Genomic DNA, 127,174 nt, shown 5'->3' with positions numbered 1-127,174 from the left:
GGATCCTTTCTTCAAACCAATAATTGTATTAACAATTTTTTAATTTTAGATACTATAACCAAGACTTCAAAATTTAGCTTTGTCAAGTAATATACTAACTCTTAAAAAGACAATTGAATTCAATAGTATAAACAAGTTAAATAGTATCGAACTCCAGGTAATTGTAACAATGCAGACTCTTTTTTTATTTTCATTATCACTGCGATTTAACGAAATTGATATTTAAAATAATATTTCCCAATAAACCATTGGATCTACTTAAATCCAAAAATAAATATGATCTCTTCAGTTATCTTACATGATGAAATTTTAATTATTTCAAGTATTGGTTTTTTAAACAACATTTTTTTTAACTTATCAAGTTTACCCGCTATTCGTGAGTCCCGTCAAATTATAGAACGAATAAAAAGGCTTCAGTTACGTGACAATCAATAACTTAAGGTAGGAATATAAATATAAATTTTTTTACCTGGTTACCACGAAAGCCTACTGGCTCAGTCCCACTCGCCACTTATGTGTAGGGCTGTATTGTCGCACCCATTTACCAATTCTCTAACTGATACCATACAGCCCTGTAATGTATTTCGTAATGATCAAACAAAGCACAATTTACTAAGCAGTTTTATTTTGTACAAGTATTAATTCCTGGTGTCCAGATCACAGGGCTTTACCATACCTATCACTGTAAATTTAGTGGAGAAATATTATTAACTTTCCAAGAAATCATCCTATTGTTCCCATTCACTTTCGTACATTTATGACTTAATTACTGAGTTATTCCTTATATATTACACTACTTACTGATTTTACGACTCTTCCGCAACAGTCCCATTTTCCACTTTTTCAATATGTTGAGGAATTTAGAAAAGCCAGCTACTTATATAGCCCTTTCCCCTCTTCCTGACTCAGAGACGTCGAAAGAGAGAGAAAGAGAGAGTCCGTACAGCTGCCCGTAGCACACGTAACGGAATTTTTGAAGGGCACGGTCAGCTGACTTCTTCTCTTACGACTAGCAGATTGGGGATATGATGTATCATATAAAAGTATAGTGATTAATTATTGAATGAGAAATGGAACTGTCGCAGTAGACTGGAGTGACACGGTAAGTGTTGTTCACTTGTAAGTGAATATTACGCGAAAGTTCACTGCTCAGCAGAAGACAAGCCTCAATTTAAAAGAGAGACTGGCATATACTGGAATCGGCTCCTGCACGTGAGACAGGTGATGGAAAAGAGACTACGCCAAATACACCTGTTTTTGTGTGCTCGCCCCCCCCCCCTACTTATAAGAACACAGACGTTTCTCGACAATCGCAGGACCCTTGCGAGCGCAGAGCTCTGGTCCCTTCTGTTCGTTTGAACTTCGAAGAGGTCGGATTGCTCTCGCCCAGCAGTTGGACTCTCATTTTCAACGTGTTTGGCCATTTTTGCCCAACTTTGCATCAGGTTGTTCGCATCTCGCCGCCATTACCTTGCAGTGAAGTTCCGCTCCCGGCACGAGTAATTTTCTTGTAAGGTATACACATATCTTTATGCCGTAATTACAATTTCGTTTTGGCAATAAATTGCTACTTTGTTTAAATTGTAGTGTTTGTTTGTAGAGGCTCCTTTTAAAGTAAATATCGCATGCAATTTAATGAAGGAATATTATTGTGAGGTGAACATATTAAGGATCGTTTTTTTTTTTTTTTCTTTATTTAAAACTTTTGGGGCTTGTTTTTTTTTAGCCCATTTCAGCTTACAGTGTTATATTACAGAAAATCAAAGCGTGTTGATTTGATACATATAACTTTAATTACATTTGACACTTAAATTTAACGCGAATAGAATAAATCGCTTAGATGATCGCTTAACAATCTTTAATGTTAGGAAAGGATACTATCATATCTCTGGAGTAAGGGTGATTTAGCCCACTTTTTTAGATCATTGATAATTTGTATACGTCTGTCGTCATATATTTTACAACTCCAGAGAACATGATCAATGTCCTCGTCACTTCGGTCACATTTGCATTTTGGGTTATTTATAACTTTAATACAACAAAAGGCTGCTAAACTATACAGTGATTGGCTCGACATCTGTTGGTACATGTTATAAGATTTCGAGATAGATTTTTTCGAGCAAACCATGGAGATATTTGTCTTTGTAGTACTCAGTAAAAAATTTTACACCTTTTATAGTACCTTGTTATTCTAAATTTTTATTTATTGTAGTATACATTAACGTTTTAAAATGTTCTTTGAAGTCAGTAAAAGGCACTTTACAATTTTTAACTATGTTAAGGTCGGTTGCTTCTTTGGCTAGTTGATCTGCCATTTCAGTTTTTAATATTCCTGAATGCGAGGGAATCCAGAATAGTTTTATGAAATAATCAGGATTTTCATGCAAGTAATGCAAAATTTTTTGCTTACAACAAAATACTAGGTAGTTAGTTTGCACATTACTTTGGGTTGTGTTTATACTAAGTAATACACTCAGAGAATCAGAAAATGTAATGGTATGTGTTATACATAGATCAATAATTATGTCTAACGCTTCATTTATAGCTGCACACTCCGCTAAGTATACAGACATGTTAATATCGTAGGCTTCGAATTTTTTTGCCTATTTCAACGTTTATAGGTGTAGTAGTAACAAGAGTTCTGAAAGAGTAGTAATATGGCATACAGTTCTCATTTGTGTAAATTAAGTCTTTAAAATTAATAGCATTGGTTATGCATTTTGTTAATAGTCTTTCTGATCGACGAGAACTTCTGGAAGCAATATCACAAAACTTCAACACAGATTGATGAGTTAGATTTTTGGTGTTTATCATGATTTTAAAGAAGTATAAATTGCCTAGGTATGAGGTCTCTACGGTCCGCAAACTCAGCATAGATGGCGTACTGTAGCTAAGAGGAAAATGGCGTCACATTGACAATAATTTACTATCCGTGATCTCCTGACGTCAGTGTGACGGATATGTTGTTACATAAGTAAGTTAACATTACCGTTTACTATCGTTACTTATAGTAACAGTGTGTCAGTGACGCCATTTTTTTATAGCTATAGTACGCCATCTAAAATGAGTTTGCTAACCCTAAAGACCTCATAACTTTTGATTCAGCACAGCATAAGTAATATTTATTGGGGTAGAACTCCTATAGAGGTAGATGTCCCTTTTATCGAGCCTGTTCCTATTATCGAGGGTCTGAGTTATAATTACGGAAATATAAATGAGAAGTTAACGAAAACCCATAAACTATTTTTTTTCTATAAATTTATTAAATAATGTAGCCAACAAAACTCTCAAAGTTTAAATCACTATACGTTTTGAAGTATTTAACATGGAAAAAGTGAGCTTGCATCATCAAGCTCCTGTATTCGTGAGATCTCTTAACGAAGAGCTTAAGAAAAATTATATTTTAACATCGTATAAGAAATTCACTACCTTCAATAAAAACATCGCATGAAAGTAACGGCAATATCATAATACCTTTTACTACGCGATAACAAGTTGTTTTAAAAATTTTTCATTCTTATTTTGTTTATTGACAACAAAGTCGATAATAGGGGCACTATTTGCATCGAGCCTTATATATATATATGTATATGTAGCAACACAGCCGAACCACCTAGTGACATTTAACATGCGCAAGCAGAAGCTGATACCTCGGGAGGTGTATTCCGCCTATACTGAGAGAGGAGAGCACACCAAAGTGGTGCCCTCGACGTGATATTGAGAAACAGTTTTTTCTCTTGAGCTTGGTGTGCAGCGGAGTGAATTAGTGCAATTTCAATGCGGCAACAAACGTTCAGCTCGTGTTTTTTATTGCAGTGCCTTTGTGTGAGCAAGAAACTTCGTGCGTGCGCCCACGTGTCTCAATAATGAGAAGCCACGTGGCTCACATTTGCGCACACGCCATTTTGTTTTCTGCATGAGCACCTTCGCCATCGGAGCTGTGCTGGAGCAGCAGCGGCAGGACGGTTTCTGGGAACCACTGGGATTTTTTTCTCGAAAGCTTACGGATGCTCAACGGAAGTAAAGCACCTACGACAGGGAGCTCCTGGCGGTCTATGAGTTCATCATCAACTTTGAGCGCATTTTCGAGGGAAGGATCTTCACAATCTTCACCGATCATCGTCCGCTCATTCATGCGGCGCAGCAGCGATCGGATAAAGCCTCACCACGGCAGACTCACCACATGGAATAAATCCTGCGATGCAATACAGATTTCCGTCACATTCGCGGCTGTGACTTATAAATTGACATCCCACATAAACAAACTTTAAAATGTAGGTAATATAATCGTTACAATGACAGGTTATGTGAAATTCAGAGCTCGATAATTGGGACTCCAAAATACGGTCAGGCCTTCATAATATGGGCTCGATAATAGATACATAGGCTGTACAGGGGCTCGATAATAAAGCCAAAATATAGTTTTTTTGTTTAATTAATAGTTATTGTGATCATTAATTTTTTACCGCGGAAAAATTCTCACGTATAGCTCATTAGTAAAATAACCAATTAGTACGCAAATTATGACAAAATAGTCAAATCTACGTTGATAATTACATTCATTTTAAAAAAAATTTTCTTAGTCCTTCGATAATAGGGACATCTACCCTAACTCAGAGCAATCTTTAGCCCCATGTTTTGGAAAGGATCACTTACTGATGCGAACCTGACAATTTCGCTTCGTGGCACATGTAAATTGAAAGGCACGAGAAAAAGTCAGTTCAGTTTGTTTATATACACTGAAATTAGAAGTTTCGTATATTCAATGGATATGAGTGATCATCGAAGTGTGTAATAAAAGAATAAAAAAAGTACTGTTAGTGGTACTGTTGTAATCGGCGTTTGACTAAAAACTATTTGTGTATGTGTGCATGTACTTGCTTATCGTACTCTGACATAGATAATTCAATTCTCAAAAATTATTTCCACCAAGGTTTAACTTAGGCTAATGTACATTCATTAAAGAAATCGATATCAAGGCAATCGTATTATCGCTAGCATCCCATCCAAATATCTATGCTTACTAACCAATTTATATTCATTAATTTTTTTATGGTGGCTTGCTCGTGTATAGGCTTACATCTAGAGTTACAATAACTTGCAACTAGAAGTATCCATTTAATACACAGTTACGTACATTACCAATGGTGTTTAGTCAGTCATTTAATAATGTAAGAAATCATTTTCTGAATGGATATTGTACATTTTTTTCAGTTTTAGCAATATAAAAAAAGTTTTCCGAATAATTTTAGATACTTTTAACATATTTTTCTAATCGTAGCATTTTTATTTCTTTAATTATGTACATTTAATTTTGAATGCTTTTCAAATGCTTACAATTTTTTGTTCGTCATGTCTGGATATTCAAAATAAAGATTTTTAATGAATTCAAAAACACCATTCACGAAGTTGCCTGGTAAATAATCAAAGTTTTAAAGTTGGTATCAGATTTCTGTTAAAGCTGGTATTTTTAAATTAGAAATAAATCACAACAAAAAAGGGAATTTTAAATTTCAAGTGATGGTTCGTGGTAACTTAACTATAATCGTACTAAGTCTGAAGAGGCTGGCCTTAAGTTCCAATGTAACGTTTCTTGGAAGAAAATAGTTGTCTATTGTCTTTTTGATCCTTTTTATCTAAAAAAAAACTAACTCTTAACCAACGGTGATGGTAGTGTACTAAATTCTAAGAAGATCTTGTTTTCTATTAAATAAATATATAATTTTATTAGCATTGTGCGTGCATCTTTGCCTTATTACTATGCTTGGTATATTTAGAACTTTTAACGTAGAAAATAAAATAAAAATCTTTATTTATTCCATAAGTACGTACAAAACTAAGATTAAAAAGTTAGAGTTACAAATAATATGCAAAATAGTATATTACGTTCTTAGTTGAAGAAGTACACTAATCGTCGCTTGTGTGGCTAACTGCAGACCGAAATGCAAAATACATTTTATGAAACTTATATAATGGCATTCCGTTGACTTCTTACGAGTATAATAAATGTTTTTCCACCTACTCAGCAAAATAATTTATAATCAGACCCATTCATTTAGTACTCCTAAGTAAGATTTTTCTATCACAATTAACAACACGTAACGCGATAAATGTTTTCTTAAAACTAAATTTTTTTTGCTTTTGTCATATTTTCAAATTTGGACTTTGAATTTGTCCTCAGTAGAAAAAGTATAGAATTCAGACCTAGTGCTCATCCAAACACAAAAAGCACAAGGAGTCTATTTTTGCCCTGGTGTCATACACATCACGTATGAAAACAAACGATTTGTTTTATTATGCTTGTTTATATCATTTTTGTTTCAGACCGTGAGAAAACAGGGCTTTTGTGAACCCATTAAAAGTATAGTAAAGGCAGATTTTACTAGAAAGGGATTTTAATAGATTTATTCGTAAGTATTTATTTGTAACTCTTTCTCTTTTCACCAACTTATAAAGAAATTATTATAATCTTCTTTGCAGTTGTGTCACAGAATCCTCGTTGCTTCTGATTCTTTTTTTTTAGTCTAGAAAAACAAAGATTTCCTGGTTGGTTGTGATTTCATTCGTTTTTTATTTGTTTTGGGAAAATATTTTACAAGCAGTGCAAAAAATCATCTTAAATAAATAACTGACTTGGAAAATGTTTAAAGCATCAGAAGAACTGCAATAATTTACAATAGCTTGAAACGTAAGTAATTATTAACGAGAAAACATCAAAATTGTTGTTTTTTTTTTAAATTAATAATCTTGTTAGAAATTTAATAAATGAGTACTTTATTATAGTAATGACAGTAAAAATATCCCACACGTTATAATACTCCATTACTTGAAAAGTATCAGATTCACGAGGAAAGTTTCCAAAAATAAAATTCCATCTACAAGCATTTGCTACTCTTTTGAATACTAACTATGACTTGGAAAAGTTTTTGGACTCTGCAAAAGAGAATGGCATGTCTTTCTACGTGTGGCTGATATTGTTCTCGACACCAATGACTTAGAATATGCAAAGTTACTGTTAGTGTCCACAAGATAATTTTTTGAAAGTAAACTATGCAAGTCAGGTGCTGGTTAAGCGCCGTGAAGATCTAGTTATAAAGGAATGGTATGCCACAGAATCAGCGACTGCATTTTTTTGCATTGATTCAAAAAGTTTATTGTATGATATCGTTAGTAGCCCGGACAAGAAAAAAAAAAAAAAAAAAAAAATGATACGGGACATGCTGAACTCATCAAAAAGGCAGTACCACACATGAATATAGTTTAAAAAAAATACAACAGTTCATGCAACACCTCCGATATTGTTGATGGATTAGAAGTGACTAAAAAAGCTGTTAAAAATTTTGACATCATAGTCACAACTGTCGAGTGTAGACATAAATTGATATTTAAAATTTTTGATCCAGAGATTCCGTAGCATGAATATTTTGAAGTAAAGAATTGCTTTATGTATCGTAATTATTAGTTATTTTATTCCATTTGTAACTCAATAATATTATTTTTTCGTGACAGGTTTTCAACAAGCCTATTTGGTATTACTTGATTTTCTTCGCTACTGCCATATTAATATTTTTGACCATCATGGCAATTTTGCATAATCGTAAAAAAAACCTAAAATTGTAGCTTTTAGACAGTAATATGTGTGTCTGGAAAATTTTGGGTCATCAGTAATATCAGGGTGACTGATTTGGAGTGGTAAATAACAAAAACTTTTGTCTTTAAGACATTTCTATTCAGTTCACTGAATTAAATTTGAAATAATATTTTTTTTACTCAATCATAGTTACAAAAAAGTATTAAAACTATACAACACTGGTTGAAACAAATACTCTAAAATTTTTTTTTTTGGAGTACTACATTCAAGCACCATGTTCTATGTGTAGGTTTCACTATCAATTCATAATATAAATATCATCAAATGATAAATTACGTGTTAGAAAATATGCACTGAATAATGAATTGACTGTACTTTCTATTTAAACAAAATTTACAGATTTACAACTAAGCTGTACATCATTTCAATGGGCACGATTATCGATGTTACTATCCTCCTTCATTTTTGTCTATTGCTTAAAAGAACCAGATTTACTAGAAGAATTTCCTAAAACAAAAGCCAACTAAAAAGTTTGTGGACTTCGGAAAAGAGAACTACTTGTTTTTTTACGTGTGGCTTTTGTTGTTCTTGTCAGCTATGACTAAGGATATGCAGAATATCCGTCATAGTCCAAAATAGAATTATTTGAAAGGTAACTATACAAGTCAGGTGCTGGTTAAGCGCCGTGAAGATCTAGTTATAAAGGAATGGTATGCGAAAGAATCAGCGACTGCATTTTTTTGCATTGATTCAAAAAGTTTATTGTATGATATCGTTAGTAGCCCGGACAAGAAAAAAAAAAAAAAAAAAAAAAAAAAAATGATACGGGACATGCTGAACTCATCAAAAAGGCAGTACCACACATGAATATAGTTTAAAAAAAATACAACAGTTCATGCAACACCTCCGATATTGTTGATGGATTAGAAGTGACTAAAAAAGCTGTTAAAAATTTTGACATCATAGTCACAACTGTCGAGCGTAGACATGTATTGATATTCAAAATTTTCGATCCAGAGATTCCATGGAATTCTTATGTTGAAGTAAAAAAGTAGTTCATTTATCGTAATTATTAGTTATTTCATTCTATTAGTAACTAAATAATATCATTTTCTTATAACAGATTTTCAACAAGCTTATTTGGGCTTACTTGATTTTCTTTGCCACTGTTGTTCTGTCGAAAAGGGGACGTCACAGTTTTGTACACCGAGATTCGAATACGCCGCGGGAGCGTAAGGAAAGAGGACGATGGTCGGAGTAGCTAGAAGTGTGGAAGGTGGAAGGGGAGGGATGTTTGCAGGAACGCGGACGGGTGATAGAAAAAAAAACGGTCTAACCGGTCCATGCCTGCCCCACCCGCAAGTTGAAGTCGCCTGCTTAAGCTGCAGGCCCTCTACACCTGTAGCAGGCCATCCACGCCTGCTCCACCAGTCAGTCTACGTCGCTTGCTTGAGCTGCAGGCCCTTTACACCTGTAGCAGGCTGTCCATGCCTGCCATACCCGCAAGTTGAAGTCGCATGCTTGAGCTGCAGGCCCTCTACACCTGTAGCAGGCTGTCCATGCCTGCCCCATCCGCAAGTCTACTTCGCCTGCTTGAGCTGCAGGCCCTCTACACCTGTAGCAGGCTGTCCATGCCTGCCCCACCCGCAAGTTGAAGTCGCCTGCTTCAGCTGCAGGCCCTCTACACCTGTAGCAGGCTGTCCAAGCCTGCCCCACCCGCAAGTTAAAGTCGCCTGCTTAAGCTGCAGGCCCTCTACACCTGTAGCAGGCCATCCACGCCTGCTCCACTAGCCAGTCTGGGTCGCCTGCTTGAGCTGCAGGCCTTCTACACCTGTAGCAGGCTGCCCATGCCTGCCCCAGCTGCTGTCCACATCGGTGCCTGCTAGTACAGCAAGCCATTCTCGACGCACGCTCTTGCAGTTTTTCTGTGGGCCACTTATGTCTGCTGCCGGAGCTGCAGTATAGAATTCTTGTGCTAGTAGAGACTCTAAGTTTTAGATTAAGATCTTGGTTTTAGTTTTAAGTTTCTCATTCGAAAATTAGTGTGCCGTTTACGAATATGGAAGATCTTTGTGCCGCACAGACTAAATTGCACAAAAGGATTAGCAATTGCTTTGAAAACTTTAAGAAATCAGGTAGTGAAAGGATGTCTCGTGGTAGAGTAGAAGCTATGGTACAGACTTTCGAAGATTATTTAGAAAGACTTCGTAAAAATCATCAATACATTCTTTCACTTACTGATTTAGATTATAAGTATTTATATTTTACTAGTGAACTTTTTGATATGACTGAGGACACGTACTATTTAGTAAGGGGAGATTTTGCCGAGTACATTAGATGTCTCCCTTCTGAAAACTCCCCGCCCGCTCCGAACTCAAATCCCACTTTGGTAGTTCCTCCCATTAGTAATTCTTACCTCTCAAGAATCGAACTTCCTAAGTTTACTGGTAAATATTCTGATTGGGAGAATTTTCGGGATACCTTGTAACGGGCGGTTAATACTCAAACGCCGTTTACACTCATCTAGACTGCGCGAGGAAGAAAGGGCCAGAGAGAGAGAGCAAGAGGGGAAGGGAGCGCGATAATGCGTGCGAAAGAGAGAGAGAAAGGAGAAACAAGCGTCTTGATATGACTATTAGCGAGGGACGCTCTTGGCTATTAGGGCAGAAGGGATTAGGTATAGGTAGGGAAAACACGTGTGCGTCTCTCGCCCGCTACGTTTGTCAAGCCACGAGAGGACAACCTCGCCATCGCCTCGCCCGCTCCTGCAGCCACGCACCTTCGACGAGAAGGCTTACCGGCTAGACACCAGGTTGAGTATTCCTGCTGAGAGGCCAACTGCTAGGCGAGTAGGTGCAAATAAGAGGCTGCGAAAAGCCAGGTAAGCGCAGTGCGTGCGCGAGAATCATAATGGCCGCGTAATCTCTCTCTGTGCCCGGTCGAATTATCGCAGGCCGTCGGCCCCGAGAGGAAAGCCTTCCTCGACCGTACAGGCTTTGCCGTCAACACGATCGAGCGAAATACACACACACACGCGCGCGTATGCTTTTGTACTAGTGCAGACAATATAGTTTCCGTTCTTTTGATCATTAAATGTTTGTTTTGCTTTGCGTGAGCCTTTCCTTGCACGAAGCCCTTCCGGCTACTCTTTCCTTACAGGTTTTATCTATAGAAATCTTGGCGTCCAGAAGGGAGCTGTAAGCCGGGCATCGGCCTTATCCTGCCGCCTCCACGGGCTCGCGCGTAAACACCAACGCGCGAGCGTCCTGAGCTGAGCCAGAGCTGAGCTGGCCCCTCAGCAAGCAGACGTGAACAAGGAAAAGCGGACTCGCTGTCCGCGTTGTAACGCGAGTGTGTCTCCGCGGGTGCCCGGGAAACACAGTCCCGGTCAGAGTATCTCTAGTATTAATTTGTGGCTATCAGGGCTATAAGTACATACGGACACCCCGTTACAACCATTAGGTCGTTAGTGCATCGGAAGGCAGATATCGATAATATTATTAAATTCCATCAATTACGTACTCATTTAGGTGGCGAGGCTTTAGACTTAATCAAATCTATTCGTTTAGCAGAAGATCAATACCCTACAGCGTGGCAAACTCTCATCGAATATTATGATAGTCATCGTCGTATAGTTAATAGCTATTTGTCTAGCATTATGAATTGTAAGGCTATGAAATCTGAGCCTGGTACCGAGCTTAAACGGATTTATAAAGAAACGCTGAATCCTATGGACTCACTTCAAGCTATGGGCCGTGACTTAGGAAGTAGCGATCTTTATATTGCTACAGTAGTTAGTAGGTTTGATGCTTCAACGAATAAAGATTGGCAAAAGTTTCTCGGTAGCGAGTCCCAACCTCCTACTCTAACTCAATTAAAGCAGTTCCTAAATTCTCAAATCATAACATTAGAAGCTTGTGAGAATTTATCAATTAAACCCAACTTAGCAAAGTTAGTAGTAAATTACCTATTGTAGCTTCTCATCAGTCAAACCTCGATAGTGAATTAGTAGCTAGCAATGTTACTTCTTCATGTTGAAATATTATGTTCAAATGATGTTAAAATTTCATGTTTGCAGCGTTGGAAGTTAGTAACTTAACTTTCTCAGAATTTTTGCGGATTTTACGGATGAATGAGGATTTGTAGTTGGATTATCAATCTTCCTTCTCCTCTCGTCGAAGCCAGAGAGGGGAAATGTTCACTATTGAGGTCCTAAAATTTAAGGTTACGAAATTGATTAAATCTACCAATCAGTCACTAGTATGCCGAGTTTCAAGACAACAAATCGCAGTGCGCCGCGTCTCTTTAGTTAGTCAATAGCTGTGTAAAGTAAGCAGCGGCTTGCTCTTTAGATGTAGCTGTGCGATGTAATAGCCAGTTCGTACTCGGTCGTTTTGCAAGGTGCACGCACCTTTGCATGAACACACACACACACATACACCTCTTTTCAAAGTTTTACACGCTCACTTTAACGATGAATTTACTGCCGTTCTTTATAACTCGATTACTCCTATTACTTCTCATTTCGATTGTTCCGAATCCTTACCTCAGAAAAGTAAAGTGTTTGTATCGAAATTATTAATTTGGTGTTTCTATTCGATAACTACGTTTAAGAGTGTTAAATACAAAATCAGTCTTATTTACTTAACATAGAAACACACTCCTACTCCGATACTCAACACAGGTGTTTCAGTTACAGTCAATTTTAAGGTAACGAGTGTGTCTCATTAATTACTTTTTTTTGTCCTACATGTTTTTGTATCAAAACAATAAAATTTATTATTTAGCATCGTTTGCAGCCCAGACAAAAAAATAGAGTGATACAGGACATGCTGAACTAATCGAAGAAGCAGTATCACACATGAAGATAGTTGTAAAAAAATTCAACAGTTCATGGAGTACCTCCAATATGATTGATAAATTAGAATCATCAATAGTACTGCTAAAATTTACTGTAGCTTTAAATAATATAAATCAATAACGCAAAAGTTTAAAAATTGTTATGTTTTAATAAATATTCATTGAATGACTCCGATATTGTTGATGGATTAGAAGTGTCAAAAGAAGCTCTAAAAATTTTGATATTACAGTCACAACTGTCAAGCGTAGATATGTATTGGTAATCGTAATTTTTGATCCAGAGATTCCATAGAATGCTTATTTTAAAGTAAAAAAACAGTAAATTCATCGTAATTATTAGTTATTTACTTCCATTTGTAACTTAGAAATGTTATTTTTTCATGACAGGTTTTTACCAGGTCCTTTAGGGATAACTTGATTTTCTTTGCCATTGCCATAATAATATGTTTGACCATTAAGGCAATTTCGCGTAATCGTTAAAATAACCTAAGACTGTCGCGTTTGGACAGTTATATTATGTCTGGCAAATTTTGGTTCATCAGGAACATCGGGGTGAGTGGTTTGAAGTAGTAAATAACAACTTTAGTTTGTAAGACAGTTCTATTTAGTTTGCTTAATTAAATTTAAAATAACATTTTTTTACACAATCATAGTTACAAAAAATTACTAAAACTATACAACACTGGTTGAAACAAGAACTGTACAAATATTCTTTTTTCTTTTTAAATACTACATTCAAGCATCATGTTCTGTGTGTAAGTTTCACTATCAGTTTATAATATAAATATCATCAAGTGATAAATTACGTGTTAGAAAATATGCACTAAATAATGAGTTGACTGTATTTTCTATTTAAACAAAATTAACAGAGTTACAACTAAGCTATACATCATTTCAATGAACACGATTATCGCTGTTACTATCCTCCTTCAATTTTGTCTGTTGCTGTAAGAGTACCAGATTTGCTAAAAAAATTTCCTAAAACAAAAGCCAACCTACAAACATTATTTGCTGTACTTTTAAATTCCAACTACGACTTTAAAAAGTTTGTGGACTTCGGAAAAAAACGACTTGTTTTTCTACGTGTGGCTTTTGTTGTTCTCGTTAGCTATGACTTAGAATATGCATGATATCTGTCATAGTCCAAAAGACAATGATTTGTAATTTAACTATACAAGTCAGATGCTGGTTGAGTGCGGTGAAGATCGAGTAATAAGGGAATGGTATGCGACAGAATCGGCAACTGCATTGCTGACACCATAATTTCTCGGATAAAGAGAGTAAATTGATTCGGTAGTCAAGAATAATTAAATCTTGTTGTAGAGAAGAAAGAATCTGGCTAGTGTTTTAGTTAGAGTCAATCTAGAGGTTACAAGCGTGTCTTATTGATAATTTCTTTTTTGTCCGACATGTTTTTACGTGAAAACAAAAAGTTTATGGTATGACACCTTTTGTAGCCCGGACATAAAACAAGATTGATACAGGACATGCTTAACTCATTGGAGAAGCATTTTTTTACATAAATTGAGTTTTCCAAACACAAAACAGTTAATAGAGTACCTCTGACATCGTTAAAGGATTGAAAATGTCCCATAAAGCTCTTAGAATTTTGATATCACTGTCACAACTTTCAAGCATTGACATGTATTGATAAGCAAAATTTTTGATCCAGACATTCCATGGCATGCTTATTTTAAAGTAAAAGAACAGTATTAGTTATTTACTTTTATTTGTAACTTAGAAGTATCATTTTTTTATGACAGGTTTTTACCAGGTCTATAAGGGATTACTTAATTTTCATTGCTATTGCCATAATAATATGTTTGACCATCAAGGCAATTGCGCATAATCGTTAAAATTACCTAAGACTGTCGCTTTTGGACAGTTATATTGTGTCTGGCGAATTTTGGTTCATCAGGAACATTGGGGTGAGTGGTTTAAAAAAGTTTAGTAACAACTTTTGTCTGGAAGACAGTTCCATTTAGTACACTAAATTAAATGAAAAATAACAATTTTTAAACTCAATTATAGTTTAAAAAAGGAATGAAAACTATACAACACTGGTTGAAACAAGTACTGTACAAATTTTATTCTTTTGAATTACTATACTTAAGCACCATGTTCTATGTGTAGGTTTCACTATCAGTTCATAATATAAATATTAATAAATGATTAATTACGTGTTAGAAAATATGAACTGATTAATTAGTTGACTGTATTTTCTATTTTAACAAAATTTACAGATTTACAACTAAGTTGTACATCATTTCAATGGGCACCATTATCGCTGTTACTATCCTCCTTTATTTTTGTCTATTGCTGTCAAAGTAACAGATTTACTAGAAGAATTTCCTAAAACAAAAGCCAACCTACAAACATTATTTTCTGTTCTTTTGAATTCCAACTATAACTTTAAAAAGTATGTGGACTTTGGGAAAGAGAACGACTTGTTTTTTTACGTGTGGCTTTTGTTATTCTCATCAGCTATAACTAAGGATACACAGAATATCTGTCATAGTCCAAAACAGAAGTATTTGAAATTTAACTATACAAGTCAGGTGCTGGTTAAGCGCCGTGAAGATCCAGTTATAAAGGAAAGGTATGCGACAGAATTAGCGACTGCATTGCTGACACCGGCATTCCTCGAGTGGAGAGAGGAAAATGGATTAATAGTCAAGAATAATCAATCATTGTGCCAGAGAAGAAAAAATCTAACTGGTGTTTCAGTTACAGTCAATTTTGAGGGAACGAGTGTAACTCATTAGTAACTTTTTTTTGTCCTACATGTTTTTGCATCAAAACAAAAAAATTTATTGTTTGGCATTGTTTGTAGCCCAGACAGAAAAAAGAGTGTTACAGGACATGCTCAACTTATCGACGAGGCAGTATCATACATGACGATAGTTTAAAAAAAATTTAACAGTTCATGGAGTACCTCCAATATGATTAATAGATTAGAATTATCAGTAGTACTGCAAGAATTCACTGTAGCTTCAAATGAGATCAATCAATAACGTGAAAGTTTAAAAATTGGTATGTCTCAATAAATATTCATAGAATGACTCCGATTGTTTTGATGGATAAGGAGTGTCCAAAAAAGCTCTAAAAATTTTGATTTTACAGTCACAACTGTCAAGTGTAGACATGTATTGGTATTCAAAATTTTGGATCCAGAGATTCCATGGCATGCTTATTTTGAAGTAAAAAAACAGTATATTTATCGTAATTATTAGTTATTTACTTTTATTTGTAACGTAGAAATATCATTTTTTCATGACAGGTTTTTACCAGTTTTATTAGGGATAACTTGATTTCTCCGCTACTGCTATATTAATATTTTTGACCATAATGGCAATTTTGCATAATCGTAAAAAAAACCTAAAATTGTCGCTTTTGGACAGTAATATGAGTGTCTGGAAAATTTTACAACATCCTCTTTCATTTTTGTCTTGGTATACTTGGGATGTTTTATCAGCTTTTCTACAGTTGTTCCACCAACAATACCATTGGAAGATGTACATGGCTTCATTAAAGATACAAAATACAATCTGGTTATTGAAAAAAATTTGAAACGAACCAAATTGTCTCTGGTAATTCAAACTTTTTCAATCTTTTGTATAAAAATTAAAAAAAACATTAAGGTATGATATTTTTTTATTTTAGGTTCTAGGCAATGATAGTGCTTCAGAATTGAAGCTGACATTAAAAAATCAATGTCGAGTTACACATTACTACGAAGAAAGCTAAGGAGCAGGTAACAATCAAAGATAATTATTGCATATGTAAATGACTTTGGTAAAATATACTGGACTCTAAATGGTTTTTTACACTAGTTTTGAAAGAATCGATTTTTTGGTGTTGTGAATGCAAGAATTGTGAGTTCTTACCACGACATTAATAAATAATTGTGTTGTCAGAGATTCTGATTATTTTATACGGTCAAAGACACGCGTTTTGTCGTAGAAAAGTTTTCTAAATATTTATTTCAAGACTTCAAAAAGTTTTGTTAGAGAAATAGTTGAATGGCTGTCGAATGTCAGGTGAAAACATTACTTGTAACGTATCGTGTTTTATTAAAATAAAACAGTTTTTATGTTTTGAACAGGTAATGGCCTCTGGATAGCTGCTCTATATTAGCATGAAAGAGTGCCCATCGTACACGCTTGTCCAGCATCTATTGAGCTCAGCGGATACACGGGCTCCAGCATAATCCGTCTTATGCTAGGTTGACTAAGTTTTTTTAGTCTTTTTGGTCGTTTAGCTGGGGATCTGCCAGATCAAGAATCGTGTCGTGAGTCATATTGATGTCGTTTGACGAACGCTTCGATCCTAAATCTCCTAAATGCTGAGATGCTCAATTTTCAAACGGGTCCAATGCTCAATTTTGTTATAGCTTTAATGTACATTATTTATTTTGTTTAAATGTAAACTGTCATTATTACGGGCTAAAAGACATCGTAATTTTTTTATTTCTTATACCTATTTTTGTAACCATTTTAATTTACTCATGTAAAGTTGGCTATTCAAATATTTTGTCTTAGTAATTATTTGTTGTATGCTTGTGTTGTTTGTTTTATTACTTCAGCATTATCAACGTCACTTTGGTATTTTCACGATGTCAAACTATCTATTTTTTCGAGGTCACGAACATAAGTAAAAGTAGACTTTAAGTACAGGGTAGACTTTAATTCCGAGCCGTGTCCTGTCCAGACCTATTTGATCTCTTGCTTAACGACGATGAAAAAAGCTCAAGCTATTTGGGTGATTTCCGGTATGATTTTATCCATTGATTATAGTATCAGAAACTTATTTTCCTAATGTGTTTGATTAAATTTTTAAATTACCATGTTTTTGTAACTATATTCTATTCAAACTGTTGAACCACTATAAAAGCAAGTCACCAAATCTATGGCGCTCAATGTAGTATCAACACGAACGGCTCATTAGATACAGTTACATATTGCGTGATGAATCTTTAAAATAAGAACAGTGGTCAACCATGAAGTTATTGAGGACTTTCTTATTTTAAGCAATTCAAAGTATACCTGTTCACATGTTTTTAAATGACTGATGCGCAACTGATTCAGATCCGTCAGTATAAATGCAAATGAAATACTTTGATTCTTCTACTTTTAACTATGGGCATGTTTAAGAAGCTGATTAAAGTTGGTTAATGCAGTTTTTATGTTTTGTAATCAAAATACAACCATCAAAAGTATATGGTCTATATAAATTTAGTTATGGTTAAGAATAAGCATGTGGGTAACTAATGTCATCAAAAAAAAAGTTTTTTTGAATAGTAGTTGTGACCAAAAATAATTATCATACCCTAAAAATTACATAAATTGGTGTATGAATGATAAAATAAAAGAGGGTGGTTCAAGACATTGACAATCCACATGAACTTTGTAGAAAATCTTTTATTCATTTATAAAATTTCCGAGCCATAGGGCCTATGACAATAAAATAACAAAAGTGTGTTGTCGAGGGCAGCATATAACAAATTAACGAATCTTGAAAACATGTATGCTATCGGTTTCAGGCAAATTTTGGATACCGGTATTGAATAATCGTCTGAGGCGGGGTATGGGGGAGTGGAAAAGGTAGTTAGTAGTATAGGTCTCTTTTGTAATATAACGGGAATTCCTCAGATTATGTTGAGTATTCTTGACAGACAAGAGTCTATCAGGTCAGGGCATTTGACGAAATTATGGGTAAGTCTGTAAATAAATAATGCTTCATGGTATTTGTAAAAAATTTTTTCAGGTAAAGAGCGAGTTATGTGATAAATAAGGAGAATAATTGTGATTAATGTTTGCTATGGGAGAATCTGTTCTGTAGGAGACAAGTCTAAGAGTAGGATGTAATAAGCTGTCACGTTGAGAAAAAATTTAATAAGTGTAAGGGGACCAACAACCGATGCGTAAGTTATAAGTGGAAAAATTAAAGACTTAGATAAGTACATGATGGAATCTGGTAGTAAGAAGTCGCACGTAGTTCGTTGTATAAAGCCTAGGAGCTTAAAGCATTTAGAAATGACTTTACTGATATGTTATTTAAAGGATCAAGAGGAATCGAGAGTAATACCTGCAGATCAGTTGAAGAGTCAACCCGTTTCGAATGGATGCCATTCATTGAGTAATTGTAATGTGACGTGATTTAGCTTTTGTTAACGTAAAGGACCCTGCGCTTATTCTCATGGACTGTGAATCCGCTGTTGGATCATCTCAAAGCAGCATTTAAGAGATCAGATTGTAGAAGTAGAGAATCTGTGTTTAATGAAATGCGTTTACAGATTTTTATGTCGTCTTCATACATTAAACAAGATGATTAAAGAGAAACTGCTGAAGGAAGGCTATTCATAACAAGTGTAAATAGTAGTGGACCAATGTGCGAACTCTATGGTACCCCAGAAGTGGCCACGAATTCATCCGACAAGGCGCCTAAAATTATGAATATTTATTTCAGAGACAGGTATTTTGACGACAGGGGCAGATCAGTGCAACCACTGTTTGTTATTTTGATAATTGTGACAGCTATTTAATGAGACAATTTGTTTGGCTTTCCATTTTTATTGCCTAGTGATTGTTTGTCGAATAAATATAACTAAAAATATATACATTCTTAAAGTTTTACTAAAAATAAATTAAGTGCATTGTTAATAATTTAGATGTCCCCCCCATGTCCTCAATCGCTTCAAGCACAATTAAAAGGAAAAGCTGAGTAAATTCTGAAGCGATTCTCGTCATGCATAATCACAATGAATTTGCAGGGGTTTCAGGGGGTATATACCTGCTGATTATATGCAACATGAACATGTAATTCATGGTAACGTTATTAAGTATTTTTTTCCACAAACACACCAGTTTTTGATAAAAAGGTTTCAGTAAAACAAACTTAAAAATTTTTAAGTTTTCGTAACTGCATGTCACCATCAAAAACGCTGAACCCACTGGCGCTTCGAAGGCAACGCCTGAGATATCTTTGGGATCACCCTGAGTAGATTTTCATCAGTTACAACGGTAAACTTACGTGTCAGGATTGTGAAATATCATCACATTTATGACCAATACTTTATTGAACATTTTTTATTTCATACAAATACTTGTATACATTGTGACGGGACGAGTCACCGTCACAGTCAGAATATCGGTTTTGTGATAGCAGACAAGAGGAGAGGTGGTACAGTGCGCAACTACCCCTACCGTATCCCAAACCCATACATAGGTATCCATCCCTACTATGGGCAACACGACCGATTTCCGACCGTGGGTAACACCGGGGGTGTGTGTGTGTGTGTGTGTGTGTGTGTGTGTGTGTGTGTGTGTGACAACGCAAAACACACCTGTGTAAGTGGTTGAGGTGCCAAGGCAGCACGGATCAGCGGGCCGGGAGGAGAGACACTCTCACTCTTGTCTGCTCGCTGTAGAGTCGTACTTTGATATACGTCGGTTGCGTTTTGCGTAAGCAAGTGAGGCGAGTTCCGTATCAGGCGACAACAGGAGACGCAGCCACGGCTACCTGTTGCTGACTCGACCGGTTGCAGGCGTATACACGCGGCCTCTGCTGGGACTCGTGCCATCCGAGTGCTGACACCTGCCAGACGGATCTCCCCGTGCCCGTGGTCAAGTTGCGGTGTACCTCGCCATAGGAGTGTTAACGGTAGGCCTGTTTTCCGTAATCCTGTCCCTACCGCGAAAGCACTGTGCCGAACAGCAACTGCCGGACCCACAGGGCCGAGTTGTTAGTTGATAGGTGTTGTCGGATGGCTGAACGTTGACATTCTTTTGTACGTCATGCATAGTCATTGTCAGAATAAACACATTATCTTTATATATAAATAGATGTGTTTTCCTTAATTGTATGTGTTTGAATGCCAGCTATCCACCTCTCCTAATGGCCCTTAAGAATAATTGTTGATAAATATTAGATGTACCGTGTCTTGTTGTTGACTGCGAGGCGAGCAAGGCGCGACACATCACAACATGTATATATTTTTTTTAAAGTAAATAATTTTACAAAATTTATTTATTATCGAATTTCATGCTAAAGATTTGATATGACACTAAATTTTTAAAAGTTCAGGTATGACTTGACGTTAAAGTATACGAAGACCATATCTATTATACAAAAATTAATTTAATTTTTATATTGAAAAAAAAAGTAATACCTATGCAACGACTGAAAATTTAACACGTTGGTCTGCAATCCATTAATATTTCTCTTCATACAGAGTAGATTGAAAACTTTCGTTTATAATTTTATACTACTCTAGCGCGTATTAAATTGACAATTTTTGTGATAACCCGAAAAAGACTGCACGTCCGAACAGAGGCCATGGGAATATTGTATTTTGTACTGTAAAATATTTTCTTAGACCATTAGCATACGACTATTTAACTGTATTAGTCTATGTAATTATAATTATGTATACGATGTTACACGTAACACTTTGATCTTTCAAGTCCCTACTATTATCAGTGTTTTTCTTACAGAGAATTTATTGATTAGAATGTTTCAATGATAAACTATTCGAAGATTTTTCACATTGGGTATGCGATGAAAAAGTAGCTTACAAAGAAATTGGTGTGCTTCGAGATCTCAAAATAATTAAAACAACATGCACTCACAAAGCATTTCCGTAAGATCGAGTGCAACAAATGGGTATTGGTGTCAGAAATAGCTGTCCTGTACATAGATTTTTTAATTATTTGTAAGTATTTTGACAGAAAATTATCATCAACCAAAAATTTGAATGCTATCAAGAGTTCTCGGGCCTGATAAGCCCGAACAAAATTATATCAAAATTATTTTTTTTCTATAAATAGTATAGCTAAGAATTTAACCAATGAGCCCTTTGGCATGGTAGTCACAAGAGATTCCGCTCACACGTTACAGTTCTTCGTTGCTGTAAAAGAAGCAGGATTTACCAGGAGTTTCCTAAAATAAAAGCTCACCTACAATATTATTTGCTATTCTTATGAATATCAACTATAACTTTAAAAATTTTGTGGACTTTGCAAGAGAGAACGACTTGTTTTTTCAAGGGTGGCTTCTGTTTTTCTCGTCAGCTATGCCTGAGAATATCCAAAATGTCTTTTATAGTCCAAAATATAATTACTTGAAAGTTAAATATGCAAGTCAGGTGGTGGTTGGGTGCGGTGTAGATCCAGTTATAAGAGAATGGTATGCGACAGAACAGACGACTGCATTGCTGAAAACATCAGTCCTTAAGTAGAGAGAGAGAAAAAGATTAGTAGTCAAGAATGATCGACACTTGTTTCAGAGAAAAAAAGATCTAACTGGTGTTTCAGTTACAGTCAACCTTGAGGTTACGAGTGTGTCACAATTTTCTTTTTGTCTTACATGTTTTTGCGTCAAAACAAAAAGTTTGTTGTATAATCTCAATCGTATCCCAGACAAAAGAAGAAGAGTGATACAGGTCATAAAATGATAAATTACGCGTTAAAAAATATGCAATGAATAATAAGTTGACTTTATCTTCTATTTAAACAAAATTTACAGATGTACAACTAAGCTGTACATAACGTTAAATAACAGAATAATCGCTGTTACTATCCTCCTCCATTTTTGTTTATTGCTGTATAAGTACATGATTTACTACAAGAATTTCTAAAAGTAAAAGCTCATCTACAAACATTATTTGCTGTTTCTCTAAATTTCAAGTATGACTTTGAAAAGTTAGTGGGCTTCGGAAAAAAGAATGACTTGTTTTTCCAAGGGTGGCTTTTGTTGTTCTCGTCAGCTATGACTAAGAATATGCATAATATCTGTCATAGTCCAAAAGACAATTATTTTTAAGTTAACTATACAAGTCAGGTGCTGGTTGAGTTCGGTGAAGATCGAATTATAAGGGAATGGTATGCGACAGAATCGGCGACTGCATTGCTGACACCGTCATTCTTTAAATGAAGTAAGTAAATTGTATTAGTAGTCAAGAATAATTAAAACTTGTTTTAGAAAAGAAAAAATCTAACTAGTGTTACAGTTACAGTCAATCTCAAGGTTGCAAGTGTGTCTCATAGACATTTTTTTTTGTCCGACATATTTTGGTGTTAAAATGAAAAGTTTATTGTGTAACACCATTTGTAGCTCAGACATAAAAAATCAGTGATACAGGACATGCTGAACTTATTGGAAAAGCAGTCTCTAACGTTAATTTAGTTTGTTAAACACACAACAGTTAATAAAGTACTCTCGATATCGTTAAAGGATTAGAAGTGTCCTAAAAAGCTCTTAAGAATTATAATATCACTGTCACAACTGTCGAGCGTAGACATGTATTTGCATTCAAAATTTTGGATCCAGAGATTCCATGGAAAGCTTATTTAGAAGTGAAAAAAGAAATATAATTATCGTAAATATTATTCATTTACTTTTATTTGCAACCCAGAAACATAATATTTCCGTCACAAGTTATCAACAAGTCTATAAGTGATTACTTGATTTTCTTAGCCCCTGCCATAATAATATGTTTGACCATCAAGGCAATTGCACATAATCGTTAAAATAACATAAGACTGTCACTTTTGGACAGTTATATTATGTCTGGCGAATTTTGGTTCATCAGGAACATCGGGATAAGTAGTTTAGGGTAGTAAATAAAAACTTTTGTCTGTAACACAGTTCTATCAAGTTTACTTAATCAATTTAAAAATAATACTTTTTAAACTCAATCATAGTTAAAAAATCTTAGTTAAAAAGAGGAATTAAAACTATACAACACTGGTTGGAACAAGTACTGAACAAATTTTTTTTTTTTCTTTTAAATTACTACACCAAAGCACCGTGTTCTATGTGTAGGCATCATAATTTTTTATGCTATTTTTATCATAAAATGATGAATTAAGCGTTTAAAAATATGCAATGACTAATAAGTTCACGGTATTTTCTACTGAAACAAAATTTACAGACGTACGACTGAGCTGCACATCATGTTCATTAACACGATTATTGCTGATACTGTCCTTTTTTATTTTTGTCTGGTGCTGTATACATACATATTTTACTAGAAGAATTTCTGAAAGTAATAGCTCACCTACAAAAATTATTTGCTTTTCTTTTGAATTCCAAATATGACTTTGAAAAGTCTGTGGACTTTGGGAAAGTGAAGAACTTGTTTTTTCAAGAGTGGCTTTTGTTGTTCTCGTAAGCTATGACTTAGAATATGCATGATATCTGTCATAGTCCAAAAGACAATGATTTGTAATTTAACTATACAAGTCAGGTGCTGGTTGAGTGCGGTGAAGATCAAGTGATAAGGAAATGGTATGCGACAGAATCGGCAACTGCATTGCTGACACCATAATTTCTCGGATGAAGAGAGTAAATTGATTCGGTAGCCAAGAATAATTAAAACTTATAGTAGAGAAGAAAGAATCTGGCTAGTGTTTTAGTTAGAGTCAATCTAGAGGTTACAAGCGTGTCTTATTGATAATTTCTTTTTTGTCCGACATGTTTTTGCGTCAAAATAAAAAGTTTATGGTACGACACCTTTTGTAGCCCGGACATAAAACAAGATTGATACAGGACATGCTTAACTCATTGAAGAAGCATTTTTTTACATAAATTTAGTTTTCCAAACACACAACAGTTAATAGAGTACCTCTGACATCGTTAAAGGATTGAAAATGTCCCATGAAGCTCTTAGAATTTTGATATCACTGTCACAACTTTCAAGCATTGACATGTATTGATATGCAAGATTTTTGATCCAGACATTCCATGGCATGCTTATTTTGAAGTAAAAAAACAGTATAGGTTATTTACTTTTATTTGTAACTTAAAAATATCATTTTTTCATGACAGGTTTTTGCCAGGTCTATTAGTGATTACTTAATTTTCATTGCTATTGCCATAATAATATGTTTGACCATCAAGGCAATTGCGCATAATCGTTAAAATTACCTAAGACTGTCGCTTTTGGACAGTTATATTGTGTCTGGCGAATTTTGGTTCATCAGGAACATCGGGGTGAGTGGTTTGAAAAAGTTTAGTAACAACTTTTATCTGGAAGACAGTTCCATTTAGTACACTAAATCAAATGAAAAATAACATTCTTTCAACTCAATCATAGTTTAAAAAAGGAATGAAAACCATACAACACTGGTTGGAACAAGTACTGTACTAATTTGTTTCTTTTGAATTACTATACTCAAGCACCATGTTTTGTGTGTAGGTTTCACTATCAGTTCATAATATAATAATTATCAAATGATAAATTACGTGTTAGTAAATATAAACTGATTAATTAGTTGACTGTATTTTCTATTTTAACGAAATTTACAGATTTACAACTAAGTTGTACATCATTTCAATGGGCACCATTATCGCTGTTACTATCCTCCTTTATTTTTGTCTATTGCTGTCAAAGTAACAGATTTACTAGAAGAATTTCCTAAAACAAAAGCCAACCTACAAACATTATTTTCTGTTCTTTTGAATTCCAACTATAACTTTAAAAAGTATGTGGACTTTGGGAAAGAGAACGACTTGTTTTTTTACGTGTGGCTTTTGTTATTCTCATCAGCTATAACTAAGGATACACAGAATATCTGTCATAGTCCAAAACAGAAGTATTTGAAATTTAACTATACAAGTCAGGTGCTGGTTAAGCGCCGTGAAGATCCAGTTATAAAGGAAAGGTATGCGACAGAATTAGCGACTGCATTGCTGACACCGGCATTCCTCGAGTGGAGAGAGGAAAATGGATTAATAGTCAAGAATAATCAATCATTGTGCCAGAGAAGAAAAAATCTAACTGGTGTTTCAGTTACAGTCAATTTTGAGGGAACGAGTGTAACTCATTAGTAACTTTTTTTTGTCCTACATGTTTTTGCATCAAAACAAAAAAATTTATTGTTTGGCATTGTTTGTAGCCCAGACAGAAAAAAGAGTGTTACAGGACATGCTCAACTTATCGACGAGGCAGTATCATACATGACGATAGTTTAAAAAAAATTTAACAGTTCATGGAGTACCTCCAATATGATTAATAGATTAGAATTATCAGTAGTACTGCAAGAATTCACTGTAGCTTTAAATGAGATCAATCAATAACGTGAAAGTTTAAAAATTGGTATGTCTCAATAAATATTCATAGAATGACTCCGATTGTTTTGATGGATAAGGAGTGTCCAAAAAAGCTCTAAAAATTTTGATTTTACAGTCACAACTGTCAAGTGTAGACATGTATTGGTATTCAAAATTTTGGATCCAGAGATTCCATGGCATGCTTATTTTGAAGTAAAAAAACAGTATATTTATCGTAATTATTAGTTATTTACTTTTATTTGTAACGTAGAAATATCATTTTTTCATGACAGGTTTTTACCAGTTTTATTAGGGATAACTTGATTTCTCCGCTACTGCTATATTAATATTTTTGACCATAATGGCAATTTTGCATAATCGTAAAAAAAACCTAAAATTGTCGCTTTTGGACAGTAATATGAGTGTCTGGAAAATTTTACAACATCCTCTTTCATTTTTGTCTTGGTATACTTGGGATGTTTTATCAGCTTTTCTACAGTTGTTCCACCAACAATACCATTGGAAGATGTACATGGCTTCATTAAAGATACAAAATACAATCTGGTTATTGAAAAAAATTTGAAACGAACCAAATTGTCTCTGGTAATTCAAACTTTTTCAATCTTTTGTATAAAAATTAAAAAAAACATTAAGGTATGATATTTTTTTATTTTAGGTTCTAGGCAATGATAGTGCTTCAGAATTGAAGCTGACATTAAAAAATCAATGTCGAGTTACACATTACTACGAAGAAAGCTAAGGAGCAGGTAACAATCAAAGATAATTATTGCATATGTAAATGACTTTGGTAAAATATACTGGACTCTAAATGGTTTTTTACACTAGTTTTGAAAGAATCGATTTTTTGGTGTTGTGAATGCAAGAATTGTGAGTTCTTACCACGACATTAATAAATAATTGTGTTGTCAGAGATTCTGATTATTTTATACGGTCAAAGACACGCGTTTTGTCGTAGAAAAGTTTTCTAAATATTTATTTCAAGACTTCAAAAAGTTTTGTTAGAGAAATAGTTGAATGGCTGTCGAATGTCAGGTGAAAACATTACTTGTAACGTATCGTGTTTTATTAAAATAAAACAGTTTTTATGTTTTGAACAGGTAATGGCCTCTGGATAGCTGCTCTATATTAGCATGAAAGAGTGCCCATCGTACACGCTTGTCCAGCATCTATTGAGCTCAGCGGATACACGGGCTCCAGCATAATCCGTCTTATGCTAGGTTGACTAAGTTTTTTTAGTCTTTTTGGTCGTTTAGCTGGGGATCTGCCAGATCAAGAATCGTGTCGTGAGTCATATTGATGTCGTTTGACGAACGCTTCGATCCTAAATCTCCTAAATGCTGAGATGCTCAATTTTCAAACGGGTCCAATGCTCAATTTTGTTATAGCTTTAATGTACATTATTTATTTTGTTTAAATGTAAACTGTCATTATTACGGGCTAAAAGACATCGTAATTTTTTTATTTCTTATACCTATTTTTGTAACCATTTTAATTTACTCATGTAAAGTTGGCTATTCAAATATTTTGTCTTAGTAATTATTTGTTGTATGCTTGTGTTGTTTGTTTTATTACTTCAGCATTATCAACGTCACTTTTGTATTTTCACGATGTCAAACTATCTATTTTTTCGAGGTCACGAACATAAGTAAAAGTAGACTTTAAGTACAGGGTAGACTTTAATTCCGAGCCGTGTCCTGTCCAGACCTATTTGATCTCTTGCTTAACGACGATGAAAAAAGCTCAAGCTATTTGGGTGATTTCCGGTATGATTTTATCCATTGATTATAGTATCAGAAACTTATTTTCCTAATGTGTTTGATTAAATTTTTAAATTACCATGTTTTTGTAACTATATTCTATTCAAACTGTTGAACCACTATAAAAGCAAGTCACCAAATCTATGGCGCTCAATGTAGTATCAACACGAACGGCTCATTAGATACAGTTACATATTGCGTGATGAATCTTTAAAATAAGAACAGTGGTCAACCATGAAGTTATTGAGGACTTTCTTATTTTAAGCAATTCAAAGTATACCTGTTCACATGTTTTTAAATGACTGATGCGCAACTGATTCAGATCCGTCAGTATAAATGCAAATGAAATACTTTGATTCTTCTACTTTTAACTATGGGCATGTTTAAGAAGCTGATTAAAGTTGGTTAATGCAGTTTTTATGTTTTGTAATCAAAATACAACCATCAAAAGTATATGGTCTATATAAATTTAGTTATGGTTAAGAATAAGCATGTGGGTAACTAATGTCATCAAAAAAAAAGTTTTTTTGAATAGTAGTTGTGACCAAAAATAATTATCATACCCTAAAAATTACATAAATTGGTGTATGAATGATAAAATAAAAGAGGGTGGTTCAAGACATTGACAATCCACATGAACTTTGTAGAAAATCTTTTATTCATTTATAAAATTTCCGAGCCATAGGGCCTATGACAATAAAATAACAAAAGTGTGTTGTCGAGGGCAGCATATAACAAATTAACGAATCTTGAAAACATGTATGCTATCGGTTTCAGGCAAATTTTGGATACCGGTATTGAATAATCGTCTGAGGCGGGGTATGGGGGAGTGGAAAAGGTAGTTAGTAGTATAGGTCTCTTTTGTAATATAACGGGAATTCCTCAGATTATGTTGAGTATTCTTGACAGACAAGAGTCTATCAGGTCAGGGCATTTGACGAAATTATGGGTAAGTCTGTAAATAAATAATGCTTCATGGTATTTGTAAAAAATTTTTTCAGGTAAAGAGCGAGTTATGTGATAAATAAGGAGAATAATTGTGATTAATGTTTGCTATGGGAGAATCTGTTCTGTAGGAGACAAGTCTAAGAGTAGGATGTAATAAGCTGTCACGTTGAGAAAAAATTTAATAAGTGTAAGGGGACCAACAACCGATGCGTAAGTTATAAGTGGAAAAATTAAAGACTTAGATAAGTACATGATGGAATCTGGTAGTAAGAAGTCGCACGTAGTTCGTTGTATAAAGCCTAGGAGCTTAAAGCATTTAGAAATGACTTTACTGATATGTTATTTAAAGGATCAAGAGGAATCGAGAGTAATACCTGCAGATCAGTTGAAGAGTCAACCCGTTTCGAATGGATGCCATTCATTGAGTAATTGTAATGTGACGTGATTTAGCTTTTGTTAACGTAAAGGACCCTGCGCTTATTCTCATGGACTGTGAATCCGCTGTTGGATCATCTCAAAGCAGCATTTAAGAGATCAGATTGTAGAAGTAGAGAATCTGTGTTTAATGAAATGCGTTTACAGATTTTTATGTCGTCTTCATACATTAAACAAGATGATTAAAGAGAAACTGCTGAAGGAAGGCTATTCATAACAAGTGTAAATAGTAGTGGACCAATGTGCGAACTCTATGGTACCCCAGAAGTGGCCACGAATTCATCCGACAAGGCGCCTAAAATTATGAATATTTATTTCAGAGACAGGTATTTTGACGACAGGGGCAGATCAGTGCAACCACTGTTTGTTATTTTGATAATTGTGACAGCTATTTAATGAGACAATTTGTTTGGCTTTCCATTTTTATTGCCTAGTGATTGTTTGTCGAATAAATATAACTAAAAATATATACATTCTTAAAGTTTTACTAAAAATAAATTAAGTGCATTGTTAATAATTTAGATGTCCCCCCCATGTCCTCAATCGCTTCAAGCACAATTAAAAGGAAAAGCTGAGTAAATTCTGAAGCGATTCTCGTCATGCATAATCACAATGAATTTGCAGGGGTTTCAGGGGGTATATACCTGCTGATTATATGCAACATGAACATGTAATTCATGGTAACGTTATTAAGTATTTTTTTCCACAAACACACCAGTTTTTGATAAAAAGGTTTCAGTAAAACAAACTTAAAAATTTTTAAGTTTTCGTAACTGCATGTCACCATCAAAAACGCTGAACCCACTGGCGCTTCGAAGGCAACGCCTGAGATATCTTTGGGATCACCCTGAGTAGATTTTCATCAGTTACAACGGTAAACTTACGTGTCAGGATTGTGAAATATCATCACATTTATGACCAATACTTTATTGAACATTTTTTATTTCATACAAATACTTGTATACATTGTGACGTGACGAGTCACCGTCACAGTCAGAATATCGGTTTTGTGATAGCAGACAAGAGGAGAGGTGGTACAGTGCGCAACTACCCCTACCGTATCCCAAACCCATACATAGGTATCCATCCCTACTATGGGCAACACGACCGATTTCCGACCGTGGGTAACACCGGGGGTGTGTGTGTGTGTGTGTGTGTGTGTGTGTGTGTGTGTGTGTGTGTGTGACAACGCAAAACACACCTGTGTAAGTGGTTGAGGTGCCAAGGCAGCACGGATCAGCGGGCCGGGAGGAGAGACACTCTCACTCTTGTCTGCTCGCTGTAGAGTCGTACTTTGATATACGTCGGTTGCGTTTTGCGTAAGCAAGTGAGGCGAGTTCCGTATCAGGCGACAACAGGAGACGCAGCCACGGCTACCTGTTGCTGACTCGACCGGTTGCAGGCGTATACACGCGGCCTCTGCTGGGACTCGTGCCATCCGAGTGCTGACACCTGCCAGACGGATCTCCCCGTGCCCGTGGTCAAGTTGCGGTGTACCTCGCCATAGGAGTGTTAACGGTAGGCCTGTTTTCCGTAATCCTGTCCCTACCGCGAAAGCACTGTGCCGAACAGCAACTGCCGGACCCACAGGGCCGAGTTGTTAGTTGATAGGTGTTGTCGGATGGCTGAACGTTGACATTCTTTTGTACGTCATGCATAGTCATTGTCAGAATAAACACATTATCTTTATATATAAATAGATGTGTTTTCCTTAATTGTATGTGTTTGAATGCCAGCTATCCACCTCTCCTAATGGCCCTTAAGAATAATTGTTGATAAATATTAGATGTACCGTGTCTTGTTGTTGACTGCGAGGCGAGCAAGGCGCGACACATCACAACATGTATATATTTTTTTTAAAGTAAATAATTTTACAAAATTTATTTATTATCGAATTTCATGCTAAAGATTTGATATGACACTAAATTTTTAAAAGTTCAGGTATGACTTGACGTTAAAGTATACGAAGACCATATCTATTATACAAAAATTAATTTAATTTTTATATTGAAAAAAAAAGTAATACCTATGCAACGACTGAAAATTTAACACGTTGGTCTGCAATCCATTAATATTTCTCTTCATACAGAGTAGATTGAAAACTTTCGTTTATAATTTTATACTACTCTAGCGCGTATTAAATTGACAATTTTTGTGATAACCCGAAAAAGACTGCACGTCCGAACAGAGGCCATGGGAATATTGTATTTTGTACTGTAAAATATTTTCTTAGACCATTAGCATACGACTATTTAACTGTATTAGTCTATGTAATTATAATTATGTATACGATGTTACACGTAACACTTTGATCTTTCAAGTCCCTACTATTATCAGTGTTTTTCTTACAGAGAATTTATTGATTAGAATGTTTCAATGATAAACTATTCGAAGATTTTTCACATTGGGTATGCGATGAAAAAGTAGCTTACAAAGAAATTGGTGTGCTTCGAGATCTCAAAATAATTAAAACAACATGCACTCACAAAGCATTTCCGTAAGATCGAGTGCAACAAATGGGTATTGGTGTCAGAAATAGCTGTCCTGTACATAGATTTTTTAATTATTTGTAAGTATTTTGACAGAAAATTATCATCAACCAAAAATTTGAATGCTATCAAGAGTTCTCGGGCCTGATAAGCCCGAACAAAATTATATCAAAATTATTTTTTTTCTATAAATAGTATAGCTAAGAATTTAACCAATGAGCCCTTTGGCATGGTAGTCACAAGAGATTCCGCTCACACGTTACAGTTCTTCGTTGCTGTAAAAGAAGCAGGATTTACCAGGAGTTTCCTAAAATAAAAGCTCACCTACAATATTATTTGCTATTCTTATGAATATCAACTATAACTTTAAAAATTTTGTGGACTTTGCAAGAGAGAACGACTTGTTTTTTCAAGGGTGGCTTCTGTTTTTCTCGTCAGCTATGCCTGAGAATATCCAAAATGTCTTTTATAGTCCAAAATATAATTACTTGAAAGTTAAATATGCAAGTCAGGTGGTGGTTGGGTGCGGTGTAGATCCAGTTATAAGAGAATGGTATGCGACAGAACAGACGACTGCATTGCTGAAAACATCAGTCCTTAAGTAGAGAGAGAGAAAAAGATTAGTAGTCAAGAATGATCGACACTTGTTTCAGAGAAAAAAAGATCTAACTGGTGTTTCAGTTACAGTCAACCTTGAGGTTACGAGTGTGTCACAATTTTCTTTTTGTCTTACATGTTTTTGCGTCAAAACAAAAAGTTTGTTGTATAATCTCAATCGTATCCCAGACAAAAGAAGAAGAGTGATACAGGTCATAAAATGATAAATTACGCGTTAAAAAATATGCAATGAATAATAAGTTGACTTTATCTTCTATTTAAACAAAATTTACAGATGTACAACTAAGCTGTACATAACGTTAAATAACAGAATTATCGCTGTTACTATCCTCCTCCATTTTTGTTTATTGCTGTATAAGTACATGATTTACTACAAGAATTTCTAAAAGTAAAAGCTCATCTACAAACATTATTTGCTGTTTCTCTAAATTTCAAGTATGACTTTGAAAAGTTAGTGGGCTTCGGAAAAAAGAATGACTTGTTTTTCCAAGGGTGGCTTTTGTTGTTCTCGTCAGCTATGACTAAGAATATGCATAATATCTGTCATAGTCCAAAAGACAATTATTTTTAAGTTAACTATACAAGTCAGGTGCTGGTTGAGTTCGGTGAAGATCGAATTATAAGGGAATGGTATGCGACAGAATCGGCGACTGCATTGCTGACACCGTCATTCTTTAAATGAAGTAAGTAAATTGTATTAGTAGTCAAGAATAATTAAAACTTGTTTTAGAAAAGAAAAAATCTAACTAGTGTTACAGTTACAGTCAATCTCAAGGTTGCAAGTGTGTCTCATAGACATTTTTTTTTGTCCGACATATTTTGGTGTTAAAATGAAAAGTTTATTGTGTAACACCATTTGTAGCTCAGACATAAAAAATCAGTGATACAGGACATGCTGAACTTATTGGAAAAGCAGTCTCTAACGTTAATTTAGTTTGTTAAACACACAACAGTTAATAAAGTACTCTCGATATCGTTAAAGGATTAGAAGTGTCCTAAAAAGCTCTTAAGAATTATAATATCACTGTCACAACTGTCGAGCGTAGACATGTATTTGCATTCAAAATTTTGGATCCAGAGATTCCATGGAAAGCTTATTTAGAAGTGAAAAAAGAAATATAATTATCGTAAATATTATTCATTTACTTTTATTTGCAACCCAGAAACATAATATTTCCGTCACAAGTTATCAACAAGTCTATAAGTGATTACTTGATTTTCTTAGCCCCTGCCATAATAATATGTTTGACCATCAAGGCAATTGCACATAATCGTTAAAATAACATAAGACTGTCACTTTTGGACAGTTATATTATGTCTGGCGAATTTTGGTTCATCAGGAACATCGGGATAAGTAGTTTAGGGTAGTAAATAAAAACTTTTGTCTGTAACACAGTTCTATCAAGTTTACTTAATCAATTTAAAAATAATACTTTTTAAACTCAATCATAGTTAAAAAATCTTAGTTAAAAAGAGGAATTAAAACTATACAACACTGGTTGGAACAAGTACTGAACAAATTTTTTTTTTTTCTTTTAAATTACTACACCAAAGCACCGTGTTCTATGTGTAGGCATCATAATTTTTTATGCTATTTTTATCATAAAATGATGAATTAAGCGTTTAAAAATATGCAATGACTAATAAGTTCACGGTATTTTCTACTGAAACAAAATTTACAGACGTACGACTGAGCTGCACATCATGTTCATTAACACGATTATTGCTGATACTGTCCTTTTTTATTTTTGTCTGGTGCTGTATACATACATATTTTACTAGAAGAATTTCTGAAAGTAATAGCTCACCTACAAAAATTATTTGCTTTTCTTTTGAATTCCAAATATGACTTTGAAAAGTCTGTGGACTTTGGGAAAGTGAAGAACTTGTTTTTTCAAGAGTGGCTTTTGTTGTTCTCGTAAGCTATGACTTAGAATATGCATGATATCTGTCATAGTCCAAAAGACAATGATTTGTAATTTAACTATACAAGTCAGGTGCTGGTTGAGTGCGGTGAAGATCAAGTGATAAGGAAATGGTATGCGACAGAATCGGCAACTGCATTGCTGACACCATAATTTCTCGGATGAAGAGAGTAAATTGATTCGGTAGCCAAGAATAATTAAAACTTATAGTAGAGAAGAAAGAATCTGGCTAGTGTTTTAGTTAGAGTCAATCTAGAGGTTACAAGCGTGTCTTATTGATAATTTCTTTTTTGTCCGACATGTTTTTGCGTCAAAATAAAAAGTTTATGGTACGACACCTTTTGTAGCCCGGACATAAAACAAGATTGATACAGGACATGCTTAACTCATTGAAGAAGCATTTTTTTACATAAATTTAGTTTTCCAAACACACAACAGTTAATAGAGTACCTCTGACATCGTTAAAGGATTGAAAATGTCCCATGAAGCTCTTAGAATTTTGATATCACTGTCACAACTTTCAAGCATTGACATGTATTGATATGCAAGATTTTTGATCCAGACATTCCATGGCATGCTTATTTTGAAGTAAAAAAACAGTATAGGTTATTTACTTTTATTTGTAACTTAAAAATATCATTTTTTCATGACAGGTTTTTGCCAGGTCTATTAGTGATTACTTAATTTTCATTGCTATTGCCATAATAATATGTTTGACCATCAAGGCAATTGCGCATAATCGTTAAAATTACCTAAGACTGTCGCTTTTGGACAGTTATATTGTGTCTGGCGAATTTTGGTTCATCAGGAACATCGGGGTGAGTGGTTTGAAAAAGTTTAGTAACAACTTTTATCTGGAAGACAGTTCCATTTAGTACACTAAATCAAATGAAAAATAACATTCTTTCAACTCAATCATAGTTTAAAAAAGGAATGAAAACCATACAACACTGGTTGGAACAAGTACTGTACTAATTTGTTTCTTTTGAATTACTATACTCAAGCACCATGTTTTGTGTGTAGGTTTCACTATCAGTTCATAATATAATAATTATCAAATGATAAATTACGTGTTAGTAAATATAAACTGATTAATTAGTTGACTGTATTTTCTATTTTAACGAAATTTACAGATTTACAACTAAGTTGTACATCATTTCAATGGGCACCATTATCGCTGTTACTATCCTCCTTTATTTTTGTCTATTGCTGTCAAAGTAACAGATTTACTAGAAGAATTTCCTAAAACAAAAGCCAACCTACAAACATTATTTTCTGTTCTTTTGAATTCCAACTATAACTTTAAAAAGTATGTGGACTTTGGGAAAGAGAACGACTTGTTTTTTTACGTGTGGCTTTTGTTATTCTCATCAGCTATAACTAAGGATACACAGAATATCTGTCATAGTCCAAAACAGAAGTATTTGAAATTTAACTATACAAGTCAGGTGCTGGTTAAGCGCCGTGAAGATCCAGTTATAAAGGAAAGGTATGCGACAGAATTAGCGACTGCATTGCTGACACCGGCATTCCTCGAGTGGAGAGAGGAAAATGGATTAATAGTCAAGAATAATCAATCATTGTGCCAGAGAAGAAAAAATCTAACTGGTGTTTCAGTTACAGTCAATTTTGAGGGAACGAGTGTAACTCATTAGTAACTTTTTTTTGTCCTACATGTTTTTGCATCAAAACAAAAAAATTTATTGTTTGGCATTGTTTGTAGCCCAGACAGAAAAAAGAGTGTTACAGGACATGCTCAACTTATCGACGAGGCAGTATCATACATGACGATAGTTTAAAAAAAATTTAACAGTTCATGGAGTACCTCCAATATGATTAATAGATTAGAATTATCAGTAGTACTGCAAGAATTCACTGTAGCTTTAAATGAGATCAATCAATAACGTGAAAGTTTAAAAATTGGTATGTCTCAATAAATATTCATAGAATGACTCCGATTGTTTTGATGGATAAGGAGTGTCCAAAAAAGCTCTAAAAATTTTGATTTTACAGTCACAACTGTCAAGTGTAGACATGTATTGGTATTCAAAATTTTGGATCCAGAGATTCCATGGCATGCTTATTTTGAAGTAAAAAAACAGTATATTTATCGTAATTATTAGTTATTTACTTTTATTTGTAACGTAGAAATATCATTTTTTCATGACAGGTTTTTACCAGTTTTATTAGGGATAACTTGATTTCTCCGCTACTGCTATATTAATATTTTTGACCATAATGGCAATTTTGCATAATCGTAAAAAAAACCTAAAATTGTCGCTTTTGGACAGTAATATGAGTGTCTGGAAAATTTTACAACATCCTCTTTCATTTTTGTCTTGGTATACTTGGGATGTTTTATCAGCTTTTCTACAGTTGTTCCACCAACAATACCATTGGAAGATGTACATGGCTTCATTAAAGATACAAAATACAATCTGGTTATTGAAAAAAATTTGAAACGAACCAAATTGTCTCTGGTAATTCAAACTTTTTCAATCTTTTGTATAAAAATTAAAAAAAACATTAAGGTATGATATTTTTTTATTTTAGGTTCTAGGCAATGATAGTGCTTCAGAATTGAAGCTGACATTAAAAAATCAATGTCGAGTTACACATTACTACGAAGAAAGCTAAGGAGCAGGTAACAATCAAAGATAATTATTGCATATGTAAATGACTTTGGTAAAATATACTGGACTCTAAATGGTTTTTTACACTAGTTTTGAAAGAATCGATTTTTTGGTGTTGTGAATGCAAGAATTGTGAGTTCTTACCACGACATTAATAAATAATTGTGTTGTCAGAGATTCTGATTATTTTATACGGTCAAAGACACGCGTTTTGTCGTAGAAAAGTTTTCTAAATATTTATTTCAAGACTTCAAAAAGTTTTGTTAGAGAAATAGTTGAATGGCTGTCGAATGTCAGGTGAAAACATTACTTGTAACGTATCGTGTTTTATTAAAATAAAACAGTTTTTATGTTTTGAACAGGTAATGGCCTCTGGATAGCTGCTCTATATTAGCATGAAAGAGTGCCCATCGTACACGCTTGTCCAGCATCTATTGAGCTCAGCGGATACACGGGCTCCAGCATAATCCGTCTTATGCTAGGTTGACTAAGTTTTTTTAGTCTTTTTGGTCGTTTAGCTGGGGATCTGCCAGATCAAGAATCGTGTCGTGAGTCATATTGATGTCGTTTGACGAACGCTTCGATCCTAAATCTCCTAAATGCTGAGATGCTCAATTTTCAAACGGGTCCAATGCTCAATTTTGTTATAGCTTTAATGTACATTATTTATTTTGTTTAAATGTAAACTGTCATTATTACGGGCTAAAAGACATCGTAATTTTTTTATTTCTTATACCTATTTTTGTAACCATTTTAATTTACTCATGTAAAGTTGGCTATTCAAATATTTTGTCTTAGTAATTATTTGTTGTATGCTTGTGTTGTTTGTTTTATTACTTCAGCATTATCAACGTCACTTTGGTATTTTCACGATGTCAAACTATCTATTTTTTCGAGGTCACGAACATAAGTAAAAGTAGACTTTAAGTACAGGGTAGACTTTAATTCCGAGCCGTGTCCTGTCCAGACCTATTTGATCTCTTGCTTAACGACGATGAAAAAAGCTCAAGCTATTTGGGTGATTTCCGGTATGATTTTATCCATTGATTATAGTATCAGAAACTTATTTTCCTAATGTGTTTGATTAAATTTTTAAATTACCATGTTTTTGTAACTATATTCTATTCAAACTGTTGAACCACTATAAAAGCAAGTCACCAAATCTATGGCGCTCAATGTAGTATCAACACGAACGGCTCATTAGATACAGTTACATATTGCGTGATGAATCTTTAAAATAAGAACAGTGGTCAACCATGAAGTTATTGAGGACTTTCTTATTTTAAGCAATTCAAAGTATACCTGTTCACATGTTTTTAAATGACTGATGCGCAACTGATTCAGATCCGTCAGTATAAATGCAAATGAAATACTTTGATTCTTCTACTTTTAACTATGGGCATGTTTAAGAAGCTGATTAAAGTTGGTTAATGCAGTTTTTATGTTTTGTAATCAAAATACAACCATCAAAAGTATATGGTCTATATAAATTTAGTTATGGTTAAGAATAAGCATGTGGGTAACTAATGTCATCAAAAAAAAAGTTTTTTTGAATAGTAGTTGTGACCAAAAATAATTATCATACCCTAAAAATTACATAAATTGGTGTATGAATGATAAAATAAAAGAGGGTGGTTCAAGACATTGACAATCCACATGAACTTTGTAGAAAATCTTTTATTCATTTATAAAATTTCCGAGCCATAGGGCCTATGACAATAAAATAACAAAAGTGTGTTGTCGAGGGCAGCATATAACAAATTAACGAATCTTGAAAACATGTATGCTATCGGTTTCAGGCAAATTTTGGATACCGGTATTGAATAATCGTCTGAGGCGGGGTATGGGGGAGTGGAAAAGGTAGTTAGTAGTATAGGTCTCTTTTGTAATATAACGGGAATTCCTCAGATTATGTTGAGTATTCTTGACAGACAAGAGTCTATCAGGTCAGGGCATTTGACGAAATTATGGGTAAGTCTGTAAATAAATAATGCTTCATGGTATTTGTAAAAAATTTTTTCAGGTAAAGAGCGAGTTATGTGATAAATAAGGAGAATAATTGTGATTAATGTTTGCTATGGGAGAATCTGTTCTGTAGGAGACAAGTCTAAGAGTAGGATGTAATAAGCTGTCACGTTGAGAAAAAATTTAATAAGTGTAAGGGGACCAACAACCGATGCGTAAGTTATAAGTGGAAAAATTAAAGACTTAGATAAGTACATGATGGAATCTGGTAGTAAGAAGTCGCACGTAGTTCGTTGTATAAAGCCTAGGAGCTTAAAGCATTTAGAAATGACTTTACTGATATGTTATTTAAAGGATCAAGAGGAATCGAGAGTAATACCTGCAGATCAGTTGAAGAGTCAACCCGTTTCGAATGGATGCCATTCATTGAGTAATTGTAATGTGACGTGATTTAGCTTTTGTTAACGTAAAGGACCCTGCGCTTATTCTCATGGACTGTGAATCCGCTGTTGGATCATCTCAAAGCAGCATTTAAGAGATCAGATTGTAGAAGTAGAGAATCTGTGTTTAATGAAATGCGTTTACAGATTTTTATGTCGTCTTCATACATTAAACAAGATGATTAAAGAGAAACTGCTGAAGGAAGGCTATTCATAACAAGTGTAAATAGTAGTGGACCAATGTGCGAACTCTATGGTACCCCAGAAGTGGCCACGAATTCATCCGACAAGGCGCCTAAAATTATGAATATTTATTTCAGAGACAGGTATTTTGACGACAGGGGCAGATCAGTGCAACCACTGTTTGTTATTTTGATAATTGTGACAGCTATTTAATGAGACAATTTGTTTGGCTTTCCATTTTTATTGCCTAGTGATTGTTTGTCGAATAAATATAACTAAAAATATATACATTCTTAAAGTTTTACTAAAAATAAATTAAGTGCATTGTTAATAATTTAGATGTCCCCCCCATGTCCTCAATCGCTTCAAGCACAATTAAAAGGAAAAGCTGAGTAAATTCTGAAGCGATTCTCGTCATGCATAATCACAATGAATTTGCAGGGGTTTCAGGGGGTATATACCTGCTGATTATATGCAACATGAACATGTAATTCATGGTAACGTTATTAAGTATTTTTTTCCACAAACACACCAGTTTTTGATAAAAAGGTTTCAGTAAAACAAACTTAAAAATTTTTAAGTTTTCGTAACTGCATGTCACCATCAAAAACGCTGAACCCACTGGCGCTTCGAAGGCAACGCCTGAGATATCTTTGGGATCACCCTGAGTAGATTTTCATCAGTTACAACGGTAAACTTACGTGTCAGGATTGTGAAATATCATAACATTTATGACCAATACTTTATTGAACATTTTTTATTTTATACATGTTCACGTTTACATGTATATATTTTTTTTAAAAAATAAATGATTTTACAAAATTTATTTAGTATCAATTTTCATGCTAAAGATTTGATATGACACCAGATTTTCAATAATTAAGGTATGACTTGACGTTAAAGTATACGAAGATCATATCTATTGTACAAAAATTAATTTAATTTTTATATTAAACAAAAATAGTAATACGTATGTTACGGCTTAAAATTAAACACGTTGGTCTGCAATCCATCAATATTTCTCGTCATACAGAGTAGATTGAAAACTTTCGTTTATAATTTTATACTACTGTAGAGCGTATTAAGTAGACAATTTTTGTGATAACCTGAAAAAGACTGCACGTCTAAACAGAGGCCATGGGAATATTGTATTTTGTACTGTAAAATATTTTCTTAGACCATTAGCATACAACTATTTAACTGTATTAGTCTATATAATCATAATCATGTACACGATGTTACGCGTAACACTTTGATCTTTTAGGTCCCTACTATTATCAGTGTTTTTCTTACAAAAAATTTATTGATTAGAATGTTTCAATGACAAACTATTCGAAAATTTTTCACATTGGGTATGCAATGAAAAAGTAGCTTACAAAGAACTGGGTGTGCTTCGAGATCTTAAAATAATTAAAACACCATGCACACACAAAGCATTTCCGCAAGATAGAGTGCAACAAATGGGTATTGGTGTTAGAAATAGCTGTCTTGTACATAGATTTTTCAATTATTTGTAAGTACTTTGACAGAAAATTATCATCAACCAAAAATTTTAATGCCATCAGGAGTTCTCGGGCCTGATAAGCCCGAACAAAATGATGTAAAAATTGTTTTTTTTTCTATAAATAGTATAGCTAAGAATTTAACCAATGAGCCCTTTGGCATGGTAGTCACAAGAGATTCTGCTCACACGTTACAGTTCTTCGTTGCTGTAAAAGAAGCAGGATTGACCAGGAATTTTCTAATATAAAAGCTCACCTACAATATTATTTGCTATTCTTATGAATATCAACTATAACTTTAAAAATTTTGTGGACTTTGCAACAGAGAACGACTTGTTTTTTCAAGGGTGGCTTCTGTTTTTCTCGTCAGCTATGCATGGGGATATCCAAAATGTCTTTTATAGTCCAAAATATAATTACTTGAAAGTTAAATATACAAGTCAGGTGGTGGTTGGGTGCGGTGAAGATCCAGTTATAAGAGAATGGTATGCGACAGAACAGACGACTGCATTGCTGAAAACATCAGTCCTCAAGTAGAGAGAGGGAAAAAGATTAGAAGTCAAGAATGATTAACACTTGTTTCAGAGAAGAAAAGATTTAACTGGTGTTTCAGTTACAGTCAACCTTAAGGTTACGAGTGTGTCACAATTTTCTTTTTATCGTACATGTTTTTGCGTCAAAACAAAAAAATTATTGTGCAATCTTGTTTGTATCCCGGACAAAAGAAGAAAAGTGATACAGGACATGCTGAACTCATCGAAGAGGCAGTCTGATACATGAATTTGGTTTTAAAAAAATACAACAGTTAATGGAGTACCTCCGATATTTCTAAGGGATTAAAAGTGTTCAAAGAAGCTCTTAAAAATTTTAATATCAATGTCACAACTGTCAAACGTAGACATGTATTGATATTCAAAATTTTCGATCTAGAGATTCCATGGAATTCTTACGTTAAAGTGAAAAAAAGGTTAATATTATTGTAAATTTTATTTATTTACTTTTATTTTAATGTCAGTAATATCATTATTCCGTGACAAGTAATCAAAAAGTCTATAAAGGATTACTCAATTTTCTCTGCCACTGCCATGTTAATATGCTTCACCATCAAGGCAATTTCGCATAATCATAAAAAACCTAAGACTGTCGCTTTTGGAAGATTATATTATCTCTGGCGAATTTTCATTCTTCAGGGCCGTCGGAGTAAGTAGTTTAGAGTAGTAAATAACAAATTTTGCCAAAAAGAAAGTTCTATCAGTTTACTGAATCAAATTAGAAATAACATTTTTCTTACTTAATTATGGTTAAAAACAAGTAAAAAAACTATTTAACACTGGTTGGAACAAGTACTATACGCGTTTTTTTTTTTTTTTTAATTACTACAATCAAGCACCATAATCTATGTGCAGGTTTCACCATTACTTTATAATATAAATATCATAAAATGATAAATTACGCGTTAAAAAATATGCAATAAATAATAAGTTGACTTTATCTTCTATTTAAACAAAATTTACAGATGTACAACTAAGCTGTACATAATGTTAATTAACAGAATTATCGCTGTTACTATCCTCCTTCATTTTTGTCTGTTGCTGTATAAGTACATGATTAACTACAAGAATTTCCAAAAGTAAAAGCTCACCTACAAACATTATTTGCTGTTCTTCTAAATTTTAAGTATGACTTTAAAAAGTTAGTCGGCTTCGGAAAAAAGAATGACTTGTTTTTACAAGGGTGGCTTTTGTTGTTTTCGTCAGCCATGACATAGAATATGCATGATATCTGTTATAGTCCAAAAGACAATTGTTTGTAAGTTAACTATACAAGTCAGGTACTGGTTGAGTGCGGTAAAGATCGAGTTATAAGTAAATGATATACGACAGAATAGGCGACTGCACTGCTGACACCGTCATTCTTTAAATGAAAGGAGTAAATTGTATTGGTAGTCAAGAATAATTAAAACTTGTTTTAGAAAAAAAAAAATCCAGCTAGGGTTTCAGTTACAGTCAAACTTAAGGTTGCAAGTGTGTCTCATAGACAATTTTTTTTTGTCCGACATGTTTTTGTGTCAAAATAAAAGGTTTATTGTGTAACACTATTTGTAGCTCGGACATAAAAAATGAGTGATACAGGACATGCTGAACTTATTGGAAAAGCAGTCTCTCACGTTAATTTAGTTTGTCAAACACACAACAGTTATTAAAGTACTTTCGATATCGTAAAAGGATTAGAAGTGTCCAAAAAAGCTCTTAAGAATTTTAATATCACTGTCACAACTGTCGAGAGTAGACATGTATTTGTATTCAAAATTTTGGATCCAGAGATTCCATAAAAAGCTTATTTGGAAGTGAAAAAAGGAATATATAAATCGTAAATATTATTCATTTACTTTTATTTGCAACCCAGAAACATAATATTTCCGTCACAAGTTATCAACAAGTCTATAAGTGATTACTTGATTTTCTTTGCCCCTGCCATAATAATATGTTTGACCATCAAGGCAATTGCGCATAATCGTTAAAATAACCTAAGACTGTCACTTTTGGACAGTTATATTATGTCTGGCGAATTTTGGTCCATCAGGAACATCGAGATAAGTAGTTTAGGGTAGTAAATAACAACTTTTGTCTGTAACACAGTTCTATTAAGTTTACTTAATCAATTTAAAAATAATACTTTTTAAACTCAATCATAGTTAAAAAATCTTAGTTAAAAAAAGGAATTAAAACTATACAACACTGGTTGGAACAAGTACTAAACAAATTTTTTTTTTTTTTCTTTTAAATTACTACGCCAAAGCACCGTGTTCTATGTGTAGGCATCATAATTTTTTATGATATTTCCATCATAAAATAATGAATTAAGCGTTTAAAAATATGCGATGACTAATAAATTTACGGTATTTTCTACTGAAAAAAAATTGACAGATGTACGACTGAGCTGCAAATCATGTTAATTAACACAATAATTGCTGTTACTGTCCTATTTTATTTTTGTCTGGTGCTGTATACATACATATTTTACTAGAAGAATTGCTTAAAGTAATAGCTCACCTACAAACATTATTTGCTTTTCTTTTGAATTCCAAATATGACTTTGAAAAGTCTGCGGACTTTAAGAGAGTGAATAACTTGTTTTTTCAAGAGTGGCTTTTGCTGTTCTCGTTAGCTATGACTTAGAATATGCATGATATCTGTCAAAGTCCAGAAGACAATGATTTGTAATTTAACTATACAAGTCAGGTGCTGGTTAAGTGCGGTGAGGATCGAGTGATAAGGGAATGGTATGCGACAGAATCGGGGACTGCATTGCTGACACCATCATTTCTCGGATGAAAAGAGTAAATTGCATCGGTACTCAAGAATAATAAAAACTTGTTGTAGAAAAGAAAAAATCTGACTAGTGTTTCAGTTAGAGTCAATCTAGAGGTTACAAGCGTGTCTTATTAATAATTTCTTATTTGTCCGACATGTTTTTGCGTCAAAATAGAAAGTTTATTGTATGACACCGTTTGTAGCCCGGACATAAAACAAGATTGATACAGGACATGCTCAACTCATTAGATAAGCATTTTTTTACATGAATTTAGTTTTCCAAACACACAACAGTTAATGGAGTACCTCCGACATCGTTTAAGGATTGGAAATGTCCCATGAAGCTCTTAGAAATTTGATATCACTGTCACAACTTTCAAGCGTTGACATGTATTGATATGCAAAATTTTTGATCCAGACATTCCATGGCAAGCTTATTTTGAAGTAAAAAAACAGTATTAGTTATTTACTTTTATTTGTAACTTAGAAATATCATTTTTTCATGACAGGTTTTTACCAGGTCTATAAGGGATTACTTAATTTTTATTGCTATTGCCATAATATTATGTTTGACCATCAAGGCAATTACGCATAATTGTTAAAATTACCTAAGACTGTCGCTTTTGGACAGTTATATTGTGTCTGGCGAATTTTGGTTCATCAGGAACATTGGGGTGAGTGGTTTAAAAAAGTTTAGTAACAACTTTTGTCTGGAAGACAGTTCCATTTAGTACACTAAATTAAATGAAAAATAACAATTTTTAAACTCAATTATAGTTTAAAAAAGGAATGAAAACTATACAACACTGGTTGGAACAAGTACTGTACAAATTTTATTCTTTTGAATTACTATACTTAAGCACCATGTTCTATGTGTAGGTTTCACTATCAGTTCATAATATAAATATTAATAAATGATTAATTACGTGTTAGAAAATATAAACTGATTAATTAGTTGACTGTATTTTCTATTTTAACAAAATTTACAGATTTACAACTAAGTTGTACATCATTTCAATGGGCACGATTATCGCTGTTACTATCCTCCTTTATTTTTGTCTATTGCTGTCAAAGTAACAGATTTACTAGAAGAATTTCCTAAAACAAAAGCCAACCTACAAACATTATTTTCTGTTTTTTTGAATTCCAATTATAACTTTAAAAAGTATGTGGACTTTGGGAAAGAGAACGACTTGTTTTTTTACGTGTGGCTTTTGTTATTCTCATCAGCTACAACTAAGGATACACGGAATATCTGTCATAGTCCAAAACAGAAGTATTTGAAAGTTAACTATACAAGTCAGGTGCTGGTTAAGCGCCGTGAAGATCCAGTTATAAAGGAAAGGTATGCGACAGAATTAGCGACTGCATTGCTGACACCGGCATTCCTCGAGTGGAGAGAGGAAAATGGATTAATAGTCAAGAATAATCAATCATTGTGCCAGAGAAGAAAAAATCTAACTGGTGTTTTAGTTACAGTCAATTTTAAGGGAACGAGTGTAACTCATTAGTAACTTTTTTTTGTCCTACATGTTTTTGCATCAAAACAAAAAAATTTATTGTTTGGCATTGTTTGTAGCCCAGACAGAAAAAAAAATGTTACAGGACATGCTCAACTTATCGACGAGGCAGTATCATACATGACGATAGTTTTAAAAAAATTTAACAGTTTATGGAGTACCTCCAACATGATTAATAGATTAGAATTATCAGTAGTACTGTTAGACTGTTCTATTTAGTTCACTAAATCAATTTGAAAATAATATTTTTCAAACTCGATTAAAGTTAAAAAAAGGAATTATAACTGTACAACACTGGTTAGAACAAGTAATGTACAAATTTTTTTTATTTTGAATTGCTACACTCAAGCACCATGTTCTATGTGTAGGTATTACAATTTTTTTATGATATTATTATCATAAAATGATAAGTTATGCGTTTAAAAATATACGATGACTAATAAGTTCACGGTATTTTCTACTGAAACAAAATTTACAGATGGACAACTAAGATGTACATCATGTTAATTAACACGATTATCACTGTTATTATCCTCCTTCATTTTTGTCTCAGCTGTATTAATACATGATTTACAAGAATAATTTTCTAAAGTAATAGCTCAACTACAAACATTATTTGCTTTTCAGTTGAATTCCAAATACGACTTTGAAAAGTTTGTAGACTTCGGGAAAGTGGATGACTTGTTTTTTTAAGGCTGGCTTTCGTTGTTCTCGTTAGCTATGACTTAGAATATGCATAATATCTGTCATAGTCTAAAAGACAATTATTTGTAAGTTGACTATACAAGTCAGGTGCTGGTTAAGTGCGGTGAAGATCGAATTATAAGGGAATGGTATGCGACAGAATCGGCGACTGCATTGCTGACACCATCATTTCTCGGATGAAGAGAGTAAATTGTATCGGTAGTCAAGAAGAATTAAAACTTGTTTTAGAGAAAAAAAAAATCTGACTAGTGTTTTAGTTACAGTTTATTTTAAGGTTACAAGTGTGTCTAGTTAACAATTTTTTTTTGTCCGACATGTTTTTGCGTCAAAACAAAAAGTTTTTTGTATGACATCGTTTGTAGTCTGGACACGAAAGAAAAGTGATACAGGACATGCTGAACACATTGGAGAGGCAGTCTCTTACATGAATTCAGTTTTTCAAACACGAAACAGTTGATGAAGTACCTCCGATATCGTTAAAGGATAAGAAGGGTCCTAAGAAGCTGTTGAGAATTTTAATATCACTGTCACAACCGTCGAGCGTAGACATGTACCTAAATTCAAAATTTTGGATCCAGAGATTTCATGGAAAGCTTATTTTCAAGTGAAAAGAGAAGTATAATTATCGTATATATTAGTTATTTTTTTTTATTTGCAACCCAGAAACATAATATTTCCGTGACAAGTTATTAACAAGTCTATGAGTGATTACTTGATTTTCTTTGCCCCGGCTATAATAATAATTCGACCATCCAGGCGATTTCACATAATTGTTATTAACCTAAGACTGTCACTTTCAGACAGTTACATCATGTCTGGCGAATTTCTGTTCATTAGGAGGATCGGGATGAGTAGTTTAGGGTAGTAAATAACAACTCTTGTCTGTGACACAGTTCTATTCAGTTTACTAAATCAATTTGAAAATAAAATTTTTTAAACTCAATCATAGTTAAAAAGAGGATTTATAACTGTACAACACTGGTTGGAACAAGTAATGTACAAATTTTTTTTTTTTTGAATTGCTACACTCAAGCACCGTGTTCTATGTGTAGGTATTACAATTTTTTTATGATATTATTATCATAAAATGATAAGTTATGCGTTTAAAAATATACGATGACTAATAAGTTCACGGTATTTTTTACTGAAACAAAATTTACAGATGTACAACTAAGATGTACATCATGTTAATTAACACGATTATCACTGTTATTATCCTCCTTTATTTTTGTCTCAGCTGTATTAATACATGATTTACAAGAATAATTTTCTAAAAAAATAGCTTAACTACAAACATTATTTGCTTTTCAGTTGAATTCCAAATACGACTTTGAAAAGTTTGTAGACTTCGGGAAAGTGGATGACTTGTTTTTTTAAGGCTGGCTTTCGTTGTTCTCGTTAGCTATGACTTAGAATATGCACAATATCTGTCATAGTCCAAAAGACTATTATTTGTAAGTTGACTATACAAGTCAAGTGCTGGTTAAGTGCGGTGAAGATCGAATTATAAGGAAATGGTATGCGACAGAATCGGCGACTGCAATGCTAACACCATCATTTTTTGGATGAAGAGAGTAAATTGTATCGGTAGTCAAGAAGAATTAAAACTTGTTTTAGAAAAGAAAAAATCTAACTCGTGCTTTAGCTACAGTCAATCTCGAGGTTACAAGTGTATCTAGTTAATAATTTTTTTTTGTCTGACATGTTTTAGCGTCAAAACCAAAAAGTTTTTTGTATGACATCGTTTGTATTCTGGACATGAAAGAAAAGTGATACAGGACATGCTGAACACATTGGAGAAGCAGTCTCTAACGTTAATTCAGTTTGTCAAACACGAAACAGTTGATGAAGTACCTCCGATATCGTTAAAGGATAAGAAGGGTCCCAAGAAGCTGTTGAGAATTTTAATATCACTGTCACAACCGTCGAGCGTAGACATGTATCTGAATTTAAAATTTTGGATCCAGAGATTTCATGGAAATCTTATTTTGAAGTGAAAAGAGAAGTTTAATTGTTGTATATATTAGTTTTTTTTTTATTTGCAACCCAGAAACATAATATTTCTGTGACAAGTTATCATTAAGTCTTAGAGTGATAACTTGATTTTCTTTGCCTTTGCTATAATAATAAGTTCGACCATCCAGGCAATTTCGCATAATTGTTATAAACAACACTTTATATTTGTTTAATAATATTTAACTTAATTATATTTAAGAAAACGTATTCAAACTATACAACACTGGTTGGAACCAGGTCTGTATAAATTTTTTTTTTTTTTAATTATAAAACTTAAGCACCATGTTCTATGTGTAGGTATTAATATTTGTTTATGATATAATTATTATTAAATGATAAATTACGCATTTAAAATTATGCGATGGATAAGAAGTTGACACTATCTTCTACTTAAACAAAATTTACAGATGTGTAACTAAGCTATACATTAGTGAATTAACACGATTTTCGCTGTTACTATTTTCCTTTATATTTGTCTGGTGTTGTATGAATACTTGATTTACTAGAAGAATTCCCTTAAGTAAAAGCTGACCTACAAACATTATTTGCTGTTCTTCTGAATTCCAAATATGACTTTAAACAGTTTGTAGACTCTGGGAGAAAGAATGACTTGTCTTCCCACGGGTGGCTTTTGTTGTTCTCGTCAGCTATGACTTAGAATATGCATATCTGTCATGGTCCAAAAGACAATAATTTGTAAGTTAACTATACAAGTCAGGTGCTGGTTTAGTTCGGTGAAGATCAAGTTATAAGGGAATGGTATGCGACAGAATCGGTGACTGCATTGCTGACACCATCATTTCTCGGATGAAAAGAGTAAATTGCATCGGTAGTCAAGAATAATTAAAACTTGTTGTAGAGAAGAAAAAATCTGACTAGTGTTTCAGTTAGAGTCAATCTAGAGGTTACAAGCGTGTCTTATTGATAATTTCTTTTTTGTTCGACATGTTTTAGCGTCAAAATAAATAGTTTATTGTATGACACCGTTTGTAGCCCGGACATAAAACAAGATTGATACAGGACATGCTCAACTCATTGGAGAAGCCTTTTTTTACATGAATTTAGTTTTCCAAACACACAACAGTTAATAGAGTACCTCCGACATCGTTTAAGGATTGAAAATGTCCCATGAAGCTCTTAGAAATTTGATATCACTGTCACAACTTTCAAGCGTTGACATGTATTGATATGCAAAATTTTTGATCCAGACATTTCATGGCATGCTTATTTTGAAGTAAAAAAACAGTATTAGTTATTTACTTTTATTTGTAACTTAGAAATATCATTTTTTCATGACAGGTTTTTACCAGGTCTATTAGTGATTACTTAATTTTCATTGCTATTGCCATAATAATATGTTTGACCATCAAGGCAATTGCGCATAATCGTTAAATTTACCTAAGACTGTCGTATTGGACAGTTATATTGTGTCTGGCGAATTTTGGTTCATCAGGAACATTGGGGTGAGTGGTTTAAAAAAGTTTAGTAACAACTTTTGTCTGGAAGACAGTTCCATTTAGTACACTAAATTAATTAAAAAATAACAATTTTTAAACTCAATTATAGTTTAAAAAAGGAATGAAAACTATACAACACTGGTTGGAACAAGTACTGTACAAATTTTATTCTATTGAATTACTATACTTAAGCACCATGTTCTATTTGTAGGTTTCACTATCAGTTTATAATATAAATATTAATAAATGATCAATTACGTGTTAGAAAATATGAACTGATTAATTAGTTGACTGTATTTTCTATTTTAACAAAATTTACAGATTTACAACTAAGTTGTACATCATTTCAATGGGCACGATTATCGCTGTTACTATCCTCCTTTATTTTTGTCTATTGCTGTCAAAGTAACAGATTTACTAGAAGAATTTCCTAAAACAAAAGCCAACCTACAAACATTATTTTCTGTTCTTTTGAATTCCAACTATAACTTTAAAAAGTATGTGGACTTTGGGAAAGAGAACGACTTGTTTTTTTACGTGTGGCTTTTGTTATTCTCATCAGCTATAACTAAGGATACACAGAATATCTGTCATAGTCCAAAACAGAAGTATTTGAAAGTTAACTATACAAGTCAGGTGCTGATTAAGCGCTGTGAAGATCCAGTTATAAAGGAAAGGTATGCGACAGAATTAGCGACTGCATTGCTGACACCGGCATTCCTCGAGTGGAGAGAGGAAAATGGATTAATAGTCAAGAATAATCAATCATTGTGCCAGAGAAGAAAAAATCTAACTGGTGTTCTAGTTACAGTCAATTTTGAGGGAACGAGTGTAACTCATTAGTAACTTTTTTTTGTCCTACATGTTTTTGCATCAAAACAAAAAAATTTATTGTTTGGCATTGTTTGTAGCCCAGACAGAAAAAAGAGTGTTACAGGACATGCTCAACTTATCGACGAGGCAGTATCATACATGACGATAGTTTTAAAAAAATTTAACAGTTTATGGAGTACCTCCAATATGATTGATAGATTAGAATTATCAGTAGTACTGCAAGAATTCACTGTAGCTTCAAATGAGATCAATCAATAACGTGAAAGATTAAAAATTGGTATGTCTCAATAAATATTCATAGAATGACTCCGATTGTTGTGATGGATAAGAAGTGTCCAAAAAAGCTCTAAAAATTGTGATTTTACAGTCACAACTGTCAAGTGTAGACATGTATTGGTATTCAAAATTTTGGATCCAGAGATTCCATGGCATGCTTATTTTGAAGTAAAAAAACAGTATATTTATCGTAATTATTAGTTATTTACTTTTATTTGTAACGTAGAAATATCATTTTTTCATGACAGGTTTTTACCAGTTTTATTAGGGATAACTTGATTTCTCCGCTACTGCTATATTAATATTTTTGACCATAATGGCAATTTTGCATAATCGTAAAAAAAACCTAAAATTGTCGCTTTTGGACAGTAATATGAGTGTCTGGAAAATTTTACAATATCCTCTTTCATTTTTGTCTTGGTATACTTGGGATGTTTTATCAGCTTTTCTACAGTTGTTCCACCAACAATACCATTGGAAGATGTACATGGCTTCATTAAAGATACGAAATACAATCTGGTTATTGAAAAAAATTTGAAACGAACCAAATTGTCTCTGGTAATTCAAACTTTTTCAATCTCTCGTATAAAAATTAAAAAAAACATTAAGGTATGATGTTTTTTTATTTTAGGTTCTAGGCAATGATAGTGCTTCAGAATTGAAGCTGACATTAAAAAATCAATTTCAAGTTACACATCACTACGAAGAAAGCTAAGGAGCAGGTAACAATCAAAGATAATTATTGCATATGTAAATGACTTTGGTAAAATATACTGGACTCTAAATGGTTTTTTACACTAGTTTTGAAAGAATCGATTTTTTTGTGTTGTGAATGCAAGAATTGTGAGTTCTTACCACGACATTAATAAATAATTGTGTTGTCAGAGATTCTGATTATTTTATACGGTCAAAGACACGCGTTTTGTTGTAGAGAATTTTTCTAAATATCAATTTCAAGACTTCAAAAAGTTTTGTTAGAGAAATAGTTGAATGGCTGTCGAATGTCAGGTGAAAACATTACTTGTAACGTATCGTGTTTTATTAAAATAAAACAGATTTTATGTTTTGAACAGGTCATGGCCTCTGGATAGCTGCTCTCCATCAGCATGAAAGAGTGCCCTTTGTACACGCTTGTCCAGCACCTATTGAGCTCAGCGGATGCACGGGCTCCAGCATAATCCGTCTAATGCTGGGTTGACTAAGTTTTTTCAGTCTTTTTGGTCGTTTAGCTGGGGATCTGCCAGATCAAGTATTGTGTTGTGAGCCATATTGATGTCGTTTGACGAATGCTTAGATCCTGAATCTCCTAAATGCTGAGATGCTCAATTTTTTAACGGGTTTAATGCTTAATTTTGCTATAGCTATATTGTACATTATTTAATTTGTTTAAGTGTAAACTGTCATTATTACGGGCTGAAAGACATCCTAATTTTTTCATTTTTTATACCCGTTTTTTGTAACCATTTTAATTTACTCATATAAAGTTGGCTATCTAAATATTTTGTCTCAGTAATTATTTCGAGAACCTTGGCGATTTGTTGCATGCTTGTGTTGTTTGTTTTATCATTTCAGCATTATCAACGTCACTTTGGGACTTTCACGATGTCTAACTATCCATTTTTTCGAGGTCATGCACATAAGTAGAAGTAGACCTTAAGTACAGGGTAGACTTTAATTCCGAGCCGTGTCCTGTCCAGACCTATTTGATCTCTTGATTAGCAATGATGAAAAACGTTTACTCCTTTCTTGCATAGGCATCATTCTACAATTGTTATTAATTTGAGACAATCTCAAGCTATTTGGGTGATTTCCGGAACTATTCTATACATTGATTATAGTATTAAAAACCAATTTTCCTAATGTTTTCGATTAAATTTTTAAATTACCATGTTATTGTAACTATATCCTTTTTAACTTGTTGAACCACTATAAAAGCAAGTCACCAAATCCATGGCGCTTAATGTAGTATCGAAACGAACGGCCCTATGGATACAGTTACATATTGCGTGATGAATCTCTAAAATAGAAATAGTGGTCAACCATTAAGTTATTGAGGACTTTCTTATTTCGGGCAATATAAATTATACCTGTTCACATGTTTTGAAATTACTGATGCGCAACTGCTTAAGATCCGTCAGTATAAAAGCAAATGAAATACTTTGATTCTCCTACTTTTAACTATGGGCATGTCTAAGAAGGTGATTAAAGTTGGTTAATGCAGTTTTTATGTTTTGCAATCAAATTACAACCATCAAACGTATCTTATCTATATCAATTTAGTAATGGATAAGAATAAGCATGTAAAAACGAATTTGCAGGGGTTTCAGGGCGTATATACCTGCTAATTATACGCAACATGAACATGTAATTCATTGTAACGTTATTAAGTATTTTTGTCCATAAACACACCAGTTTTTGATAAAAAGGTTTCAGTAAAACAATCGTAAAAATTTAAAAGTTTTTGTAACTGCATGTCACCATCACAAACGCTGAAGACACTGGCGCTTTGAAGGCAACGCCTGAGATATCTTTGGGATCACCCTGAGTAGATTTTCATCAGTTATAACGGTACACTTACGTGTCAGGATTGTGAAATATCATCACATTTATGACCAATACTTTATTGAACATTTTCTATTTTATACATATACATGTATACGTGTATATGTTTTTTTTTGAGAGTAAATGATTTTACAAAATTTATTTATTATCGAATTTTATGCTAAAGACACAAAATTTTCAATAATTCGGGTATGACTTGACGTTCAAGTATACAAAGACTATATCTATTGTACAAAAATTAATATAATTTTTATATTAAAAAAAAATAATAATACCTATGATACGGCTTAAAATTTAACACGTTGTTCTGCGATCCATTAATATTTCTTTTTATACAGAGTAGATTAAAAACTTTAGTTTATAATTTTATACTACTATAACGCGCATTAAATTGACAATTTTTGTGATAACCCGAAAAAGATTGCACGTCCGAACAGAGGCTATCGAAATATTATATTTTGTACTGTAAAATATTTTCTTAGACCATTAGCATACGACTATTTAACTGTATTAGTCTATGTAATTATAATTATGTATACGATATTACACGTAACACTTTGATCTTTCAAGTCCCTACTATTATCAGTGTTTTTCTTACAGAGATCTTATTGATTAGAATGTTTTAATGATAAACTATTCAAAGATTTTTCACATTGGGTATGCAATGAAAAAGTAGCTTACAAAGAAATTGGTGTGCTTCAAGATCTCAAAATAATTAAAACACCATGCACTCACACAGCATTTCCGTAAGATCGAGTGCAACAAATGGGTACTGGTGTCAGATTTTTCAATTATTCGTAAGTATTTTGACAAAAAATTATCATCAACCAAAAATTTGAATGCTATCAAGAGTTCTTGGGCCTGATAAGCCCGGTCAAAATTATATAAAAATGGTTTTTTTTTATATAAATAGTATAGCTAAAAATTTAATTAATGAGCCCTTTGGCATGGTAGTGAAAAGAGATTCCGCTCACACGTTACAGTTCTTTGTTGCTGTAAAAAAAGCAGGATATACCAGGAATTTCTTAAAATAAAAGCTGACCTACAATATTATTTGCTATTTTCATAAATTCCAACAATAGCTTTAAAAATTTTGTGAACTTTGCAAGAGAGAACGACTTGTTTTTCCAAGGGTGGCTTCTGTTTTTCTCGTTAACTATGCCTGGGGATATCCAAAATGTCTTTTATAGTCCAAAATATAATTACTTGAAAGTTAAAATACAAGTCTGGTGGTGGTTGGGTACGGTGAAGATCCAGTTATAAGAGAATGGTATGCGACAGAACAGACGACTGCATTGCTGAAAACATCAGTCTTTAAGTAGAGAGAGGGAAAAAGATTAGTAGTCAATAATCATGAACACTTGTTTGAGAGAAGAAGAGGTCTAACTGGTGTTTCAGTTACAGTCAACCTTAAGGTTACGAGTGTGTCACAATTTTCTTTTTATCCTACATGTTTTTGCGTCAAAACAAAAAATTATTGTATAATCTTGTTTGTATCCCGGACAAAAGAAGAAGAGTGACACAGGACATGCTGAACTCATCGAAGAGGCAGTCTCATACATGAATTTGGTTTTAAAAAAATACAACAGTTAATGGAGTACATCCGATATCTTTAAAGGATTGAAAGTGTCCAAAGAAGCTCTTAAGAATTTTAATATCACTGTCACAATTGTCGAGCGTAGACATGTATTTGTATTCAAAATTTTAGATCCAGAGATTCCATGAAAAGCTTATTTTTAAGTGAAAAAAGGAGTATAACTATCGTATATATCAGTTATTTTCTTTTATTTTTAACCCAGAAACATAATATTTACGTGACGAGTTATCAACAAGCCTACAAGGGATGACATGATTTTTTTTGCTTCTGTCATAATAATATGTTTGACCATCTAGGAAATTTCGCTTAATCGTCATAAACCTAAGACTGTTGCTTTTAAACAGTCATAATATCATGTCTGGCGAATTTTTGTCTATCAGAAGCATTAGGGTGAGTGGTTTAGGGTGGTAATTAACAACTTTGGTCTGTTAGACTGTTCTATTTAGTTCACTAAATCAATTTGAAAATAATATTTTTCAAACTCGATCAAAGTTAAAAAAAGGAATTATAACTGTACAACACTGGTTGGAACAAGTAATGTACAAATTTTTTTTATTTTGAAATGCTACACTCAAGCACCATGTTCTATGTGTAGGTATTACAATTTTTTTATGATATTATTATCATAAAATGATAAGTTATGCGTTTAAAAATATACGATGACTAATAAGTTCACGGTATTTTCTACTGAAACAAAATTTACAGATGTACAACTAAGATGTACATCATGTTAATTAACACGATTATCACTGTTATTATCCTCCTTTATTTTTGTCTCAGCTGTATTAATACATGATTTACAAGAATAATTTTCTAAAGTAATAGCTCAACTACAAACATTATTTGCTTTGCAGTTGAATTCCAAATACGACTTTGAAAAGTTTGTAGACTTCGGGAAAGTGGATGACTTGTTTTTTTAAGGCTGGCTTTCGTTGTTCTCGTTAGCTATGACTTAGAATATGCATAATATCTGTCATAGTCTAAAAGACAATTATTTGTAAGTTGACTATACAAGTCAGGTGCTGGTTAAGTGCGGTGAAGATCGAATTATAAGGGAATGGCATGCGACAGAATCGGCGACTGCATTGCTGACACCATCATTTCTCGAATGAAGAGAGTAAATTGTATCGGTAGTCAAGAAGAATTAAAACTTGTTTTAGAAAAGAAAAATTCTAACTCGTGCTTTAGCTACAGTCAATCTCGAGGTTACAAGTGTATCTAGTTAATAATTTTTTTCTGTCCGACATGTTTTAGCGTCAAAACCAAAAAGTTTTTTGTATGACATCGTTTGTAGTCTGGACATGAAAGAAAAGTGATACAGGACATGCTGAACACATTGGAGAAGCAGTCTCTAACGTTAATTCAGTTTGTCAAACACACAACAGTTAATAAAGTACTTTTGATATCGTAAAAGGATAAGAAGTGTCCTAAAAAGCTCTTAAGAATTTTAATATTACTGTCACAACTGTCGAGCGTAGACATGTATCTAATTTTAAAATTTTGGACTTAGAGATTTCATGGAAAGCTTATTTTGAAGTGAAAAAAGAAGTTTAATTATTGTATATATTAGTTTTTTTTTTATTTGCAACCCAGAAACATAATATTTCTGTGACAAGTTATCATTAAGTCTTTGAGTGATAACTTGATTTTCTTTACCTTTGCTATAATAATAAGTTTGACCATCCAGGCAATTTCGCATAATTGTTGTAAACATTACTTTATATTTGTTTAATAATATTAAACTTAATCATATTTAAAAAAAGGTATTGAAACTATACAACACTGGTTGGAACCAGTACTGTATAAATTTTTTTTTTTTTTAATTATAACACTTAAGCACCATGTTCTATGTGTAGGTATTACCATTTGTTTATGGTATAATTATTATTAAATGATGAATCACGTGTTTAAAATTATGTGATGGATAAGAAGTTGACACTATCTTCTACTTAAACAAAATTTACAGATGTAGAACTAAGCTATACATTAGTGAATTAACACGATTTTCGCTGTTACTATTTTCCTTTATATTTGTCTGGTGTTGTATGAATACTTGATTTACTAGAAGAATTCCCTTAAGTAAAAGCTGACCTACAAACATTATTTGCTGTTCTTCGGAATTCCAAATATGACTTTAAACAGTTTGTAGACTCTGGGAGAAAGAATGACTTGTCTTTCCACGGGTGGCTTTTGTTGTTCTCGTTAGCTATAACTTAGAATATGCACAATATCTGTCATAGTCCAAAAGACTATTATTTGTAAGTTGACTATACAAGTCAAGTGCTGGTTAAGTGCGGTGAAGATCGAATTATAAGGAAATGGTATGCGACAGAATCGGCGACTGCAATGCTAACACCATCATTTTTTGGATGAAAAGAGTAAATTGCATCGGTAGTCAAGAATAATTAAAACTTGTTGTAGAGAAGAAAAAATCTGACTAGTGTTTCAGTTACTTCAAGTACTTTAGTCAATCTTGAGGTTACAAGCGTGTCTTATTGATAATTTTCTTTTCGTCCGACATGTTTTTGCGTCAAAACAAAAAGTTTATTGTATGACACCGTTTGTAGTCCGGACATAAAAGAAAATTGATACAGGACATGCTTAACTCATTGAATAAGCATTTTTTTACATGAATTTAGTTTTCTAAACACACAACAGTTAATGGAGTACCTCCGACATCGTTTAAGGATTGGAAATGTCCCATGAAGCTCTTAGAATTTTGATATCACTGTCACAACTTTCAAGCGTTGACATATATTGATATGCAAAGTTTTTGATCTAGAAATTCTATGGAATGCTCTTTTTTAAGGGAAAGAAGAAATATATTTATCGTAATTATTGGTTATTTACTTTTATTTTTAACTTAGAAAATCATTTTTTCGTGACAAGTTATCAGTTAGTCTATAAGGGATTACTTTGTTTCTTTGCCCCTGCCATAACAATAGGTTTGACCATCATGGCAATTTTGCATAATTGTTATAAACCTAAGGCTGTCGCTTTTAGACAATTATATCATGTCTTGCGAATTCTGGTTTATCAGCAACATCGGGGTGAGTGGTTTAGAGTAGTAATTAACAACTTCCGTCTGTAAGACAGTTTTATTTAGTCTACCAAATCAAGCCAAAAATAACACTTTTATTACTTAATCATAGTTGAAAAAAAGTATTGAAACTATACAACACTAGTTGGAACAAGTGCTCTAGAAATTTTTTTTTTTTTGAGTGCTACATTTAAGCACCACGTTCTAGGTGTAGATTTCACTATCAGTTTATAATATGAATATCGTTAAATGATAAATTACGCGTTAGAAAATATGCAATGGATAATTAGTTGACTATATCTCCTATTCAAACAAAATATACAGATTTACAACTAAGCAGTACATTATTTTAATTGGCACTATTATCGTTGTTACTATCTCCCTTTATTTTGGCCTGTAACTGTAAAATCACCAGATTTACTAGAATAATTTCCTAAAAGCCCACCTACAAACATTATGTGCGTTTATTTGGAAATCCAACTATGACTTAAAAAAGTTTGTGGACTTCGGGAAAAAGAACGACTTGTTTTTCAACGGTCAGCTTTTGTTGTTTTTGTCAGCTATGACTAAGAATATGCATTATATCTGTCATAGTCCAAAAGAGAATTATTTGTAAGTTAACTTTACAATTTAGGTGCTGGTTAAGTGCAGTGAAGATTAAGTTATAAAGGAATGGTATATTGTAGAAACTAAGACTACATTGCAGACAACGGAATTTCTCGAGTGGAGAGAGGAAAATGAATTGGTAGTCAAGAATAATCAATCATTGTGTCAGAGAAAGAAAAATCTAACTGGTGTTTTAGTTACAGTCAATTTCGCGGTAACGAGTGTGTCTTATTAATTACTTTTTTTGTCCTACATGTTTTTGCGTCAAAACTAAAAGTTTATTGTACGACATCGTTTGTAGTCCGGACATAAAAAAAGAGTGATGCAAGACATGCTAAGCTCATGGAAGAGGCAGTCTGATACATTTATGTAGTGTATAAAAAATACAACAGTTTATGGAGTAGTATGTCCAATACAGTTGATAGATAGGAAGCATTAGGAGTAGTGCAAGAATTCGCTATAGCTTAATACGTGAGTTATTAATAATGTGAGAGTATGAACTTTTTTTTTAAATTTATAGTCTTGATCAAAATTTAATTGATGAGCTCTTTGGCATGGTATTGAATAGAGATCCATCTCACACGTTACTTTTTTGATGCTGTAAAAGTATCGGATGTACCAGAAAAATTTTCTAAAATAAAAGCCCACCTACAATCATTAATTGCTGTTTTTATGAATTCCAACTATGACGTTGAAAACATTGTGGACTTTGCAAAAGAGAACGACTTGTTTTTCTCCGTCTGACTGTCGTTTTCCTCGTGAACTATGACTGAGGATACGCAGAATGTCTGTCATAGTCCAGAAGAGAATTATTTGTAAATTAACTACACAAATCGGATGCTAGTTAAGGTAAAAGCACCAGTACTTGGACAATACAAGAATTGGCAGTAGTAGTTGGACAAATTGAAATGTAAAAAAAGTTTGATATTATACTAGTTGTACAAAAATTAAATAAATATTCTTTGAAAATAAAGCCATTTAGAGGTACATAAATGTTTTGCAATAATTTAATTTAAGTACATCAAAAAAAATTTGTATTGTTGCCAGTCAATATTTCACTGTAATGTTAGTAGTAAATAGGGTAGCGACTGCATTCGTACACAAAAGAAAAAATTGTTTCCAACTACTTTAATGAAGTGAAAAGTGATTCTGCTTTAAATGTATATATTTTTTAATGAATTGTTGCTCACTTTTAGTTGAAATAATAAAAATTAAATTTTACATTGCTTGTCTAAGTATACCTCCCAAATTTTATCTGATACCCAGTATGTGGACAAGTCGAGACTGCTTGGCCAATATCTACTCTCATTTGTGTCATGGGTACCCAATCCTTGGACACGTTGATAACACTTAAGTCATTGTGCATCGTTTTGTGGGTTTAAAAAAAGCAATAACTCATGTTTAGTGCAAAATCAACCTGTTTTTAGTGGTAAGCATAAGTAAATCTTATATATTCAGAAATTAGACAAAACAGAATTCATATAGGGTACAATCGAAGGAACGCAGACAATATAACCTTCAAAAGTTGTTTACTAACAATGCGACAATAGCTTATCACTAGTATCATCATTTTTATTGATAACATCTGCATTTTCAGAATAATTATGTCTAAGCCTCAATCTAAGGCAGCCCAATCAACAACTTCAGGTGAGAATAAAGATATTTTGAAGCGTAAGCGTGCCAAAAATTCAAAACAAAAATTGGGACGGAAAAAAAGTCTTGTGAACAGTCATACACGAGAGAAAAACTTAAAGAAGCTTTGGACACAATGAAAAAAGGTAATATGACAGTAAGAGAAGCATCTGCACAATTTGGAATTCCCAAAAGCTCGCTTCATTTAAAAAAAAAACGGCACATCACCGTTAGAAACCAGAAAAGGGCCTGCGACCATACTGTCAGAAGCAGAAGATGACATGGTCTAGTGGATTTTGGAATGTGCCAAGAAAGGATGTCCGATTACTAAAGGTCAGTTACTTGATAATGTTCAGAAGTTTATAAAAGATAGTAAAAAGGATACAGTTTTTCGAGATGACAGGCCGTAAGCACTGGTATGCTGCTTTCATGAAACAGCATCCAAATTTAAGTAAAAGAGTTGCTCAAAATTTGACAACCACGAGAGCGTCTGTTGATGAAAAAGACATACGTGGCTGGTTCAGCCACATCAAAGATTATTTACAAGAAAAGGAATTAATTGATATCAGTCCAAGCTGAGTATTCAATCTGGATGAAACAGCTATGATGCTTGTACCAAAGGATAATTCTGTGATCACGAAAAAAGGTGCATCATCCGTTTACTAAATCGTTAGTGCGAACGAGAAGGCAACATTTACAGTTTTATTAATCGCACATGCATCTGGGCAGCTCCTCCTGCCCATGATCTTGTTCGACTGTAAGACTACTCCTAACAGGAAAATCGTTAACTCCATTCCAAAGAACTGGTCTATCGGCCATACTGATAATGGCTGGATGACCTTCGAGAGCTTTTATTCTTATATTAAAAATGTATTCCTGAAGTGGCTTCTGGATAATAACGTGAAATTGCCAATTATTCTTTATATTTATATTGATGGACATGTTTCTCATTTAACCTTGCCTTTGTGTCAGTTTTGTAAATCGAATAAGATCGAGTTGATCGTATTACATCGAAATTTGACTCATATTTATCAACTTTTGGATGTATCAGTTTTTCACCCCCTAAAAGAGGCCTACAAAAAATGTGTACGTGAATACAGAGTTGAAAATAATATGGTTAATGTGCCAAAGCACGTTTTTCCAACTATTTTGCAAATCACCTTACAATCAACTGATTTATCGCAAGCCGTAACGATTGAATTTAGATCTTCTGGATTGTGTCCCCTCGATGCAAATGCAATCAATTATATTTTAAACAAAAAAAAAAAAAGGGAAAAGAAAGCATAATCAGTCAGAAACTGGCTGATAACCCAGACAGTATCACAACGGAAGAAGATTATTTAAAGCTATTAGCACTCTGCAATAATATTTTACCTCCTGATACTGTTCTTGCTTTTGAAAATAGTATGAATAAAGACGTATAGGATGGCGATATTAGGCAAGAAGGACATTTTAATTTCTGGTGACAATTGAAGCAAGTGCCTGGGATATAAGTAACATAGTTGTATAAACAGTGTTTTAGAGAATAATATACTTAACGATGAGTTAGTAACAAATAATGAATCTGCTATGGCATCTCCTCAATCTTTCGAGCTTAATCCTCACGTAGATCTTAATGGAAATCAAGATCCCTTGCAAGAAATCGAGTTTATCGATGACAATGGACAAGTACAGAAGGTTGTTGTTCAAGGTACTTATTCTTTGGAAACTACTTTAAAATTTTAATAAACATATTAAATTGATATTTATAAATTATATAAATTTTATTAGGGATTTTGATTGAGGATCAAGAAATTATAATTGAGAATGTTATTGAGGAAAAAAGTATTTTAAATAACAATAAAACAAGTATAATAGAATCACATAAAAATATAAGTGAGTTATTAGATTTTCCCCAAAGTAAGTATTTCATTAACTTCATCAAGTTTTAAGTAAAGCATAATCAATTATAAAAACAATTTTTTATGTCATTAGGTAAAGAAAAAGACAGCACTGCAATTGATAACAGTTTCAATGTTGAAAATGAGACAACGAAACAAATTGAAACACTTAACACTACAAACTCAGATGTACTAATGCAAATTGATAATGGTCTACATATTGAATATGCGGCAGAAAATCATCAAAAACCAGACTACACCAACTTGATTACAGAGATGTCGGTTGATCAAAGCTCTTTAAATACTGATAATAACGCAATAGACATTAATCAAACACCTATCGATACAAATTCAGATAGAGTAGCATCAAATAAAATTACAGAGCAATCGACATTTTCAAAAAGTAAGTTGAATTAAATTCTAATAAGATTTAATTTTATAGTAAACTTAAAATATTTTTTTTTTTTTAAGGTGTCGAGACTGAAACTTTTAAAAAATCATTTCCTGTGCCAGATTTTTCTTCAAAATTCTCTCAAAAGAAAAAAAAAAAGGCAAAAAATACAAGTAACGAGGTTCCTATAGTTGCCGCAGTAGGTGATTTAATCAATATTTTAGAAGCAAAACATGAGAAGAAACAATTAAAGGAAAAACAAACGTTGGTAAATAGAGGGGAGAGAGAGAAACTAGAATAAAAGAAGAAGAGCAAAATATACATGTAACACTGAGAGAAAAAAAGAAAGCGTTGATAGCGAGAAAAAAAGATTTGAATAAAAACATCAAAGATTTAAGAAGAAAGATCAAGACCGAAAACATGAAAGAAAATATCGTTGCACTGCGAAACGAAAAATGCCAATCAGTGCAGGAAATTCATGAAATTAAAAGGTTATTGGTAGAATTGAAATGGATGCTTTACAAAAAAAATTGAAAATCAAACAGGAAAAAAACTAGTTTGTTTTTATAAATTTTTAAATATATTTTCTGTAAGCTTTAAATATTCCAGTTACTTGTCTTAACATAATATTACGATGTGTAATTATTTAATGTTTACGTTAGATTCTTATATTTGAATAAATTCTTTTGCTTGTAATAAAAATAAATCTATTTAAAAAGTGTTATTTAGATAAAATCATTAAAATGCATTTCAAATATTATTTATTTAGTTGTTTCCAAGTATTGGTACAATGGATCCAAGTACATCTGCCTTAAAAAAAAGTTTGTCCAAGTACGGGGGTTTTAATTACTTAACTTTTTTAATTTTTCGTATTATTTTCAAGCAAATTAATTTTTTTTTTTTTTTTTTTTGATGGTAAAAAATACAGACTATCGATTGAATCATTTCTAAGTAATCGGTTTTTGATATTTGAAAAAATAAAATCGAAAGAACCATTTGGCGAGTCCAGTTATAAGGGAATAATATACCATAGAAACGACGACTACATTGCAGACAACGGAATTTCTTGAGTGGAGAGAAGAAAATAGATTGGTAATCAAGAATCATCAAAAATTGTGTTAGAGAAGAAAAAATCTAACTGGTGTTTCAGTTACGTTGTATGATCTCGTTTGTATCCCGGACAAAAGAAAAAGAGTGATACAGGACATGCTGAACTCATTAAAGAGGCAGTCTCATACATTTATATAGTTTTTATAAAATACAACAGTTCATGGAGTACCTCCAATATGGTTGATAGATTAAAATCATCAGTAGTACTGCAAGAATTTACTGTAGCTTTTAGTGAGATCAATCAATAACGTGAAAGTTTAAAAATTGTTATGTTTTAATAAATAGTCATGCTTGAAATTTAACAGACGAGCACTTCTTCATGGTAATGACACGGGAACTATCTCACGCGTTAGACTATTTCGTTGCTGCAAAAGTATCAGATTTACCAGAAAAATTTCCAAAAACAAAAGCCCATTGTCACGTACGATAGTAAATAGCCATGTATATGTGTGCCTCTTTTAGTTTGAACTTTAAAGGATATAATAATAGGAAATATATAAGGAGAGGGCTGAGAGTTGGGAGTGGCGGGGAGTATCAAACAAGAGAATTAGTTGATAGCAAAAAAAAAGTCTTTGGCTTCGAACGGTAACGCACAACCCACCCATTCTTTCGTTTTTAATATTAATGAACTACTTCATCCAAACTCCGTGCAGTCATTTCATGAGCACCCCGAGGCCATAGACTCTCATGTTACACCATTTATAAACATCATTTACTGTTTTTTTTTTTTTAATATTATGGCTTAAAAAATTTTGTGGACTGCGCAAAAGAGAATGTAGGATTTATGTAAGAACAAGATATGTAGAATTCTTGTCAGAGTCCAAAAGATAATTTTTTGAAAGTAAACTATACAAGTCAGGTGCTCGTAAAATGTGTCGAAGATCGAGTTATAAGAGAATACCATGCTACAGCAAAAATGACTACATTGCAGACACCGGCATTCCTCGAGTGGAGAGAGCAAAATAGATAGGTAGCCAAGAATAATCAAAACTTATTTCAGAGAAGAAAAATTTAACTGGTACCAAAGTTACAGTCAATTTTGAGGTAACGAGTGTGTCTCCTTGATAATTTTATTTTTTGTCCTAAATATTTTTGCGCCCTAACAAACAGCTTATTGTATGGTTTTGTTTGTAGCTCGAATAAAAAAAAGAGTGATACGGAACATGCTGAACTCATTGAATAAGCATTTTTTTACATGAATTTAGTTTTCTAAACACACAACAGTTAATGGAGTACCTCCGACATCGTTTAAGGATTGGAAATGTCCCATGAAGCTCTTAGAATTTTGATATCACTGTCACAACTGTCGAGCGTAGACATGTATTGATATTAAAAATTTTCGATCCAGAGATTCCGTGGCATGCTTATTTTGAAGTAAAAAAATAGTCCATTTATCGTCATTATTAGTTATTTCATTCTATTTGTAACTCAATAACATTATTTATCCGTGACAGGTTTTTAACAAGCCTATTTGGGATTACTTGATTTTCTTCGCTACTGCCATACCAATATTTTTGACCATCATGGTAATTTCGCATAATCGTAAAAATTACTTAAGATTGCCACTTTTGGTCAGTTGTATGTATATCTGGCGAATTTTGGTTCATCAGGAACAGGATTATCTTTTTTCGTGATAGTAGTAATGTACAAATGTTAAATTGTGATAGTAATGTGTAATGTATGAATTAAGAAAATAAAAATTTTTTTTTAATACTATGACAATGACGTAATCCTTAAAGTAAATAAAAAAAAGAATTGGGAAAAAAACAAGATAGATAAATGTATTAGAGAACACTAATGTAATTAGAAATTAGTGTAAATTTGAGTATATGGAAATGTTCTACAATGTATCCAATCATCACAATATAAATGAAAAAAAATATACTCACGATTTAAGTGATACTTATAAATGACATTTTTATCAAATACGTACTCTTTTCTTTATGTGTGTGTTTCTGTTTTGTGTCCGTACAATGTACAATTGTATAAATTAGGAGTCAGGATGTGACTTATATTGTAGATAACTTAACTGTATATACATTTTGACTGACAAAGTTTATAATATTAAGATTATTTAATTATTAGTACTCTATTGCCGTAGTTATGACTGACTAGTCTTTATCAGTCATGCTGCGTTTGGCATTTTCATGTTCGCATCTGCATAGTTCCCTGAAGAGGGAGTCAGGATGACTCCGAAATATTGGATCACATTGTCCAACTAATATATGAAATAAATAGCCATGCTTCAAGATTCCAAGTTTTTTCATTTAAATTTCCTTAATTATGGCAAAGGAGCAAGAAGACAGTAGTTTTATTATCAAATTGTATAAATTCATTTGCCAATACTAAAAAGTTGACAAACACTGTTGGCTTGACACCTTTGTCAGTCTGACTTGTTTTGAAAAGTTTGCTTGACACGGATAATAATTCCTCCACGGATGAATAAAGACATAAACCAATTTTTGTTTATTTTACTTAATGTTTCTTATTAACTAACAGAGTGTGTTTTAAATTGAAGTAAACACTCTTTGCTTATTGCAGACAGTTCGTAGCAATTTGTGGGGCTTCAGAGCATTACCATCTGCGTCCATTCACTACAATCGAACACACGCTCTCCTAGTTAAGTAGGAGTATTACTGATCGAGGCATCTGATTAAAGAAGAAAAAAGAAGTGGAGCCTAACACACGCTGGTCCCATACTAATAACTAAATATATTATTAGCATGTGTACACTAAAAGGAAAGGGTGACCAAATTCAAACGTCATCCTCATTATCCGCAATATTCACACGGAACGCATAGGAGAAGTCCAGTTTTTCTCCCTAAGCTTAACCGTCTAGTGCTGATTATAGGTTTTCCAAAAAGATGGGTATATAGAGATTAGAAATAAGTTATTAGGGGTCGAAGGCATAAGAGGGGAGCTTCACAAAAATTTAAGTGCTAGCATGTGTCATTGACCAGAGTGTATTATAGTGGAAGGGGGACAGTCTTAAGTATTATTATCTTTCATTTACTGTCTCTTTGCGTTTACAGACAAAGCTATTTTTTTTAAAAGAGACTTCGATCGCATACGGTGCAGCTTAAAATACCAATAGATGTAGAGCGCAAGTAAGAAATTTTAAAGCGTTTTTTACTATGAGTAAGTACTATGTTGTAGAATGACTCAAGTAAAATATTGAGCCATTAGTTCATTGAAACAATACAAAGTTAGGTAAGAAACATAGTAAAAGAATAAGTACAAAGTACTTTTGTAACATTTTTATTTGATTTTTTTCTTTGAATTTACTGGATGGAATCGTAATGAAGAAATGATGCAAGCATATATTATGAATATCATTTGAATGTATCGCCAATGCGAATTTAGGATGCGTTTGAAATATATAGTTGATAGTTGAAATTTGTTCTACAGGGCTTTTTTGCAAATAAATGTGTTATTTTTTAAAATAATGTGAAATGTCAATAATGTTTTTCGAGTGAAGTTTTGAGAAAAAATGAAAAGTTTACCCCCATAAAAATTACCCGCAATAGTAACGCGATCATCACTATTGGACAGTAAATACTGTATAACAAGAAATGAGGTGTACACAGAAGAAGGAGGAGTAGGGTCGAGGGACGGTTTCGATGATGCGCGCAGTGCGCACTCAATTAAAAATTAATTTCAACCCGGTAATTTGCGAGGAGTGCTCCCGATCAATTACATCGAGGCTACACCGAGGGCGGAAGAAACGGTGCGCTCTCACCCTCGTTTTCAGTAGGCGACGATCCGTGAAATTTCGGCCGTTGTCGCTTTCCATTCTCGTTGTCTCCCCGACTCTCTTCCGCACACACTTACAGTGATCGAGTGTACTACCCATACGCGGCGCGGGTTTACGAGTGTTTTCCGACGAAAAAAGAACTTCAGGATTCCTGATTTATTATTTCGAAGGACACTACGTTTTTTTTTTCTTTTCTTGTTTTCTTCTTTCGCATGGACGTTGAACGATTTTTTTTTTTTTTTTTTTTTTTTTTTCCAAGGGCGGTACTTCGAGGGGAACCAACAAATGATTTTTCGAATTTTCGTTCGCAATACAAAAAACTTCGCGGGAAGGAAAACGACTTGTAAATTAGTTTTACAAAAAAAGAAGCAATGAGTTGTTCTCATGTTAAACAAGATTAAACAAAACCTACAGCATCCCAAGTACCGACTTATGAAACAATGCATGCACGATGCTATATCCACGCCGTTTCAAACAATATTTTCTTCCCACGTGCAATCTAACTTATAACATTTTGATGAGCATATAGGAACGGAAACCAAAATACACCTCAACAGAGAGACAAAAAAAAAAAAAAAAAAAAAAGAGTAGGAGTGTTGGGGGAGGGTTGAAAGTGCAACATTAATTGGGAATTAGAGAGGCGTGAGTCCGTTGCGAGTGGGGGGGGGGGAGCTCTTGCCAGGCCACCTGCTACACCGTACACGCACGCAAGAGCCGGGGGTTCCCCGCGAATTGATTTATCGCACCCAAGGGGCTCTGTCGTGTATACCCTGCGCGCGTAAAGTTCCGCCACCCCCTCGCGTACCTACCAGCTCTTGGACTGTATGTAATACCCGCCTATTTGATTCTCCCTCGCCCTCGACTATCCGTAAGATCCTGGTACCGTGTGTAACACACCGAGTGTCTCGCTTGCACCAATTACCATTGCGACGTGCTCGACACCTTCACTTTGCGGAATTGTTATCTCCTGGCGGGTGAACGGTGAAGAGGGGGCTGGGATTTTTTTCTTCACTCGCGGGGTTTACGTACAGGAAAATATTGATGGTTCTGAGATGGAATTTTGATCCTTGCCACAACTAGCATTGAAAATTTTGTATTTTTTAATTGAAAAAATAAAGGTAGAATTTCTAGTACGTGTATACAATAGTTTCATCGGAGGGTGGGACACAAATAGGGGGAGGGGTATCTCGAAAAATCAAGTAATTTTAGGGAGGGTTGCGTGTTTAGGGGTAAGCGACATACGGACGGGATTACAGGCGCTGGGATACGTAGTCGTGTATACAGGGCGCATAATTCTATACCTACGGGTTGCTTATTGTGTTGTTGCAGTGCAAGTCTAACGTAATCCTCAAACATCGTTTATCATTACGGGTGTGTACACTTTGTCAGGGCGGAATCAGTCGCCGAGCGGGGAAAAAAGAGTACTAGGTACTTACAGGATGAAATGTTTTAATGCTGTCGAGTGTTAAATTTGCACAAGTGTGTTACTGTGAAAGTTACACGAATCCCCTTCCCCCCTTTTATGTTGTTCATGAAAAATTTGTATGAAAAAGTTTTACAACTTGGGAACTAAAAGTTAGTCCGGTTGAAGTGCCCTAAGGCATAATGTTTGTTCGATAATTAGCAAATTTTTTGGATTATCAAGAGTTGTTTCAAAAGCACAAAAACGGTCCTCCCTTATCAATACTGTGGTTACAAATCTATAAAAAAAGTTTTTAAAAAGCGACACTACACGTATTTGCTTAATAGGTCGCTAAAAGTGTAATTTCCTATATACATGTATATATATATCTCTTAGTAGTTATAAAAACACGGTATTTAAAATCTGCGGTACGGAAACAGCCTTTCGTAAACTTACAGTAAAATGCATGTTCGCGAATGGTAACAATAAAAACACACAATTTTTAAAACGCAATCATTTACATTTGTACACGATATACGTTAAAGTCAATCATCTTACTTCTGAGTATTAGCGTGTTTCAGCTTGGCCTTGAATTTTTTTGGATTTTTAATTCCGTAAGCCTTGAATCTTTCGTCGTTCAATTGCAGTATTGGATTCTTCTTAGCCTCCTCTTGTTCCAATTTTTTCTGAGCTTTTTTCTTGAACAGTTCTTTCCGCATTTGCTTCTTACTCAAAACTTCACCTTTGTCCTTACTATTTTTCTCTGCAAACTTTTTGCTTGGTTGAAGTTTTTTCTGTTCTGGACATTTCTCTTGAATATTACTATTCTTCTTTTTCTTCTTTTTTTTCTTTTTTTGAGTATGATCAACATTGGTGATGGCTTGAGGCTTGTCTGATGAAGATGCATTACTTTTATCCTCAGAGTTTTGCTCTTTCTTTTTCTTCTGTGGAAGCTCGCTGGTGTTGGTAGACTCTACTTGCTCCAACAAAGCCTTCGTCTTTTTCTTTTTCTGGATTTTTTTACCATTGACAACTGGTTGTTCTGTTTTTAATTGATTTATCGTTGATTCAGGTACATTCTTCTCTGATGGCGTTTCAAACTCATTATTTTCATTTACAGTTTCTTCGTATTTTCGTTTCTTTTTGCTGTTTTTGATCTCTGTAGCTGTTTGTTCATTTTGAATTTTATTATTTGCTTCACTGGTGTCTTGAGTCACAGTCTCCACCTTTTCACTTGTATTTTTCTCACTAATAGCCTGTAAAACAAAAATTTTTATTCAAGTTTTGTTATTTTTCAAATTAAATTCATCCTTACGAATTTTATTGAATACAAATTAAAAATACCTCTCCATTTTCATCTAGCTTTCTTTTGCCCCTACGTTTTTTCTTCTTACTTTTTTGCACTTCAGTTTCCTCGACTTCTTCCTTTTGGTTGACATTAGCTTCATCATTTTCAACAGATCTAGTTATAAATAGTAAACATTATCAATTCAATTTTCATATAACTTTTTTCTTAAAGTAAAGTATATTAGCAAATATTACTTGTACAAACTTGGTAGGTATTTCCTCTTCAAAGCCTCATTCGCCGCTTTCTGTTTGTATCTCTTGATGTCACTATATTCTGAAGCTTCATCTTTCAATTGCAAAGCTCGTTTCAAAGAGCACCACCTATTTAATTCCTTGTCATCAGCCAGTAAAATCTAAATAATTGAGAATGTACACGTGTAAAAGCAAATAATATACTATTTATTGAATATTTTGAATTGATGAACCAATTGATTCGTTGAAAACCTTACCTCTTCTATCGACAGTCCATAATCATTTGGCACAACTTGTTTGTACTTAAATCTGCATGGTAAGTCATCGATCATGTCTTCGTAATCAAGAGCGTAATACTGTTCAAAGTATGCTTGAGCCTTAGGAAACTGTTCAGGATTAAATTTCGGTTTTTCTTTTGCAATCATCTCCGCAAATTTACTGCGCCTTCTTCGTTTTTTTTTCTTAACGGACTCTTCCCCTTCATCGTGTGCACTTTTTTGGCCATCACATTCCGCATCCATCTTTAAAATAAAATGTCAGCAATTTAAAAAATTGTCAATATGAAAGCACAGAATCGAAAGGATAATACTCACATTGAATTCTGGATCCTCACAGTGCAATCCTCCCTCGTAATACGAATCGTATTCTGCTATGTTTTTAGAGTTTGGATCATAGTGATCCCAATTTTTCTCTACCCCTAGTTCTTTGTCAATGTCAGGAAATTCTGGCTTCATTTCATCCACATCCTCGGCATAGTAATTATCATTAAATAACTGACTCATTTTTTTATCATGTTCCAAAGGATCAAAGTCATCTTCTAGGTCTTTTAGATCAAGTTTTACGTCATCATTTCCTAATCATAAAAGAAAGTTAGTTTGAAAACCTATGTACTCATGTTGGACGAACTTTTTGTATAGATGAATTCAAACCTGTGATTTCTCTTAGTTTTTCTAATTTCTCTTCTATTTCTTTTCTTTTGAGGGCTTTCAACTGTTTTAATTCTTCTTTTTTATGGATTTTTTCCTTTTCTTTTCTAGCCTTCACTTCTGCTCGTTTATCTGCTCTCTTTGATTCTTTCTTTCTTAGTGTACCTTCCAAAGTACGAGGATATCTGTAAGAAAAGCAAGGTTACATTTTACCATGAAACATTTCCAACTCAGATAAATGATTTTGTTACCTTTTGATGAAATCTGGATCAGGTTCTTCAAACCTAAAGTTATACTTGTGTTCAAATTCCTCTTGCTTATTAATGTTCCTCTCATCCTCCGACAAATTTTCATCCGAGTCATGAATCACCTTAGCGTACTCAAGATCAGCGTTTATTTCATCATTATCCAAGAATTTTTTCTCTAAAATGTAATCCCTCAAAAACTTCTCGTCTTTATCCAAATTGGGATCGCTCCAAAAATCTCTGAGAGACTTGAGTTCCTTCTGTTCTTCCTCATTGATCTCTCGAGACTGACCCTTGAGCCATTCTTTGTAAGCTTCTTCTTCCTGAAAAATACATAAACATCAGCAAGTCCACCATTGCATGCTATTCATTAATAAGTTTACCTTGTGTTGTTCTGTCTCCGACTTCGTTTTTGGCTTCAGAAAATCATCATCTTCCTCCCCCTCTTCGTCTTTCAGAGCATTCTTAAAACTGTCTTTCAGTGCTTGCTGTTCTTGAACATACGTCGGGTCCCGAGGCCTCTTGTGAACACCATCTTCCTCTTCGCTGTCGCTCAACCTTCCGCCCTTTTTCACTATTATCTCACGTTCGTAATCACGCAAAGTCATCGGTTTTTCCTTCTTTTTCGGCTTGCTCTCATCTTTCGATATCGTCACGTTATCGAAAAACTTGACGTTCTCATTGTAAATCTTGGGATCCTTCTTTTTCAAGCAGGCAAGCGTTTTGTAGAAACTTTTCTCAAACTCCTCTGGTATTTCCTAGGTAAATGGAGAAAAAAAAAATCCTCTTACATAGAAACATTCAATTAAAACGTGCTCACCCACCGACGCTACTACTCACTTCACCCTCATCATCATCGCTCGACGAACTTGACTCATCGTCGTCTTCGTCATCGTCACCCATGAGATCCAGAGCAACATCCTCGCCGTACTTGGTTTTTACTGTAACAACACAAAATAATCAATACTTAAGTATACCTACCTTCGTCGACATGTGTAATGCGTCAACTCACGCTTGTTCAACTCCTCTTTCTTCCGCCAATTGTCGTAATTCTTGGCGTAACTTGTATCAGTATTCAACTTTTCGACGTCCCCGTCATCCTCCTCATCGGAGTTTTCACGAAATAGTTTCAGCATTTATTAATTTTTTTAATTTTCAACTTTTCAAGTGCTGGAATAATTATAGGTAACACACTGCCGTTGAGGGGACTATATGTGTGTAAATAACCTCAAAAAAAAAATGCTTGTACCTACGTGTACCGTGTACAGTACTCCAGTTCCACTGGTTGACTGGTTCCAGTGGTTCCACTGGTTCCACATCAGTTGCGCACAGCATATGTGCGCAATATACTATATACATATATTTTTGGTAAACACGACCTAACTTTTTTGACGTACGTCTTCTGCTATGTGTATACACTTTGTGTAAGCGGTATTAAATTGTTTCACACAAAATTATTAGACTGATTTGTAAATAAAAAAAAAAAAAAAAAAAAAAAAAGGTGGAATTGAAACAACTTTGTCACTTGCTGTGGATCACAATATTCCAGGTACAAATTTCTGAAGTTTATATAAGCTGTATGAGTAAATCACTGACAAGCACGATGAAACCAAATTAATGACAAGACTTTGCAATTGTTTCAGCTGGAAAATGATAATAAGTATACTGCAGTGCTGCAAAAGTAGGCTCAGGCCCATAGCTGGTGTAACGAAATTTGTGCAGTCAAGGTCCTGCACGATGATGAAGACCTCTGAGAAAATGGAGCTGTTGTTGAAGAAGAGGGACCACATACCTCTGAGCTACGAGCTCGTTTACCGTCAAAAAAATTACGTATTTCAACACATCATGTACTACTCGGTAAACATCATAGCTTTCATCAGTCTGAGCGGGGGAATTTACTTTGGATATCAGTTGTACAAGGATCCAAAGTACTTCATAAGCGAAGATTTTGAGGAAAATCCAGAGCAACTTTTAGCTTTCATGGTGGTTAATGTGTTTATGCTGTTTGCAGCAAATCTTTTGAGATCACGCTGGCCTTTGAGGATATACAGGGATCCAAATAAGGGCGGATATCGAGCTGTATTTATCAGTAGGGTACCTTTTCATTTGGAGTATTACGAATTTCCAGCAAAGAGCTTGAGTTACAAGTCCAAGGAATCTAAACTTCCCTGGAATTCTGTGACGTTCAAGATTGAGAACCAGAAAAGAAAAATAATTTTGTTCGACAACTTGTTTAGGAACCACAATGATTTTTACCAGATGCTCAGATCTGATCAGCTTGATTTTTAAATTTTTTTTCTTTTTTCACGACTTTTTAAGATAATTCAATAAAACAGTTGACTGTAATATATTTCTTCCTTCTACTGTAATGAGTTTATAAAATTTGACCTCACAGTACCAGCAGGAAGTTTCCAAATAAGTAAATACTGGCTTGTAAAAAATACAATTCATTATTTATTAGAAATCCGTTTACCATTCTATAACAATAATACAACTCAAGCGTACAAACAATACCAACTATACTACACAAAGATTTAGAGAACATATTTGCAAAATTCTTCGTAAGGAACTCTTTTTAATAATTTCTCACCATTCTCGAGTTCAATATCCGCACAAAAGTCATCTATCCTTACTTTCTTCAAAACTCCTACTTTGCTCCTGTATTTTCCCTTTAATATCATAACTTGGCCATCCAATGCTGGAATGACGGTCTCTAGATGCTCCTGATCTATTTTAATTAAGTTTCCTTTCACCTCATCCGGGGATTTTAGTTTGACTTTGCCAACAAAGCCATCTGGGTCAACTATTTCCTCAACTGTGCCTTTTGCCTTGTGGTACTTTTCTCCCAGTGATTTAGTCACCACTTTGACGGATATACCAACCACCAACCAGCCTTTGCCTTTACCAACTGCTTTTTCATCTTCTTCACTATCGTCCTTTTCTTTTTTAATTTTCTTGTGAGATTCCTCTTCACTTTTTATAGACTTTCTTTTAGAACTTTTACTCTTATCCAAGCCATGTTTACCATCGAGCAAAGGTTTGACGAACAACATTGGCACAATTTTTTTGGGTTTCATCTTGATGTCAAGCTTCAAGGGAGCATCATCCTCTGGCCTCTCGAGTGGCCTAAGTTCCTCCTCCTCCTCTCCATTTTCCTCACTTGTTTTTCCCTTTTTCACCTGCTTCTGGATAAATTCCAGCATCCGCTCTTCATCATCCTTGTCCATCTTTTCTTTCTTCTCCTTTTTCTCTAAGGCAGCTATGGCATCGGGATCTCTGTCTATGTATGTTATGTACCATCCTTTCTCTGTCTCGTCCACAACACACTTGCCAGTTCTGCCTAGCCATTTGACATATGCAGTCAGTGTCAACCATTGGGTGGCATTCATGTGCACGTGTTGTCTGTCAGCAATGTAATCCTGGTAAACTCTGTTGGCTGGTACTCTCTTGGTGCCGAACTGTCGCTTGAGAAGGTGGAGATAGCCACTGGAGAACTCTTTGGAGAATTGGTCCATGTACTTATTGGCGTTGTCAGCAAAAAGCAACAGCTGTCTGTGGTGCGATTCCGACATTGTGTGGCACTTGAAGCCATTCTCGTCTCGGCATTGCTTTTGGCACATCTGACAATACCATCTCAGCTTCTGCAGACCTTTTGCTTTGATCTTGTTGGCGATGTACTTGGGCGTACCCACTTCGTGCTTGCCCATATCTCCTTGATTTTAGCACTAACTTTATGATATATAAACAAAACAAAAAAGGGTAGGCGCAAATTAGACAGCTATCTTTAGGACACTAGCTGAGATAGATGTAAACAAATAAAATAACGGAAAAGGTTAGGTCAGGTTAGATAGCTTATTAAAACGTGACGTGGCTCTGACGTGGCCTAAACTAAACTGAAGGCTAAAACTAAACTCCGCGCAGATACCTACACATATATATTGTAAACGAAGAGCTGAGAAGGGTATGGTCAAAAATTTAAACCAATCGCAGCTCTCACTCTCACCGGAAATGAAAAATTTCATGATTCGTAAAGGTCCGAAGTATTTTTGTTATATTTCATACTGGTAAAGAGTTATGTGGTAATTACAGAACTACCTGTGTCCATGCATGTGTTATTTCTGTCTGCACTGTCTGCATCTGCAGTGTTCTATAGAAGTGTATACAATAAAACAAAAGTTTTTAGTTGAAGTTTTTTTTTGTGTGGTTAATATAGTGAGCTAGTATATTAATTCAATTTAATCACAATAGTCAACTACTATAATTCTTTGGTAACAGATAGTAACTTTGTAAACAAAGGTCTTATCAAATCTCCACAAATCTTTAAAAATATTTTTACGATAACAAGTTCCAAAAGATACGACGATTTATCTCCAAACGTAAAATTTAACTCTTTACATTAAAAAAAAAAAAAGCGAAGAAAGTAAAAAAAAGTACAGAAAAGCAGAAGTAGCTGTCTTGGAAAATATGATTAAATAATTCAAATAATTCAAATTGTCCAGTGATAAGCGAGAAAGAATTCTATCACTCACACTCAAGAGATTTTGGAATAGACAAGACCTACAATGGCTCTTGATCTTGTTGAGAAGTGTGAGTTAGAGGATTTTGCGAAGAACACAACATTAGTCACCTTGTGCCTGGTATGAATGATTACGTTTCAATAAAAGACGACAATAGAGATTAAAAAATAGTTCCAAAACGATTGTTGTTGGGAAATTAAAATGAATTACACATTTTATTTAAAAAAGAAAATGAAAACGAAAAAAAAGGTTACACAAATTTCACGCAGCTTCGACCATAATATTGTGTTTTAGCAGATAGCAGTAAAATGCACAACGTGTGCGTTTGCGTTAATCATAAAAATGTTCAATTGTTACTACAGCCAATGAATTTAGAAAAGCTCACCAAAAATCACGCAACATCTATCAAAGATTACAAGGAGTGTATTAAAGTAATGGTCTGCACGCCAAAATTCTACGGACAAATGTTTTTTAAATGATTATTTGGATTTTCTAATAAGCAGCGTATACGTTGCGCTAGTAAAGTACCGCCGACAGCGCCACTTTTGGTGGTTCAATCGCGATCTTTTTTCATGAATATTAAAAAATTAAAACATTTTTTGTAAATAATAATAATAGACGTGGGCTTGTCGTGATTAAGTAAGGGAATTTACTTTTTATTTAGTTGTGATAGTGCATATAATAGTTTCTGCACCACCACTTTTGCACATTTTGGTCGCACGATTTTGGGCTGCTGAACTAGCGTATTGTATTTAGTTATTTTGTAGCCTCGTTGAAAAACTTTTTTATTTTTAGGTCAATTATGATATGATAGATTATGTAATAGACAGATTTCAAGGTAAAGAAATTGAATAATAATGTAATTCTATATATGTAGACGTCAAATACAATAATTTTGTACATGTGTAACTGTAAAAAATGTTTAACCTTTGAAGTCTTGGGAAGAAAGAGTAAATCGCATAAAGCAAACTAATCGTTGAAAATAATCACTGATTAATTTTCAAGTGACATAATAAGATATATATGTGTATACATATATATATATATATTTCTATAGTTGTAGATGCCTAAGATGCCAAAGTGTTTCCAGGGTTAATTTGGCAAAGCTTAAGTGAGTGTAAAAATGTGCTATTTCCCCAGGAACTCTGTAATGAGAGAGACATGGAGATTAAACTGCAATAAACTGGGTGGTAATCCTACAATTTAAGATGATATAATATAACAATGTACTACAATCTGTACATTTATAACTGTATATGTCTTAGTTTCAAATAAATTTATAATAAATATTGATAATATTGAGTATTTGTATTTTAAAATATTCTATTCGGTATTTTAAATATATTTACGTATACGTTCAGATTGTCGCGCGCAAATCACGACGGTCGCCATATTCAGGACCGTTTGCTACCTTAGAGAATATATACATGGAGGAAGCATTGCATGCTCCGACCGCGAGACGAGATGAGAGAGACAAAAGACAAATAGCAGTACAACCTTTCTCTCTCTTACACGCCTCTGATTGGTTGGCCCCCTTCCGTATATATAGGTATAGTCGTATCCCAACCAATCAGAGGCGTGTAAGAGAGAGAAAGGCTGTACTGCTATTTGTCTTTTGTCTCTCTCATCTCGTCTCGCAGTTGGAGCATACAATGCTTCCTCCATGTATACATTCTCTAAGTTTGCTACACTGTACCAGGGGCCGTACCATATAACTTTTTTTTTGCTTCACAATTTCACAAGCCTATATGTTATAACATAGGCCGATGTACAGAAAAATAGTTATATGGTACGGACCCAGATGGAGCGTCTGTTTGGCCTCAAATCTGATTAGGTTGATTCTGATAGGAAAAATGTGCGTACATGCAAATATCTATACTTACATTCAGCAGACACCCCTTCCCGATCAGAAATCTAAAGAGAGTACCACAATAGTTCATAAGGGCCTCACGAGGCTGCCTCTGTAACACCTCAAGAGGTGCATCACGGGGCGCAGTCGAGGCCCTCGTGAGGCACCCCAATAACCTAATTTTATCTCACGTAAGCAGATTTTTTGGAGCTGTCAAACAGAAAAAATATTGAAACTGAATTATTTCTATAAATTAGTAGTGACTAAAAAGTTTCCCTAAAAATGAGGAACACAATAAAACAGTCACTACTTATTATTAAATAAAGAAAGGGCTAAAAAATATCGTGATGCGAAGCGTATTTAAGTAGATAATAATAGTGTGATTACATCAGATAGCTCAGACTTGATGGATATTTCCATACAAGATGACAATAGAGTAGCTTATCCACTAAATTATTTTATAAATGTTGATCAATTTGAAAGCGAACAACAAAATTTATTGGCCGATACACTAGGTCCTCCAGTGTAAATGGGGTAACCTCACGAGGTCCTCAGGAGCGCCCCATCTAAGATTTCTGATCGGGTTTTATTGTATATATTTTATATATTCGAACTGACGAACTCCAAACGGCGTCCACTCTAAACTTCAAATTTTGGAGTCGCTCCGAGATAAGTACACACAACGACACAACGACAAATCTCATTTCGGTTCGCATAGAATATATAGAACGAGTGATGTGCGTATACTTACTCTGTATTCTCTAATGCTTGTATACAAACACGAGTTTCCAGTGATTAGATGCAATAAAGTATATCAAATAACGTTCTGTGTAATAAAATTATACTTAGGTGTGTATTTCACATGTCTGTTTAAATTATTATAATTACATCAATATTGGTGACCTTTAGGTTATATTTAATCGCCCTCCAAAAATCAAACGTACTTTTGTCGGACCACCCGATATAATCGTATACTTATTTTTTTAATTGTATCATTATTCGGAACACAGATGGTGAAACTTAAAAATTGTAATGGTTATAAAGATGTGGCCTTATTTGACTTATTACAATGACTACGTTGAATACAGTAACAACTCACGTTTTGGAGCAACTTTTTCTTGATGTAAGTACATAAATATATGAATTTCTAACTTAAACCACCGATATTTGTTATATGTCTACTCTGACTTTTTAGAATCATCAGAATAAATTCTACACCTATTGTTGCTATTAGCACTATTCACGTAAATTTTTGGCCAGCATAAGATTGTGCATCTATCATGAATGAAAATTTGATGTCAAACAGCACTAAAGTGAATTCTCTGTCACAATCTTATTCTAAAGGAATTCATGGGTAACTTTACTACTAATATGTTAATTCCAATACACCGCTTTGATCTGCTAACTAGATATTAATGAACTGTTTACAGAATTCTTCAAGAAGAGCAAGATTTTTTTGACGATTTTCAGCTGCCTTTACATCTTATAGAAAAGCGCAAAAAAATCTGGAGTAATTTATTCGATAAATATTCAGCCAATGTATGCATGTACTTTATTATCTCTATTTAGATTTCTTTCCTTACATTATTCTACTGCTACTGTTCTGCCTACTTTATTTGTGTAACTTTGGTTTTAATTTACTTTCTTACACCATTTAGACATGTCAAATTGAATTAAACGTTATGACTATGCTACCAGTTAAAGAAGATAATAACAATGATGAAGAAAAACGGTTACCAATGCGTAAATCCATGTCAGTGGTGCAGCAATGGATCAATACAGGTAATCTTTATGACATTGTAACCTGTAAGGAATCCCAGTCAGATTCAGGATCATCTCTCAATGAAGAATTACTAGAGCCTCATTTGTCCCTAAATTCTCTAGACCCTACTGATGACTCTAGTTTAGAAAAGCATCCTGAAAATCCTTCCAATGTTTCTCATCAATACCAAAAATTGACCAGTTCCTCTGATAGCTCCGTAAACACTGCAGTTTATATTTTGGCCAACAATGATGCCAATAAAAAAGCAGTTGTACCCATTTTGAGTTCTCTTAAACGTAATAGGATAAAGAAGAATGTAGCTTCTGAGAAAACGTTGGTTAACTGTGCAGGTAATACGAATAAATTTGGTAGTAACGAAAAAATAGGTCGGGCAACAGTCAATGGTTTAATAGAGAATAATTTTGGAAAAAACGTTTCTTCAGCTGAAAATTGTAATCTGTATAAAGATAAGAGTGTTGGTTATCTCAATATCAGCAAAGATAAAAAAGAAAAATCAACAGAATATATTAAACGTCGTCTCGATTCGTTTCTCGCTCGCAGCAGCAATGAATCAAGTGTTGAAAGAAAACGCGATAATCCCCAAATCGCAAGTTTGCACCAAAATCATGGTTCTAGATTCAGTGGTGGTTCGTGTGGTCAAACAACCAACAGCACTACCAAACTACTCAAGCGGAAAAAATTGTACAATTACTCGGAATCTCTTGCAGAATTCACACCATCCGAATGTAACATGAGCTTCAAAATTTATGATGGAATAGGAAAAAAGTGTGAGCATCCAGCTTTAGAAATAAAATCATCAAAAAAATCACGCCTTGGTAGGAAAAAAAAAATAAAACGTAAAAGAAAGAGTGACAATCGACAGTTTATTCGTATAAAATCTAATCAATATGAAGAAAATCAATCTGTAAATGTAAAAAAATTGCGCAAAAAAATATCTAACGACATCAGTCAACTTCGTAACTTTGAAAGAAGTAGATTGAGTCATGATACACCTAATAATACTGAAAATTATAATGAATTAAAAAACAAATTAAAATTAAAATATTTGTCAATTATACTTCATAAATTACCGTATATTTATGCAGAATCAAGTCAAGAAAATAATTGTAGAACTAAAAATACTTTAATTTTAAAACAAGCGAGCAATTGTCATAAAAATTATTCAGGAAATAAGTCAAAATCAGACACTCTACTTTCCAGTCAGAAAAAATTATTTAATTCAGTAAACAAGTTTTTCACGTCAAACACAACAAATTATAAATCATTTATTGATGCTCAATCTGATGAAAATGTCAAATTTCTCTTGTCTCCGGCAAGTAATGAAAATAAACCAACACAGGAACTACATAATGAAAATTCTAAAAACAAATCAAAATGCCTGTCAGTTTTAAAACATTCGAAACAAGAACAAGAAAAATGTATAAAACCTAAAGAACAATTTTCATTTGAAAAATCCATGGTACCAAAAAAAGAAGAAAGCTTATATCTAGTGAATGAGCCCTCAAAATTTGTCATAGCACTTTCTTCTGACGAATCTGATGAAACAAGTGACAAAAATTATAACGCAAGAAGAAAAGCTAGCACTGTTACAGTAGTTCATCAGAAGATCTCAGAGCCACTTGAATTTAAAAGAAGTTCATCATGCAAGGTTTATAATTCCAAGCAAAATGATTTCAAAAAACCACAGTCTTGTCTAAGTGATGCAATCAGTACCAAAAGACTAAACAAATGTTTCAAAAATAGAGTGTCCAAAACAGTGGGTAGCGATGAACATAGTCTTGAAAGTAGGAAAATTAGTGAGAATAATTGTCTTGATAATCAAAATTTAGTGACTTTTGCACAGATTAAGAATAATCAACTGTCGTCTACAATATTTCGCTCAGTTGAAGAATCCACAACAAAAATAAAAAAAAAGGATTTTCTATTAGCTAATGGTGAAAAAGGTAGTCTATTAAAGAAGAGCATTGATAAAATGTCTTTGAAAAAAAGAAAAAAATCAGTTGATTGCTCCGATGAGGATGACATTTTCGTACCTCTATCAAAAAAACCACCTACTAATGAATCTGAATCAGAAGACAAAACGTGCAATAACGTACCGTTAGTTAATAAAGGAATACAATTGTATGAGAGCAATAATAATTTTAATTCTGCTGATAATATGACAAGCAAGGTGAGAACGATAAATTTTATTTCCTCAGACTAAGATTTACAAAAAAAATTTAAAATCTGCTTTGATGTTTAAAATGTATATGCTTTATTGCAGGAAAATTTGAATCCTATTAAAGCTTGCAGAAGATCTCTTATGTATTATAAAAAAAATTCTGGTAGGTATAAAACTGTTCATTTTCATCAATGCAAAAAAAAACGTGCAACTTAAAAAATTAAATTTTTCATAAATTTTTACAGACGACAAGTATACAAAAAAATTGAGAACTAGACTAAAAAGAACTGATTATAGAAGTTCATCTGAAGTCTGTGTATCTTCTGATGAAGAGTATTTTGTGCCTTTGAAAATGTATGGTTAATAGAATTACGGAGAGTTGCATTGTACATTTATCCATTAATTTATTGTTGAAATAAAAATTGTTCCTCGGAAATAAAAACTATTCTTGTGTTATGTAAGGAAAGTAGTACAAGCGATAAAAACATTGCTTCCTCTGGTATTTAGAATAATATATGGTTGTGATACTTTATCCATTGTATATACAAAGTATATTGAAAAAGTTTTTTAGTTGGTTTAAGTTGTACAGAACAGGAGTACCTGAGGTAGTTTGTATTTATCGAAAAATATTTGTGAACTCTCAGTCAATTATGTTGAACGATTTATGTTATTGTTAAGACTTGAAGTCACGTAGAGCGTTACATTTCATTCGTTACAAAATATTAGACGTATGTAAGATTATTTTCTTAATTGAGATCATGTACATCACACCTTAGACATTTAATGAATTTAATTTAACTTACGAAAATTTAGAAATAAATTGCAATAATGAATTAAATAAAAGCTATTCGCAAAATAAAGATTTATTTTATACCTAGTTTCATACAACATTTTGTATACATTAAAAATATTTAATAAAAAAAAAAAAAATTCATACTTATCACTTTTAAACGTGTGAGTTTTCAGTATACCTATTAAACCAGTATTACGTATGTATTTATTACAAACTATAGTTATAGTAACCAGACGTTTAATATACCATTCAATAACTCTACTTCGATAAATTTCCATTAATTATTAATTTCATAGCTGATTTCATATAAAATAATGAGAAATAACAAAGCTAATACTTTTAGTTAATCAAGTAAACATTTATTGTAATCCGTTGCAACTTGAAATAAAAAAGTTAAATTGATCATGGAAGAAGACTGAACGCAACTTTTCACAAATTTTCTCTTTATCAGAGCCATCTTTAGAAGAAAGAGCTTTAGCCCTGTAGGTCAGAGGGGCTTCGTTCTACTACAACTAATTCTTTTTTTTTTTTTTTTTTTTTTTTTAATATAAAAGAAATTAAAAATAATTTGAAAACTACATTTATACTTTTGCAAGTATTTGAAACTAATACGAAAAAAAAAAAAAAATTCCAATGAGTGGAAATGAAAAGATGCATGTTACAAAAATTGTTTCGTTTTCAATTTTATCGTATTATTCATATCTTCAAAATGTAAAAAATAATAGTTTCTTGTGTAAAGAATGACAAGATGGCAAAAAGTGTATTTTTTATATTCTACAGTCTTCTACATTATGAAGGATAGATTTTTGTATGATTCTTTCTTTGAAAAAATTAGTCACACTAATGGTACGACGTAACATAGTTGTATGTCTATTTTTTAGCTGTATTGCTGCAGTGCTATTATATAATTGGTATCATTAATTCTATACAGTTAAAAAAATTATAACTTTGTGATCAATGATTTTATAACTAGAAAAATAAATAATTGAAAGCTATTTTGCCTACTATTTTTATGAGTATAAGTTTTGCGAGTATTTCAATTGGGAGTTTTTTAAAAAAATTACCAATGAAAAGAATACAATAAGGGCTATCAAAGTTCTATCCATGCATTTGCACCACTTTAAGGATGCTCATCAGAGTTAGCGGGTATAAAGTTTAGAGAGGAGCGCAAATATGCACCAATGCTGGTAATTATTTTGCTTGTATAGATTATGGATACCTATACCTATTGGAGCCCGATTGGAGGTGAGACGCGACTACTAGCGCCGAATAGCCTATACAAAAACAAATGAAGTGGCCAAAGTTAGAACTAAAACCTGTCCTATTTGACTTGTTCAAAAAAAGAGCGCCAATTTAGCACTATTTTATAATGTGTAAAAGCATCGTGTGATAATAACTCATACTAAAACCTGTTTTACGAGTTTCACCTCGAATTACGAACGCATTTACGCGCATTTGACCCTTTTTTACTTCATTCATTGCAAGACCAATTGCAAGAGAATTATACACATCATTTTCTTGCAAATCCGATTTTAATCACGACTTTCATCCATAATGTTATACGTTCAATTGAGATTTTTTTAAAATTAAATATATAAATGTATGATAGTATTTTCGAGAAAATTATAAACTATATTTACGATGTATTTATTAGAAAAACCTGAGTCGTGTAAACCTCCTTAAGCTTCAAGGTCTTTTAAATTGGGCTGTATTCTGAATAAGACCTATTTTTTTTTTTAAATTCAGATCACAATAGTTGCTGCCATTTTTTCACAACAAATAGCAAACATTCATCTTGAATACTATTTGTACTTGTTTTAAAATTTTCAGCGACATTTTTAAACTGCTTGTTATCATCGAAATTATAACTTACTCTTTTGGGTGTTAGGTAAATTTGGTACTAAATTTACAATCTTAAAATAATGTGTGATTTAGTAATTTTAAGGATAATTACGTTAAAATTAATTGTAAATTTAAATAGCTGAAACATTTTTTCGCATACTACAATTTAAAAATCTAGCATAGGAAACATGCACTCATTGGTGAGCACACATATTAACTTGTGAATTATTGTACGAAAACTCAAGTTAATATCTTGTCCTTAGTCAATTTATTTAAAACAGCATTGCATATAATTTTTATTAAAGAAATAATTTTTTTTTTTTAATCTCGTTAAATTTTTTTTTACTTGATTGTTCTTTGAACCGCTTGGAGCTGATTCTATTTTTTTTATTTTTTAATTTTTTTTAATTTATGGATACCTATCACCATTAATGCATTAAAGAAAAAATTGTTGATTTTATCGATTGGGTCTTTTTTGATTTCGAGTTTATAAAAGAGCGTTAAATTTTTTACAAAAAAACGGCATTAATAGTACAATTTACAAAAATATACATGAGTGAATTTATTGTCGTCTTAGGAAAATTCATAATAAAAAGTTTGAAAAAAACTATGAAATTCTCTACAGCAAAAAGTAACATTGATAACTTCAATAAAACTAAGGTTCCAGGATATATGTCAGTGTTTTAAAATAAAATTTTGATTTGATTATTTACACTAAAAATTCCTATGATTAGAGAAAGAATATCTGAAATAAATGGAGGCCACGAAAATAAAAATCACGGAAAAACAGATAGGAAAACTTTGTGCCGATAAATTTGCAGCGGTTTTTTTATTTCATTTGTTTTTGTTAACATTAAAAAAGAGATTTTCGAGAAAATATTATGAGCAGGCTTTATTCCCGATATCGGCAGCGGTTTTTTTTATTACTTAAAAATGTTATTTCCTCCCATAAAGACTACTTCCATCAGAAATGTAAATATATGGAACTATAAAGCTGTGTTATAAATTAGACAATTTTTCTTAACCACGCAAAAGCCTAAATTGTTGAACCTTAAAGTGGTGACCAATAAAGTATTGTCTAATTTAGAAAAAAAATTTATATATATATGTTTTTATTAAAATAACAAACTAAAAAAATTTTGTATTATTAACAATTGTCTAAACCTAGGTGTTATTAAAATCTTTAGTTCAATCATTGCTTTCTTCAGTTTCTTAATTAATTGTATTTTGACATTACTTAACTATTGTAAAAGAAAAATAGAAGGGTGGGGTTTTATTTACAGTCCAGATTTTCTTACTATGAAGGTACTGAATGAAAATTTTTTTTGAATACTAGTTCACGCTTATTCATTAGATGTAAGGATTGAACAAAATTTTTTCTTTATTAATTAATCTTTAATAAATAAAATTTAACTTTACACATTTGTTTTTTTGTGACCCGTGAAATAACAGGATAATTTATTGTTTATCGAGAAAAGACAGAAAGTTTAAGTTTTTAACTGTGAAAAGAATGTATCTAATTAAGAAAAAAAAAAAAATGTAATTTTTCTTTTTATGAGTTTAATAAAAATCTTCAATTTAATTATCGCGTAGAGTAAAAATATATAGATAAATACAATTTTATTGATAACTATAGTTTATATAAATGGATTATTTAATTTCAGAAGCAAAGTAAGAAGATTTTCTTTTGTCTATCATGTCTAAGTTTTGGGCTCTAAAACCCAAGTTTGTTGAGCTTCTAGTCTTATCTTATTTACCCTACAGACGTCAATCCTATACTTAGTCTAAAGGTAGTTTCGAAACAATGAGTCAATGTGAGATAACCTAAATGAACTAACGTAAAGCAATACAGCGAATAGATGATTAGTGGAAGATAAGATATCTAAGAATGTCACCGAAAGGCTGTTTAATCGTAAATGATAAGCAATAAGTGAAAGTGACTGAAAGTCAGAGAAATTATCGTAATTGAAGGAAAACATGAGGTTCAACAAGCTATAGCACGAACAACTGTGATAGTGCGTTTAAAAGAATTAAATGAGAACAATTCGATACAATCCGTTACTTTTGTGTTGATTTTCATAAAATCTTGATCGTACATCTATTTTCATTCGGTTGGAAATATCATCTTTGTATTTTCAATGAAATCAGAAAAACAAAATTTGGTATGAATTATTTTAACATCAAGTTCTGTTATAGAAGCATGGATAAAACAAAAATGTTTTAAACGATATTTTCTCTAAAATGAGGTTGTCAACTAGACTATTTGTTTTTTGCTATAAAGTGTAGGATGATTAAATCGTGACACTGCCAAATTGTTTTATACCACGTTGCAGATGAATTTGTTCATAAAAATGCTTATTCAATATTAAAATAAATACGTATACCAAAAACTTACAACGTCTAATCGGAACTTTGAATTGAATTTAGTGTTTCATGCATGGAGACACGAGAATTAGTAAATTGTGAAAATAACTTGAATCAATTTCTCAAAATTTAAAGGGTTCCGTGAAAAAACTTCCCAATTATATTCCACCAATTTACTTAGTTCCTAAAAATATCACTCACGTAACGTTAACGTAAGGTTAGAGATGATTAAAGTAAAGTGCATGCAAAGAACGACTATTCGATAAGAAGCTTTTTTCTCTATTCACCATTACCATTCGAATTTTCTCGTGGCTCTGAAAAAAGGTTGGAATCTATCATTCACTATTTAATTAGGACGTATAGTAGTGGGTTTTCAGAAAATTATACATATACACTTTTCTGTTTGTAGGGATTTCTTTATTTTCTAATTTTTTTAAATTAAATTAAAATTTACATATTTTGCTTCTAACTTTTATCAAAACACTGTGACAATTTTTTTTTAATTTTTCATGTACATATTGTGTCCTTAGTTTGGCGTAAGATTTTGACTTTCTTCGTATCTGCAGTATAAATTCACCTCAAAACAGCATTCTTTGACTAAGTGTATTGGTATTATAACTAAGAAAATAAACTATTTATTAAAAAAAAAAAAAAAATGTGTAATCAAATGAATCGGCTGTTTTGTCGAAAGTTACATATTCGACGTGTTAAAATAAAAGTTGAACGTTACTCACAATCTATGAGCTTTCTACTGGAAATTCTGAGAAACTGATACTTTTGTGCCAACAAGCATACCTAATTCAATAAGGGCATTAAATTTAATCTCAGCAACGACTGAGTCACAAGGCATTGATTAGCTTTTCGGTTTAATACGTCAAAAAAGCAAAAGTAACGATACTTTGTGAATAAGATGTAATAAATTAAATTTAGATTTTTTTCTGCCAAAACCATTACTAATAGTGATATTATAATTAATAAATGAAACGGTTATTTAGATGAATTGCTTTCAAAATAATTAATCAGCTTTTTAAAATGTTACCTTGCGCATTTTTCAGAGTATGAAACGCAGTTATTTTTCAAATCATTCGTATGGTAAATATGTACATCTTGTCACATCACGTTAATACTAGAGAAAAATTTGTATTTCTGGCGAAACCAATGTTTCACGAAATTTTGTTTTTTTTTTTTTAATCCAAAGAACTAGTGACGGTTATTATTATTTATGTTTGACAGATTTAATGGTTTTACCCCATTATGTTGTAACTTGTAACACCTATACATATACATTATTTGAAAAAAGTTAAACTTGCGTTAGCAATAATCATATGTATTTAATATGCACATAGTCTACCAAAAAATAAGTATACAGTCCCTTAAAAAATTACAAAATAGAGCTATACCGAGGTCACCCAATATTCAGGCCCAATCCCTTGGATGTCTCAAGACCTCCATCAGATCAGCCTCTCTGGAGCCAGCCTGAGGCTCATACTTGTACTCCCAAATGGCTTGCGGAGGCGCGGCCATAAAAACGTTTTCGATAATAGTAACCGTCGATTGTAACCCATATTTCGTTCCTCTGTCGTAGATTAAGTTGAACTCAATGTATCTGCCTCTTCTGATCAACTGCCACTTGCGCTCGGTACTGTTCCACTTGCAATATTTGTGCTTTCGAACAAGCGGTACGTACAAGGGTACGACAGCCTTGGCGCAGGACTTGACGAAAGCAAAGGCCAGCTCCTGGTCGGGTGTGGTCAAATCGTCGAAGAATATGCCACCTATGCCCCGGGTCTCGTTCCGGTGGGCTATGGTGAAGTACGAGTCGCAGTTCCTCTTGAACTTCTCGTAGGAGCCCTTCTCGTACTTGTCGCAGATTTTTTTTAGCGTGGCGTGGAATGCCAAGGCGTCCCCTTCGTCCAAGTAGTAGGGGGTCAAGTCGGTGCCACCCCCGAACCACCACTGGGTCGAACCGTTCCTGCCCTTCACCTCGAAGTATCTGTAGTTAAAGTGGATCGTTGGCACCTGAAATGCAAATTGTTTTTTTTTTTTTTTCCTTTCATAATAATATGGGGAACAAAGAACGATACAATGTCGCCAACTTACCATGGGATTTCTGGGGTGAATTACACAACTGATGCCAACGGAAATGAACGGCGAGCCTTCGTCCACGTCCCTTCCCCTAGCTCGCATTTGCTGGGCAATTTTTGGGGGCAGGGTGTGCCTGGCCACGGAGACGCCTACCCCGGCCTTTTCGAAGACATCCCCGCTCTGCAGGACGTACATGACGCTCTCGCCACTTCCTTCCGTCCTGTTGGTCCTGTGGAGCTGAAATTTTTTCCCACCCGTTTCTTGGGCCTCCAGAGCTTTGACGAGGCGAAACTGAACCTTCCTTATCATTCGCTCCATCCTTGTGGGCATGTCCGGCATCGGCTCACCTATGGATGTCCTTGGCCGGAACGTCCACGTGCCATCGTTATTCTTTATCGGTGGGCCTGGTCTCCAGTAATATTTTTCTGGCTGATGTCCTGGCATGTCACTGTTTACGTCGTACCGTGATCCTGACGCGGAGTGGGCCGCCAAACTGACAGCCATCAGTAAAGCGCCTACACCGGGAAAAAACCTGACGTGGGACTCACCCGTCATTTTTTGGTCGGACGACACTCAAAGTCCTCCTTTGGAATAATAACTTTGAAAGAATTCAAGCTCTATACGTTGGGCACGCAGCAGTTCGAAGATTATCCTGGCACCCTGGTGGTTATTGCACGTAATGCGGCTGGGAGCTCGAGGTAACCAACTTTTGGTCGGCAGAGAGCACGAGCACAACTGTACTACTGAGGATCGATTTCGACTACGTGAGTGCGTGACTGCGCTGAATCAAAAGCTCAAAAGAAAGTTAGGCGCTGCTGGAAGTGAGTAAGACTCATAGGCGAGCACTTTTATATACAGCTAGGACAAAGCATATTGGGTGTCGAAGCTTGTGTGTAGGTATATTCGGAAGTGACTGATAAAATAACCATGGGTACGATGATAATATCTGTGGCTTCCTGGACAAACCGATTAACTCCACTTTTATGATTTTCGTGACTTCCTTATTACGAGTCACTTTTGGAGTTAATCGGTTAAGCTGGAAACATACGACTTGTTCAATCATTCAAATTTATGAATTTTTAACAAAAAAACGTATTTATCTGCCATACCTGCTTAATAATTAGTTGTTATCGAGTAGTAGATTCCAGGGGCGGCTTAAGACTTAATGCTGGTACCTTGGGCAACTGACCAGTTTGGCATCCTATATGACCCTACAAATTTTGGAGATGGGTAGTACTCCATGAGAAAACTATTCAATGATTTTTCGGGTTTTTCAACAAACATCTTTGCCGTCAGTGTCGGTCACAAAGTTTGAATTTTTTTATTTTTATTTAAAAGCACGGATAAAAGTGGTATTAAAAAAGTTTAATGACTCTACTAAATTTTTTTTTTGTTTTTTATAAAAGCTAAGACAAACTTACTGAATAATGCCAATTTTTATAACGTGTATAATAAGTTTTTTTATATTTAAAATAATTATAATTGTGTAGAACCCGTAAAAAGATAATTACACGGCATATAGTTAGAAATTCTAGGGGATGTCTAATATAGTAAAAATTTTGATGGTATATTATTTGATATATAACATAGTAAATATTACTGTAATCATTTTAATATGTCTCACATTTTAAAGTAGAATTTGGTCTGTGACATAGTGAAATTTCTCATTGCGCTGCATTGCTATTCAGTATAGTAAAAATTACTTTGTTCGAGAGTAATTTTTTACAACATCTATAGGTATATAGACCTCTTTAGTTTTAAATTTAAAGTTATATTAATATAGTTATGACAAGAAACCTATTTTTTTGTTTATAATAGTTAACAATTGATACGTGCAGACTTGCCTGTTGTACACGAGGTCGAGGGTTTGAATCTCTTTGTAAACTCCTTTTTTCTTTAGAAATTGGTTAAAAGAAATATAAGTAAAACTTAAAGTGTGTGGTTTGGTGGAATGATGTATGGTGTGATGTGGGGTACAGAGGACCTGAAGTACGTCGGGAGGAATGGGGTTAAAAGGGAGAATCAAGCAAAATCTACTTCCGTTACAAGTTTTCTCAAGGTCACAATCTAAAATCGTTAATTTACCCCCACGCATAACGCGCCTATAGAAGTATAACTTCAAAAATTGATGGTTGAACAGCTGAAGACGTTGAGTATCGTAAAAATTATACTTAAATATAATTTAGTAATGGTGTTTCTTTAATTAATAAAAGCTTATGCACTTATACATTGAATTTTCTTTTTTCCACTATAGTTTTTATTAAAATGTAAGGTTTCGTATGCTTTTCTGCGTATTTACGCACTATTTGCTTTTCCAATTGCTTCATATTGTTAAGTTTTAGATAATGATATCGCTTGTACGTAACCATACAACCAAATCCCTTCACTTCGTTCAATTGAATAATTATACACAGATGTGGTATAATTACGACGATTTTCTGTACACTAGTGTTAATGGCGTATTGATGTATACATGTTTGCACGCGCAATTAAGTGAAGAAAAAACAGCCCTTGACTACTTTTTGGTCTTAATATGTAATTAGTTGGCATTGCTGTACAACGCTCTCCATATTAGTAGATAAATCAGTTAAAAATATTTGTCATGGTTCGTTTAAATTTCCTGATTAAAGTGGAAATTCATCTTGATGTCTGGGATTTGGTCAGGATAATAAATAAATGAAAAAAATTTGTTTTTTATATTGAGAGCGAAGAAAATAATAATTGAGGATTTATTATACATCATTTTTTGAAATATATAACTGTCCACGCCAATCGTGAACTTTTAATTTTCTCTCTTTATTTTCTAATTTTCTTCAGCACAATACGTTAAACGCAATAGTTATACTTCCTGGAAATGTAATAGCTTTATCTTTGCTTTATTCTCTAAAAGCAACACTTACTAATTTTATAACTTTCACTTTACATTTATACATACTTTAATTTCAGAACTTATATTTTCTCATCTTATATCTTTTTTTTACTCTGACTCACATAACGACTACAGTGTATATTTGTATAGTTATTTTTAGTTATTCTCTCGGCTATTATTGTAATAAATCAGATACGTCTCAACAAGCAAAGAGCCAACATTAATTGCGCTCTGAGCTCCGCTGACTGATATTGTAAATACATACGCTATTAAATAAACGCTATTTAAACTACTAACACTCAACTGTTTATTGATCCTCAGTAATTCCCGAACAATCGGTATTAAGATCCCCGCGATCGTCAAGCATTTTTTGCTTGAACGTAACAATAACTATGGTTATTTTCCTCAAAAGAAACGTTTGAACTAGTAAACAACACCAGATCTTTAAGTCTTTAAGTATTTTAATCTTATTATGGATGTATTTTAAAACGATATTGTTTTTCATTATTTACTGCGTTATAAAAAAGTTGAACCTGTTGTCTGTACAATCTCTTCAGAACTCACAAAGTAAAGTTCTAAATCTTCCACCTTTAATGTCTGCAAGCATTTTCGCTTATATTAAAAAATAAATATACAAAATTGTACTTAAAGAGAAAAGTTTAAAAACAACAGTAGTCTTCAATATGGCAAGTCCTGGCGTTATTAATAAGAAAATAATAGAAAAACATATTATTGCAGTAATGATAGATTTATCTTTGAGATCTTATGTGGCTCCGTTGCTTTTTAAGCATATACACGTACCTTTACACAAGTATTAAGACGCAAGACCTATTAAATCCAATTAGCTCACTGACTGCGCATTGGTAATCTTACGACAGAAAATCATACATACCGATTTTTGCGGACATGCAATAATGAAATTGAGTGACATTAATCGTTCTGCGATGCCGAAAATCAAAACAGGCTACGCTTGTTGCACTAATTTATTTTTCTTGGCACTTGTTTATCGTATTTATACCATGTGCACATTGCTGCATTATAATTTGTTTAAATGAAATTTACTGATTAAGTTTTGTAGACGTTCTGCTTTAAAATTTTTTATGTACGCAAAAAAAGATGTTATAATTAACATACCCTGGAAAACGCAACTAAGTGATAACACTCAACAAAATAGATTTTTTCAATGCAAATAGATAAATTTTTTTGAGTTTTGCGTATTCAAGTACGCCAAAATAACCATAACGTCACTGGCATTCTCCAGGACAAAATATGCTTATTTAGTAATGGCAGAATTAATTAAAATAAATACACGATTCCTACGCAACAAGTACAATATTTATATAAACATGTTAAAAAAACTTGTTTGTGTTTAAGGTGACATGTGGAAGACGGGCACGTCAAATAGTTTAAAAGTTAAAAATTTCAGTTGATTAAACAAAGAAGTAGTTTTGGACGAATAAATACCATTGTCTCTGGGGCTATTATGCAGCCCGAGGGACCTGCGAATCAGGGCCCGAGAAACGTAAGGTAGCCACAGACCGCAAGCACTTATGTGTCTAATCCTATATCAACGGCTTCTAAAAAGAGTAGCACTATTATGTTTCCCCCATGTTAATTCAAATAAAAAAGTTTGAATAGTGCTACTCTTCTTAGGGGCCGTCGATATTTTCTACCAAGGGCACACCCAACCTTCAAAAACGCCCGATGTCACAAATGGTACATAAAGTCGCTAAGGCACGAAGTACAAACATGAGCGCTCGAAGGACGCGCTTAATGTAGGTTCGTGCCCGAGTCACGTATAAGTTCTTCTTACCAAGGGCAACAAAAATACAAGATTGGTACCCTAGGAGTCTTAATCTTGAACTCGAGGTCCGCACAGAGCTTAATTAAAAAGTGAACTAGATATAACTATTTACATCAATAAGTTAAAAATAGTTATGACTAAGTTAAGTCGAGGATGAGATATCCAATTTATGCATGAGGAGTAAGGACTCGAGTGACAACTTTTTCTCTTTATCATTTAACTAATTGCTTCGAGCACTTTCTGCAGTTTGTATCGATATGTACTTGAAAAGCTTGTTACTTTTATTATTATTTATGTTATTGTTGTTACTATTATTTTTAGAATTATTATTATTTTTATCATTATTATAATCGATATCATGTTTGTTATTATTTAACTGCATTTAGGCAAGTTAGTAGTGCCATTGTTTCGATTTTTAAATATTTTGAAGAGATTACTCACTGTCTTGGGATGATACTGCATACAAAATTGGCAATTACAAAAAAGACTACTTCATAAAAGTCTATGACTATGGTATCATTATTTTTAGCCACAAATTTAATGCAGTATAACTGTATGTTGCAAGACAGAATTTTGTTTTTTGTAGAGTATTTATTACCCCGTTAAAAATGTTAAATCACAATCATTGAGAGAAATTTGCCTAGCAAAAAAGTCTTATTTTAATAATTTTTTATTTTGCATCAGCAGCTCAACTTGTGCAAAAAATTGATACTTGACATCTTATATACGACTGATGAGTATTTTTTTTTAATTATTAATATGAGTATACTGTTGTCTTAGTTTATAGGTAATTCATTTATTACTGTTATTTAGATTATTATAATTATTTTTTAAATTTAATAGTGAATTAGAAGAACGTAGGAGAAAAAAAAATTCACGGTAATTGCTTGACAACATAAAAATCTAGAAAAAAAGTTTTAGCTAAATAAGTAACAAATGTTTTAATGTAAAGACATTTTCTTTTAATCAAACAGAGCTTGATTCTGATTTTGTCAAACTTTGGCGATTTGAATATCTTCATAGGTGTTGGTTACACTTTTTACTAAAGTTAAAATATAAAGTACTTTTAAACAGCAGTTGTGTCTAAAAATAACACTCAAAATAACAAATGAGGTGCCTGAAGGTAAATAATTTTAAGTGACTAGGGATTATCTGTGAGTAATTATACAAAAAATAGCATTTTTTAAACACATTATGAGTGAGGACTGACCTACACTTGTAAACAATAAGAAATAGTGCAATGATTTATTATATCCTTTCGCTTGCAAGAAATAATGACCCAATCCTGAATTGGTTGTATTCTTGTTTTTTCGTGGGTAGCTTGGTGTTTCTTTACTGATCACCACAGATCTGCTGTTTATAAGTATTGTATACTAAAAATACATACAATAGTTGTATGAATTCATCAACATTTCCAAACATGCTTCATTTCTTGTATCTTTATTATCATTATATATTTTTATGAAAATAAACGCACTAAGAAATATAAATAAAATGACAAAAGGTAGTTGAAAACACAACTTAAATGCTTTTATTGACGGTAAACAAATTTTATAAAAATACATGTATGTCAGTCTCAGACAATTTAAACGAGACGTACTCTGAGTAAAATATGTTTTATAATTACTCCATGCAGTAAGACTGTGCTCGATTCCGCAACGTATTTGTCCAAACAATACTGCAGAAAAGAAGGGTTTCCCTTACCAGAATAAGAGCATGCGATAAATGTTTGTAAATTCTAGAATTTGTATGAATATTGCAAAAGAGTGGCTAAAATTCAGGGCTACTTGATTTTCGTTTAGTTTATTTATCTACATTAAGTGTACGTTAAATTATTGTATCAGTATACAAAAAGTTAATAATCTTAGATGTTACAGCTTCTGTGAATCAAAAAAACAAGTTTCTGATGGTCTTCTTAAGCTTGTGGTTGATAGAAAAAAAAAAATCAAAATGGATGAAACGAAGAACGAAAAAATAGAAATAATAAAAAGATTTAAGCAGAAAAAAAAAATTAAAAAAATAAAATAAAATAAATTTGGAGAAAAAAATTTTTTTTTTAATAAAAAAAAAAATATCAAAATGAAAGCAAAAAAATGGAGAATCTGGAAAAAATATAAAAAAAAGAATCTAAGAGTCCGGCCTCACCGCTGGGTGGTCTGCGTGCTCGGCTAGAGGTCGACTTCGCTGCGGGTGGTTTTCTAGCCATGCGTGCGAAGGCGCTTAGACCACTCGACTATCGTCGCAGTGTGACATCACTGCCTTAGTTACGGAAAGACTTTTGTCCGACAGCTCAATCACCGATACAATTGTATGGATGTAGTAGCTCAGCTCTCTATATTAAACGCGGAATGTCAGCCTTATCGACGCTAAATATTTTATTACAAGTTGGAAAGAAAAACGTAATGTTCTCACGGTTATTTGTAAAAGATCATTATCAATTTGCTAAGTTTAATATCACAAATTTTGTCAAATACTAAATTAATAGTAAAAAAAAATTAATGATTTATATTTATTTAAAGTTTAAAATGATAAAGAGTAATTGTTTGTAAGTTACTAATTATTGAAAATCGAATAGCCATAAATTAAGTAATTTAAATAATTAGCAATTTAAAACTTTTACTTTTTTCACATAAAAAATGAAATTATGATAAAAGTAACTATCAATAAATAGATAATCATTTCAAATTTTCAGACCCACAAAAAAATTTAGATATTACTAGTATTTGGCGTACGTATTTTGTCGATGTCAGTCTTCTAACCATGTAATAGTGAATAAACTTTGGTACGATTGAATGTCTTGCCTAAAATTATAATAATGGTTCACATTGATTGGTACATTAGATTAATTGAAAAATTTATGATAAATTTATTCCGAATTTTTTACAAAGGGAAAGAAAATATCGTATTTTAGATAAACATAAAACGAATTATATTTTATTTTAGTTTTTAGATTATATCTGTGTAATTTACACACAGAGAACATCGCTACCCTTAAACGGAGTAAAGCCTATTTACAGTGTTAAAATTAGGTTAAGTATAAAGATTTTACGTTATAAATAGCTTTGTAGGCACGCTTCGTAATGTGACTGCAGTTTGACTTTGGCCGTTTTTAAACAGCGCCCTCTGTTAAGACACTTGAGAACCTATATGTCTCGCATGGTACCAGTATATCTACATATCCGATAATAGATATATTGCTTGAAAACATAGATATACTTACCCGTCTATTTAAGAATTCGTTGGTCTACCTATTTGAGTCCAAAAGAGTCATAAAATTTCCTACACATTGTTTCATGAATATTACCATCATTCTTTCTATACCACGTGTCTTGATCTTGTGGCGTTTATATCGACTACAAAGGCTATTTGACACAATTGAAAAAACTTAACAGAAAGAAGAAATCAAGCTTCTTTATAATTACCTTGATAATTACCAAAAGGTGGAGGCAAGAAACGAATAGCACAGTAAATTATGTCACTAGAGCTCAAAGTGTGGCCTGAGAATTAAAACCGACAGTTGCACTTTGCACCTGAATTCAAATAAATTGAAAAGAATTTTAAAATAAACGAAAAATTTGAGAAAATTTTTCTTCATGTAGAGGAGGAGTCATTATCTTAAACCGGATTATTCAATAATAGCCATTTCATACAACACACACAATAATAGAGTATGACGTATCGAAGCATGTCAGTATCATGAGGATTACTGAAACGGTAGGGTATCTGTCCCAATTATGGACCCTGTCCCTATCGTGGACCCATTGTCACATTATTAATGATAAGTTAAACGAGTGTTTCAATAGCACAATGAATTATTTTTTAAGTTGTTATTTTCTCTCTAATTCACCATAATAATGACAAATAATAGCATTTAAATAATGTTATATCATTAAAATAATATATTAAAAAGTTACACAACGCTTTTGACTATTTCCTTCATCATGCCTTGTTGAAAGTCGTAAGATACTCATATTTTTTAAATGCTGTATAAAAAATTAGGAGTATTATTTGAACTCAAAAAATGGTTTAATATATCAATAAGATATTTGGAAAATAATAAAAACAAATTATACTCCTAAAAAGTATATTTATATACATTATTAGAGGGTCCACAATCATAGAGGTATAAGTATAGAGGGAAAAAGCGCTATACTAGACCATTAGCGGCAGCGACAGCATAACTAAGTGTAACAGGGCATCTGTCCTTGTTGCCAAAGCCACGTTATTGGCTACTTCTTCGTTCTGAATCCTACAGTTGATTCAATCTCATGTATGACTCGACCAATAACATAACTGCCAGACAAAGACATATGCCCCGTTACGTAGCGAATTCTGCTGTCGCATATCACGCCCCCTTTTCTCCTCTATTCTTATACCTCTATGTCCACAATACAGCCATGATTATCGGCTCTGTCTCTATTATGGACCCTTTATTCCGCCAGTATTGAGTGAACACATAACCTTCAACTCCATAACTTCGAGCTGTTGATTTTATTCTAAAAGTAAAGAAAGAACAACAAAATATGCCTCTTAAAAAACGCACCAAGAAGACTAAACAACCATTACAAAGTCATAAAAAATATAAGATTATTATAATAAAAAAAAGTAATGGTAATTATCACAAAATCAGTTTTATATAAATTTTGTTCTTAAAAACTTATCTCAAAAAGTGCCTAGTCATATATTTTGTTAAAAGTATGAGAAGTACTTATAAATAAATCTCAAATGTTTATTTAATTACATACAAATATGTTTTTACATTATGGACAGGGTTCATAATTGGGAAATCCACATTATGGGCAGGGTCCGTAATAGGGGGGTCCACGATAGGTTCAAAGTCCAACGAGGGGGTCCGTAATACAGACAAAATTTTTTTTTCTTGTCTCATTAAAATAAAAATAACAAAAACTTTTGATAAAAAAAAATTTGATGTTAAAAAAGAATCAAACGACTTATACGTTATTATACAAGGTGTTGTTCCATTGACCGTTAGACACAAAATAAAGTTAAGCTCGAAAGTTTTTTTAAAGGGTCCATAATTGGGACAAATACCTCTAAGTGCGTAAATATCAGTCACTTTCTGTCGAAATGTAAGCAATTTGGTTTAAGATAACGATGACGAAAACAAAGAAATAGTTTTTGTTGTTGAAACAAATACGATAAAAAAAATACACGAAGCGTAAGTAATAAATAGTATTATCTACACAAAAATTTTAAGGTTTGAGTTTCTTGCAACTTTTTGTCCTTGAGCTGCACTTTGCTACATAAAGACGTAACTTACTAAGTCGTTTGTTTCTTGACTGTAATGTTTTAGGAATTACTTGGAAGTCTTATACCTATTTTACATGTTTATTTAAAATTGTAGTAGACACTTTCTAAAAACTAAGCATTTCCGTTATAACAAAATGAACTATTGCAGAATTTTAAGCATAATGCATAATTTTTACTGTTCGAACGCTTGTTGACGTGAAAACCCAAGGAAAAAATAAAAAGGAATGTTTAAGCAACTAAATTTGCTAGGAAATGCTCGAGATTATCTTATTTGTTACTACACCAGAAATGTTGCGGTGTATTGTTGTCACACCAATGAATACATTTTTATTTTTGTTGCATGCAACTGCTTTTTTACTCTGTTTTTAATAATTTTTTATCATCATGTTAGTCAACTGAAGTAATTGTTTTTGCTTCGAGCTTCCTTAGAATACATCAACTTTCTTTTGAGAAATAAAAAAGTTGTCGAAGCGATGAAGTAAGAAGAGATTTTTTCTTCTGTCTAGCAAAGCTTACACTTTAATCAGAAAATGCAATTAACAATTCTTAAACTAGAGACCCTTTAGGTAATACATACGATCAAAAATAGTTTTGTACGTGAAAATTAAATGTAATATGACAAACATGTCATCGAAGTAACACAGCATATTATCGTAGTAAGAGGTATGCCGTAATTAACGTTTACCGAAATACAGATAGGTATTTTGTTTTTGATAGAAATAGTTGGTTACATTTTTTTCAAATCAGTACACATTACTATACAAAATATGTTTTTTATAGACTTTCAACACAAGGACAAATTGTGTGCATCTTTCAAAACTAGTAAAAAAATATTTGTCTTCATAAGCTTCCCCGCACACTAGTATCTTGTTTTAATAAACAAATTCTAAGATTGAGTAATACATATAATTGGATTGGTAGTTACTGTAATGTAAAATATTTTCGTGCAATATGATGTTTATTGTGAAATATTTAAGTACTTAGTTACATTTTCATAGCTTTAGTAAAAAAAATTCATTTGATTCTAGTTATTAACTAAGCTTTATATAAATTTATTAATTTCCTATTATGTGGGAGGATTATATTAATATGTTTCATTTTAATATAGGACAAAAGTTTTTATTTTTAGCTTTGACTTTCGTATAAGCTGGTCAAGATTATTTACATTTGATTTTTATTTACCCTTGTTTAATTGTTATTGATATCCATGTCAATATTGCAGACAAAGTTAAATTACAGAGACTTAAACTTCACTATAGTAAACATTCACATACATTAAATATTTTGTTGAACAGTTGCATTGGGAAGAGCATGGCCTATTTTATGGTACAGTTTATTAGATTAACACCTATAAAAATAAGGAAACAAAGCCAAATATTCTTCAACTGCTTACATGCATTTAAAGTTTTGTAGATTATTTTATTTTAGTCTTGTAATTCCATTAAATACACTTTTTTTGAGCTAGGCAAAATTCATAAAGTTCACGCTCGCTGTCATACTTGTTTAGTGAGTTATCAAAAGCAACTTTTACTTGTTCATTAATTGTGTTTCTTTCACTCATAATATTTGTGTGAAAATCAATATAGTTTTCATGCCCATAACATTATAATTTAACGTAAGCTGTGAACATAAGTGCATTGACTTGAGTGCCTCATGGTCTCATTTTCCACGGAATCTAGCAGTTGCCTATTCGATCTCCTTATCCTTTTCTGACGAAAGCATCTTTCACCTTGCCGTTGTTTAGTTGAGTAGTAAACGTATCATTCTTGTAGAATTTTTCACTTTATGATGCGTTACCTTTTTTTAATTTTCTATACTTAATATACATTGAAAAAAAAAAATTTTTGTAAATGTTTGTTAATGACAGTTTTTGACTGAAGATAAAAGTTATCTTTGCGTACAAATTGTCATTAGGCAATTTCGTGCTTTGTGTTCTGTTAAATTATCATATTAATACTAGCTGCAAAGACTATCATCGTTTCATTTATTTCAATCACTTTGAACTCATTTTCTTAACTTTTGTCAAGTAACAGTAAATCAATTATTAGTTTTGGGTAATGGATGGATTGGTTGACAATGAATTATGTTGTTTCTACATTTTATTTTATTTTGTTTATTTTTTTATTTATTTTTTTTTTTTCAAACTATTCGCATCAACAAAAACAGGAGTAAAAATATACGTCTGTAAAACAATATTGCGAGGCACCGGAAACTCCTTTTTTTATTATTCTTTTAATTTTGATATTCTGCTACTTACTCAGATCAAGCGTTGGTTAAATTTAAAATGTAACAGGTGTTGCTTTAAATAATCTATCTCAGCTTATTATGTTAACCTACATTGTAAAGAATTTTTGTAATGAACACACTAAATTTCTTCCAGTATGAAAATGGATTACATTTAGTGATTCATTCTTGATGTCTACAGAGTCAAAGTGGCTGCGTGAAAGAACTGTAGTATCTTCTTTGCACATCTTTTTTCTGTAATAAAACAATAACATTAATTAAAAGTAATTTAAAAGTAACTAAAAGTAATTTAATAAATATTAATTTCATCTGCTCTTGGCTAGTGGGCGTAAAAAACTTAAAGAATTTAAGTCTTTTTAAGAATTTAAGAATTCTTTAAGTTTTTTACGCCCACTACTCAACGGAAACCACGGGAAGGTGGCAGACACTTCCGTCAGGAAAGAATAAGGATAACGAATCGGCATTTGTTAGATTCCGAAAACAATTGGTTACCAGTGTTAGTATTTAGGTGTGAATGTAAGGATGAAATAAAAGGGATGCGGGTGGAGTTAACGCAGCTCAGGTAAATGGTATTCTCAGGGGGTTCCTGCGCATACTTAAATCTAGCACAAGGAACTACAGGACTTTAGGAAAGAAGGGGACTTCTACAGCAGCGTTGGGCGTCAAAGACACCCACCACTAAACTGGCCTAGAACTCGCGATTAAAATAAGTTGTTAAGTTAAAAAAGAAGAAGAAAAGTTAATGAAAATTTAAGGTAAAAATAGTAAGACTTACGTCCTTGCCTTTTTCCAGGCCATCGCGAGCTTTAGGCCTAGCCGTAGACTATATCGCAGGAGACTTAAAACAATACTGTCTAACAACGCTGGACAATGTATTTTAAACACTATAGTGTAACCGCTCGACGTATTAAGAAATATACAATGTGAGTGAGCCCCTTTAATACACGATGCAGGTGAGCATCAACTCCCACTCCCGAAAATGGTATCTATAGTGAGGTCTTCGAATAAGCGCTCAAGCTGAATTAAACAGTTATTTCGTAACTTCTAATAATACTACAATAGGCTTTTGTTTCAAAACAAATTTCTAGAAATTACCTCCAGAAGCAAACAAAGAAAATTGAATATAAATAAAAGTTTTAAAAGCTGCTGCTGAATATCAAGTAAATAAATACTTAATATAAGAGACTTAATCAACCCATAATGAAACGTGAGAGAGATAATGCAGTTAACTTTATATTTTTTACGTGTGACTGCAATTTTTGCGGATGACATTATTACCGCCATTATTAACATAAAGAATATTAAAAAAAAACAAATAATTATTTGGTCATAAAGTAGGTTGTCACGAGGTTAATGAGAAATATTAGTTCTTGTATTGCGAAGCTGGGCTAAATAGTACTTTTTCTAATTTGGACATTTTGTAAGGCTCCGGTATGCGCTCGGCAAAGGGAACAGAAATTGCACGTGGTGCGCTTTCCAATAGGGCAAGTTTAAGGAGTCTTAGACCTGGTGAATGCAATTGCAAGATGCTCCACTAGATATGGAAACTACCATTCATATCAACTTTCTCTCAGCCTTGCGTATTAAAAATCAAGATCAAGAATAATACAACCTCCTCTCTATCCATTTACGGGTTTTCCTACACATTGTTTCATGAATATTACCATTAATCTTTCAATACCACGTAGCTTGATCTTGTGGCGTTTATATCGACTACAAAGGCTATTTGACACAATTGAAAAAACTTAACATAAAGAAGAAATCAAGCTTCTTTATAATTACCTTGATAATTACCAAAAGGTGGAAGCAAGAAACGAATGGCACAGTAAATTATGTCACTAGGGCTCAAAGTGTGGCCTGAGAATTAAAACTGACAGTTGCACTTTGCACCTGAATTTAAATAAATTGAAAAGAATTTCAAAATAAACGAAAAATTTGAAAAAATTTTTCTTCATGTAGAGGAGGAGTCATTATCTTAAACCGGATTATTCAATAATAGCCATTTTATACAACACACACAATAATAGAGTATGACATATCGAAGCATGTCAGTATTATGAGGATTACTGAAACGGTAGGGTATCTGTCCCAATTATGGACCCTGTCCCTATCGTGGACCCATTATCACATTATTAATGATAAGTTAAACGAGTGTTTTAATAGCACAATGAATTATTTTTTAAGTTGTTATTCTCTTTCTAATTCACCATAATAATGACAAATAATAGCATTTAAATAATGTTATATCATTAAAATAATATATTAAAAAGTTACACAACGCTTTTGACTATTTCCTTCATCATGCCTTGTTGAAAGCCGTAAGATACTCATATTTTTGAAATGCTGTATAAAAAATTAGGAGTATTATTTGAACTTAAAAAATGGTTTAATATATCAATAAGAGTTTTAGAAAAATAATAAAAACAAATTATACTCCTAAAACGTATATTTATATACATTATTAGAGGGTTCACAATACAGCCATGATTATCGGCTCTGTCTCTTTTATGGACCCTTAATTCCGCCAGTATTGAGTGAACACATAACCTTCAACTCCATAACTTCGAGCTGTTTTTTTTATTCTAAAAGTAAAGAAGGAACAACAAAAAATGCCTCCTAAAAAACGCACTAAGAAGACTAAACAACTATTACAAAGTCATAAAAAATATAAGATTATTATAATAAAAAAAAGTAATGGTAATTATCACAAAATTAGTTTTATATAAATTTTGTTCTTAAAAACTTATCTCAAAAAGTGCCTAGTAATATATTTTGTTAAAAGTATGAGAAGTACTTATAAATAAATCTCAAATGTTTATTTAATTACATACAAATATGTTTTTACATTATGGACAGGGTTCATAATTGGGGAATCCACATTATAGGCAGGGTCCGTAATAGGGGGGTCCACGATAGGCTCAAAGTCCATCAAGGGGGTCTGTAATACGGACAAAATTTTTTTTTCTTGTTTCATCATTAAAATAAAAATAACAATAATTTTTGATAATAAAAAAAATTTGATGTTGTTAAAAAATAATCAAACGACTTATACGTTATTATACAAGGTGTTGTTCTATTGACCGTTAGACACAAAATAAAGTTAAGCTCGAAATTTTTGTTCAAGGGTCCATAATTGGGACAGATACCCCTAAGTGCGTAAATATCAGTCGCTTTTTGTCGAAATGTAAGCTATTTGGTTTAAAATGACGATGACAAAAACAAAGAAATAGTTTTTGTTGTTGAAACAAATACGATAAAAAAAATACACGAAGCGTAAGTAATAAATAGTATTATCTACACAAAAATTTTAAGGTTTGAGTTTCCTGCAACTTTTTGTCCTTGAGCTGCACTTTGCACCCTAAAGACGTAACTTACTATGTCGTTTGTTTCGTGACTTTAATGTTTTAGGAATTACTTGGAAGTCTTATACCTATTTTACCTTGTTTATTTGAAATTGTGGTAGAAACTTTCTAAAAACTAAGCATTTCCGTTATAACAAAATGAGCTATTGCAGAATTTTAAGCAGAATGCATGTTTTTGACTGTTCGAACGCTTGTTGACGTAAAAACCCAAGGAAAAAAATAAAAAGGAATGTTGGAGCAACCAAATTTGCTAGGAAATGCTCGAGATTATCTTATTTGTTACTACACCAGAAATGTTGCGGTGTATTGTTGTCACACCAATGAATTCGTATTTATATTTGTTGCATGCAACTGCTTTTTTACTATGTGACGTACTGTATATAGATGTGTATCTATAGATTCGAAATAAATCTGTTTCTAATAATTGTGTATCATCATGTAAGTCAACTGAAGTAATTGTTTTTGCTTCAAGCTTCCTAAGAATACATCAACTTTCTTTTGAGAAATAAAAAAGTTGTCGAAGCGATGAAGTAAGAAGAGATTTTTTTTTCTGTCTAGCAGAGCTTACACTTTAATCAGAAAATGCAATTAACAATTCTTAAACTAGAGACCCTTTAGTTAATACATACGATCAAAAATAGTTTTGTACGTGAAAATTAAATGTTATATGACCAACATGTCATCGAAGTAACACAGCATATTATCGTAGTAAGAGGTATGCCGTAATTAACGTTCACCGAAATACAGATAGGTATTTTGTTTTTAATAAAAATAGTTTGTTACATTTTTTTCAAATCAGTACACATTACTATACAAAATATGTTTTATATAGACATTCAACACAAGGACAAATCGTGTGCATGTTTCAAAACTGGTAAAAAAATATTTGTCTTAACAAGCTTTCCGGCACACTAGTATTTTGTTTTAATAAACAAATTCTAGGATTGAGTTATACATATAATTGGATTGGTAGTTACTGTAATGTAAAATTTTTTCGTGCAATATGATGTTTATTGTGAAATATATAAGTACTTAGTTAAATTTTTATAGCTTTAGTAATAAAAATTCATTTGATTTTAGTTATTAACTAAGCTTCATATAAATTTATTGATTTCCTATTATGTGGGAGGATTATATTAATATGTTATATTTTAATATAGGACAAAAGTTTTTATTTTTAGCTTTGACTTTCGTATAAGCTGGTCAAGATAATTTACATTTGATTTTTATCTACCCTTGTTCAATTGTTATTGATGTCCATGTCAATATTGCAGACAAAGTCAAATTACAGAGGAATAAACTTCACTATAGTAAACATCCACATACATTGAATAATTTGTTGAACAGTTGCGTTGGGAAGAGCATGGCCCATTTTATGGTATCGTATATTAGATTCACACCTATAAAAATAAGGAAACAAAGCCAAATATTCTGCAACTACTTACATGCATTTAAAGTTTTGTAGATTTTTTTATTTCAGTCTTGTAATTCCATTAAATATACTTTTTTTGAGCTAGGCAAAATTTATAAAGTTCACGCTCGCTGTCATACTTGCTTAGTGAGTTATCAAAAGCACATTCACTTGTTCATTAATTTTGTTTCTTTCACTTATAATATTTGTGAGGAAATCAATATAGTTTTCATGCCCATAACATTATAATTTAACGTAAGCTGTGAACATAAGTGCATTGACTTGAGTGCCTCATGGTCTCATTTTTCACGGAATCTAGCAGTTGCCTATATGTTCTCCTTATCCTTTTCTGACGAAAGCATCTTCCACCTTGCCGTTGTTTAGTTGAGTAGTAAACGTATCATACTTGTAGTATTTTTCACTTTTTGATGCGTTAACTTTTTTTAATTTTCTTTACTTAAATTACTTCGGAAAAAAAAAATTTTTGTAAATGTTTGTTAATGACAGTTTTCAAGAGTAGATAAAAGTTATCTTTGCGTTCAAAATGTCATTAAGCAATTTAGTGCTTTGAGTTCTGTTAAATTATCACATTGATACTAGCTGCGAAGACTATCATCGTTTCATTTATTTCAATCACTTTCAACTTATTTTCTTTACTTCTGTCAAGCAACAGTAAATCAAGTATTAATTTTTGGTAATAAATGGATTGGTTGACGATAAATAATGTTGTTTCTACATTTTATTTCATTTTGTTTATTTATTTATTTTTTTTTAAACTATTCGCATCAACAAAAACAGGAGTAAAAATATACGTCTGTAAAACAATATTGCGAGGCACCGGTAACTCTTTTTTTTATTATTCTTTTAATTTTAATATTTTGCTACTTACTCAGATCAAGCGTTGGTTAAATTTAAAATGTAACAGGTGTTGCTTTAAATAATCTATCTCAGCTTATTATGTTAACCTACATTGTAAAGAATTTCTGTAATGAACCCACTAAATTTCTTCCAGTATGAAAATGGATTAAATTTAGTGATTCATTCTTGATGTCTACAGAGTCAAAGTGGCTGCGTGAAAGTACTGTAGTATCTTCTTTGTACATCTCTTTTCTGTAATAAAACAATAACATTAATTAAAAGTAATTTAAAAGTAATTAAAAGTTATTTAATAAATGTTAATTTCATCTGCTCTTGGCTAGTGGGCGTAAAAAACTTAAAGAATTTAAGTCTTCTTTTCGAATTTAAGAATTCTTTAAGTTTTTTACGCCCACTACTCAACGGAAACCACGGGAAGGTGGCAGATACTTCCGTCAGGAAAGGATAAGGATAACGAATCGGCATTTGTTAGATTCCGAAAACAATTGGTTAACAGTGTTAGTATTTGGGTGTGAAAGTAAGGATGAAATAAAAGGGATGCGTGTGGAGTTAACGCAGCTCAGGTTAATGGTATTCTCAGGGGGTTCCTGCGCACACTTAAATCTAGCACGAGGAACTACAGGACTTTAGGAAAGAAGGGGACTTCTACAGCAGCGTTGGGCGTCAAAGACACCCACCACTGAACTGGCCTAGAGCTCGCGATTAAAATAAGTTGTTAAGTTAAAAAAGAAGAAGAAAAGTTAATGAAAATTTAAGGTAAAAATAGTAAGACTTACTTCCTTGCCTTTTTCCAGGCCATCGCGAGCTTTAGGCCTAGCAGTAGACTACATCGCAGGAGACTTAAAACAATACTGTCTAACAACGCTGGACAATGTATTTTAGAACACTATAGTGTAACCGCTCGACGTATTAAGAAATATACAATGTGAGCGAGCCTCTTTTATACACGATGCAGGTGAGCATCACCTCCCACTCCCGAAAATGGTATCTATAGTGGAGTCTTCGAATAAGCGCTCAAGCTGAATTAAACAGTTATTTTGTAACTACTAATACTACTACAATAGGCTTTTGTTTCGAAACAAATTTCTAGAAATTACCTCTAGTAGCAAACAAAGAAAATTGAATATAAATTCAAGTTTTAAAAGCTGCTGCTGAATATCAAGTAAATAAATACTTAATATAAGAGACTTAATGAACCCATAATGGAACGTGAGAAAGATAATGCAGTTAACTTTATATTTTTTACGTGTGACTGCAATTTTTGCGGATGACATTATTAACGCCATTATGAACATAAAGAAATTTAAAAAAAACAAATAATTTTTAGGTCATAAAGTAGGTTGTCACGAGGTTAATAAGAAATATTAGTTCTTGTATTGCGAAGCTGGGCTAAATAGTACTTTTTCTAATTTGGACGTTTTGTAAGGGTCCGGTATGCGCTCGGCAAAGAGAACAGAAATTGCACGTGGTGCGCTTCTTAATAGGGCAAGTTTAAGGAGTCTTGGACCTGGTAAATGCCATTGCATGAAGCTCCACTAGATGTGAAAACTACCATTCATATCAACTTTCTCTCAGCCTTACGTATTAAAAATCAAGATCAAGAATAATACAACCTCCTCTTTATCCATTTACGGGTTTTCCTACACATTGTTTCATGAATATTACCATTATTCTTTCTATACCACGTGTCTTGATCTTGTAGCGTTTATATCGACTACAAAGGCTTTTTGACACAATTAAAAAAAACTCAACAGAAAGAAAAAATCAAGCTTCTTTATAATTACCTTGATAATTACCAAAAGGTGGAGGTAAGAAACGAATGGCACAGTAAATTATGTCACTAGAGCTCAAAGTGTGGCCTGAGAATTAAAACCGACAGTTGCACTTTGCACCTGAATTTAAATAAATTGAAGAGAATTTTAAAATAATCGAAAAATTTGAAAAAATTTTTTTTCATGTAGAGGAGGCGTCATTATCTTAAACCGGATTATTCAATAATAGCCATTTCATACAACACACACAATAATAGAGTATAACGTAGTAAAGCATGTCAGTATCATGAGGATTACTGAAACGTTAGGGTATCTGTCCCAATTATGGACCCTGTTTCTATCGTGGACCCATTATTACATTATTAATGATAAGTTAAACAAGTGTTTCAATAGCACAATGAATTATTTTTTGAGTTGTTATTTTCTCTCTAATTCACCATACAAATAACAAATAATAGCATTTAAATAATGTTATATCATTAAAATAATAAACTAAAAAGTTACACAACGCTTTAAAATATTTCCTTCATCATGCCTTGTTTAAAGCCGTAAGATACTCATATTTTCGAAATGCTGTATAAAAAATTAGGAGTATTATTTGAACTCAAAAAATGGTTTAATATATATTAAAGAGTTTTAGAAAAATAATAAAAACAAATTATACTCCTAAAACGTATATTTATATACATTATTAGAGGGTCCACAATACAGCCATGATTATCGGCTCTGTCTCTTTTATGGACCCTTTATTCCGCCAGTATTGAGTGAACACATAACCTTTAACTCCATAACTTCGAGCTGTTTTTTTTATTCTAAAAGTAAAGAAGGAACAACAAAAAATGCCTCCTAAAAAACGCACTAAGAAGACTAAACAACTATTACAAAGTCATAAAAAATATAAGATTATTATAATAAAAAAAAGTAATGGTAATTATCACAAAATTAGTTTTATATAAATTTTGTTCTTAAAAACTTATCTCAAAAAGTGCCTAGTAATATATTTTGTTAAAAGTATGAGAAGTACTTATAAATAAATCTCAAATGTTTATTTAATTACATACAAATATGTTTTTACATTATGGACAGGGTTCATAATTAGGGAATCCACATTATAGGCAGGGTCCGTAATAGGGGGGTCCACGATAGGCTCAAAGTCCATCAAGGGGGTCCGTAATACGGACAAATTTTTTTTTTCTTGTTTCATTATTAAAATAAAAATAACAATATTTTTTGATAAAAAAAAAATTTGATGTTGTTAAAAAAGAATCAAACGACTTATACGTTATTATACAAGGTGTTGTTCTATTGACCGTTAGACACAAAATAAAGTTAAGCTCGAAATTTTTTTTCAAGGGTCCATAATTGGGACAGATACCCCTAAGTGCGTAAATATCAGTCGCTTTCTGTCGAAATGTAAGCTATTTGGTTTAAAATAACGATGACAAAAACAAAGAAATAGTTTTTGTTGTTAAAACAAATACGATAAAAATAATACACGAAGCGTAAGTAATAAATAGTATTATCTACACAAAAATTTTAAGGTTTGAGTTTCTTGCAACTTTTTGTCCTTGAGCTGCACTTTGCACCCTAAAGACGTAACTTACTATGTCGTTTGTTTCTTGACTTTAATGTTTTAGGAATTACTTGGAAGTCTTATACCTATTTTACCTTGTTTATTTGAAATTGTGGTAGAAACTTTCTAAAAACTAAGCATTTCCGTTATAACAAAATGAGCTATTGCAGAATTTTAAGCAGAATGCATGATTTTGACTGTTCGAACGCTTGTTGACGTAAAAACCCAAGGAAAAAAATTAAAAAGAATGTTGGAGCAACCAAATTTGCTAGGAAATGCTCGAGATTATCTTATTTGTTACTACACCAGAAATGTTGCGGTGTATTGTTGTCACACCAATGAATTCATATTTATTTTTGTTGCATGCAACCGCTTTTTTACTATGTGACGTACTGTATATAGATGTGTATCTATAGATTCGAAATAAATTTGTTTCTAATAATTGTGTATCATCATGTAAGTCAACTGAAGTAATTGTTTTTGCTTCAAGCTTCCTAAGAATACATCAACTTTCTTTTGAGAAATAAAAAAGTTGTCGAAGCGATGAAGTAAGAAGAGATTTTTTCTTCTGTCTAGCAGAGCTTACACTTTAATCAGAAAATGCAATTAACAATTCTTAAACTAGAGACCCTTTAGTTAATACATACGATCGAAAATAGTTTTGTACGTGAAAATTAAATGTAATATGACCAACATGTCATCGAAGTAACACAGCATATTATCGTGGTAAGAGGTATGCCGTAATTAACGTTCACCGAAATACAGATAGGTATTTTGTTTTTAATAAAAATAGTTGGTTACATTTTTTTCAAATCAGTACACATTACTATACAAAATATGTTTTATTTAGACATTCAACACAAGGACAAATCGTGTGCATGTTTCAAAACTAGTAAAAAAATATTTGTCTTAACAAGCTTTTCGGCACACTAGTATCTTGTTTTAATAAACAAATTCTAGGATTAAGTTATACATATAATTGGATTGGTAGTTACTGTAATGTAAAATTTTTTCGTGCAATATGATGTTTATTGTGAAATATATAAGTACTTAGTTAAATTTTTATAGCTTTAGTAATAAAAATTCATTTGATTTTAGTTATCAACTAAGCTTCATATAAATTTATTGATTTCCTATTATGTGGGAGGATTATATTAATATGTTATATTTTAATATAGGACAAAAGTTTTTATTTTTAGCTTTGACTTTCGTATAAGCTGGTCAAGATAATTTACATTTGATTTTTATCTACCCTTGTTTAATTGTTATTGATGTCCATGTCAATATTGCAGACAAAGTCAAATTACAGAGGAATAAACTTCACTATAGTAAACATCCACATACATTGAATAATTTGTTGAACAGTTGCGATGGGAAAAGCATGGCCCATTTTATGGTATCGTATATTAGATTAACACCTATAAAAAAAAGGAAACAAAGCCAAATATTCTGCAACTACTTACATGCATTTAAAGTTTTGTAGATTTTTTTATTTCAGTCTTGTAATTCCATTAAATACACTTTTTTTGAGCTAGGCAAAATCTATAAAGTTCACGCTCGCTGTCATACTTGCTTAGTGAGTTATCAAAAGCACAATTACTTGTTCATTAATTTTGTTTCTTTCACTTATAATATTTGTGTGGAAATCAATATAGTTTTCATGCCCATAACATTATAATTTAACGTAAGCTGTGAACATAAGTGCATTGACTTGAGTGCCTCATGGTCTCATTTTCCACGGAATCTAGCAGTTGCCTATATGTTCTCCTTATCCTTTTCTGACGAAAGCATCTTCCACCTTGCCGTTGTTTAGTTGAGTAGTAAACGTATCATTCTTGTAGTATTTTTCACTTTTTGATGCGTTAACTTTTTTTAATTTTCTTTACTTAAATTACTTCGGAAAAAAAAAATTTTTGTAAATGTTTGTTAATGACAGTTTTCAAGAGTAGATAAAAGTTATCTTTGCGTTCAAAATGTTATTAAGCAATTTCGTGCTTTGAGTTCTGTTAAATTATCACATTGATACTAGCTGCGAAGACTATCATCGTTTCATTTATTTCAATCACTTTCAACTTATTTTCTTTACTTCTGTTAAGCAACAGTAAATCAATTATTAGTTTTAGGTAATAAATGGATTGGTTGACGATAAATAATGTTGTTTCTACATTTTACTTCATTTTGTTTATTTATTTATTTTTTTTAAAACTATTCGCATCAACAAAAACAGGAGTAAAAATATACGTCTGTAAAACAATATTGCGAGGCACCGGTTATTCTTTTTTTTATTATTCTTTTAATTTTAATATTCTGCTACTTACTCAGATCAAGCGTTGGTTAAATTTAAAATGTAACAGGTGTTGCTTTAAATAATCTATCTCAGCTTATTATGTTAACCTACATTGTAAAGAATTTTTGTAATGAACCCACTAAATTTCTTCCAGTATGAAAATGGATTAAATTTAGTGATTCATTCTTGATGTCTACAGAGTCAAAGTGGCTGCGTGAAAGTACTGTAGTATCTTCTTTGTACATCTCTTTTCTGTAATAAAACAATAACATTAATTAAAAGTAATTTAAAAGTAATTAAAAGTAATTTAATAAATGTTAATTTCATCTGCTCTTGGCTAGTGGGCGTAAAAAACTTAAAGAATTTAAGTCTTCTTAAGAATTTAAGAATTCTTTAAGTTTTTTACGCCCACTACTCAACGGAAACCACGGGAAGGTGGCAGATACTTCCGTCAGGAAAGGATAAGGATAACGAATCGGCATTTGTCAGATTCCGAAAACAATTGGTTAACAGTGTTAGTATTTGGGTGTGAAAGTAAGGATGAAATAAAAGGGATGCGTGTGGAGTTAACGCAGCTCAGGTAAATCGTATTCTCAGGGGGTTCCTGCGCACACTTAAATCTAGCACGAGGAACTACAGGACTTTAGGAAAGAAGGGGACTTCTACAGCAGCGTTGGGCGTCAAAGACACCCACCACTGAACTGGCCTAGAGCTCGCGATTAAAATAAGTTGTTAAGTTAAAAAAGAAGAAGAAAAGTTAATGGAAATCTAAGGTAAAAATAGTAAGACTTACTTCCTTGCCTTTTTCCAGGCCATCGCAAGCTTTAGGCCTAGCCGTAGACTACATCGCAGGAGACTTAAAACAATACTGTCTAACAACGCTGGACAATGTATTTTAGAACACTATAGTGTAACCGCTCGACGTATTAAGAAATATACAATGTGAGCGAGCCTCTTTTATACACGATGCAGGTGAGCATCACCTCCCACTCCCGAAAATGGTATCTATAGTGGAGTCTTCGAATAAGCGCTCAAGCTGAATTAAACAGTTATTTTGTAACTACTAATACTACTACAATAGGCTTTTGTTTCGAAACAAATTTCTAGAAATTACCTCTAGTAGCTAACAAAGAAAATTGAATATAAATTAAAGTTTTAAAAGCTGCTGCTGAATATCAAGTAAATAAATACTTAATATAAGAGATTTAATGAACCCATAATGGAACGTGAGAAAGATAATGCAGTTAACTTTATATTTTTTACGTGTGACTGCAATTTTTGCGGATGACATTATTAACGCCATTATCAACATAAAGAAATTTAAAAAAAACAAATAATTTTTAGGTCATAAAGTAGGTTGTCACGAGGTTAATGAGAAATATTAGTTCTTGTATTGCGAAGCTGGGCTAAATAGTACTTTTTCTAATTTGGACGTTTTGTAAGGGTCCGGTATGCGCTCGGCAAAGGAAACAGAAATTGCACGTGGTGCGCTTCTCAATAGGGCAAGTTTAAGGAGTCTTAGACCTGGTAAATGCCACTGCATGATGCTCCACTAGATGTGAAAACTACCAATCATATCAACTTTCTCTCAGCCTTACGTATTAAAAATCAAGATCAAGAATAATACAACCTCCTCTTTATCCATTTACGGGGTTTCCTACACATTGTTTCATGAATATTACCATTATTCTTTCTATACCACGTGTCTTGATCTTGTAGCGTTTATATCGACTACAAAGGCTATTTGACACAATTAAAAAAAACTCAACAGAAAGAAAAAATCAAGCTTCTTTATAATTACCTTGATAATTACCAAAAGGTGGAGGTAAGAAACGAATGGCACAGTAAATTATGTCACTAGAGCTCAAAGTGTGACCTGAGAATTAAAACCGACAGTTGCACTTTGCACCTGAATTTAAATAAATTGAAGAGAATTTTAAAATAATCGAAAAATTTGAAAAAATTTTTTTTCATGTAAAGGAGGCGTCATTATCTTAAACCGGATTATTCAATAATAGCCATTTCATACAACACACACAATAATAGAGTATAACGTAGTAAAGCATGTCAGTATCATGAGGATTACTGAAACGTTAGGGTATCTGTCCCAATTATGGACCCTGTTTCTATCGTGGACCCATTATTACATTATTAATGATAAGTTAAACAAGTGTTTCAATAGCACAATGAATTATTTTTTGAGTTGTTATTTTCTCTCTAATTCACCATACAAATAACAAATAATAGCATTTAAATAATGTTATATCATTAAAATAATAAACTAAAAAGTTACACAACGCTTTAAAATATTTCCTTCATCATGCCTTGTTTAAAGCCGTAAGATACTCATATTTTCGAAATGCTGTATAAAAAATTAGGAGTATTATTTGAACTCAAAAAATGGTTTAATATATATTAAAGAGTTTTAGAAAAATAATAAAAACAAATTATACTCCTAAAACGTATATTTATATACATTATTAGAGGGTCCACAATACAGCCATGATTATCGGCCTTGTCTCTTTTATGGACCCCCTATTCCGCCAGTATTGAGTGAACACATAACCTTCAACTTTATAACTTCGAGCTGTTTTTTTTATTCTAAAAGTAAAAAAGGAACAACAAAAAATGCCTCCTAAAAAACGCACTAAGAAGACTAAACAACTATTACAAAGTCATAAAAAATATAAGATTATTATAATAAAAAAAAGTAATGGTAATTATCACAAAATTAGTTTTATATAAATTTTGTTTTAAAAAACTTATCTCAAAAAGTGCCTAGTAATATATTTTGTTAAAAGTATGAGAAGTACTTATAAATAAATCTCAAATGTTTATTTAATTACATACAAATATGTTTTTACATTATGGACAGGGTTCATAATTGGGGAATCCACATTATAGGCAGGGTCCGTAATAGGGGGGTCCACGATAGGCTCAAAGTCCATCAAGGGGGTCCGTAATACGGACAAAATTTTTTTTTCTTGTTTCATCATTAAAATAAAAATAACAATAATTTTTGATAAAAAAAAAATTTGATGTTGTTAAAAAAGAATCAAACGACTCATACGTTATTATACAAGGTGTTGTTTTATTGACCGTTAGACACAAAATAAAGTTAAGCTCGAAATTTTTCTTCAAGGGTCCATAATTGGGACAGATACCCCTAAGTGCGTAAATATCAGTCGCTTTCTGTCGAAATGTAAGCTATTTGGTTTAAAATAACGATGACAAAAACAAAGAAATAGTTTTTGTTGTTGAAACAAATACGATAAAAAAAATACACGAAGCGTAAGTAATAAATAGTATTATCTTCACAAAAATTTTAAGGTTTGAGTTTCTTGCAACTTTTTGTCCTTGAGCTGCACTTTGCACCCTAAAGACGTAACTTACTATGTCGTTTGTTTCTTGACTTCAATGTTTTAGGAATTACTTGGAAGTCTTAAACCTATTTTACCTTGTTTATTTGAAATTGTGGTAGAAACTTTCTAAAAACTAAGCATTTCCGTTATAACAAAATGAGCTATTGCAGAATTTTAAGCAGAATGCATGATTTTGACTGTTCGAACGCTTGTTGACGTAAAAACCCAAGGAAAAAAATAAAAAGGAATGTTGGAGCAACCAAATTTGCTAGGAAAAGCTCGAGATTATCTTATTTGTTACTACACCAGAAATGTTGCGGTGTATTGTTGTCACACCAATGAATTCATATTTATTTTTGTTGCATGCAACTGCTTTTTTACTATGTGACGTACTGTATATAGATGTGTATCTATAAATTCGAAATAAATCTGTTTCTAATAATTGTGTATCATCATGTAAGTCAACTAAAGTAATTGTTTTTTCCTTACACCTCCGCCGAAAGTTCGTTCCATCTGACCCGATTTTGAGCTAGAAAAAGCCTCATATCAGTCCTGCCATATGTGCGCAGAACGAAGTGCGCAGATATATATAGTTATATATTCAGCACCGAGAAGCAGCAGTAGTTATACACTACATATATATATATACGGCTAACGGAGTTATAACCTTTACAGTTTATACAACACAGAAAATCATTGGATATTTATTTACATAAATTATTGGATATATATATATATGTTTTTTTTTTTGCACAATTTACATGTATATATAAATTTATTAATTTCATATGAACAGAGTACACAACACAAAATTAAAACTACCAAATTAATGTTTTTTGATCAGTTACTATCACTTTAATGATTTATTTAGTATATAAATGTAGTATATACATGTCATATTACAAAAATAAACCATGAAATCTTTTATTTAATCGTATTATGCTTATCACAATTATAATAGTTATTGATAATAACCTGATTTATTTTGCACTTACGGATATAAACATTAGGATTTTTAAAATGATCTTTATAGGATCCATGATTCGAATTTAAACGGATTTCTCTTCCTCTCGTTTTGCCAGTACGACCATCCTGCACAAATCCTCGGCCCAATCTGATTCTATATAATATACTACAGTCTCAGCGAGCGTATATATATAGATATACCTGTACACAAGTACTCTCATCTACGTGCATTTAAGTGGTATTGTTCGAGCGACCGATCGATCGACAATAATGCATAATGCACTAAATCTTTGACTGGATTTTTAAACCATCATTTTTAACAAAACTAAAACCGTGGTGACGAACTTTCGGCGGAAGTGTAAGGAAAAAAAGTATACGTACCACGGCCAAAAAGTGGGGCTACATCTGACCGCGAATTACCGGCCTCGCCTTCGGCTCGGCCGATAATATAGCGCGGTCAGTAATAGCCCCACTTTCTGGCCTAGGTACGTAATATACTATTGCTTCAAGCTTCCTAAGAATACATCAACTTTCTTTTGAGAAATAAAAAAGTTGTCGAAGCGATGAAGTAAGAAGAGATTTTTTCTTCTGTCTAGCAGAGCTTACACTTTAATTAGAAAATGCAACTAACAATTCTTAAACTAAAGACCCTTTAGTTAATACATACGATCGAAAATAGTTTTGTACGTGAAAATTAAATGTAATATGACCAACATGTCATCGAAGTAACACAGCATATTATCGTAGTAAGAGGTATGCCGTAATTAACGTTCACCGAAATACAGATAGGTATTTTGTTTTTAATAAAAATAGTTGGTTACATTTTTTTCAAATCAGTACACATTACTATACAAAATATGTTTTATATAGACATTTAACACAAGGACAAATCGTGTGCATGTTTCAAAACTGGTAAAAAAATATTTGTCTTAACAAGCTTTCCGGCTTACTAGTATCTTGTTTTAATAAACAAATTCTAGGATTGAGTTATACATATAATTGGATTGGTAGTTACTGTAATGTAAAATTTTTTCGTGCAATATGATGTTTATTGTGAAATATATAATTACTTAGTTAAATTTTTATAGCTTTAGTAATAAAAATTCATTTAATTTTAGTTATTAACTAAGCTTCATATAAATTTATTGATTTCCTATTATGTGGGAGTATTATATTAATATGTTATATTTTAATATAGGACAAAAGTTTTTATTTTAAGCTTTGACTTTCGTATAAGCTGGTCAAGATAATTTACATTTGATTTTTATCTACCCTTGTTTAATTGTTATTGATGTCCATGTCAATATTGCAGACAAAGTCAAATTACAGAGGAATAAACTTCACTATAGTAAACATCCACATATATTGAATAATTTGTTAAACAGTTGCGTTGGGAAGAGCATGGCCCATTTTATGGTATCGTATATTAGATTTACACCTATAAAAATGAGGAAACAAAGCCAAATATTCTGCAACTACTTACATGCATTTAAAGTTTTGTAGATTTTTTTATTTCAGTCTTGTTATTCCATTAAATACACTTTTTTTGAGCTAGGCAAAATTTATAAAGTTCACGCTCGCTGTCATACTTGCTTAGTGAGTTATCAAAAGCACATTCACTTGTTCATTAATTTTGTTTCTTTTACTTATAATATTTGTGTGGAAATCAATATTGTTTTTATGCCCATAACATTATAATTTAACGTAAGCTGTGAACATAAGTGCATTGACTTGAGTGCCTCATGGTCTCATTTTCCACGGAATCTAGCAGTTGCCTATATGTTCTCCTTATTCTTTTCTGACGAAAGCATCTTCCACCTTGCCGTTGTTTAGTTGAGTAGTAAACGTATCATTCTTGTAGTATTTTTCACTTTTTGATGCGTTAACTTTTTTTAATTTTCTTTACTTAAATTACTTCGGAAAAAAAAAATTTTTGTAAATGTTTGTTAATGACAGTTTTCAAGAGTAGATAAGAGTTATCTTCGCTTTCAAAATGTCTTTAAATAATTTCGTGCTTTGAGTTCTGTTAAATTATCACATTGATACTAGCTGCGAAGTCTATTATCGTTTCATTTATTTCAATCACTTTCAACTTATTTTCTTTACTTCTGTCAAGTAACAGTAAATCAATTATTAGTTTTGGGTAATAAATGGATTGGTTGACGATAAATAATGTTGTTTCTACATTTTATTTCATTTTGTTTATTTATTTATTTTTTTTAAAACTATTCGCATCAACAAAAACAGGAGTAAAAATATACGTCTGTAAAACAATATTGCGAGGCACCGGTAACTCTTTTTTTTATTATTCTTTTAATTTTAATATTCTGCTACTTACTCAGATCAAGCGTTGGTTAAATTTAAAATGTAACAGGTGTTGCTTTAAATAATCTATCTCAGCTTATTATGTTAACCTACATTGTAAAGAATTTTTGTAATGAACCCACTAAATTTCTTCCAGTATGAAAATGGATTAAATTTAGTGATTCATTCTTGATGTCTACAGAGTCAAAGTGGCTGCGTGAAAGTACTGTAGTATCTTCTTTGTACATCTCTTTTCTGTAATAAAACAATAACATTAATTAAAAGTAATTTAAAAGTAATTAAAAGTAATTTAATAAATGTTAATTTCATCTGCTCTTGGCTAGTGGGCGTAAAAAACTTAAAGAATTTAAGTCTTCTTAAGAATTTAAGAATTCTTTAAGTTTTTTACGCCCACTACTCAACGGAAACCACGGGAAGGTGGCAGATACTTCCGTCAGGAAAGGATAAGGATAACGAATCGGCATTTGTTAGATTCCGAAAACAATTGGTTAACAGTGTTAGTATTTGGGTGTGAAAGTAAGGATGAAATAAAAGGGATGCGTGTGGAGTTAACGCAGCTCAGGTTAATGGTATTCTCAGGGGGTTCCTGCGCACACTTAAATCTAGCACGAGGAACTACAGGACTTTAGGAAAGAAGGGGACTTCTACAGCAGCGTTGGGCGTCAAAGACACCCACCACTGAACTGGCCTAGAGCTCGCGATTAAAATAAGTTGTTAAGTTAAAAAAGAAGAAGAAAAGTTAATGAAAATTTAAGGTAAAAATAGTAAGACTTACTTCCTTGCCTTTTTCCAGGCCATCGCGAGCTTTAGGCCTAGCAGTAGACTACATCGCAGGAGACTTAAAACAATACTGTCTAACAACGCTGGACAATGTATTTTAGAACACTATAGTGTAACCGCTCGACGTATTAAGAAATATACAATGTGAGCGAGCCTCTTTTATACACGATGCAGGTGAGCATCACCTCCCACTCCCGAAAATGGTATCTATAGTGGAATCTTCGAATAAGCGCTCAAGCTGAATTAAACCTTTATTTTGTAACTACTAATACTACTACAATAGGCTTTTGTTTCGAAACAAATTTCTAGAAATTACCTCTAGTAGCAAACAAAGAAAATTGAATATAAATTAAAGTTTTAAAAGCTGCTGCTGAATATCAAGTAAATAAATACTTAATATAAGAGACTTACTGAACCCATAATGGAACGTGAGAAAGATAATGCAGTTAACTTTATATTTTTTACGTGTGACTGCAATTTTTGCGGATGACATTATTACCGCCATTATTAACATAAAGAATATTAAAAAAAAACAAATAATAATTTGGTCATAAAGTAGGTTGTCACGAGGTTAATGAGAAATATTAGTTCTTGTATTGCGAAGCTGGGCTAAATAGTACTTTTTCTAATTTGGACATTTTGTAAGGCTCCGGTATGCGCTCGGCAAAGGGAACAGAAATTGCACGTGGTGCGCTTTCCAATAGGGCAAGTTTAAGGAGTCTTAGACCTGGTGAATGCAATTGCAAGATGCTCCACTAGATATGGAAACTACCATTCATATCAACTTTCTCTCAGCCTTGCGTATTAAAAATCAAGATCAAGAATAATACAACCTCCTCTCTATCCATTTACGGGTTTTCCTACACATTGTTTCATGAATATTACCATTAATCTTTCAATACCACGTAGCTTGATCTTGTGGCGTTTATATCGACTACAAAGGCTATTTGACACAATTGAAAAAACTTAACATAAAGAAGAAATCAAGCTTCTTCATAATTACCTTGATAATTACCAAAAGGTGGAAGCAAGAAACGAATGGCACAGTAAATTATGTCACTAGGGCTCAAAGTGTGGCCTGAGAATTAAAACTGACAGTTGCACTTTGCACCTGAATTTAAATAAATTGAAAAGAATTTCAAAATAAACGAAAAATTTGAAAAAATTTTTCTTCATGTAGAGGAGGAGTCATTATCTTAAACCGGATTATTCAATAATAGCCATTTTATACAACACACACAATAATAGAGTATGACATATCGAAGCATGTCAGTATTATGAGGATTACTGAAACGGTAGGGTATCTGTCCCAATTATGGACCCTGTCCCTATCGTGGACCCATTATCACATTATTAATGATAAGTTAAACGAGTGTTTTAATAGCACAATGAATTATTTTTTAAGTTGTTATTCTCTTTCTAATTTACCATAATAATGACAAATAATAGCATTTAAATAATGTTATATCATTAAAATAATATATTAAAAAGTTACACAACGCTTTTGACTATTTCCTTCATCATGCCTTGTTGAAAGCCGTAAGATACTCATATTTTTGAAATGCTGTATAAAAAATTAGGAGTATTATTTGAACTTAAAAAATGGTTTAATATATCAATAAGAGTTTTAGAAAAATAATAAAAACAAATTATACTCCTAAAACGTATATTTATATACATTATTAGAGGGTCCACAATACAGCCATGATTATCGGCTCTGTCTCTTTTATGGACCCTTAATTCCGCCAGTATTGAGTGAACACATAACCTTCAACTCCATAACTTCGAGCTGTTTTTTTTATTCTAAAAGTAAAGAAGGAACAACAAAAAATGCCTCCTAAAAAACGCACTAAGAAGACTAAACAACTATTACAAAGTCATAAAAAATATAAGATTATTATAATAAAAAAAAGTAATGGTAATTATCACAAAATTAGTTTTATATAAATTTTGTTCTTAAAAACTTATCTCAAAAAGTGCCTAGTAATATATTTTGTTAAAAGTATGAGAAGTACTTATAAATAAATCTCAAATGTTTATTTAATTACATACAAATATGTTTTTACATTATGGACAGGGTTCATAATTGGGGAATCCACATTATAGGCAGGGTCCGTAATAGGGGGGTCCACGATAGGCTCAAAGTCCATCAAGGGGGTCTGTAATACGGACAAAATTTTTTTTTCTTGTTTCATCATTAAAATAAAAATAACAATAATTTTTGATAATAAAAAAAATTTGATGTTGTTAAAAAATAATCAAACGACTTATACGTTATTATACAAGGTGTTGTTCTATTGACCGTTAGACACAAAATAAAGTTAAGCTCGAAATTTTTGTTCAAGGGTCCATAATTGGGACAGATACCCCTAAGTGCGTAAATATCAGTCGCTTTTTGTCGAAATGTAAGCTATTTGGTTTAAAATGACGATGACAAAAACAAAGAAATAGTTTTTGTTGTTGAAACAAATACGATAAAAAAAATACACGAAGCGTAAGTAATAAATAGTATTATCTACACAAAAATTTTAAGGTTTGAGTTTCCTGCAACTTTTTGTCCTTGAGCTGCACTTCGCACCCTAAAGACGTAACTTACTATGTCGTTTGTTTCTTGACTTTAATGTTTTAGGAATTACTTGGAAGTCTTATACCTATTTTACCTTGTTTATTTGAAATTGTGGTAGAAACTTTCTAAAAACTAAGCATTTCCGTTATAACAAAATGAGCTATTGCAGAATTTTAAGCAGAATGCATGTTTTTGACTGTTCGAACGCTTGTTGACGTAAAAACCCAAGGAAAAAAATAAAAAGGAATGTTGGAGCAACCAAATTTGCTAGGAAATGCTCGAGATTATCTTATTTGTTACTACACCAGAAATGTTGCGGTGTATTGTTGTCACACCAATGAATTCGTATTTATATTTGTTGCATGCAACTGCTTTTTTACTATGTGACGTACTGTATATAGATGTGTATCTATAGATTCGAAATAAATCTGTTTCTAATAATTGTGTATCATCATGTAAGTCAACTGAAGTAATTGTTTTTGCTTCAAGCTTCCTAAGAATACATCAACTTTCTTTTGAGAAATAAAAAAGTTGTCGAAGCGATGAAGTAAGAAGAGATTTTTTTTTCTGTCTAGCAGAGCTTACACTTTAATCAGAAAATGCAATTAACAATTCTTAAACTAGAGACCCTTTAGTTAATACATACGATCAAAAATAGTTTTGTACGTGAAAATTAAATGTTATATGACCAACATGTCATCGAAGTAACACAGCATATTATCGTAGTAAGAGGTATGCCGTAATTAACGTTCACCGAAATACAGATAGGTATTTTGTTTTTAATAAAAATAGTTTGTTACATTTTTTTCAAATCAGTACACATTACTATACAAAATATGTTTTATATAGACATTCAACACAAGGACAAATCGTGTGCATGTTTCAAAACTGGTAAAAAAATATTTGTCTTAACAAGCTTTCCGGCACACTAGTATTTTGTTTTAATAAACAAATTCTAGGATTGAGTTATACATATAATTGGATTGGTAGTTACTGTAATGTAAAATTTTTTCGTGCAATATGATGTTTATTGTGAAATATATAAGTACTTAGTTAAATTTTTATAGCTTTAGTAATAAAAATTCATTTGATTTTAGTTATTAACTAAGCTTCATATAAATTTATTGATTTCCTATTATGTGGGAGGATTATATTAATATGTTATATTTTAATATAGGACAAAAGTTTTTATTTTTAGCTTTGACTTTCGTATAAGCTGGTCAAGATAATTTACATTTGATTTTTATCTACCCTTGTTCAATTGTTATTGATGTCCATGTCAATATTGCAGACAAAGTCAAATTACAGAGGAATCAACTTCACTATAGTAAACATCCACATACATTGAATAATTTGTTGAACAGTTGCGTTGGGAAGAGCATGGCCCATTTTATGGTATCGTATATTAGATTCACACCTATAAAAATAAGGAAACAAAGCCAAATATTCTGCAACTACTTACATGCATTTAAAGTTTTGTAGATTTTTTTATTTCAGTCTTGTAATTCCATTAAATATACTTTTTTTGAGCTAGGCAAAATTTATAAAGTTCACGCTCGCTGTCATACTTGCTTAGTGAGTTATCAAAAGCACATTCACTTGTTCATTAATTTTGTTACTTTCACTTATAATATTTGTGAGGAAATCAATATAGTTTTCATGCCCATAACATTATAATTTAACGTAAGCTGTGAACATAAGTGCATTGACTTGAGTGCCTCATGGTCTCATTTTTCACGGAATCTAGCAGTTGCCTATATGTTCTCCTTATCCTTTTCTGACGAAAGCATCTTCCACCTTGCCGTTGTTTAGTTGAGTAGTAAACGTATCATACTTGTAGTATTTTTCACTTTTTGATGCGTTAACTTTTTTTAATTTTCTTTACTTAAATTACTTCGGAAAAAAAAAATTTTTGTAAATGTTTGTTAATGACAGTTTTCAAGAGTAGATAAAAGTTATCTTTGCGTTCAAAATGTCATTAAGCAATTTAGTGCTTTGAGTTCTGTTAAATTATCACATTGATACTAGCTGCGAAGACTATCATCGTTTCATTTATTTCAATCACTTTCAACTTATTTTCTTTACTTCTGTCAAGCAACAGTAAATCAAGTATTAATTTTTGGTAATAAATGGATTGGTTGACGATAAATAATGTTGTTTCTACATTTTATTTCATTTTGTTTATTTATTTATTTTTTTTTAAACTATTCGCATCAACAAAAACAGGAGTAAAAATATACGTCTGTAAAACAATATTGCGAGGCACCGGTAACTCTTTTTTTTATTATTCTTTTAATTTTAATATTTTGCTACTTACTCAGATCAAGCGTTGGTTAAATTTAAAATGTAACAGGTGTTGCTTTAAATAATCTATCTCAGCTTATTATGTTAACCTACATTGTAAAGAATTTCTGTAATGAACCCACTAAATTTCTTCCAGTATGAAAATGGATTAAATTTAGTGATTCATTCTTGATGTCTACAGAGTCAAAGTGGCTGCGTGAAAGTACTGTAGTATCTTCTTTGTACATCTCTTTTCTGTAATAAAACAATAACATTAATTAAAAGTAATTTAAAAGTAATTAAAAGTTATTTAATAAATGTTAATTTCATCTGCTCTTGGCTAGTGGGCGTAAAAAACTTAAAGAATTTAAGTCTTCTTTTCGAATTTAAGAATTCTTTAAGTTTTTTACGCCCACTACTCAACGGAAACCACGGGAAGGTGGCAGATACTTCCGTCAGGAAAGGATAAGGATAACGAATCGGCATTTGTTAGATTCCGAAAACAATTGGTTAACAGTGTTAGTATTTGGGTGTGAAAGTAAGGATGAAATAAAAGGGATGCGTGTGGAGTTAACGCAGCTCAGGTAAATGGTATTCTCAGGGGGTTCCTGCGCACACTCAAATCTAGCACGAGGAACTACAGGACTTTAGGAAAGAAGGGGACTTCTACAGCAGCGTTGGGCGTCAAAGACACCCACCACTGAACTGGCCTAGAGCTCGCGATTAAAATAAGTTGTTAAGTTAAAAAAGAAGAAGAAAAGTTAATGGAAATCTAAGGTAAAAATAGTAAGACTTACTTCCTTGCCTTTTTCCAGGCCATGGCGAGCTTTAGGCCTAGCCGTAGACTACATCGCAGGAGACTTAAAACAATACTGTCTAACAACGCTGGACAATGTATTTTAGAACACTATAGTGTAACCGCTCGACGTATTAAGAAATATACAATGTGAGCGAGCCTCTTTTATACACGATGCAGGTGAGCATCACCTCCCACTCCCGAAAATGGTATCTATAGTGGAGTCTTCGAATAAGCGCTCAAGCTGAATTAAACAGTTATTTTGTAACTACTAATACTACTACAATAGGCTTTTGTTTCGAAACAAATTTCTAGAAATTACCTCTAGTAGCAAACAAAGAAAATTGAATATAAATTCAAGTTTTAAAAGCTGCTGCTGAATATCAAGTAAATAAATACTTAATATAAGAGACTTAATGAACCCATAATGGAACGTGAGAAAGATAATGCAGTTAACTTTATATTTTTTACGTGTGACTGCAATTTTTGCGGATGACATTATTAACGCCATTATGAACATAAAGAAATTTAAAAAAAACAAATAATTTTTAGGTCATAAAGTAGGTTGTCACGAGGTTAATAAGAAATATTAGTTCTTGTATTGCGAAGCTGGGCTAAATAGTACTTTTTCTAATTTGGACGTTTTGTAAGGGTCCGGTATGCGCTCGGCAAAGAGAACAGAAATTGCACGTGGTGCGCTTCTTAATAGGGCAAGTTTAAGGAGTCTTGGACCTGGTAAATGCCATTGCATGAAGCTCCACTAGATGTGAAAACTACCATTCATATCAACTTTCTCTCAGCCTTACGTATTAAAAATCAAGATCAAGAATAATACAACCTCCTCTTTATCCATTTACGGGTTTTCCTACACATTGTTTCATGAATATTACCATTATTCTTTCTATACCACGTGTCTTGATCTTGTAGCGTTTATATCGACTACAAAGGCTATTTGACACAATTAAAAGAAACTCAACAGAAAGAAGAAATCAAGCTTCTTTATAATTACCTTAATAATTACCAAAAGGTGGAGGTAAGAAACGAATAACACAGTAAATTATGTCACTAGAGCTCAAAGTGTGGCCTGAGAATTAAAACCGACAGTTGCACTTTGCACCTAAATTTAAATAAATTGAAAAGAATTTTAAAATAAACGAAAAATTTGAAAAAATTTTTCTTCATGTAGAGGAGGCGTTATTATCTTAAACCGGATTATTTAATAATAGCCATTTCATACAACACACACAATAATAGAGTATAACGTAGTAAAGCATGTCAGTATCATGAGGATTACTGAAACGGTAGGGTATCTGTCCCAATTATGGACCCTGTTTCTATCGTGGACCCATTATTACATTATTAATGATAAGTTAAACAAGTGTTTCAATAGCACAATGAATTATTTTTTGAGTTGTTATTTTCTCTCTAATTCACCATACAAATAACGAATAATAGCATTTAAATGATGTTATATCATTAAAATAATATACTAAAAAGTTACACAACGCTTTTAAATATTTTCTTTATCATGCCTTGTTGAAAGCCGTAAGATACTCATATTTTTGAAATGCTGTATAAAAAATTAGGAGTATTATTTGAACTCAAAAAATGGTTTAATATATCAATAAGAGTTTTAGAAAAATAATAAAAACAAATTATACTCCTAAAAAGTATATTTATATACATTATTAGAGGGTCCACAATACAGCCATGATTATCGGCCTTGTCTCTTTTATGGACCCCTTATTCCGCCAGTATTGAGTGAACACATAACCTTCAACTTTATAACTTCGAGCTGTTTTTTTTATTTTAAAAGTAAAAAAGGAACAACAAAAAATGCCTCCTAAAAAACGCACTAAGAAGACTAAACAACTATTACAAAGTCATAAAAAATATAAGATTATTATAATAAAAAAAAGTAATGGTAATTATCACAAAATTAGTTTTATATAAATTTTGTTTTAAAAAACTTATCTCAAAAAGTGCCTAGTAATATATTTTGTTAAA

General features: G+C 32.6%; 5 protein-coding genes across 6 annotated transcripts; 2 read left to right on the top strand and 3 right to left on the bottom strand.

The window, feature by feature from the left end:
• Window positions 1-5,615: 5,615 nt before the first annotated feature.
• LOC106642619 (protein KRI1 homolog) lies at window positions 5,616-72,509 on the bottom strand. 2 transcript variants are annotated; one of them, XM_089597287.1, is made up of 11 exons: window positions 72,239-72,509; window positions 72,067-72,167; window positions 71,610-71,984; window positions 71,233-71,549; window positions 70,985-71,166; window positions 70,649-70,908; window positions 70,313-70,576; window positions 70,059-70,216; window positions 69,861-69,978; window positions 69,075-69,772; window positions 5,616-5,636 (listed from the first exon to the last, which is right to left on the bottom strand). In XM_089597287.1, exons 1-11 carry the CDS (start codon window positions 72,360-72,362, stop codon window positions 5,633-5,635), a joined length of 2,601 nt encoding a protein of 866 aa, XP_089453413.1. In that variant the 5' UTR covers window positions 72,363-72,509; the 3' UTR covers window positions 5,616-5,632. The 2 variants fall into 2 exon arrangements, with proteins under 2 accessions (XP_089453413.1, XP_014212934.2); XM_014357448.2 differs by lacking the exon at window positions 5,616-5,636 and having other exon boundaries at window positions 69,015-69,772.
• A 133-nt stretch (window positions 72,510-72,642) lies between these two features.
• LOC106642628 (uncharacterized) lies at window positions 72,643-73,720 on the top strand. Its single transcript, XM_014357457.2, has 2 exons — window positions 72,643-72,775; window positions 72,870-73,720. The coding sequence occupies exon 2, from the start codon at window positions 72,877-72,879 to the stop codon at window positions 73,513-73,515; it is 639 nt and encodes a 212-aa protein (XP_014212943.1). The 5' UTR covers window positions 72,643-72,775; window positions 72,870-72,876; the 3' UTR covers window positions 73,516-73,720.
• Window positions 72,734-75,092, bottom strand: kin17 (kin17 DNA and RNA binding protein). Its single transcript, XM_014357455.2, has one exon. It carries the CDS (start codon window positions 74,931-74,933, stop codon window positions 73,761-73,763), a length of 1,173 nt encoding a protein of 390 aa, XP_014212941.2. The 5' UTR covers window positions 74,934-75,092; the 3' UTR covers window positions 72,734-73,760.
• Window positions 75,093-78,606: 3,514 nt separating this feature from the next.
• LOC106642618 (uncharacterized) lies at window positions 78,607-82,368 on the top strand. Its single transcript, XM_089597324.1, has 6 exons — window positions 78,607-78,715; window positions 78,788-78,946; window positions 79,023-79,131; window positions 79,251-81,545; window positions 81,639-81,699; window positions 81,782-82,368. The coding sequence occupies exons 2-6, from the start codon at window positions 78,873-78,875 to the stop codon at window positions 81,898-81,900; spliced, it is 2,658 nt and encodes an 885-aa protein (XP_089453450.1). The 5' UTR covers window positions 78,607-78,715; window positions 78,788-78,872; the 3' UTR covers window positions 81,901-82,368.
• Window positions 82,369-87,668: 5,300 nt separating this feature from the next.
• Window positions 87,669-89,532, bottom strand: LOC106642616 (oxygen-dependent coproporphyrinogen-III oxidase-like). Its single transcript, XM_014357444.2, has 2 exons — window positions 88,636-89,532; window positions 87,669-88,554 (listed from the first exon to the last, which is right to left on the bottom strand). The coding sequence occupies exons 1-2, from the start codon at window positions 89,173-89,175 to the stop codon at window positions 87,952-87,954; spliced, it is 1,143 nt and encodes a 380-aa protein (XP_014212930.2). The 5' UTR covers window positions 89,176-89,532; the 3' UTR covers window positions 87,669-87,951.
• Window positions 89,533-127,174: the final 37,642 nt, after the last annotated feature.

The sequence above is a fragment of the Copidosoma floridanum genome, unplaced genomic scaffold (genome assembly GCF_036245765.1).
Source record: "Copidosoma floridanum isolate Cflo_tuat_1 unplaced genomic scaffold, Cflo_Japanese_pri ptg000032l, whole genome shotgun sequence".
Lineage (NCBI taxonomy): Eukaryota > Metazoa > Arthropoda > Insecta > Hymenoptera > Encyrtidae > Copidosoma > Copidosoma floridanum.
Note: the sequence above shows the minus strand (reverse complement) of the source record. Positions and strands in the feature narration are given on the sequence as shown.

Excerpts from the sequence above, each read along its gene's own strand:
- LOC106642619 (XM_089597287.1), bottom strand. The coding sequence starts at position 72,362 with ATGCTGAAACTATTTCGTGAAAACTCCGATGAGGAGGATGACGGGGAC. Across the intron at positions 71,985-72,066 it reads GCGATGATGATGAGGGTGAA|GAAATACCAGAGGAGTTTGA; the intron begins GTGAGTAGTAGC and ends CCATTTACCTAG. Across the intron at positions 69,979-70,058 it reads TACCTACCAAGTTTGTACAA|ATCTGTTGAAAATGATGAAG; the intron begins GTAATATTTGCT and ends ATTTATAACTAG.
- LOC106642628 (XM_014357457.2), top strand. The coding sequence starts at position 72,877 with ATGATAATAAGTATACTGCAGTGCTGCAAAAGTAGGCTCAGGCCCATA.
- kin17 (XM_014357455.2), bottom strand. The coding sequence starts at position 74,933 with ATGGGCAAGCACGAAGTGGGTACGCCCAAGTACATCGCCAACAAGATC.
- LOC106642618 (XM_089597324.1), top strand. The coding sequence starts at position 78,873 with ATGAATGAAAATTTGATGTCAAACAGCACTAAAGTGAATTCTCTGTCA. Across the intron at positions 79,132-79,250 it reads TCGATAAATATTCAGCCAAT|ACATGTCAAATTGAATTAAA; the intron begins GTATGCATGTAC and ends TACACCATTTAG. Across the intron at positions 81,700-81,781 it reads GTATTATAAAAAAAATTCTG|ACGACAAGTATACAAAAAAA; the intron begins GTAGGTATAAAA and ends AAATTTTTACAG.
- LOC106642616 (XM_014357444.2), bottom strand. The coding sequence starts at position 89,175 with ATGACGGGTGAGTCCCACGTCAGGTTTTTTCCCGGTGTAGGCGCTTTA. Across the intron at positions 88,555-88,635 it reads TTCACCCCAGAAATCCCATG|GTGCCAACGATCCACTTTAA; the intron begins GTAAGTTGGCGA and ends TTTGCATTTCAG.